Raw genomic sequence first — 143,536 nt, 5'->3', positions numbered from 1 at the left:
ATCCCTCTCCCCCACAACCGACTTCCTTGCTGTTCAGAAACTTTTCCAGGCTCATCAGAGCACTGGGGGCAAAATATAATCAAACAGTCCCTCTTGCCTTAATTTAAGTGTCACCCTTCGAAACCTCTAATGCTGCCATTAAATCCTCTCTCCACCTTCCCACCCTCGACAAAGGGAAGCCAAGATTGCCAGGAGACACTTTAATCTCAATCAGTTCGAAATAAAGCCATTCTAACAGCATGGCAATAAAAGCAGACTTTCATTTTAGAGCTAATTAAATATCAACAATTGGAATGCAGAAACAGACACTTAACCTAGAGTAACCTATTGTTTATAAGGAATATACTTCATTTACTGGATATGAAGTGAGTTGAAGTCATTTTAACATCAGCTGTCACAGTCTAACTGTTCTCTTTTGTCTGGCTCCAGTACAATCAGCTCGCCTGCTTCCGCCGGGACCATTCCACTTCTGCACTCGACAGAAGATTAATTAAGCTGAGGTCCCAGCAGAGGACAAGCTCACGTGCTCGTGTCCACACTTGGTGAACCTGGGTTATGCTAGAATTGAGCCTCGTCTGATGGGAAGAACAATGTGGGTGGGAGGAAGCTGAGCCATGAGAACCATCTAACTGGAGGGTTCAGTTATAATTGCAACCCACAAACTGTCTGACAACTCATTAGAAGCTGTCAATTGTTTATGGGGAACGTGTGTGGCTTAGCCAGGTACCCCTGCCAGCAGCAAAGCTGCCAGGGGTGGACCTGAGCTTGCTGGAGCCCAGCACCATGGGGCAAGGCTGGATTCTAATCAGATGCTTGGTGCGTGCTGCAAAAGGGAGACACTCCTATTCTGGCAGGTCATGTGCAGACTCCCCTGCCTCCAAAAAGCAGGGCTTTTGCCCACGGCTGGACAGTCCTGGGTACAGAGGAGGGAGCGTGGCCCTGGTTGATGGGTCGGACAGGGTACAATGAAGGGCCTTCTGCTTGTTTACAGCAGCTGCCATTCATTGGACAGTAAATCCAAAGATCTCCAAGCACGTTACTTAACATAATGACTGAAAGAGCAAACGCCTCTGCTTCCCCAGCCCAGGGAATAGTCACCCCCCTCAGACAGGTGGGGAAACCAAGGCAGCGGGGACATGACTGCCCATGGTCATAGTGGAAAAGCCAGCTCTCCTGGCCCCCAGACATCCTCTGTAAAGTCCCAGGCTGAACCCCACCGAAGGCATCTTTGCCAGCAACCGGACCCTCAGCCAGCAGAGGAAGAAGTCTGAGCTAAGAGTTGACCGGCTGTCTCATCATGCCCGCAGGCCACACTGCTCTCCCCATGCCTTGCGCAGCTCCTGTCGAATGCTGTGACCAAGGTGCATTGCCAGCGACAAGCCCTTACCAACCCCTGCCTATTCTGGCAAGTCTCCCTTTGGCGGCAAATGGGCAGGCCCCTTCCATGAATACAGCCCATGAATGTTCATGGGGGGAGGGTCTTGGCAGCATTCTCCCTCCTTCCTGGGGTGAAAGTTCATGTCACCTGAGCACCGGCACCATTTCACGGAAGGCCCGTGTGATATGTTTGCGAGGCTCGCTGGCTGAGATTAGCAGGGTGAATTGACTGACAGCTCTCATAATTACAGGCGGAAATGCCCAGGCCAGCAATGCAGCCCCTGCTGAGATCTGGCCTTCCGAGGTGTAACTCAGGCTGAAATTATTCAGCAAAGCCACCGGTGGACGGCACGACTAGAGCCCCACCCATTGCTCTGATATCCGGATCAAAGGACTCAAAGCCAAACGCAAATGGAAAGGGAGAAAAAACCCAAACACCAAACATCAGAATTTGACATTTTTGTTTAGTGTAGAATATTTTTTTGGCTGAGAAAGGAGCATTTTTTGCAAACTTGCTCCGACGGACTCCATCTCTCCTCTGCCCCTGTCAGTGCAAGAGCTTCCTTCTCGGCGGCCAGGAGCACCTTCCCGCCTCTCTCCACCCCACAGAGCCTCCCCCATCCCATGGCTCAACGGGAGCCTTGCTGTCCCCCCTTGGCTCCTCCCTCTTACGCTGCTGTTATCCTGTCTGCAACTCTGCAGCTGTATTTTAATCCGTGCAGCCGTACGAGGCAATCCACGCTCTGCCGTGCTAAGCACAGAGGAGTTTGTGCATGCTGGAGGAAAAGCATCCATGCAGGGCCACGCTGTGGTTTGTTTCGCTTTCCTGCATTTCAGGGGTTTGTTTTTGTCCTTTTAGTCCCATCTTTTAATTGGTTTAAACAACTTGAGTGAGCAGAGTGGGCACGAAGGAGGAATGTAGGGAGCAGCAGACCAATCTCTTTGGCATCAGAGTCCTGAATAGCTGCTGGTCATAAAAGCTGCTGACAGAAAGATTCGGGCGAACAGAATTAGTTCCTTATTAAAGTGAGAGGTTGTTTCCCTGTTATTTATTCTGGCTGCCAGGCTTGGCTCCAGCCACTGGCCTCATTATTTCCGTACTCGTGCAATGAGGCGGCAAACCGGCCCTGTCCAAACAGCATTTGGTGGCTGTCGCGCACACATGACTGCTGCTGAGAAGGCCCCTGCAGGCTCCGAAAACAGCCAGCTGAAGAAAAGCCAACGTCCTCGCCTCACGCGCTGGGCTTCTTTGCTGGCAGCCTTCCCGAATGGGGAATATCTGCGGGAAAGGAGCGGGGGGTGAGAGCAGCTCACACATCGAATAGAAGCCAACAAGGTGATGCAGTTGTGAAAAGGGCTAATATCGTTCTGGGAGGGTCAGGGGTCAGAGATGGGAGGGAACTGTCCTGCTCTGTGTGGCACTGCTGACCTCAGCTAGAGTGCTGGACCCCGTGCTGGGCACCACGCTTGGACAAACTGGAGAGAGCTCATAGGAGAGCAACAAAAAATGATCAAAGGTTTAGAAAACCGGACCTATGAGGAGAGGTTAAAAGCACGGGGCATGTTTCGTCTTGAGAAATGGAGACTGAGGAGGGACCTACGGTCTTCAGATATGTCAAGGGCTGCAATAAAAAGGACCACGATCAATTGTTCTCCATGTCCATTGAAGGTAGCACAAGTAGTAATGGGCTTCATCTGCACCAAAGGCAAGCTAGGTTAGCTATTTGGAGACGGTTTCCAACTATAAGGTTTGTTAAGCTCACAGGCTCCCGAGGGAGGTTGTGGAATCCCTGTCACTGGAGGTTTGTAAGAACAGGTTGGACAAACCCCGGTCAGGGATGGTCTAGGTTGGCTTGGTCCTGCCTCAGTGCAGGGGGCTGGACTTGATGACTTCTCGAGGGCCCTTCCAGCCCTACAGTTCTATGATTCTACAAACTAAGCCGCTCCTCTGGTGTGCAGAAGCACGGCCCTTCCCCATCCACTTGGGAGCTTCCTGGCTTGGCAACTCCTTGTTCCTAGGTACTTGGACAGGCACCCCACCTCCCCACCACTCGGTCCCCCAAGTCCCCTGCCCCCCAAAGCAACACAATGCTACCCGATACACCTCCAGCCAGCTGCATTTCCTAACGTGACGGCTCAGTCTGGAGGAGCAGGAAGGTGTTTATGCTGCAGCTGGCCTAGCATAGAGGGCAGAGGAGAAGGGGGTCATGTTAAGGAGGCAGAGGAGGTGGTGGGGTAGAGAGATACAGGGTGCACAGCTTGCATCTGTAAAATGGAGATAACAACCTTCCTTTCTCCCACCGTGTGCTTGTCTGGTCTGTTCAGACCGTCAGCTCAGCAGGGAAGCACCCAGCGCAATCTCAGACGTGGCTCTAGACCATGGATGCCCTGGTTGGCCACAAGGTGTAACTAATTATTGGAGCAGAAGAATCCTGCACAGCACCTTTGTCTCTTTCCTCCTTCCGCGGAGGGCCAGGGGAGGTTTGTCCGGGTAAGGCGAGGTTTCCTGCACGGCACTGGGTTTGCTGAAGTTTCACATCTCGTCTTCAGCACCTGCCTGCCTGGCGCTCACTGAGTTCTCAGAGAAACTTAAGTTCCTAGAGGCTCGCCCCCAGGTAAGCCGAGGCATGCGTATCGACCTACGGTTAGCAGCTTGAATGAAGCCTGCCTTAAAAAATTTATCTGAATCTGGCAGGGAAAAAGAGAGAGGATGAAGGGGGGCAGTGGGGGTTGGGGGGAATGGGCAAAGGTGAGTTGGAGGCAAGGAAGAAAGACAGGTTTTCAAAGTGAGCCTGTCCATTTGTTTCCACAAAGGGTGTCCGCTCCAGAGCCGGCCCTTCCACCAGCATGTCTGTCAAACGGAAAATTGATTCCAGGGCAGCTCAGTTCTTCAGGGCTATCCCGAGCGCTTGATGCTCATTCTGCTGAGCCTCTTTGCAGCCGGCGTGAAGGGGAGCCGAATTGGTGAAACGCCTCGCCGCGGGCTGGCATCAGATACAGCTGGCTGGGCCGTTGGGTTGCGGTGCCCGGCTACGGCGGCTGTGCTGCCAGGAACTGGTGGGTGGCAGAATGCACACACCAGGGTTTAATACAGCGCCCCATACCCATTGAAACCAGCAGGGTTACTCCAGATTGACTTCAGCGTAACTGGGAGCAGGGTTTGGTCCTGTCTGTCTGCAACCCAGGGGCCACTTTCTCCAAGTCTAACGGGAAATGATGCTTCCAATGCCCTAGGGCCTATGACAATCCTACCGGTTAGGAACGGAGATGGAGGAGGACGCTGTGTCCAGCAGGGGATATTGGGGTCAGAATTCAGCCGGGACAATGAGGCTCACACGCCGCACACGTGGAGGTATCTTCGGTGACCACAACTTTTTGTCCCATTTGCAGCGTGGCAATCCCAACAACACAGCATCCCCTGGGCCTCCACTGAATATTGGCTCAGAGGGAAATGTGCTACTTAGACCCCCCCTCCCAGGATCCCAGCCATCAGCAGTGGGCTGGGCCCAGGGTACTTGCAGCTCATGGGAAGTTGGCAGGACTGGGTGTCCTGGAAATGTTTCCAAGCAACAGGTGGTTGCAAAGACATAGGTGGGTTTGGTTCCCATGCTGGGGGGGACTGGTCCTGCATGCTGAAGCAGCGTCCCCAGAGCCTCACCCCTGTACAGGGACTTTACCCGGGAGAGGAGTCAAGGGAACACGTGCAGCCATGGAATAAATTCTCCTGGGTCACCTGGAACCACTTCTAGGCACCTGAGTTCCTGAGATGGGGGACATCATATGGCTCTTGGGGCAACAGGTCCCAGGTGGACTCACTCCATCTCCCCTACAACTGTGTGTATGTCATATTACAGCCCATTGATTTATACAGATATATTCACCAGGTGGGTTCATAAGGGAGATTTGTGGAGAGGGCAGTGAGACCCAGAGCATGCAACTCCTCAGCAGAAGGCTCCAGACGCCCTGACTACGCAGTGCTAAATCCAGCTGTCAATCCAGATCTCTATCTAGCCGTCTAGATAGTTATACTGTGTCCATCGCTGTGATGTCTGAGCACTTAAATCGCACCACAAATCCCCTCCCCTGGACCCTGTCCAACACCATTGCTGCCCAGTTACAGCTGAGCTTCCTACTGGTCCCCATTAACCCTTTCCCTGCTGCAGGAAGGCACCTGTGTCACATCCTAACACATCAGCACATGCAGCTCTGCGGAGTTCGAAAGCTTGTCTCTGTCTCTTCCACCAATGGAAGTTGGCCCAATAAAAGAGATCAGCTCACCCACCTCCTCTGGCTCATGTGGCAGCCAGCACAGAGGGGCCCCCATGACAGACGCTAACTGGGCTCGGCCTGGAAACCCGCAAGCACCTATTTGCTTGGAATCGAGACAGGACTGGAGAGGGCACCCCTGGCACTAGGCCCGATGAGCCCTGACCGCCCCAGGGACCCAACAAGAACCGCGATTGCTCCCCGTGCTCTGTAACTGTACCGAGGGGCTCTGCAGCCTTCCCCTTACCTGCCTGCCCTAGTGAAAGCCTTTCCCTTAGCCAGGGGTCAGTGGCTATTGGGACCTGCCCTACACAGCCTAGCTGCTGAGGCAGCTACAGTGCTTGTTCCACATCCCGGTACACCTGGCCTGTCACGGGCACAGAGCAGCCTCAGTGACTGCACTGTTCTGGCTAGCTAGGGCCTCTGCCTTCTCTCTCCAAATGTCTGGGTCCCTCCCTCAGCACCGGCTGGTGGGCATGCTGTGCAGGGAGAACTAGCCAAGATCAGGGTGATATGAGAATGGATGAGACTATGAACAGGTCTTCACTGCAGTCTTAACCTGGGCTCTTACCCATGTGTTGCCCCACAGCTCTGCTCCTGTCCCCACACAAAAGCCCCTCACCTGGCAGGGGGCAGGAGGGCAGGAGCCTGAGTCCTGAGTTCACTCAGGCTGGTACCCGCCCACTTTGCAGGGAGGATGCAGACTAAAGTACTCAAATGTCGGTAGTCCTCCAGTGCCATCCCACACTCCCCCCGGGTGTCCAAAAGGACAGGCACGTTCTCCCACATTTCACAGGGAAAGAATCAGAGGGGCTCAGCTTCCTGCAGTGCTAACCACCACGCGACATGCCCCCCAAAGTCCTAGTGACACCCACGGGGGAGCGCAGCACCAGTGAGGACACATAACTGGGGCAGGCCGTTGCAGCACGGCTGCTCACACTAGGCCAATCGGGCTGTTCAGAACTTGGGGCCAACCGCCCAAGCTAACTCTGCAGAGAGGACACCCCCATACATCAGCACAGTCCATCTCCTGGATTAAGAAGCTCCCCCAATTCTTTTACCAGAGAGATTTCTCCCTGATGTCCCCCCCTGCCTTGGGGGGTTACACTCGGAGACCCACTACCTGCTAAACCAGACCAGGGTAATCCGGAGTGCCGTCACCCCACCAATGTCAGTGGAGTTACTCTGAATTTACCCCGGCGCGATGGATCAGAATCTAGCCCTTCCGGAGTGTGGTTAAGCCAGTTCCACCGAGACCTCCAGCTAGGACAAATATGTCCAATAAAGCCGCTAGTTTGTCTCAATGCCTGAGTCTCAGTGTCTCAATTAAAGATTCCTGGTGACTTGAGGACACAACATCCAGGTCAAACAAAGTGATGCATCTCTGCTGCAGTTTCATCAACAGCCTTAATGAAATGGCCTGGCATAGACCCGGGACCCCAGCAGAGTAATATATGCCTGGTTGCATTAACATCACTGCCATGGTGGGGATAATAAAGCAGGCAGGGAAGGGAGCATTACCTGGGGCCAGGGCATGTAGCGAACAATTATCCTAATAGGAATTTAGTTGACAGCAATAAAGTTGTCGGCCGTGTGAGCCCGCCAATATTTACGGCTGCCATTCATGGCCTCCAAACCACCGCTAACTTCAGCCCTTTGCAGAGACGCCCCTTATTAAGCTCAGTTATCAATAACCCAGACATCCCCGGAGTGTGTCTCTGCTGGTAATTCCCCGTCTGATTGTGGGTTTTCTCCAGCGGCTAATCACAGCCAGCGATCAAGGCGCTGTGACCTTTCTTCCTTCCTGACAGCAGGTCAGAGAGGCTGACTAGAAGAAATCGCTCAGCAGGAAACCAATGCAAGAGGAGGGAAAGAAAAGGTTCATTTTGACCTGTTGCTCCCAGCCGAGGGGTGGTAATAAGATCTCCAGCTTGTGAAGAAAACAACATTTAAACGGCCTTTACCCCAGCCCCGGCCAGCCAAGCCCTCTGACAGGCCGGAAAAGTCAGTTGTCAAGGGGAGAGCGGAAAGCCAGCAGCCATTTTGGAATCGATGACTGGGCCTGACTGAGCCGAAGAGCCTCCTCCGCCTCGCGCCAGGCCTTGGGCGTGTGGGATCTAAGGTCACACCAACCCAGCCCGGCTCATTCATCCTGCGGGATGAAGAGATACCTGGGGAACAAGCTCTGTCTAGCAGCCGCCGCCTTCCTGCTTAAAATGGGCCACGTCTCTCTGGCCTCCAGGGCAGCTTAGGGTTCTGTCTTCGTCCGAGAGCTGTGCAGTCATTTGCCTCTCGCTCCTTCTGGCCTCTTGCCCACGGCTCCCACAGCCATGAGAAGAAACCACGCAGTCCCTCTCGGGCCACAGGCTCTGGAGAATCGCTCAGCCTAGGCCCAGAGCTTCCATTGCCACTTTCTAGGCTGCACCTGCTGGTGGGTCTTTTAACGCCCTGATTCCTCCGGGTCAAGCCACTAGCTGCACTGAGCCCTGGAACACAGAGGCTGCTGGTGCCATCGTAGGACATTTTGAATGAAGCTTGACTAAAGTGGACAAGAATAGGATAACTGATGCCAGTGCTCCCCCTCCTCCCTCCCCAACGCCTGGCACACCCCAGGGCCATTGTGCGCCTCAAACGTGCATTGCAAAAGGAATCTGCAAGTCCCCTGCGATCGGGTACGTTCACGAGGAAACTCCCAGGCATAGGGAGAGGGCCCGGTGCTTAGTCACTTGGATCAATAATCCAAACAGCATGTTGGCAGTATAACATAGGCCTGATGGGCTCAGCACGCTAAGCTATTTGTCCTTAGCTCCTGTTCAGAAGGGCTGCAATGAACGCCCAAGAGGGCGCATCCTGCTGGTTGGGGCAGGGAATGTCTCTTTGGCAGGGGGAGTTAGGATAGAGGAGGTCCTGGAACTAAGGAAACCCTAGAAGCTTAGGTCATGCTGGTATTGTTTTTGAGTTACCAAGAAAGGCAAATCCTGCGGCAAGTGAGATTCAATGCCAAGGGTTTGATCCGGTGCCCAGCGAAGTGAGCGGAAAGACACTCCTTGACTAGGCATTGGATCAGGCTCTCACTTGGACTCATGGCCATACCCCACTTTAAGAGCTTGAAATCTGGTTCTTTGGCCTTTTCTCGGGAGGTGGGGATGTTCCGACATTCCACTCCTTTGTTGTTGGTGTGCCACTCATTGCCGTTGAGTTGCACATGTGGGTTAGTTATTGCAGGGTTGTTTGGGAAGGCTGGGCCGTGGGCCCTGCTTTGCATCCGCAGGGTAGCGTGGTGTGCACCAGGGACATGCACATGTTCGCTTATTTTTGTAGGGTTGCTCATGAGCTCAGGACTGCTTCTTTGGCCCGCCGTATCTAAACATGGCTGGATCACTCTATAATTGCGCAGAGCACATGGAAAGGCATCTCCAATCCCTGGCAAAGGCCTCCACCACCGCTACTTTCCCAGCACCCACAAGGAACTGGAGACAACCTGGTACTTCTCGCAGTCCAGTGTCCTTATTTAATGTGAGTTCTGTCAACAGAAGAAATAACTATTTTTAAAAGAAAGCCATCACCAACAAAATCCTTGGGCTTGTAACTCCCTTTGCTTCAATCAGCCGGAGCCCAGAGCAGCCGGCTGGCTTCATTACTAAGTGGATGCAAATTCACTTCCCAGTGCATGTAGCAGCAAATGACTTGCTCTCACTTCCCGGTGCTGTTAATGCTTTTTTCCATCACAAAACGGGGGCCTCTACTTTGTAATCTGGCAAAACTGTCAAAACAATTTGATCTGGGCGCCGTGACGACGCCGGCATCCCTGCGTCCCCAGAGCATGCTCTCCGCACCCTCTGCCCTGAAATCTACAGCAATTAAGTAGCTGAGAAGGAAAGGAGACAGAGAAACTCCCCAAGTGTGAACACGAACTTGCGGGTATGCTGTGCTGGGATACCAATCACATGGAGGCAGCCAGCAAAGTCCCCACGCCTGGGAAAACAGAAATCTTTCAATGGTGAGAACATTAGAGAAAGGGGGTCGTGACTACAGCTACCCCTGTATTGTCTCCCCAATCCCTGCAGGAGAATCGTGATGGCCATACCACCTCTAGGGCCCACCTGTTCAATACAGAGCTTGCCACCAAGCACAGTGGGAACTTCAACTTCTAACTGGAGAGCTGCCCCCAGGCAGACGCAAAGGGCACATGGTTTTAGAGTCCCATCACGGGGAGTGCATACAGCAGCACTCCAACTCCTTATCTGCAACTGAGCTGTAACCATGGCAGGGGTTTGAACCCAAAACTGCTGGCTCCAAGCTAAGGTTACCTGTCGGAGTCATACAAACTCTTAACCTCGTTGATGCTAATTGTGCCCCAGGGAACTGCCCCTTTAAACTGATGGGCACTGTATGAATACAAGAGATCCGCTGAGTTATTGGAGAAATGATCCAATGTTCACCCACCCATCTCCGCAGAGCAGAGGAGAGTGGGAGAATGTCCAGACCCTGTGGGAAGAACGAATTCTGTTACCAGGACCAGGCACAAAACCCAGCCCCAAAGCAACAAACCATGCAACATGCAGACAAACCTGGCAAACTCCATGGTCTGGCTCCCAGACGGTGCTGAGCACCTGCAGCGCCCCAGGACTGCCCTGTGCTTTGTGAGTGCTCTGCATTTCTGAAGCTAGGCCATCCAGGACTAATCTGATGCTTGTTAACCCATGACTACTGCAGTGTGGTGCAAAGGAGACCTGAACAAGCAACAGGGATTCCCCGATGAGGTTGAGCCCAAGTAGTTCGTTCTACAACACTCGCTTTCCCCCACTGCACACAGGGTGCCTTCTGGGGTGGGCTTCGTGGTCTGTGCTGCACTCCAGGGATCTCTGGCTTCTGGAATGCTCCCGAGGGGACTCTTCCAGCCAGTGTAAGTTAGAGCATCTCCGTGGCTGCTCTAACATGTGCCCAGAATTTGCTTGCTCAATTCCTGACCAACCCCAGGACGGGAGGAAGCATTTTGATGGCATTGTCTCCACACCCACACCCCACGGTCGTACCCTGTTTATGCATCATTCCCCACCCTTCTCTGTGTTATGGGCCCATGGGTAAGGTTATGCTGAATGGTGCTAATGGCTGTCAACCAATGCATCTTTGATCCAAAGACAATCGTGGACCTCGTTATTGTCAATGGCAGCTCATTCAGACTCATCAGAAGGCGCAACCAAGCCCCTTTATGTACAATGGAGGGACTGCCCAGGGCACATGGCAAGTCTGAGCTAGGTGCGGACTCAAGGGTTTCCCAGATTGCAAATGCAAGGGCTAGACTGGAGATCGGTTTTGCAGCCTGATGTGTTGTTGGAACATGAAGCCAGGAGAAGCAGTTCTGAGTGTGACCCTGGGAGGAAGCAGAGACAGAGCTCCTTGGGCGCAGAGCTCGCTGGAGGAGTGGACGTGGGGGTTTCTGAGCTAGGAAGCTGCCAGCTGCTGTTTGTTTCCACTGCACTCCGGGGAACAGGACTTTGGGCGCATTTTTGTAAATGAACAAAAGCATCCCTGACTCATAGCATTAATTTCTCCTCCTAACAGAAAGAACCCTGCAAGGCCAGGGGCAGAGGAAAACCACGCAGGCCAAAGGAGCAACTGTAACAAGGGGTTCTGCGCACCTTGAGAGAGGATGCCCCACTTCTTAGAAACAAGCCCCGCCTGATGGCAGACATTTCCGCAGGAGCAAGAGACCACGTTAATTACCAGCAGAGAGCGAGCCCCCTTCAGAGCCATTAAGCATCAGAAAGAGGGACTGTTTTTAATGTGAAGTCATGTGGGATTTTTTTTAATTTTTTTTATTCCCAAGGTCATTGGATTTAACGCCTGAACTTGCTTGTTACCAGGCACAACCAAAGAACAATGATAGATATTTCTGTTTGCTTTACAGCATCCTTCTACGGTTATTAAGGTGTCTTAAAATGTTTTCTTTGAACGAAAGAATGAAAGAAACATCAATAGGATCCTGGCAAATGACGGATTGCAGGAGATAATCCATCTTGTCAGCACAGGACTACATAACCTTGATTTCACTATGTATTTTTTCCATGCCAAAATTCACGATACGCCAGACAGCAAGCTGGAGGTTCTGCAGGACCCCATGAGGGGCTGACGCTCTGCTGTCTGGACAAACACTAAATTTGACCTTCTTTAAAGGTGCTATAGTTCGGGATTTCTCGTTTCTCAGCTGAGATGTAAAAACAAGGTCTTGAAAGAGAGGGAGAGTCTAATCCTGGAGTCCTGGCCAAATTCCAATTCAGAGAATGACATTCTGGGTAAAATTTTCAAAAGGATCTAAGTGATTTTGGACCCTAAATCCTCTTTGACTTGCAACAGGACTTGGGCTTGGTCAAGACCAGGGTTCTCAAACTTCATTGCCCCGTGACCTCATTCTTAACAACAAAAATTACTGAACGGTCCCAGGAGCGGGGACTGAAGGCTGAGCCTACCCGAGCCCCACTGCTCTGGGTGGCAGGGCCAAAGTCAAAGCCCGAGCCCCACCTCCCCAGGTCGGGGGACCAAAGCCTCAAGGGCTTCAGCCCCAGGCAGGGGGCTTGTAACCTGAGCCCTGCCACCCAGGGTTGAAGCCCTTAGGCTTCAGCTTTGGCCCTAGGTGGTGGGGCTCGGGTTTTGGTTTCAGTCCCGGGCCCCAGCAAGTCTACGCCAGCCCTGGCAACCCCTTTAAAATGGGGTCATGACCCACTTTGGGGTCCCAACCCACAGTTTGAGAACCGCTGGTCTACACTGAAAGGCTATCTCAGCATAGCTACATGGGTCAGGGGTGTGAAACCACACCCCAGACTGCTGCCGCGATACCAGCGAAACCCTCAGGGTGGACACAGCTTTGCCAAGGGAAGTTGGCCTTTGCTGACGTCGCTCATGGAGCTCGTGTTCCTGCCCCAACAGAAACATTTGTTCTGTTTGGTGAGGGCTGCATTACTAGGTCAGTATTGGTTCCAGCGTGTAGACACTGCCTGAAGCCAGCTCTCCACTAAAAATCTCAGTCAACTCAGCTACATTGTGAGGGGTGTGAAAAATCCACCCTCCTGAGCAACCTTGTTGCTGTCGTGAGTGTCTGCACTGGAGCGGTTTAAGAGTAGACGGAGCCTAAGTCACCAACGTCCTGCTGAAAATTCTAACCTCTGCCTCCCTAAAATCTCCCTGCAGATGCAACGTTCTTCTTCGCTTCTGATCCTGATGTACTGGGCACCATTAAGCAGCTGCCACATCCCACCCCAGAAGTGGCTGCATTGCAGTGGTGGTGAATTGATCACCATACATATAGGACCATAGCATATCCCTGCTAGTCATGCTGGGGGAAGGGGTATGAAAGAAGACGGGGTCCCTTCCTGCTGGGTCTAAACCTGTCAGAGGAGGACGTTATACAGCCAACATGGCATCAGCCCCCGCTTCCCTTTACTCCCAGCCCATGAAGCCTCCTGGAATTGGGATGTCCCCCTGGGGTGAAGGGAGATATGGCATGGGAGGTCACAGCATCATCCCCTGTGGGAGATAATACCGATCCCCTCAACTCCTGCAGCGACAGGACTCAAGAGGACCCCGCTGAATTTCCTTGACCTGCCAGTTAAAGGGACAGCGCCATCCTTCAAGGGGTCCTGCCCTTCCCTTGCATGGCCGACCAGTTGAATCTCATGCCTTGAGCAGCAGACTCCATGGATATGTCCCGTGGGGCCGAGTCCCACGGGAGATTCCCTGAGATGGTGTCAGAGCAAATTCATCACAACACAAATGCCACACACACTATGCTGTGCTGGCAAATACTGTGGGCCCAGGGGCTGGTGGGGCTCCGCCATGGAACCTCTAGCCCTAAACTCCCCGAAGCTTGAGATCAGGTCACCCAGCAGAGCTAAGATGAAAACCCAAACCTCATGCTGCCCAGTCCACGGCTCGACCCACTAGACCACACTGCCTGTCAGGGTGCTACTGATGTTTGGCTGTCATGGGAGGGTGGGGTAAGGAGCCCCAGGGGTGTGGTGCAGGGATTCCTTCACCCGGAGCCAATGGGAGTTCCTTTTTGCTTGCCGGGGCGGGGTGAGTCATGCTTGGGTATAGGTGCTGGAACTAGGGGTGCTGGAACTAGGGGTGCTGCAGCACCCCCTGGCTTGAAGTGGTTCCATTATATACAGGGTTCACAGTTTGGTTGAATTGGCTCTCAGCAGCCCCGCTATAAACATTGTTCCAGCCCCCCTGTGCTCGGATCACAGGGCAGCAGAGGGGGAAAAAAGCAAAACCTCTTCAAAACCATCTCTCTGTCAGTGGCCTTTTGACAGGCATTTCCCTTCTCTCCCCCATTCCCCTTTTACATCAACATTCAGTCGGGGTTTTTTCTGTCCCCCCGTGCGCTATTCTCTGCATCGCTTCCATTTTTGTCTAACGCCGGCCGTGAAAATTGGTGTGAAATAAAAAGGCATCTCTGCCCACAGATGTAATCAATTGATCTGGCACGTCGCCCGTGGACACCAACAAGAAGGCGGCCCAATTTGCAGACGGGTCGTTTGCTGCGTACATTTCTTTTCCCTTCCTTTCCAATCATCGCTTCCCTCCTCCCATCCCCCTCTCCCCAGTTCTTTCTTTCTCTTTTTTTTGTGGGGGAGGTGTCTTTTTTTTCCCAGCTTCACTTTGGTCTTGTTATTTTCTGCTTTGCATTTAATTGAAATCAACCTGGGGTTTTTTTGTGTCCTTTGATTCGAGGCCATTTGGACCCTGGAAAGGGCTGCAAACGCCTCAGATTGATGTGCTCCTGCAATCAGGGCTAATTTCTATGTGTTCTGTTAACCCCATTGATAGTGGCATCAAGGAGCCTTTTAAATTCGTTGGTCTTGCTCTGAGCCCGGAAAGAGCATCGCTTTCAATGGAGACTTCTGCACGGAGGTGTTTATACTGGAACATAAAGCCAATAGTGGCAAGGGTTCTCCGGCTTTATGCTCCAGGACATGAACTGATCACTAGCTGGGGGTCAGGAAGGAACTGCACCCTCCACTATAGAGCTGTATTATGCCCTCCTCTGAAACCTCCAGCAGCGAGCACCACTGTCAGACAGAGGCGGTGGCAGCTTGCCTTGAATTGGTTTGGGGGTGTGCACCAAGCAGCCCAGGGTGCAGACGGAGCTCCGGTTGTGCCCAGGACTCTGGCCGTGGTGGGGGTGGGCAGTGGGGCAAGCACTCACCTGGGCCTCAGAGACCCACAGCCAGCTGAGGAAGTGGTGTGGTCAGGATGGCTGCGGTGGTGTGGTGTCCCCACTCCCCTGCCCAGCTCCCTGCCCCGGCTGTTGCTTTTCCACAATTGGCAGTGACTCCTGCCCTGGAGGGGAACCAGCCCCATGCCCAAACGGACATGGCTTGCTGGCCACCACTTCCCTGCCCAACCTGGCTGCACCCTCCCCATCAATCAGCCCCTATCACATTTCCATTGAGGGGAGGGGGGACCTAGCCCCACTGCCTCCAGGTTCTGCCCCCCGGCTGGAGCCAGGGTGTTTAATGGACTAAAGGAGCCCACAATCCGACCTGGTGCAGCCGAGAGGTGGGTACCAGACTGGACTGGCTGCTGAACTCGAGCAGGCAGGCAGGGAACGGGGACTTCAGACGCTAATGTGACACTGTAACAAATAGTAATGGTTTTGCAGATCTGGCCTGTGTTATATAGACAGAGAATTCCCATTTCACCAGCAAGCCCCGGCTCCCTTCTCCTGTCCCGCTCCGTGCCATGTCTATATTATAGAAACAAAGACGCAGAGAGGGGATCCTGAATTCTTGCCCAAGTAACTGCACTGATAGCATAAGCCCAAACCTCAAGTGGTCACCACAGAAATAAAGCCAAGAGCAGCTTGTCAGGGGAAGGGATAGCTCCGCGGTCTGAGCATTGGCCTGCTAAACCCAGGGTTGTGAGTTCAATCCTTGAGGGGGCCATTTAGGGATCTGGGGCAAAAATTGGGGATTGGTCCTGCTCTGAGCAGGGGGTTGGACTAGATGACCTCCTGAGGTCCCTTCCAACCCTGATAGTCTATGATTCTATGAACCCTGAGACAGGTGCCTGTAGCAGGAATCCGAGCTATCCTGTGCTGGGATTTACGTGTCTGAAGCATTACAGCAGAGAGAGGAGTGGCCCAGAGATTAGAGCACTGGGCTGGGAGCCAGGAGATCTTTGTGCTGGTCCTGACTGTGCCACCGATTGGCTGTGTGACCTCACACCTTCTGTCTGTCTTGTCTATTTCGATTGCAAACTCTTCAGAATGGGGACTAGCTCTGGCTGGGTTTGGGCAATGCCTCGCACAACGGTGGACAGACCCACCACTATGGCCTAGTGGATAGAGCACTAGATTGAGACTTAGGAGACTTGGTTTCTACTCTGGGCTCTGTCACTGCTTTGCTGGGTGATCCTGGCCAAGTCACTTCACTGTTCCATGCCTCAGTTTCCCCACCTGTTAAATTGGGAAACAATACTAACCTCCTTTATAGATCTATGATGAAAAGTCCCAGGCAATATCATTGTCCCAGCAAGAGCCTCTAGGTGCTACTGAATGCAAAGAATAATGATAATAACAAGAAGCAATTATTAATATATGGAAATCATGCCCAGAATATCCCCATGCTCACAACCCTCCTGACAACTCACTTTCCCTTTGCATGGCAGGACCAGTAATAATAATTATGAGGAGAGAAAACATGTACGTTATTATTACAACCTATGATTCCAAACCACTTCATCAGAAACTGTTCATTGGTTGGCCAGTGGCTTAACGATATCTGAAGTAACTTCCACCGAGGATCGCAAGGTTGATTTGAGTCATTTGCACACTGCCATCTGCTTGGTTACAATGCTGTGAAAGAGGCCTCAGGTCCCCCTCCCCACCACCACTCTACTAGGATGTCACAGGCCTGAAAATGCTGCCCCTGGTGGTAATACAGCTATGAGCTATGGCTGCTGGTGACAGAGCTGTGCCCTGCCTCTCCACTTCATAAATATATAATGTTCATTTTCATTCAGAGGGCACGGAAAGCTCACTCCAGGCGTCTCCTGGGCTCTCGCTGCTTCCTAAAGAGGTGGGTTGCTACAGCAATGGATATGGTTTTCATTTTCCAGTGGGACTGCAAAACAGATAGATTAGCTAGAGAGATTAGAGCGAGAGATCAGAGTGAGAGATGCTGGAGAATAAGAAACACAAGAGTCAGATGGGTGTAACCCTGCACCCTTGCACTGGGGGGAACAGACTTTTCAAAAGACCATTTGACAAGGACTCCAACAGGCCTGTTCGATTTACTGCAAACACAGAACCTGTGGACAAATCTGCAACCATCCATCACTGGGAATGACAGCCCTGCCTCCAATTCCCAGCACCCAAAAGAGAAGGCTGGAGAGGACTACGTGCTGTGAGAGGGAGTGGGAATGTGTGTGACTTTTTTACAGATAAAAATCTTTGTGTTACTGTATCCCACTTGGAAGGGTGACTGCTGCTCCAGGGATGCAATTCAAACAAAGGAGTTCAGATGCTGCTCCCCCTATGCCACAGAGCTAGGTCCAGATTTTGCACAGCCCAGCTTTTGAGGATGTGGGATCCCAGGTTTGAGTTTGCAATGCCCATTGCAAAAAAACACCAAGGCTGCGGTGCAGTCAGCAGCCCCTTTCCACAACTGCTACATCCAGACCAGGGTTTAGGAGACCCTATGTGGTTATACACTACGCTTGCATTGTTATTGCAGCCCTGTTGGTCCCAGGATAGGAGGAAGACAAGGTGGGGAAGGTAACGGCTTTTACTGGACCAACTTCAGTTGGAGGAAGCACCAAGCTTTGAAGCTTCACAAAGCTCTACCTCAGGCCAGGAGGTGCCAGGAAGCAGAGTGTCTGACACTCCAGATCTGAAGCAGAGCTCTGTGCTGCTCTTTCGGATGCTTGTCGTTTTCACCTGAGCCCTCAACACTTTTTGTGAAACAGAATTCTTGTTTTCCAGCCAGCCCTAGTTACCGGCCCCTCGTCCAACAGTGTGGAAGATTCCCAGTGGCTGCGTGGGTTGGTCCGAGTCCCTTCCAACAGGATTCATTCCTCCTGTGCAAAGGACTTAGAGAGGTTTATAACATCAGTGAGAAGCAGCAAAACACGCAGGCAGGAGTGTCAACGTTTTCAAACCCCCTTTTCTTGCTCCACTCCCTAATTGGCATCAGGTGAGAGCCACAAAACACAACACAGACAAGGAGGCACTGAGCAAGTGGAGTGGAAACAGTTTCTAGCTCACGTCAGTAAAGAGGAGTTTTTAAAGGCTTTGCAGAATGTGCCGTGATCAGTCACACACAGCTCCAAGCGTATATTGCCTCCTGGAAAGAAGACCCTTATTATTTGCAACTTCAGATAGACTTGGGGGACTGAGATCCAGGGGTGAAAAGCACTTTCTAAAACCCAGGTATTATTAGAAAGAAAAGGAGTACTTGTGGCACCTTAGAGACTAACGAATTTATTTGAGCATGAGCTTTCGTGAGCTACAGCTCACTTCATCAGATGCATACCGTGGAAACTGCAGCAGACTCTATATATACACAGAGAATATGAAACAATACCTCCTCCCACCCCACTGTCCTGCTGGTAATAGCTTATCTAAAAGCCATTTCCAGCACAAATCCAGGTTTTCTCACCCTCCACCCCCCCACACAAATTCACTCTCCTGCTGGTGATAGCCCATCCAAAGTGACAACTCTTTACACAATGTGCATGATAATGAAGTTAGGCCATTTCCTGCACAAATCCAGGTTCTCTCACTCCCTCACCCCCCTTCAAAAACCCACCCCCATACACACACAAACTCACTCTCCTGCTGGTAATAGCTCATCCAAACTGGCCACTCTCCAAGTTTAAATCCAAGTTAAACCAGAACATCGGGGGGGGGGGGGGGGGTAGGAAAAAACAAGAGGAAATAGGCTACCTTGTTATTGTTATTTACTGAGCAACGTGTCTGTTATTTCTTCCAATTGGCCTCAGTTCCGCAGACCATCCTGATTCAATGCAGTGCAGCGCACAGAACCTGTTGCCATTAATGGGATGGTAAGCATGTATTTAAGTGCTGTGCCGAATCAAGGCCCTAGAGAGAGGCTCTGAGAGCCAGGCCTTGGGACAAAGGCCAGCTCTACAATAGAAAGTTGTATGGGTAAAGCTTGCCTTCGGTCAGCACAGCTTTGCTCTGTTCGGAGTCCTGCTGAGAAAACCCTGGACGTCGCCCAGTCAAGTTAAACCACCTCTGAGAGTGGCATGAGCCCTCTGCCAGCTGTACAGTGCCTGCGGGCATGCTGCATTTCCTGTCCCGGTAGAAAGAGCCCTCCAGCATCAATCCCACCATGCCTCTGTCTCCACATCAGGGGCCACATTGGTTGAATTTTTAAACTCGGCTGTCACAGTGACTGGAAGCCTGCCTGCCCTCACCCCCTTTAATAGCTCCAGCCTCTTCCTGCAATCCCACCTTTGCAATCCCACCCGTGTAGCTCCCCACAAAGCTGCAGCGACACCTCGAGCTCCTGCCTGGTTCAGGGATGAAGCCCTGGGTTTCCTCCTCCCAGGAGGTGGTGGGAAGGGGCAGTGCAAGCCCCCTGTGAATTGCCCCAGGAGTAAAGATGTGAATTGGACATTGCAAAGGGGAGGTAGGCCCTGAGGGACGACTGGGATGAGCAGCAATGCCAGGTGAAGAGGAAGAAGCTGTGGCAGTCCTACCAGAAGGCAAAGGAGCCTAATGATGTCACATCCGGTGCTGACCCCCCCGCCCCCCACCCCAACTGAGCTGCTGCTGCTACTATATGGAGCTGGATGCTGTACTGAGCAGGGACCCCAGCACCACCCCACAAGTGACAATGCAGAGGAGGGGACCTCAGAACGGCAGTGAGGAAGTTCTCATTAAGGTGGGGAGGGTGGAGGATGCAGAGGCCACTGACAGCCAAGACCTCTTCAAGACCCAGCCAAACCCAAAGAGAACCCACTAGGTGTGTTCAGGCTTATTCTAAGTTCTCTGTTTGTATTTTGTGTTTTACCTTTCTGGAAAGCTGCAGTGTAACACTACTTTATTTCTTCAAATCCGGAACCTTAAGTGTCCCGGAGTCCCTGGGCGATGCTCTGGAACTGCTCCCTACGAAGCCAGGCAGGACTCTGGGGAAGTCTCCTCTCTGGGAGCAGCCTGTCTGCAGGACACACAGCTCACACGGCTTCCACCTTCCTGGGCCTGACCCCGGAGCACTCAGCCTCCTCTGCCCCTCCATGCGCTTCCCACAGCGAGTCCGCCCAGGCGGGGTCCTGGGGAAGCCAGAGGGTCCTGCCCCCCAACTCCGCAGTCAGACGTGACTCTCAGCCAGCCAGTAACACAGAGGTTTATTAGACGACAGGAACATGGTCTAAAACAGAGCTTACAAGTGCAGAGAACAAGACCCCTCAGCCGGGTCCATTTTGGGGGGCAGTGAGGCAGACAACCATGTCTGCCCTCCACTCCATGTCTCAGCCAGTCCCAAACTGAAACTCTCTCCAGCCCCTCCTCCTCTGGGCTTTGTCCCTTTCCTGGGCCAGGAGGTCACCTGATTCCTTTGTTCTCCAACTCTTTAGCTCTCACCTTGCAGGGGGGGAAGGGCCCACGCCATCAGTTGCCAGGAAACAGGGTGTTGGCCATTCTCTGTGTCCAGACCCCTGCACACACCTGCCCTCTAGGGCTCTGCAATGATCATACACCCTTATCCCACCACCTAGATACTTAAGAACTGCCTAGGGGAAACTGAGGCACCCCCACACTATTCAGAGGAAACATTAAGAACAGTCCCACTTCGTCACATTAACACACAAGAAACCAAAAACAGAGAGAGAGAGAAAACAAGGCAGAGAACTCACCACACCTTGCTCTACGCTGGCTCTTTGCTGATGGACTGCTGAAGACTCAGATCACATCCTTGATGCTTCCCTACAGAGACCCCTAGCCTGTATGCAGGATCAGGAAAACCGCAGAGCATTTAAAGTGATGGCTTATAACTGTAACAGTTTTCAATACACTACACCACCAAGAAAAGGGAAAGGGGGCTCAGGTAGGTGTAATTTATTCCCCTCACTAACATACACTTTTTTTAAAAAACCTTTCTTTGTGGTCCCCAACACTGACCCTCTTCACTCTGTGTCCCCTTCCCCACAATGGTGGCTGACCATGTGCAAGCAAGGAACAAAGTAATTTTCTTTTAAAGTACTTCGGTTATTTTAAGAGCCTGCACTGGCAGTAATAGGCAAAAAAAAAAAAAAAAAAAAACCAACAGAAAGAATACTTTAAACAACCCCAAAGTATTCCCAAATCCATATGTTAGCAGAAACCTTTGATGCATTCAAAGTAAAAACTTTTGCAGGCAGAAAAAAAATCTACTCAGATAAAACCAATGCTAATATAATCCAATATATTCAAAATTGAAAACAAAATACACACAAAGCAATAACTGAGCAGTCAAATTAAATACATCAGAAATACAGAAGAATGCTTGCAAACAATCCAGTATCTGGGCATTCAGATGACATGATTTTGCAGAAATACTACGGTAAACGGATTGGCTGCAAGATTTCTAGTCCAAAACACAATATTTTGGTTTTCAAGTCCCAGCGTCCAAGTCTAAAGTGAGTTACTTTCCTGGTCTGCATAGATTCAGGAACGAGGTAGAAGTTGTTGCTGGCTCCAGGGGCTGGGCTTGGACTGGCTCACAGAACTAGCTGGTGATCACAAACTCTTCTCTGCTCATGGAGTTTCTGGTCTGTCTTGGTCCGGACATCCAGTTTGTCCTCTGGCACAATTCCACTGACACTTTCAAGCAAATATCGTTTGATCTTTGCCTGCACATTTCTAGGCAGAGTGGCCTCATTTCTCCCACCGTGGTACAACCTCTCCCCACGCCACGCTGCCAGGTCCCATTGCTGTGAAGAGGTCAGCAGCATCTGACCCATCTCAAGTAGCTTCCTTCTGTGGGCCTTTGGCACCATCCTGAGAGCTATATCTGCCAGGATCCCCCCTGCCTGCAAAATGCTGAGCAGTGTACCACACTCTCCCTGCACTTACCCAGAACACCCACCCCGGCCCCACTCCTTGTGTCTAGAGGGTTTGAAATGCACCCCTGTATACTCATCATTGCGTGTGCTGTCACTTGGCCCTGAAGCCAGCAGGTGTGAGTGTGCCCCATTCATATATTTATGCAGATCTATTTGGGAAACGTTTTAGTCCCTTATCTTTTGCTGTCTGGTATCCTCTTAAATCTAACAATGGCTGGTTGGGTGGGTGTTTATCAGTTACCTAGGCTGGGGTACCCTGGATTCCCCCGCTCCTCTTCCATGCCTGCTGAAAGCCTGACAGGGAGAAGGAGGAAAAAGAAACACACAGGGTAGGACATGTCCTCTGAGCCACTCAGCAATTCTGAGTCTGGAGCCCGTGAGCTCAGGAAATGCTTGGTGGAGGACACGCAGAAGAACCAAGAGGTGCATCAAGAAGTTCCTCAAGACATCATCCAGCTCCTCAGACAGATTTAGACCCTCCCCCTCCCAAAGTATTATGGCACAAAGGCCTATGCTTAGGGCCCTGCCAAATTCAGGGTCCATTTTGATCAATTTCATGGCCAGAGGGTTTTTTAATTGATCAATTTCACATTTTCAGCTGTTTACATCTGAAATTTCAGAGTGTTGTAACCATGGGGGACCCAACCCAAAAGGTACCCGGATGTGGGTCTGACCTCCCCGCCTCCCTCCCCCAGAGCTGCCATGCAAGGGAAGGACAAGTCCTATCTCTCCCCAGCCCAGCAGGGACTCACAGTTAGGAGCTCCCTGGCTATGCGCTTCCAGGAGAAGGGGGATATCCAACCCACCTCCACAAGTCTCCTCCAGATGCAGAACTGCCCCCGCTCCCCGCCCTTGGCTGCACAGATCTTATCTAAAACACAACGTGCAGCAGTGACAGCAAGGAGCATTGGGCTCACTTGGATCCAGCCTTGTCCTGAGACATCTCTATTGGTCCTGTAATCCACCAAAGACACTCCACCCACTCGGGCGATCATTAACTCTTTCCCTGCTGCTGTCCCTGGCTTCAAGATCCAGGGAAACAAAGGGGAGGCTGGACCATTTCAACCCCACCAGTGTGAATGTGCCCAGCTGGGAAGAATGTCCCAGCTTGCAGCTTGTCACAAAAGTCCTGGATTCCTAAAGATGTGAGCATTGTGCCCCTTCCCCAGCCGTCCAACATCAGTGTCACGTCCAGGATGAGTCACCAATGGCTGCATAACCATGGAGAAGTTCCCCCGTTCTGCTTATGCCCTTGAAGGCAAGGGGGACAGGCTCAGGGTATGTCCCAGCCATCTCCCCACACAGTTAGGGAAGCCCGTTGCATCCAATCCAGCTTTTATTTCCTGTGCAGCGGGATACATTGAATGGCCTTGGATGACAACAGCCCCCACCAACCAACAGCCATCAGGGGTGGCAAACTTCCCGAGCACGATCGCCACCCATTTCTCCACAGCCAAAGCTGCTCTCCTTCTAGGGTGTCTGCATTGGAGGGCTGCGGTGACTTGGCATGCAGATCCAGGAACGTGGCTGCCTGCATGTGAAATTTGCGCAGTCACTGCGGGGCATCCCAGCTCTGCATTATCATCTGATGCCACCACTCAGAGCTTGTTTCACACAGTGCCAGTCTATGATGTGCAGCTGGTCAATGAACGCCTGCAGCAGCTGGTGACTTTCATTCACGGTCTGCATCATCCACGCGTCGGCTCCTCAGTTCTCTCGTGCCCACTGCTGCGCGCCCAGCCACTGGGGGAGTTGTGGTTCCGCAAACACCGAAGAATCAGTCGCCCTGTCTCTAAAACAGACCAGACAGCGCTGCTGATCTGTTTAGCCTCCATGCTTCTGGCAGCGAGACAATTGAAAACCAGCATAAGGAAGGGCAAATTGTGGGATGGAACAGAGGGAAGTGTGGGAACTTGATCTCAAACTCTAGAGAAGAGCTCTGGTATCCCGCAATGCACTGCAAAAAATCCCAAAAGGCAATGCACCGGATGGTGTCAAGCAGGCCACGCAGCCAGCTGTAAACTGGACAGTCCCGCTTTTGTAATGTTTGTCCCCGTCCGGTATTGAGACAAAACTGGACGTGGTTTCGTCACGCCTGGGACAGGGGATGCCATGATGAAAAGCGCACTGCTCCGTTCAGTTAGCGTGACTTCTCACGCCAGCAAGGTCACGCTGGCAGGAGCAGGCCCATGGCACTCCCGGGAGTATCGGAATGTCCGGGACTCTGGGAATGTGCAAGTGACCCCCTCCACCCCCCCGATGCCCAGCCAGGGTGCAGACTGTCTTGGACTGATCTCACCTGTCACAGTGAGGATGTGCTACACTGCCAAAGGCAGGGACCCTGTGATGTCAGCAGCAGAAAGTCATTGTAGGAATAGGCCAAACCACTTATGAGTCCCTGCAAACTTTGGGGATTGGGCAAGTGGAAGCCCTGGTTTTGCCCATCTATAATTCCCTGTAATACTATAATCCAGCAGGGACAGAGAATCATCTGCTTATCTTTTTAGCAACACGTTAATTAAATAAACAGCTTCCCAGCAGTGGGCACTATTCTGTGAGAAGTGTCCTATAACGGATTATTACGTACCATTGCTCAGAGTGGTGTATGATCCTCGGACAGGAAGGGAGGACCAACAAAAACAGATGCTCCTCTCTCTCGTTTCATCCCAATGTGATCTGAAATGCCTAGGGCAGGAGAAACCATCTTCCAGAGACACAGGTCAGAAGCCCCCAGATCTCATCTATCTTCTTTATTCTTTTCTGTCGTGCAGCCTTTGAGATTCTTGAGAACGTATGTGGTTTGCTCTTGCTTTTAATTATTTCTCAGTGCTGTTTTTATCTAACCAGAATTCCAGGATCCCAGGGCATATGAGCTACCCTAAAACAACAAACCAGCGGGAGCAGACCAGAGCTCACGAGCAACCCTACAAATAAACACAGCTAGTGTTCAACATAAGCAGCACTGCAGGGGGGAAATAACGAGAGTGACCCGTGCCATGCAACACTGTAGGCAGTGTGCTGCCTTCTTGGCACCCATTTAATACAGACCAATTATTCCATAGAAGTTGATTATTATAAAATTCCACTTCATTAGTGCCTCAAGGCAGATGTGACGTTAATCACAAAAACCTTGATATTCTGCAGGAGGCTTAAGCCCTGGAAGGAAAAACACTTTCTTTCAAATGCTTTCATTTTACTTTGAGGTTAATAGAAGGCTAATTTGAAAGCATTCGGTTAATGAGAAAGCTAAAAATACTCCTCCCAGGCAGACCCTTCCTCCATAGTAGCGCCTGTCTCGACAGCACCAGCTGCGAGCATCTGTAGCAGCTGACGGTCCTCAGAGGGGAGAGCCGTTATAAATCATTCCTGGTCAGGAGATGATCCCGAGGTAGCTGTCCCCCCATGCGTGGCGAGGGTGGGGGACAGTGCACCGAGAACAAGGAGGCGTAATTATATATTTTATTTCAGGGATCTCCAGGGTGCCCAGAGGCCTGGGAACTGCTCTGGGACACAGCTCTGCCACTCATGTGCTCTGTGACCTTGGGCAAGTCACCGCCACTCTCTCTATCTCAGCTTCCCCTCCTGCCTTTTGTCTGCCTGATCTTGTGAGACTGGAAGCTCTTTGGGGCTGGGGCTGTCTCACTCTATGTGTCTAGAACAAAGGGGTCTGGATCTCAGCTAGGACCTCCAGGTACCTCCATAAAATAATCAATCTGTGACGCTGGCAGACCAGATGCCAGCTCATACCAAGGCCCCCCGGGCCTCCATTGGATCCTGACAAACATGCAGCTGCAATCAGTCCGGCTCACCTGGGTGTTAGTAGAGTTGGAATGATAAGACTGTGTTTAGCGTTTCGATTTTATTGAATGTTTGTGAGCTGCTGCCAGCATTAATCTCACTTATAGGGTCCGTATCCCACATTGGAAGGTAATATTTGAGCAGTTGCGTTGTAAGCCTTTTTAACTGTGTAAATCACCAGGCAAGAGAGAGACAGTAACAACTGGTGTGAAATGCTGGCCTCCAACAAAGGCCCCCCCTCCAAGGCCCATGGACACCAGATGACTAGAGTGGAATAATACAGAGGACAAAAGACTTTGTTGCCCCCCTCTCCGGAAGATGAGTCATGCAAGTGAATTCCTCCCATCAGCTGATTTTGCAGCTCAAAGCAGAAGTGGGGAAGGGAATCAAAACCCCTAGCAAGGAGGAACTGTATCTTTATGCCGCTTGGACTGGAGGGGGGACGATGACAAAGATCCCCAGTACTTAGCCTGGGTTAGCCCTAAAGGACAGAGAGAGCTTGCTTATCCTAGAAGCATCTATTACTTTTTGAAATTTAAGATTGGAGCTCGTGTGTGTACCTGTGCTTACCTGCTTTCACCTTGTAAATAATTCTCTGGTTTCTTTTGCCTATTTTATAAATCTTTAGATAGTTAATTATAGCTCTGGCTACAAGCGATGACTGTGGTGTGAGATCTAAGGCGCAACTGACCGGCGGTAAGTGACTGGTCCTTTGGGACTGGGAGGAACCTGAATACTGCTGTGATCCTTGGTGTAAGGGACCATCTTTTTGGCAGGCTCACCTGGGTGGTGAGACAGATCGTGTAGCCCAGGGGACTGTCTGTGACTGACATGTTACGGCTGTTATACTGCCTGAGGGGTTTGTACTTGGTGATTGGTCGGTGAACCCACCGCCAATTTGGGGTGTGCGCCCTTGTTACTAACAGTCAGCCCTGATTGTTGTGTGTTTGGTTGCCCCCAAAGATATGTCACTGACGTTGGGACCCAGTCCCATGCTCTTGAGCTGCTGCAGGACAGCTTGACAGTCGTGACACCCTGTTTCTTTCGTGAGCACCAATGGGCTAGACCCCAAGGAGGTGTTTCAGTGACCAGGGATGCCTTTGGCCTAAGATCTGCCCCTGCTCTTCCTGCACAACTGCAGCTCAGTACTGTGTGCTGGGTGAGGTTAGAGGGATCCGGGGACAATCTGGGATGAAATGGCCCATGTGTTCAGGTGGAGAACGGCCCATCTTTAGCTTGAGGTCTTTTTATAAGGTTTTTATGGGGTTCAGTTCCAGAAGGGACCATTGTGATCACCTAGTCAGACCTCCTGCCTAGCACGGGCTAGAGACCCTCACTCAATAACTCCTGCCGCCAGCCCAACACTCCCCTGTACTTCATGCCCCTCCCCACTTTTACGGCACCCCAAAGCTGTTTGCCATTTTCCCGGCGGTACAGCTGACATTTCCCCATCAGCTTGAGCACAGCCGTCACCTGTCAGCCCAAATGACATGGAAGGTGCCTTTCGTCTCGTCTCTCGCCGCTGTCAGCGACATGCATATTTCACGTCGTGCCAGTCGTTGCCTGTTTGCAGGAATGCCATTAGCAGCGGCTTTGAGTGTCAGAAACACATGCATGGAATCAAGCTCATTTTTCCCCTTCTCACAGCAACCGAGGCAAGACAGAAGAGGAGATGCGTTGCAGACGTCCGTGGAGAGAGCAGTGGAATGTGAATGAGCTGGCACATGGTCTGGGGGAGGGGGAGAGCTGAAAGGGGGTGGCACTCCACCTTTCCCCTCCAGAGACCTGGACTGGGTCCCAAGTGAGAATGACTTTGGTTCTCTCCCAGCTTCAGTTCCCAGTGGATGGCACAAAAACCACACCACAATTTGGCATAATGGGTCATCTGTACTCAGGGTACTCAGGTCATCTGTACTCATCCAGAGGGGCCAAGGCCCAGTTTGAGGGGTACCAGCAAAGCTGTGTCGGGGGAGCCCAGGGCTGGAATAGCAGGGGGGCTGTGGGTCAGGGTTGAGGGGCATTGGCAGAGCTGTAGGGGTGGGGGGATGCTGCACGAAACGGGGTCTCTTTCTCCTTTCTCAGCTAAGCAGGACTGTGTAATACCAGACTTCCCAGCACCCCCGCCCCCAATTCCCCACTTTGTCACCTGCTCCTGATCTTTCTGTCTTCAGGGCCAAATCCCCCAAGTGCCACCGGGCCCAGAGTATATACCATGTACATTCCTCAAGGAGCCCTAGGAATATGGCTCACCACCTGGCTAGGATCTGAGCCCATCACAACCATTAATGAAGCACTCCTATTACCTTGGCGATGCAGATTGGGAACAGAGACAGATTCAGTGACTGGCCCAAGACACCCAGGGCTCTGGTAGCACTGGGAACTGAACCTAGTTCCCCCTCCTAGCCACCCACACCTTAACCGTAAGGCCAGCCTTCCTCGTCAGATCTAGTGCCGGCTAGTTCCTGAGGCTTCAGACCTTTGCTGGAACTACTCGCATCTTTATTGGTTTGCCAGATGCCATGTGCCCTGGACAGTGCCGTGTGGCTAGTGATGAATTAGTCCACCTTGCTGTGGGGGAGATTGTGAGGCTTAATGAACGTCCATAAAGCGCTTTGTGATCCTTGGATTTCAGGAGCTAAGACAAGGGCAAACCTCTGGCTGAGAAACAAGCCTCCTGCACCCCATCCAGTGAGAAGAGACGATGATCACCCTGAGGAGAAGTGTCTTGCTAGGGAGGTGTCACTTGTTTGTGGGACAGGGGCTGGAACCGCCAGGCTTCTCTTTCCCAGCCCACGCTGCTCACAACTAGACACAAAGGCACTAACTCCCCCCTCCCCCAGTCTCTGACATGCATGTCATTTATAAAATACTGTCGTCAAGGGAATGCATTGTTTTATGGTACATAACTTTGTAATGTGGAGCTAATGTTCTGTGGCCAGTTACACTGCCGCTTTGGAGACTCCGGTGTACGGGGAGGAACTGGGACTTCTTCCGTGCACTTCTCCAGCCTCCTACTATATCCCCTACTGGGAGCCACTGGACCCCAAGCCTTGTTATTAACCCTTTGTAACCCTGGGGCCAAGAAATCAACAGCCAGCCCCTTTCCAGCATTCTTAGGTGTCTCCTCTTTATCACATGGCTTTGGAAGAAGATGGAATCTTTGGCCAGAGGGAAGCAAAGGAAGCTGCCTGGAAAGGAAGCTGGCATAGAAACGGAGGCGGGGGGGGTTGCAGATTTCTAGATTTTCCCAGAAGCAGGTGGTTTTGCAGAGAAATCAGTGAGGATGAAGATTCTCTACACAGCTGCATGTTGCAGAGGCCTTTGGAATCCACAATACGCTCCCGTGGGAGGGTGAAGGGGCCTGCAAGCTCAGCTGCCAGCCAGTCATCCTGAATTGTTGAAACCAGCGTGATTCACACAAGAATGTAACTTCAGAAAGACACATTTTCTTTACAAGGAAGCAGCTGCCAGGTGAGCCCATTGACCACTCAGTGACAGATTTACGCAATGACACCAAGTGACAAGCATCTGAACAGCCAGCAGACAGACTAATTGGAGACCGGGTTATTTGTGATAGAACTGAGAAGCAGGCTGAAGTCAGGTTCTTGCAAGACATGGATCTGACTTTGCAAAGAACTGTGGACACATGCAAGCTAGCGAAAACTGGCCGGGGAAAGAGAGCCCTGCAGCAATTTCCATCTGGGTCTGTGTTGCCCTCACAAGCTGAGCTAGCCTGGGGGCTTGGTTCCAAGGAGACACCAGGTCCTGGCTGGAAAGAGGGGAGTGGGACACTGCAGATGGCCTGGATTAAGGAGGCTCAGAGAGTCAGTTCTGGATTGCCCTCCCATCTCCTCAACCAATTCACTGCAAGACTTTGGGAGATTCTCTCCCACGTGCCATGCCTCAGTTTCCCCCTGTAGAACATCACTGACAGTCCTTCCCCAACTCACCTGAAGGGTGGCTTGGACCGGGCTTACCCCTCTGGGTGCTTTCAGATCCTTGCTGTGGCTGTGCAGTTATTTTGATGCCACATCCTCCCGAGAGACCGTTTGCCAACTGCTCCTTAGAAGCATAATGAAGAAAGACATAATGAGCCTATAAAACGTGGGCCGCAGGGCTCATCACACTCAGGGTGGTTTGTTTTTACTTATTGGTCCAAACATATTTGTAGCAAAGCCGCTTAGAATCCAGGTGTTCTGAAAGCAGCGGAGGAATAGCCAGCTGCAGTCCAATTTCCCCTTTTTATTCGGTGGAGGCAGTGATCTGCTAGCCACAGGACTTCCCCCCTTCTGAAGTACAAGCTCCTGCTGGCCCTCTTTGGCCAGGGCAAATAGGAGGGGTTTGCCCAAGGACAGCCTGTGACACTCCTGCCCCGTCACCTGCCGCAGCCTTAGTCTCACCCCTGTTTGGGCTGCCTCCCCCTTCTTCCTCGCCCTAAATGCCCTTTCGAAAGCCCCGTCTAGCAGCGCAGGGATGGCATATAGCGCCCAGTACGGCACGTGCTGCCCCCATTCTGCTTATCTGGTGTTTCAGAGGCAAGGAACCGTGGGTCAGCTCCCTTCTGGAGACAGTAGCGTCTCCGAGAGGGTGGCTTCGCTTTTGGCTGGCACTAACAAAGAAATGGCATATTTATGAACAGAGCTAGCCACCTGTCTGCAGCATCCATCCCCGGGAGGAGCTGCAGCTCAGTGCTGGGCATAGAGAAGGTCCCCAACACCTGGGTGGGACACAGTCCACTTCCTCCCGGTGCGAAGCAGCCCCTGCTCCTCCAACATCATGCCCCAAGCACTGCTGCCAGGTACCTTCCCCAGACGCCAGGCGCCACGCCTTTAATTATATGCGCCACGCCCCCTGAAACACTGGCCACACCCACGGCCATTCTACTGACCCCTTCCTTCCCCCATGCACACCACCCTGATGCATGGGAGCAGCCTACAATACAACCTTGGTCTCTCTCTCCTCCCCTTCTCCATTGTCTCATTCCATATAGGCTCCTCCTCCGTGCCCCCCGCGCTTAATGCCGTGTCCCATCACTGGAGCATTAGAAACCTCAGGCACAGGGCGATTATCCTCACGCCCGTTTCCCTGCATGCATCTGTCGCCCAGTCCCGCATGCCCAGATGCCTAGGAGCCCGTCTCAGCGAGGGACGGCGCTGCAGGAAGGGAACTGAGACTTCACTGCCGGAGCGAAGGAGGGATGGAGGGAGCCGGCACAGAGGGGCTGAGTCATATTGTGCTTTATGGATCTGGCAGGAGCTTTATGAGTCACCGGCTCTCTCTCCTGCCTGCCCTTGAAGGTCACCCTGTACTGTTGGCTGGCACTCACTGTCAGTTAGGCCCATCGCTATTTTATGGTTCTGGAAAGAGGGGCCATCTGCTGCGTGGGCCAGAAAGGATCTGACGGACCCTTGTAGGAGCTCTGAGCCCCTGCCTTTGAGACAGGATCAGGAGACTCTCCCTTGTTCTGCCAGAGCCAGCCTGCATGGATGCACTGCAACCCAGCAGACCTGGCTTTACTTCCCAGAGGCAGGGGAGTGTGGCCGGGGCAAGCAGCCCTTGAGTGGGAGGGCACGGCCTCCTGCGTGTCCTTCAGCAGACATTCCTCTGGCTGACGGCGGGCTATTGGCAAAGGCTCCTGTCTGGCAGACCCCTTCCTTGGCTGGATGTCAGGGGAGTGCTGCGCAGAGGCTCATCCAGGGAGGGTGCAGCAGGGAACATTGCAGAGCAGTGGGAGCTGCTGCAGTCAGTCCTGATGACATGTCAAGGGAATGCAGTATCAAAGGCCTAATGGATAGGGCACTGACCTGGACTCAGGAGACCTGCCACGGACCTGCTGTGTGACCCTGAGCAAGTCTCTTCCCCTCATTGTGACTCAGTTTCTCTCCCCACCCTTTGTCCATTGAGACTGCAAACTCTCTGGGACAGGGACTGGCTCTCACTGCAGTGCCTAGCACAACAGGGGCCCGACCTTGGTGGAGGTGTGTGGGGGATACAGACAATGAGGGGGCCAAAGGGAGGGCTCAAACAAAACTCAGCATATTCATCACAAAATGGGACACGGTCAGCAGAGAGTTAAAGGTTGCAGCATGGGTAACGCCAATCAACATGCTTGTGTGGGAAATCGTTCTTGTCAGACCAAGCTGATAGTTTTGGATGAGATGACAAGTCTGATTGAGAAAGGGAACGGTGTTGACAAGGGCTTCTTAGACTCCATCAGGCATAGGACTTAGGTCTGCATGACGTTCTGATCAAACCCAGAGATCGGTTCTTGGCCTGATGCTATTCAGTGCCCTAGAAGAAAATATAAAATTACTGCTGATAAAGTCGGTGAATGACACAAAAATTGGTGGAGTGGTAAATAATGATGGGGACAGGTCTGTTCCACAGGCCGGTCAAGACTGTTGGGCTCATTTGAAGAACATGTGTTTTAACAGAGCCAAATGCAAATCTCTTGGAACGAAGACTGTTGGTCACACACACCAGGCAGCGGTGTGTGTTCTGGAAGACGGTAACGTTGAGAAAGACTTTGGGGTCAGAGCAGGTGTCTGTGACCAGGAATGCTCAGTGGGGTGCTGTCGCTAAGCGGGGGGATGCAGCGTGCGTCAGCAGTGGACTCATAGGCGGCGGGGACTCCCATATTTGGGGAGGCTGGGCATGACTGCTGGAAGCTCTCTAGATGTGGGCAGGGGGGCACCAGCACCCGGACCGTGGCCCTGCCCCCGCTTTGCCCCGAGGCCCTCCCCTGCTCAGCCGCCTCCCTGAAACCCTGCCCATGCTCTGCCCCCACTCCCACGCCACGGCCCCCCACTTTTAGGCAGCTTCTGTCACTCCTGGCAAGTACTCTCACTTTCCCCATCTGTGAAATGGAGTTACCTGCCTCACCGGTGTGTTTGTAAGGACTGATACATGTTTGTGTGGGTCTCGGCATTCTTACATTATGATACAAGTTGCCTCCTGCATGAATAACAATTCGTCCATAGCAGGACCCTTCTGGGCTATCATATCACACACCACACAGCCGAAAAGAAATGGCCACAGATAACGGGCAGTTGAAACCAGCTGCATTGCTTGGGTTTAATTTATTAACCCGTTGCACGGAATGGGCTCAGGCTCGAGTATAGCACCAGCGGGCCGTGATTGTTAGCTGGAAAAGGTTTTTCTCACTTCATTGTATCATCAGAGCTTGGGAGGAGACGCATCTCTTGAGGAGAATTCACCTTCCCTTCTGTATGGTCCGGGGATTTATTAAACCGACAAACGGGAAGGTGGTCCATGATTTCCCATCACACGTCCTGCATCTCTTCCAGATTTCATATGGAGATTTCGAGACACCATGCTGGGTGGGTGTTAAGACACAGACCACTGGACTGATAGCAAACCCTAGGATTTTGCATTTTTCCGGCTCCTCTTCTCAGGTCTTGCCCACATTTTCTTCCATTCTGTTTTGCACCCCCCAAAAATAGCATGTTTTCAAAATACACCAACCAAAAAATGCCCCATCAATTTGGCCCCAGAGTCTGTATGCACCACAGGGACATTTCTTATCAATAATTTCACTGGGAAATGGTCTTTCTGCAAAGTTTTCATTAAAGTGTCCTGAAAAAAGACAGATTTTTTTTAATATGCTACAGAAAGGGAACATGCCCACATTTGGGATGCTGAAAATTCCTTGGGAGTCTTTCTGATTTGCTTGCAGAGCCCGGCAACTTAAAGAATGGGACGCTGGCCATTCGCTCCGTCATGTACCGTTCTCCGAGAAGAGTCTAAGGGCCAGACTGTAATTCTCATATTCCAGTTGACTATACCCTACCCAGTGGATAGACCCACTGAAAGCACTGAATTCTGTGACAGAAAACAGGATTGGACTCTTATAGGGAAACATCTGTAAGACCTGGCCGGGACGTTATATAAGATTGGAGCAATCTGGCCATTCCATATAGGGAACCAGAAATTAACCGCAGCATTTCCTGGCACTGCATATTGCTCGATTGTCACGTGATCATGGCGTGTGTCAGACTCTGCTCAAGGTAATTAGGGATTTTGGTTTATTTTAGCAATGGAAGGAAGACGCTTTCTGGGAGCTTTAGACGCCGATGTGGTGGATTCCTTGCACCAGCATCCCATGCTCAGTGTCCTTTGCTCAGATCCAGTTTCGGTCCAAAGTGAAGACACGGTGGTTGGTTTTAGCCCAAACCCCCGTGGACAGATCCGTATCACACAACCAGCCCTTATTTAGCTCTGGCTGGCACTCTCTTGAGAAAGTCTGGAAGAACAGGGGGAGGGAGCTGGTCCGGGTTGGGATTGAGGTGCGCAGGTCAGATTTGTGCAGGGTCCCATGCTGGGAAGAAGGGAGGCCCTGCCGGGCAAGATCAAGGGGCAGGGCTCATGACAGGAGGGCAGCTAGCACAGTTCCTGCTTGCATTACACCTGAATCTTGTCTGTGTTAATAGTGCTTCCCTTTCAAAGGTGCCATGCAGACCCCAAAACACTCAGAACCAAGTGGAAACAATTAGTTTCCAAGCCTTCATGGAGGCCAAAGCTAAATTGCTTCCTTGGAATAAGAAAGAGAGTTCTTTAATTCCCTTTACACAACACGTTAAATAGCTCTTGTGTTGTTGGTTAAGAAATGCAGCTCCTTAAACCCCCCACCACACACACACACACCCCCATTCCTTCTGTTCCACCTGTCTCTAATGACAGCTTTACAGGTGTTTCTCTGATGCACTTTTCAGAGGGGTCTCCAGTGCCCTTAACCTAAATTTTTCCAAACAATTAAGATGCTTTATTTTGGGTGATGAAGTAACAAGCAAAATAAAGGGCTGAGGCGATGGAGGAATTTACTTCATTGAGGGGGGTACACAAATGCCTGGATTGTTGCTAATGCTACAGTCATCCCATCTCGGTGCACAGCTCCCATGGATGGTTTAAATTTTCTGGGGGGGGGGGGGAAATAAAGCACAGAAGTGGTAGATAATTGTAGTGGAATGGAATGATAAGTTATGTTTGGTATCCTTTTTACAACCATTCCCTGGGGGCCCATTATGGTAATTTTTCTTCTATAACTGGCAAATTGTATAACAAGTCAGATGATAAACTAGCAAGCAAGGCAGAAATTTGCATTTTAATGCAAGTGTCTAAATCATTTTTCTACATCAGGGCTGGACGGGACACTTCTACAGCTCTCGCCGCATTCAGAGTTTCCGAGGGGTCAGGGCCCAGTGTTGACGAGCTTCTGGGCGCCGCACAGCGTCTGTGCTTTTGGCTGGCTTTTCCCCACTCCGCGGGGCCAGCCTCCTGAAACGCTGAGCAGCTGGTGGACGGGAGCTGAAGAGGGACCTGGGGGGGCTGTTTCAAAGCCACAAATTCATTTAATGGGTGTTTTATTCCTACTTCTCTCTGGCTCCAGGGCACAAATGCTACATGAATATTACTTAATGCAGTGTAGCCAGGCTCTCTCTGCTCACATGGGAGCACTGAAATACCCCAGGCCAAATCCTGCTGTGGTTACATACTAATCCCACATATTACATGATCATTACACTTAATAGGTCAGGCAGTGATTGCCCTGGGACCTGGATTCTGTTTAAAGGAAGCAGAAATAACCATGTGTTTGCTCTTTCGTTGCAGAGGGCCTCGGTAGCCAGAGACAGCAAGTACCTGCCAATTCCCCCAGCGAGGAGGTGGTTGTACAGCCTTACTCACACTTGCTCACCCAAGTAGTAGCAACTGGCTTCCCATTGATGTCTGGCCACTGCCTGCTGCCCATTCTCAGCCATTGCAAGGAACTGAACTCCCCTCGTTCTCAGCCGGTGCATGGTACGGGGCATGCAGCTAAGCACCGTGCATCAGCTTGCTAGCTCTGCACTCGGTAACCAGCGGCTGCTCTCCTCTCTCTTGGGGCATTTTATTGTCCGTGCCTGCTCCTTGTTGACCTTCCATTAGCTTCAATTGTATGAAGCATGAAGCTCATCCAGGTGGGACCTTATCACTGTGGCAGCGTGAAAGAATCACACACATGTTATACAAAAAAAAAAAGGAATTTATTTTGCTGGCCGCCCGCTCTCTTCCCCTCTCTCGATTGTTGTGCAGTTATTATAACCATGTGCAGCAGAAGAAGAGTTTGCTTCTTCTCAATCCAGATTTCCTTCACGTCTCTCTGATGCTGCATTTAAGGCAGAATTCTAAGACCATGACATCAAACGTCATCATCATCAATTTAGGTCAGAGGAGGAGACCAGTCTAGTGGCTCAGCCCAGGAATGGGAGTCAGGACACCTGGGTTCTATCCCCACCTCTGCAACTAATTTGACCACAGCAAGTCAGTTAGCTTCTCTGGGCCTCAGGTTCCTTAATATGGGGTCAATACCCTGGGATTTTACAACCATAGAAAGGTTGTATGGTTTTATTCATTCCTGGTCCTGGGGCACAGAGTTCTCAGAGGGCGAGTGCTAATGTAGGATTATGTCAGACTCATTATTGTTGTGATGGGTTATGGGAAGGGAGGGGAATCATTTGGTTTAAGCTACCACCAAGCTCTTTGGAATCCAGCCCCCATAAGGGATGCAAACTGGAATGATGCTGTAAACAAAACGTTTGCCACAACAGACCATTCGCTGAGGTCACAGGTGGGAGAACTCAGGGCAGGAAACTGGGATCCCTTAAAATAATACCAATACGTTAATCACACTAATAAGAGCTCAGACTTTCTTACTGAGATTACGGCATCACACACATGGTCTTTCTTGCTGCAGCTCAGCAACAGGGAAACGAACAGCTCGTGTAATATTAAAATAAAGTTTAAAATTCATCAAAGATCCATGATGTGGGACTGGAAGGCAGTGCCTGGGGTGGGGTGAAAAATGCCAGTGGCTTCTGTTAACAGGCTGGAATGCTAACGAGCCAGAACTGGAGCTATGCAAACTGTTCCCATGCAAAGCTCAGAGCCATAAAGAATTTCACAAGGGTTTGAGTCTCTTTACAGACCAGAACTGACCCCAGGTTCCTTTCCAGCAAAACTGAGCCAACCTGCAAAAAACTCTTCTCCCGCTCCAGGCTCCTGGGGCGGGCTCATGGCTCAGCTCCAGCACCCCCCAGCACTTGGTGCACGTGGCTGTTTTGAGTGTGAGGTCACAGCACAGTGGGCATGAACCCCACACAAAGTAGAACCAAGAGGAAAGGGAGCAGAGCAGAGAGAACCACACAGGCATGGACAAACCAAACAACGGCTTCCCTGAAGGGTCAGGACCATTATTGTATCAGATCTCGTTTGTCCATCCTGCCCCCAAAATAACTCTCTCATCCCACCTTTGCCAGCTATAAGTTTTACTGGCACTGTCTGAGGACCTCCTGGAATTTAGGAGGAACATTTGTAGAGACACTTGGTGAACACCTAAGGTGATGCCATCAACCCATCCTCTGACTGTGTTTTCATGACTTGTGAAGAGGACGGATAGGGACACTGAAAATCAAAGGCCTTAGCTTCATGGGAAAGTTTTTCCAACATAACCTAAGGTGTGAATTTAAACCGATCTAGCTGTACCAGTATAAGCCGCAGGTGGCCACTCTTGTTCCAGTGTAAGGGTGGCCTTCCGCCCCCCACCAGTTTAGCTTCGGTCACTTGAGAAGGGATTTAACCTTAAGAGTTAAGGTTGTCTGGCATTCCTAGACCATAGCATATTTGGATTTCTTTTAAACTTACAGTTAATTCTGACTCTCCAAGGTTTATAATGCTGGGTTTGGGGATCATTGCAACATCACTGTAATGGTATGAGCTAAATTACTGATATGGACACTCAACCTTAACTCTAGCTGAACATGGCTTTTGCTCAGCCTATAGTGTCCTTCCGCTGTACAGCCACTGAGCAGCCTAGGGCTGAGTTCTCAGTTATCCAACGCGCAAGCTTGTATTGGGATTACAAACCTAGGTGGGGCTACCCTTTGCCATCGCTCCGTTTTAAGCGGGACTCATAAACAGTTTGTGCAAAGCTGGGGGGAGCTGGAAGTTGAGGCTTTAGGGAGCAGACAGGCCCCATGCTTTACTCCAGGCACCAAGGGGCTTTGCTGGGTTCCCCATTGCATTGCTCGTGGGATAAAACTCGTCAGCTCTCCCAGCTGCCCGGACGATTTGGGAAGCAAACCTGTGAGGAGAACCAGCCTACACGCAGTTACCCCCCCGCTAGCCTTTCAGAACAGGAGCAAACTGCCTCTGGTGGAGGTGTAAGGAGGAAGGGACGCTCCCAGGGTGCAGTTAATACTTTATTGAGCGAGGTATTTTGTCTTGTCGGCCATTCAGGCAGAAGCTGCGTGCAAGCTGCCCAACCCCCTTGGGGAGATGGAGGTACCAGCTCGTGGCAGCTGTGCGCTTGGCTATTTCAGGCCAGCTGCTATTTAAGTTTGGTCTCCGAAATCCACTCACCCAGTAGCTTGTTTGTCTTAAAGGCTGCAGGAGCGATCCTTTCACCTGCTGGTGGCTGAGGCAAGCTCGTTCAAATGACGGTGCCCCAGATGTGGTGGGAATGGGGTCTACCAATCAGAGATGCGTGCAGGGGAATGCTCCTCCATGGCCATCGAAGGCCACTTTCAGCACTCATGTGTCCTGCTGGCTTTGCCCCTCACTTTGCTGGGGAGACACAAGGCTAATGGAGCGGAGTTGGAAATGGGTGGCGTCGATCTGCTGCTGATTTCCTTTTTCAGACAGAAGAGAATCCCAGCCCCTTCTGGCTCCCACCTGGAGGCTGCTGGGAGCTACTGGTCTACAGAGCCTACCCTGGGAAGGGTTAGGATCGGGGCCCGCGTCATAGACCAGGGACCCTTTGTGTAGGGAGCAGTCACACACATAATGGAAAGATGCTCCCTGACCCAAAGAGCTGATGAACAAAGTCTGAAACAAAAGACACCACACAGATGGGAGAAGCACATGGAGACAATGCAATGACTCACTCTTCCCCCAGGGTCTCTGCTCATGGGCTGGCTCCTGACTTCTTAACAACTCTGCCTTCAAACCCATCCTCAGGGAACTTGCTATAGCCACACACCCCACACCCCCACACAGCCCTTAGCGCCTCTTGGGAGTCACTGCAGCGCCGGGCCAGGGATGAACTGTCTGAGGTGCGAAGCTCGTCTCTGTAGGATCTCAGGGCAGAATGCTGCAAGGCAGCTGAAGAGTTAAGGGGTGCTTTGAGCTGGGACCCTCGCAGGGGAGGGCTGGCGCTGGGCCGACTGTTCCTCCTCAGCCACGGCGAGGGCAAATTGGCCTCACCTCCAGCTTTCAGCCTGAGACTCGCCATTCTGAGGAGTTTTGCCTCCAAACTCTCAGGTCGCGTGCTGGTGCCCCCAGCGGGGCTTTGCAGCCACCGCCACCAGAGCCACCTCAGCCCTGGAGCAGGACATCCCATAGAATAAAGGGGCTTTGCCCAGAAAGGCCACCAAGAAAGCTGCCCCTGAGCTCCCGATTCACCAACAGGGGGCAACAAACCCAGGTGATTCCCCTACATAGATGACAGTTGTGCCAAATCCTTGCAAACGGTGGAGAGAGAAACCCACCCACTCCCTTCCGCTGGGGCAAGGAGTAGGCCATGCAACAGGCCTTCAAGGTCAGCAGACCAGGGGCTCTGGAGGACCCAGTAGGGGGGATGTGACTTACTGAGCACGGCCTGCCTCGAAAGCGTGACCCAGCGGTCCCCTAACGGCTCAGACACCAGAAGACAAATGGAAAGAAGCAGAATTTATTTTTATTATTTTAAAATCTCACTATTTTAAAACCCAATCTCATGATTTCCAGGGGAAGGGGAGACGCCCTCCTGACGTATGGAGTCAGGAGTATGGAGTGGGCCGTACCGTGTTTTGCTTGTCAGTTACTGATACACTCAACCATTGTTCCTTCTTCATGGGTTTTCCTCTGGGAGCACATGTAAGGCTGGGATTCCCAAAGGCACCCAGTTAGGTACCAGATTCATTGGGATTCGGGTGCTCGGCTCCCTTAGGAGTCTCTGGGGGGGAAAAGCAGCCTTAAATTTCACCCAGCAGCATCACTGGCAACGCTTGGTGGGTGGGAAGAGCCCTCTCTGACTGCCACACACCATCTTGTCCCTGGGGGAACCTCCTGGCTACCACTCCCACCTAGCTCCCTTTTCTCTGCCCCTACTTACCTGCCACAGTACAAGGATGTTAGAAATTCATTCAATAGAAATTTGATAGTGAAATGCCAGCTTCTCCTGGCAGGTTATAAATAGCTGCTTTGAGTCCAATTTGAGGTTTAGATTAAAAAAAAATAAATGACAGCCCGAAAGCTATCAGCCATCCATCTGTGACTGAAACAGAGCTCTCCCCACTCTGCTCTCCACCCCACCCCTGTGCCATCCTGTGCACAGGGCCTCAACAGCCCAGGGGACAGGAGTCCATTAAGGCAAAGGCTTATATCAGTCTCCCTTCCAAATGTGAAACCTAATTAAGATTTTATAAACACTCGCCCAGGAAACTGGTCCCATATCAGCACGGCCAATACAGCCCAAATTAAGTTATTTACTTGCCTTGTTGCAGTCCGGTTTCTAATGAGGCAGCCGCGTCACTCCATGTATCTGTGTCACGGTGATTCATTAGGGCTTTTGGCTGCAGTTATTGTTCGGCTGCCTTCAATCTTTTCGTTTTCTCCACCTTCCGCCAGCCACCTCACCAGCTTTCCCTTTAAAGTCATTACAGTTAACAGCATGCGTTATTTATCTGTTGGGGAGGGGCAAGAGGGAGAAGTCGGTTTCCCCTGGTGGGGTTTATGGTCCAAGAGATGGTACTTTAGAACAAACAAAGAAACAAACCATTCCTTCATCAGAACCAACCCCAGGGTAGGGCTCCCGCAGATGGACAGGAGACCTTGGGGGACTGATGATGGGGGTTCAACCCTTTCTTCAACAGTTCAGTTCCAACCTCCATCAGCAGCAAGGTGCTTCTTGGCAGCTGAAGCAAACTGCTCTTCGTTCAATCCCCAGCAGACAGGTCCACTGATAAATCGCAGCCGCGGGCAGCTTGGTGGTGGTCCCCACAGAGAATTCAGGGCTCCCTGCAGAGAATCCAGGGCTGTAGATGAAGAGCAGCTGGCTAGAGCTAGACCCAGGCAAGAGTAAGGTAAAGGGGGTAGGGGGAAGAGTCACCTCAGAGATCCTGCCTCCTCCAGGACAGCTCCCAGCCCTCATATTGTTAAACTGCTCCACTTCCTTGGTGCCATTTTGGGCCACCAGTCAGTGCCCAAAGCTCTGATGACAGGAAGTGACGGGGCAGACAGCTGAGCCCGTCCTGTCAGATACTGACCTGCCCAGTGATCTCCCGGCTGGATCGCGGCAGCTCCTCTGGGACTAAAGCCGCACACGCTGGAAAAGCTCCAGAGGGTACAGATCGCTATGAATATATCCCAGCACCCACGGAGTCCAGCTTAGGGTCTCAGCCTGATATTCAGCACCTTGCATGGGACTGGCCAGAGCCACCACCATCTCCTCACAACAGCTACATGCCACTGGATCAACGAAACTATGAACCCCGAGGGGTGCTCATGAACACAAGAGAGCCCTTCCACTGACCTGGCTGCAGCTCCTCGTTCCTGCAGGAGGGAAGAATGACTGACATGACACCCCACATTCCCACAGTGAGTTCTTCCTCTCCCCCCTCAACCCACCTATTCCTCCTACAGCCTGGAAATGGAGAGCCACCACTGGTATTTCTCAGGAGCTGCTCAGACCCATGGTGGTGGGTGCTCTATAAATAGCCAGAGGGGAGGCAGGCTGGCTGGGCCAGGTGGAAGATGAACCAGGGGACAAGTCCCTTCTGCAGAGGGCTGGGACACATAGGGCAACCTTCCCCTGTGCGCCATTCTGCCTGTGCTCTAGGGATACCCAGACAGATAACTTCCCTCTTCAGGGGTCTGTGTCCACCACCTTTCACCAGCTGGAAAATACCCTGCAGGGTATTTTTTCACGCCTGCTTCCACTACCCCTCCAGCTGCTCCCTTCTCCCTCCATCACCTCCCATCCCAAAGGGGCTGAGAGGATCTTTACCTGCTGCATACACCTCACAGGGTGCCCCTCTGCCATCTGGGGCACGAAGGATGGAGGGTAAGACCACCACCCCCCCCCGGCCACCTGTGACAGCTGCCTTTCATATCAGCCCTGGGGGGAAGAAATAGTCCAGACACTGGGTTGTTTGTGTCCCCGGGGCTGGGAGCACAGGTTCTTTGCATGTAGTGGGAATTTAATTGTGGTTTTGTGGTTCTGTCTCTCTCCCTCCCTCCCTAGGGAAAACATCCATTTTTGAGGCTTTGTTCAAAACCCTTTTCATTGTTAAGAGTTGAGATACAGACTCGTTCAGTTCCTTGTGGGGTTGTTTGGTTTTTTTTATGGGTATTTTTTTTGTAATCACTATTCTTACTCTATGACGGCAAACATCATGCTGCTGAAATGCGCCAGGAGGACAATCCGGGGGACTGAACATCCCTGTCCATCTATCGAGCTCATACAGGGGGGCAGCAGCTGGGCAAGGCCCCGCTCGCCACTCCACCAGCATGCCCATGACCTGCAAGTGCCAGCGTTTCCAGGGAGGATCATCTCCCTATGACGCATTCAGCCCTTGCCCTCTCTGGGTAGCAATGAGCACTTACTGAACCCATTGCAGGGGAGGCCTTTGTAACATGGACTCTTGCCCATTGGGAACTGGGCTGAGACCCATCAAAACTCATTTCACACAGGCCTCCAAACAGTCATTAGACAGCAACACCTTTGGGACTGGAATTGAACTGGTGACCTTGAGTGTAAAGGCTCTGTAGCATATTACCAATGCACGCTTCCTCTCCCTTCTCTGCATCTGTATACACATGATTGCAGTGCGAGGCTGTCTTGTCTCCTTCCATTGTTTCCTGGTCCATTGGAGGGGGGCGGGGGAAAGAGACCCTCCTTGTGGGGGTGAGGGGTCCCAGTGCTGCCAGCCCACTCTGGTGGGTGAAGGGATTTTATGGAATCACTTCAAGGGGCATATAACTAGCGGCCACCATTTCCGTGAATTAGCATAAGTGACACTCACTTTGTATCCACATGTTTACAATCAGGAGCAGATGGCCAGGCTATGGATCCATTTCAGTACCACGCCGCTGCATTTAACTGAGCCAGGGATTGAACAAGGCACAACAACAAGAAGAAGCCGTATTCCCCCTTGATCTGCAGGGATATTTATTAGCTCTCAGTTAAAAGGCAGAAGGGGCTTTGCCAGCTGTCAGCATTTTTATCAAATCTCCTGAATTCTACACAAAATACCTAGCAGCACTTAGATATCTCGTGGGCTGGTTTTGTTTTTTTAAGGTTTATGGAATACCCAGATAATTAGCAATGACAATATTTATGTTGCCAAATTCTTTATAACAGAGGAAGGGAAATATCCCCCTGAACGCTGATCAAATGGAGGGATATTTACCAAACCATTAAGACATCTTTACATGACAAACTGGAGCATAACTGACAGGGAGCCAGGTTTAAAAGAAAAAAACAACCAGGCAATGCTTGTGCATGTTTTTAAATAAGTCCCTTCTTTGTAAATCCACAGCATGGAAATGAGCTCAGCTGGCCAGAGGTGTGGGGTGGAAAGTCAGGAGTGCTTGGACTAAAACGCAGTGACTCTTTGTCACCATGATGCATATTCTGTTTAGTCTCCAAAGGGAAAGACAGTTTGTGTGTGTGTAGAAGTAACATATAAAGAGGATGAGAAAAGGCCAGTGGAATGGATCCAGCAACAGCAAATATCTTTGAGCCAGTAGGTTTTGCTCCCCAATGGTTTTTACTTTGAGGTCTAAAAGAGGCCAGCTTATGCTAAATGGAACCAAAAGCGTTTATGTATAAACAGGAAAGCAAATAGCAAGAACTCGGCCAAGGCTCCAATCCAGCCCTTTAACAGTGCTCTGCCATCTGAGATCTCTCTCCTTCTGCCTCTTGAAAAACATTCCCTGGCTTGTCCCTGAGTGCCTCATGGCCCTTCTGTCCAACTAGCCAGGCTCTCCTACGGCCCCCATCCCTGCAGCATCTATGTGACCTTCAATCCCCAGCCCCACTGTACTACCCCACCTGGGACACCTGTGGGAGACTGAAGCCAGGTGCTGACTCCCTGTCTGCGGCTGATCACAGAGAGGGCTGGACATGCCCACCGAGCAGCACACAAGCGTTCAGGCTCCAAACATGTCACCTTCAGAGAGAAACTTGTGCATGCCACTTTAGGACGTAGGAACTGTCGGGCTTGATCCCCGGGGCCCATGGTCCTAATGCAGTGTCCTGTCTCCAGCAGCGGCCAGCAGTACCAGATGCAGCAGAGACGGGTTGGTGACTTGACTGATTGTACATGCACAAACTGCACCCGGCCAGCTGGGCAGGAGCCGGCCTCCTGCCAGGATAATGAACTCCAGCAAGGAAGGCAGAGGCTGAGAGCAGCTATTTGGGATGTTATCAGGGTGTGGCAGGGGTGCCCGAGGGGAGGGTCTGCTGCTGCAAGCACTGGGCAGTTGAAGGCTGCAAAGTCAGTCTATAGGTACAAGTGCCAGAAGATCATGCCAAGAAGCAGGGCAAGGCTGGACTATGGGGGTCTTTCCATTCAAATATCTTCTCTGCCCCGCACACTGCCTCCCAAGGGGCAATGCAGCTATTAACATGATCATGATCTAGACCCACCTACATGCTTCCATGCAATGCTACCTTAGCCTAACCACAGTCAGTGCCCACCGCCTGTCATGGAGTTACCTTTATCTTAGGCTGCACAATGACAAAGGTTACTTATTGTTACAGTGCAATACGCAGATAGCACTTAACTGAAAAGGAAACACTTGCCCTCAGATGAGCCAACCTGTTAGCCACAATGGTTAACACATATGCCTCCTGCAGCAGTGAGTTCCAGAAGTTGACATCACACTATGTAACAATATATTCTTTTATTTGTTCAGAATACTTCATTGCATCAAAGTACAGAAAAGGATTTTCTGATGCTTCAGGACATCAGGGTAGGAAGGATGCCATAAAGGATATGGAGGCTTCTGGTCTCTCAAGTCCTTTTAGATGGATTGCTGGGGCAGTTCCACATAAGTATATAAAACATGCAAGTGCTCTAGAAAGCTGGGAGAAAGAGGAGAAAACCCTGGCAGCAGCTCAGCTGAGCTCTGTTTAACCCGGGAGGTCACACACTGCAAGGCTTTGGTTTTCTGTGTCACGAGAGGAATAAACACGGTTCTAACACTGTGCACTCTAGTCTCTCAGCTCCTGGGTGAAGTGTGATGTAGTTAGTGCTGGAAATAAGGAATGAGTCTGCAGCTGTCAATGTATTTATTTCCTAGCATCAGAGTGACTTCACCAGAGACGGTGAAGCCTGAGGATATTGGAACTGCCCGCCTCTCTCTTGAAGAATGATAGCTTGTGTCAGTCATTCCCCTTCACTAAGGAAAGGCTGGGAGACAGGTGAGAGCCATCTTAATCTAGCTCCTTCTAAGCAGGTTACCAGGTTCTCATGTTATGCTGTTTTGAGTGCAGAAGCCTATTGCTCAGTTCTTCCTGACACAGAACTACTCCCCTCCCGCTCAGAGCAAAAGCTCCTTTCATTGAGAAGAGTCAGACCCAGGAAAGCCCTTTATTCCCCAAACTGAAAGATTGGAAGAAAAAAAAAAAAAAAAGACAAGTCTAAGCTTTCAATCTCCAACCCACCCCCTTACAGCTTACTGGCAGGCCTAGTAAAATAGAGCTACCCCCTAGCCATTTCTTCCTAGAAGCCTTTCCAACATTCCCCCTACTCTGAAGTGCCTACTTGACGAGTGAGGGTATATGGGGGGGACCACAGGGCTCTGCAGCTGGCCTTTTATCCTCCACTCCAGGAACAGGCGGGGTTTAGGTGTGCCCTGGAGGGAGCTCTGCCTAGGCAACTCCCTATATAAGGGACCTTCTTTTGCCAAGTTCCTGTTTATAGACAGGGAGTTGCTCAGGGTTCTTTGAGTCAGTTGAGGGGCTACCTGCCAAAGAGACTGTTTCCAGTTGCTCTCTGCTAGGTCTGACTCTCATCTTACCCTCCAGTAAAACATCAGTTACTCAGTAATAGTCAGAAGAATGACATTGGGTGAGAAGCTCAGAGTTAACCCTTTATGGAACAGTGTGAGCATGAGCTTTCTCTGCTCCTTTGAGTCTCCAAGGCATGACAGCTGTAGCTTTCATTCTCAAGGAAGTGAAGTGAGTTGCTTTTGAGGAATGTCCTCTGATAATTGAATTCCCTTTCTCCTATTCCCTTGTCTCTCCATCCGTCTGAGCCACTATTATTTAGGGCAGTTCCTAGAACCACTATTCTTGTGTATTTCAGAGTCTGGGCTTATTTAATTTCCTTGCATCCTCCTGCACTTTGCTTTCCTCCTTTGTCTTTTTTAAATAACAGCGGAGAGAGTAAATAGGGACGTGGAGAGGGAGAGTGTTAGAACTCCTCCATCCCCCATGTGTAATCACTCCTGTAAGAAATTCACCTTCACATTTATTAAATGAGGTCCACTGGAAAAGCCCATTAACCTGCAGAACGATGACTTCCTTGCCTTTCTCTAATCCCCCTATCTGGGTTAACCCTTTTGGCCTCCGGAGCATTGGCAGCACCCGCAGTGTGCGGACTGCTGCTGAGTTAAAAGTCCTGCGTCCATCTCAGGAGCAGTAGCCCTGCTCCAGTTGTCACCTTACCTTTATTTATCTAGAACCACAACTGTGCTTGGAACCTAAGATCAAGAGCTGCTCTCTGTAAATCTGGAGTCACTCCTCTGAAATCAGTACGGGGGAGGGAGATGGGGGCCCCCAGCACCTTTTGACTCATGTGCGTGAGACGTTAGTTTGATCTGCTGTCCTTTGCCTAGTGGGAGCAGCCAGCAAGCACCCCGACCTGCCATGGGGAGTGGAGGCTGAATTACTGTAGGGAGCACATTGCAGCATGTTCGGCCTGGTATCTGCTCCCAAAGTCCTTTCTGCCTGCACAGTGCTGCCCGCTCTAATTCTGTCAGCAAGTCACAAAGCACGCGTCAGACGCTTTTGTGCCAGAATCAATCGCTAGCAATGGGGTCCACCCGTGCTGCCTGCAGCGCGTCAAATGCTAGTGGGAATGAAGTGTCCTCACTTAATAATGTTACAGCTGCCCCACGGCACTCTGGCTGTCTTCCTCGGGGCCGTCATCAAGATGCCATGTGCAGGCCTGCCGCTGCTGCCCTCCCAGGAACCTTGGGCCATTGCAAACACTCCCTGCCCACTAGAGGTCAGCCTTGTGCTAATGCAAATGCAAAGCCATGCACAGGACTTTTAACATTCAGCCCCCAATCTCTCTCATTGCTTGGGGGGTGCCTGCCCCACTGGGAGACCTTCCCTAGGGGTCGTTGTCTTCGGTTTTCTGGTCTGTCAGGACTTCTCTTTAAAGAGCATAAGGGAGTGTCTCAGATGGGCAGAGTTAGATGCACAATCCCATGCACTCAAAGGCAAGGGCATGACTGGGGAGGGCATCCCATAATCTTCCCTGCCTACCTCAGCACCAGACACATTTGTATGGAAGATAAGGAGACACCCAGCTCATCTCCTCTACATTATCTGAACCCTGCCCCCCCCAAAAAATTCAGTGATTTCGCCAGTAAGCACAAAACATAAGCCCAACACAGAACCCCTTGGAAAAAGAAAGGTGTCAATTGTGTAGGTTCCAAGGAATGACACGCACTGCCACAAGTCAACAGGTTTTGGTGTGAAAGTTTTACCGGTTTGGCAGGTGTTCCTGAGTACATGGATAAGAAATAGCTCTCAAGTCAAGAAAATGGTTGAAACTAGAAGAAATATTTGAATGCCTCAAATGCAAGTCCCTATACATATACAATTTAACCAGCGGTTGATAGAATGTTATAATACTTTCCTATTAAATTACATGTGCCCCGTTATTCTCAAGAAAGAGCCATTTAAAGTACTTTACCCTCCCAAAAAATCTGTCAATTAAATATACTAGCAAACGATACTCCCCATTCAGTGATAACCCTTCTAAGAAAATATTTACAAACTGAAATCAAGATAAATACAATACATTAAAAAACCAGCCACCATGCACAGGTCAGAGTTAAGGTGATTCTGATGAACTACGCATTTTTGTACTTGATAAAACCAGTGCGTTATGTAGGCAGCACAAGATTTATGATGTCCTTAAGCTATACAATTCCTTGCTTTCTTAAGTGCTGGGGTTTTGTAAATGATACAATGAATTACTGCAGTATTGTCACTTAGCAACCAGAGTCAGTTTTCTTAGTGGAAGGTGGTTTTCTTTTTCCCCTTTGGAATGTAATAAAATTGATGGTGGGGAAAATAATCAGTCTTTAGCAGAGCAAACCAGCAGCCCCACTGAGCTCAGTAAATCTCACCTCAACGACCTGGGACAGATCCTCCAGTCCACCAAGTTCACACAGAGCCACTTGCAGGGTGATGTAAAGTCATAGAATCATAGAATATCAGAGTTGGAAGGGATCTCAGGAGGTCATCTAGTCCAACCCCCTGCTCAAAGCAGGACCAATCCCCAAATTAATCATCCCAGCCAGGGCTTGTAAAAACCTAAGATTCCACCACCTCCCTAGGTAACCTATTCCAGTGCTTCACCGAGTGAAAAAATTTTTCCTAATATCCAACCTAAACCTCCCCCACTGCAACTTGAGACTATTATTCCTCGTTCTGTTGTCTGCTACCACTGAGAACAGTCTAGATCCATCCTCTTTGGAACCCCCTTTCAGGTAGCTGAAAGCAGCTATCAAATCCCCCCTCATTCTTCTCTTCCGCAGACTAAATAATCCCAGTTCCCTCAGCCTCTCCTCATAAGTCATGTGTTCCAGTCCCCTAATAATTTTTGTTGCCGTCCGCTGGACTCTTTCCAATTTTTCCACATCCTTCTTGTAGTGGGGGGCCCAAAACTGGACACAGTACTCCAGATGAGACCTCACCAATGCCGAATAGAGGGGAATGATCACGTCCCTCGATCTGCTGGCAATACCCTTACTTATACATCCCAAAATGCCATTGGCCTTCTTGGCAACAAGGGCACACTGCTGACTCATATCCAGCTTCTCGTCCACTGTCACCCCTAGGTCCTTTTCTGCAGAACTGCTGCCGAGCCATTCGGTTCCTAGTCTGTAGCGGTGCATGGGATTCTTCCATCCTAAGTGCAGGACTCTGCACCTGTCCTTGTTGAATATCATCAGATTTCTTTTGGCCCAATCCTCCAATTTGTCGAGGTCCCTCTGTATCCTATCCCTGCCCTCCAGTGTATCTACCACTCCTCCCAGTTTAGTGTCATCTGCAAACTTGCTGAGGGTGCAATCCACACCATCCTCCAGATCATTTATGAAGATATTGAACAAAACCGGCCCCAGGACCGACCCTTGGGGCACTCCACTTGATACCGGCTGCCAACTAGACATGGAGCCATTGATCACTACCCGTTGAACCCAATGATCTAGACAGCTTTCTATCCACCTTATAGTCCAACTTAAAGTGGCTGGAAATTTACACTGGAGTAATGCTGCTTCATAGGGGAAACTTTCGCTAGCATAAAGGGAGCAAACACAGTGCTGCCATCTCCTGTGATGGAAATCCCTGCTCCAGGAATGGCCCAGCACAGGGGTGCAATGCCCCAGCCACTGGTCGCTCAAATGGGAGTCTTTTCATTGATTCCAGGCGGCTTTGAATCAGGCCTTCGGTCCTTTGGGCTGCAGCACATTCTGCTTCCATCCCTCGGCCCACCCGTGACAAGGACTCTCCCCACTAGAGGCCCGACACCATCTCTGAGCTGCGTGTGCCCCATGAGGCTGCTGCATGCCCCGAGCGTGCAGCTTTGGTACGGTTCACGCTGTGAATAAAGCCGCCGGAGAGTGGAGGAAGGTCGCTCCGCATCTCAGAACGTGCAGTCCCTGCAGTCCTAAATGCCACTTGGTTGGAGGCAGGTTTGAGCAGCGTAAAGGTTATAGCACCATGCACTTCCTAATAAACGGTCCCCACTAACTCAGCATTGATTCTGTAACAAACTGCTTTCCACAGCTGCAGGCAAATCGGGAGACCCATAAAACACGGCACTAAAAGAGCCAGAAACAGCTAGGACATCGCCCGTTAATGTGCTTGCCTTCTGCATGAGCTGTTCCTGCTCGACGGGAGACCCAGGAGGCTGCAGGCCGCAATGGGCATCACAGAGAAATGGCCATGGAAAGAACACTTGTTTATAGCCCTCAAAGTGCCCTGCATTGCTGGCAGGTCCCAGTCACTGGCGAGCTTCTCCCCTCCTGTTCCACCATGCACCTCCCTCAAATCCGACATGCCCCTCAATCGCCAGCCGTCTCCGCCTAGCCTGGTGCCTCTTCAGCGCTCCAGGACAGGTTTAGCTGGCAACTCAATGGGGTTACGCTGCTGCCCATACCCATGCCTCTGGCTGGATGTCTGCAGATTCAGTAAGACAGCAGGGCCCAGCGGCATGCTCGTGAGTTTTCTTCCCCTCCAGGAAGGACACAAACTATTCTTTGGGGTGGAGATTGTTAATGAAACTTGAATTCTCCAGGGCCAGCAGGAAGGATGCCCAATGCATCGACCTATCATAGACGAACTGGCCCCTCGTTCCACCCAATCCAATTCCTGGTCATTACCCAGAATGCTCTGCAGCCGATGTAGGTTTCAGAGCCATACAGGGGGGCGTGGGAGCATACAGGGAATCACACAGCGGTTTGTTTCTGCAGGCACTCCCCTAAATAAAAAATCCTCCCGCATGCAGTAATTATACAAAGCACTGCAGCTGGCCACAACGTTCCTGCTGCACGGTAAGCCATCCCTGCAGGATATTTAGACCGCTACAGAATGGAAACATGCACCCTCCAACTTAGAGTGAATTAGCCTGCTTCACTTCTGAGTGGAACGAGGGCTTGTGAGAACGGAAACATCCATGTCTTTGAGAGTCAGTGAAAAGAGGCAGGTTCTGCCAGCTTGTAATTAACATAATCAAACCCGAATCTTGCCTGCTGCTCCGTGACTTTATTTCTATTGTTGGGCTGACTTTTTGATCATTCCCTGCGCTGCTTTGAAATGGAGATAAACCAAGATGGCCCTAGGGTCTCCTTTGAAAGATGACAACGAAGGCACTTGCAATAAGCAGTGTCCCTGACATGCCGAGACTGTAAAATTAAGCTTGTTCCAGGCTTGAAGAGGAGTTAGATCCGTGGCAAGGTTTTTTGTTTTTTATTTCCATGTCTATTGTTGGTAACTGCACAAAACAAACACACTTGAAAGGATGGATTTTTCTCTCCCTGCTGTGGTTAAACTTGCCCTTTTTTCTCCTTTCTGGTTATTTGTTTTGAAGCTCAGAAGAGGAACAAAGGCTCAGCTGGAGGAGTAGACACAGTAGCACAGTGGCAAAGCGGGACTGGGCAAAGCTTGTGAGCCCTGCAGAGAGAGGCTCCTAGCTGCGATGCTGTGCTGGCTCATCTCGGGAGAGGCTCATCAGAGAGACATTGCGCATGAGTTACAAGGATTCTGGTTTGAGTCTGTTACAGGACAAGGGGAAGGATGATCTTGTGAACAGGGACTCGGGAGATCTAGATTCACTCCTTGACCCTGCCAGAAGCCTTCCTGGGGGAGTCGCATAATCTCTGTGAGGGGCCAATGTCTCACTAGGAGAAATTTGCTAATGTTGCTACTGGAGATCAGAGAAGTACATGGAGAGACAGGATGTCCCATCGGACGAGGCTGATTGAGTACGTCTCCTTGATAGACACCCTCAAACAACATGTGACTATTGCCAGCTCTACAATTACCAGTCGGTACATGGGAGCCCACTGATCACTGCATCAGTCTATGGGGTGGAGGGGACAGCCTGTTTTCAGCAGCGGGACCCCAGCTAGGGGAAGAATTAAACTGACCGTGCTCAGATGGTCCCTCCCGCCAGGACTGGTGCCAAGGGCACTCAACCTTACTCCATCCCAGCCCCTGTTACCAGTGAAACACTTGCATTTGGGATGGACTCTGACACCTCTTAATTACACTTGATACTTGTACAAGGGAAAGTGGAACAGGAGAAAGAAGGTCAGCTTTCAGGAGGGACCCACTTTGGTGATGGAAGAAGCCTCCGTTCCAGAAACACCTCTGGGATGGCACATCCTTGCCTCCTCCTGGATAAAATGTACTTCAGCTTCTATAGCCTGAGAGGGGAGACCAACTGGGGTCTCCATAGCCCCTGTCACACTCAAGGTATATGTGGTGAGACAGACCCCAGTGCTGCAGCCATCGTGTGACTCTGGAGGTCCCCAAACAAGTCCGTGGAGCACTTGGGGGCTGGGTGCTCTGCAGAGAGCTGGCTGCTCACCTGATGCTCTTCCTTTATTCCCGTCTGCTGAAAAGAGGCTGAAAGGACACTGACCCTTGCCCGGCGTTTCTGATCGCTACAAGCAATTGGTATCATTCATGGAGTCATAGATTGCAAGGTCAGAAGGACCATTATGACCATCTAGTCTGACTTCCTGCATAATGCAGGGCAGAGGACCTCACCCAGTGATTCCTGATCAAGCCCGTAACTTCTGTGTGAGCTCTAGCGTATCTGAGAGAAAAACGTTCAGTCTTCAATTGAAGACCCCAAACGATGGAGGAACCAGTGACCACCACACCCCTCCCTAGACTTGTCCAATTGGTGATTACTCTCACTGTTAAAAATTTGCACCTTTCCAGTCTGAATTTGCCTAACTTCAGCCTTCACCCACTGGATCTTGTTAGGTCATTTTTGGTTAGATTAAAGAACCTTCAACTATCAGAAGGTGCTTGTAGACTGTGATTAAGTCACCTCGTAACTTTGTCCAGACTGAATGAAATAGAATGAGCTTTGTTAGTCTCTCAATATGAGGCAGGTTTTCCAGACTGCAGATCATTCTTGTGTCATGACCACAGGTATGTTATGGGATTGTGTAGGGCCAGGAAGGGGAACACTGGGTGACCTATGGGAGAAGAGCCTTCATGAGACAATCTCTGTATTAAAATGTGGACTGAGCCTTGAAGTTTTGAGGACTCCTGGTGTGGGGCAAAAAGCAGCAGGCAGCTTGCACTTGGCAATGGGTTCCCAGCCACCTGGGGCTTTAGAGACTGTTCTAGTATCAGAGGAAGCCGGGGATATCTCTGAATCAGTTCAAAACAGGCCTCAGGACGTGGATGGAACCAGAAAAGAGCTTGAATTTAACTTCCCACAAAGGGCATACAGCAGCTCTGACCTCACAGCCCTTGTCCATACAGCAGCTCTGACCTCACAGCCCTTGTCCTGCTGCACTGCAGCGTCTGGTCTGAAACCCCTTCCTGTCATGGGACTTGAACCTCTGGCCTTCCACTTCAGCAACTAGACTGCCACCCATTGCACCATAACGGTGGGGGTGAATGTCTCCTCCATGTGTAATGCTGTAGACTACAGTGCTGTTACACTGGGGATGAGTTCAGTCCCAGATGCTTAAACTCTTTGGAGCAAACCAACCTAGAGACAGAGCACCGACGAGACAAGAAAGCAATATCCTGGCAGCCGGGGGGGTGGGGGGGAGGCATAAATAATGAAAGCCGAATCCATAAGTAATTACTTTTTAATTAATTAGGAATGATGACAGAGTGTCTCCATGAGAGTCACACCAGCTTTCGAGGCCTTGTTCTGACCATGTTCTAAGTGATTTGCAGAAGGGGCAAAAACATAGAACCATGGAGAGGAAAAGTCACAGCTGGGCTGGAGCAGGTTGACAGATGAGTGCCAAGCAGCCCACCCCACCACAGACGGCTGGGTTTGGGGACCAGGGAGCGGTGCTGATTTTAAGGCTGTCTCAGGCATTACTGCTAGCGTGGCCCAGGCGTGCACAGTGCGGGGCGAGAGTAACCCACAGTTTGGTGCGTGTCACGTGTCCTGATCCACAGAGAAGGTGAGTGGGCTAGAGAACCCCGCTGAGTCCGTTAACCGGGCTTCCCTCCCCTAACCCCCACACTGGCAGCCACTGCACAATTACACGGTGAGCCATGGGGGCCAGAAGGGAGTTGTGTGGCTGATTCCCCTTCAGAGGCAGGGGGCCCTCTGTTCATTTGCAGGCTCTCATTCTCCTAATGATCTGAGATCTGAAATGGCGCCGTTTCAAGACCACAGCATCCCGGCTTGCCATTCAGCCTGACAGCCGGAACTCTTACAAGGGCTCTTCGGTGAGCTTGCGCTGCAATTAATGAGCACTCTGTCTTATTAGCACCTTTCTCTGCTCAGCCTCACACAATGCAAGTGGGAGACAGCTCCCAAGCCAAGCTCTACGTGACTGAATTTGGCAACACAGCCAAGCCGAGTGTTTCCTCTGGCTCACGCTGAGAACCCACGGAGCTGAATCACGAAGAGCCATGGAGGAGCGGCTCATCATAACGTGCCTGATGCTGCCACGCAGAGGGCTCAGGGCTCCCTCCCCGTCACTCCAGTATCTCCCTGGGAGTAGCAGGGAGGGGGGGAAGATGCTAATCGGCACACCCTGTGGGATCCTGGGCTAAGGAAAAGGCAGACGTTTCCGGCCGCAGGGCTCGGTTTTTGCTGGTGCCTAGCCAGGCTGCTTGTCGGACTCCTTTGAAGAGTCCTGTCTGGCACAGGAAGTTTCTAGTGCAAATATAACTAGACATCATAGAAAGGGGTCTGGGGGCCCATGCTAACAGGCACAAATGAAGAATGACTTCTGCTTATCCCTGGGCACATACCACAGCCCTATGGCTCTCTTGGTTGAATGGACACTGTGGGTTTCCAGCAGGGTGGTACATGCCACCAGAAACCTTGAGCTATCTCCTAAGTGTGCCGGGGATGGTGGTGCTCTGTGCAGCTGGCTGCTTTGCTGCTCCTCCTAGCTCTTCACGTCTACTTGTACCCAAACCCAGGACAGCTCTGGAGTCTAACCATGGCCCTGGACACGTGCCAAGCCTGGATGGACCCTGCCCTTTGCCACACACACAGCTTCTGACGTGAGCTGGGCTCCGACACTTTCCTGTCTGCACACCCCTGCTCAGAGAGCCTTTGCCTCTTTACGGTTTCCGAGCACGGCCGGAGTCCGAGCTGTGGTATCAGAGAGGTCAGGGCCCGGCTTGAGAACATGCTGCATTCTTCCCTGTACATCTCACTCCAAATGGGTGCTGAGGTCTCCTCTCTCTGGCAACAAGAGTATCTCAGCCTGGCTCTGCAGTTATTTTTTTTCAAATCCCTGTGGGTGGGCTACCAATCCCCCATCTTGCCCTCTCTAGCATGTCCACCCTAAAGGAGCCACAGCTGCAGCTCTGGTCCTCCTCTCCCTCCAGCCCTGCTCTCTGATGCCAACAAAGTTGCATCCGTTTACAGAAAGGGGTGAAACTGGCCCTCTCTGATCAGGAAGACAGTGCCCACCTGGTATCTCTGTCTCCGAGAGCATGTGCCTCTAGAGTGACACATCTACCTCCTGCATCTGCTTTGCCTCCTTTTCAAAGTCTTCCTTGCAGTGTGTTTTAGAGCTGCTCCACTTGCCAGGAATCAGTGATGCCTACATGTCTTTCCTTGTGAAGTGGGCTTTTGTTATATTACCTTGGAGACTAATTAAGCTGCATAGGAGAGCTGGAACACCTTGACACTGAGAAGGTTAATGGCCCACGCCTATCCGCCACTCAGCAAGAGGAGTTAGGTACTGAAGTCAACTTTGCGACATTAATTGCAATATTGAACAGCCTGGAGTGAATGGTTCTGGGATCCTTCCTTGCCATTGCATTAATGGTGTTGCCGTGACTATATTCTTTAAGTAATTGGCAGCTTTTGCTAGGTCTCATCCTCCATTTACTTTCACAGTAGATTAGAAGCCATTGTGTACACTATCTTTGCTAACTCTTATTCATCTATTAAGTAGACTCGTATAGAAAAGCCTAATATAATGAGATGCCAGTACAAAAGGAGGGGACCGTGATGGTAGTGAATATCGTGGAATCTGCTTCTTCTCCCTTTGGCTTCCTGGTGGGCAATAACTCAATGAGAGCCAGGCCCGACAGTTGATTTCTGTTGTCTGTGGAGCAATTGACACAATTCACCAAAAATGTTTGTTTTTCAACCAAATCTAGCTTGTTTCATGCACAAGGTAGCGGAAGCTCAGTGCTGGATTCATGGTTTGTATTCTTATTGCTGTGGTTGAAGCTACTTGGATTTTATTCACAAAGCCCGGGCCCCCCTCCACTAGCACACGAACTGGTCCTTTGGACTTTTTCTGACTGGCACCCTGTTGTCTCCTCTCACGAGGAGACATGAACATCTGTGCACCCAGTACACCGGCTGGGCACAGGCTGCTCTGGGATGGCGTTTATGCTGTTCCAAGCCTATTCTGTGCGGAGAATCCCACGCTGTACGGCAGGTTCAGGCTCACATAACTGAATGGGAGGTGGTGAGGGCTATGTGGGTGCTTTAGCGAAAATCTTAGCCTGGTAAAAACCGACACCAGCCCATTAAGTGGCCTGAATGGTTTTGTGTTACAGGATAAATATTATCACAGCTGGCAGAAGCCAGGCAGGTCAGATCTGTGGAGAAGGAATGAATACTGTGTAGAGACCAATAAGGAGGCACACTTAGTATCATAGAGACCAGCGGCTGAAAAGCTCTATTAGGTAACCTCGTTCCACATCCATCCCTCTCCCACCACTGAATTCTCTACTGTATATTACACTAGTAGCAGTACTGTAGGACCTGGACGGAATCAGGACTCAGTTGTGCTAGGAGCTGTACATACATATAGGAGGAGACAGTCCTGCCATGAAGAGTTCAGTCTGAATAGACCAGTCAGACAAAGGGTGGGAGGGGAAACTGAGGTACAGGGAGGGGGGGATGACTTGCCCAAGTTTACACAGCAGGTCACTGTTTGTCCAGTCTATGAACAGCTCACCCATGCGTTCCAGTCCCATCAGGCTGTATCTTTCATGGAGGATGATCTGTGCATGCTTGCTTACAGCCTGCAGCCATGTCTCTCCTGGAAGGAGAGCGGCTCAGATTTTCTCTCCTCCTTGGATTTGTCTTGTAGCCGTTGTAACTACATGGTGGATTTGTTTTCCCCACTTCCTGGGTCTCTGGAAACTTCACACTCCAAGGGGTTGTTGAAACCACACACTGAGGTCATTAGTAATTACAGGGGAGCTGCCAGGAGACGTATCAGTACATTAAAAGAGTGGAAAAGGGAAAACATCCTGTGGCACCATGCCCCATATTCTTCATAGAGATATGCTTATGACATGAATACGGCATAACTAAGATGTGTTTTATGCCAGATGGGTCATGTGAGGTATCACTGGAAAGGTTATGATTTGATGAATATGATTATCCTATTTGTATGAATGTATCATTTCTGTACCTAAAGTTAGGAACATGGACTATGTATCAATTGCAAAAGTGTTTGCACCTTGGGAACGCCCACCAGACAGCAGGCAATCAGCCTGGATGGGCCATTAGGAAGGACAACAAGACTTTGAAGATGCTAATCTCCTACCTTCCTGAGAAGCTTCCTAGGATGCAGCTTTGACACTGCAGGGTCAGGTGATCATGTCACCTGGTACTGGACCCTATCTTGGCCCCCTAGTATTTTCCACAAAAGGGATGGAGATCAAACTGGGAAACAAAGGATTCCCACCATATGTAAATCCTATTTAAGGCTGGGGGGTGAGTTAATCAGGGTCGGTTCTTCACTGAATCCCTGCCCAAGATGACTGCTAAAAACACCTAAGACTGAACTGGGGAAGAGCTGGACCCAGGCTAGAAGGTGTCTGGCCTGTGAAGGGAATATCTGGAATTCTAAGCTGCAAGCAGAAGAAGTTTGTCTTCAAGAATCTCTGCAACCTGCTTAAAACAACATTGAGGGTAAGAAATTACTACTTGTAGCCAGTTTCTTTAGTGTAGTAAGCTTAGTCTGCATGTGTACTTTATTTGCTCAGTAATCTACCTTGATCTGTTTGCTATCCCTTATAATCACTTAAAATCTGTCCTTTGTAGTTAATAAACTTGTTTTTGTTTTCTATAAACCAGTTTGTGGAATTCATGACTGGGGGGCAAAAAGTTGTGCATATCTTTCTCCACATTGAGGGAGGGGGCGATTTTCATGAGCTTACACTGTACAGATTTCTGTGCAGCACAAGACAATACAATTTTGGGTTTACACTCCAGAGAGGATGTGCACTTGAGTGAGGGGGCAATCCCTGAGCTGAGTCTTCTCACAAAGAGCTGCTCTCAGTGTCTGTGTCCTTTTGCAGCTGAGTGTGGTCTTACCTGTGTGTGTATTAGAGGAGGCTTGAGGGCCTGGCATTGCAGGACAGGGTGAGGGAGCCCAGGCTGGTGGAAGAACGGGCAGGTTCAGTGGGACCCCAGTATATCAGGTGGCACCCTGGAGTGGGGGGGTAACCCGTCACACATCCAACCTGACCCCCTACATCGCTCTTGAATATTTGACTGTTATTGTTTATTAGTAGCATTAGGGCAGTGCCTAATGACGCTGATTATCTGAGTAGGAGACAATCCCTGCCCCAAAGAATTCAGAGTGTAAATTGACTATCTGCAGTAGAGGGTTTTCCTCCACCTCCTGAGATTCCACCTCACAATCTCTCCTGATCGTAGAAACTTTTTTCTTAACCTCCAGTTGACATTTTCCTACACTGGCCGTGACTCCGCATCCTCCCACATCCTGGGGCTATGACTTATTCCATTTCCGTGAAGGCTTTGATAGACCCAATTGCACTTGTCAGCATGGCACCTGTGCACCCAAAGAGATGTACACGCCCATTTTGTACACACTTGTAAAGGAGATTCTCTGAGAAGTGGCGCCTACCCTACACAGACATGGAAAGGGTTGGCCATGCCCTGTCCCGGAAGGAGAAGGGGAGGCAAGTCCTCCAAGTGGCCCAGAGAGGCTGCATGGGAAGCAGTCAATCAGGGAGAGGCCACAAGGAGCAGCCCGTCAGGGCCCAGGGGGCTCACATAAAAAGAGCTGCAGGGCCAGAGTGGGTCAGTTGCTGCTGGGAGCTCAGGGATAAGGAATGTGGCCCTGGAGGGCTGAGAGAACTATGAACCTTGGACAGAGCAGCTGCTGGCAGGGACTAGGGGAGTAAGAGGGAGCTCCTGGCTGGCTGTGGGACTGAGCAGCTGAGTGTCCGGAGGTGAGGGTGAAGAAGGTGCTGGGGCCCTGGGGAAGTGGCCCAGGGAAATAGAGCAGTATCAAAAGAAGTTAAATAGATACTGCAGTACAGGAGGCTGCTATTTACAGGGTCCCTGGGCTAATCCCCAGAGTGACCAGGAGGAGGCGCCAGTCCAGCGGAGAGTCCCATGACAGTCCTATAAATTCATCAGCCTCATCCTCCAGTCCTGCTCTCAGGCCTTTCATGGGATTTTTGGTTTGTTTTTCTGTGGCCTTTTTATACTGCAGGGACCATCCCTTAGCACAGAATTCCAGGTGTGGTGACACCTGGGCTACCGGCATGATCACCCATCTAGCATGAAATGCTGGCGTGTGACTAAAAGGAACTGTGATTAAGTGGAAAGGATAATATGTCATATACCAATTGAAGCCACTGGCTAATTACAGCATTCACAGGCACTAAACAAGACCGGCAGAACCTGCAGGCATGAAAGCACATTTTAAATTTTTCTCTAATCAGCATTTTACCTCTCGGTTTGTTGGTTGAATAATGCAGCTAGTCAAATATGGGCTCTCAGCACAGTCCCAGCCCTCGTTTACAATGGAAATAGGGAGAGTGGCAAAAGGCAGCAATCTGGAATCCGTTTAAAAGGAGACGACTGAATTGGATTTGGCAGCTCTGATACTCAACACCAGGAGGAGACAATCATTCCGTGATTTCAACATGTCTAATGAAGAGCAAAGCTTTCAGAATGGTTCCCTTTGGCGGCCCCTGGCCCCAGGACTCAGGTTGGCATACAAAGCGATTTGGTTCTGAAACGTGCAGAATTTATGCACGCAGTCGCTTTTCAAATTCAATGGCTCTGGGTCGCCAAGCAAGAAACCAACACTCAACAGCAATCTACTTAGGGCTGGACAAACTAGTGCAGAGGGAATACGACACAAAGGTTTGTCAAGATTTTCCAAAGGAACTAGTGATTTTGGGTGCCTCGATTCTGGGGTGTCCAACCTAAGACGCTGTGAAGGGGCCTGATTTGCAGAGAGCAGGTGTTTGGCACTTTAGGGCCCCTCTGAGGTGTCAGATTGTACAGCCAAGACCAGAGGCTGTGTTGGAAAATGCAGTTAAAAGGCTCCAGATGAGATGAAAACATTTACTGGAGGGATTTTGTTTTGTTTTCTTTGTTCAGGTGGCAGGTTTTTACATTGATTTGCCGTGTGGATTCCCAACTCTTCAGGGCAGGGACTGTGTCTGGCAGCACCTTGCACAATGGGTCCTGGAGCTTGGTTGGAGCCCCTAGGTGCTACTGAGATAGAAGTAATTTATTCATTGGTGTGTCATGCAAGCTGCATTGCTTAGTTGTAGCTGGTCACATGACTCACGTGGTGCCTTTTCTGTTCTCAGACTGGATGAGGGTCTGTCATATTAGAGACCTGGCTTCTATTCCCAGCTCTATTTGAACTGACCCAGGGGTCACCTGATGACATTAATAGGCAGAAGGTTTAAAACAAACTAAAGGAAGTATTTCTTCACACAACGCACAGTCAACCTGTGGAACTCCTTGCCAAGGGATGTCTGTGAAGGCCAAAACAATAACAGCATTCAAAAAAGAACTAGATAGTTAGTGGAGGTTAGGTCCATCAAGGGCTATTAGCTAGAATGGGCAGGGACACAACCCCATGCTCTGAGTGTCCCTCGCCTCTGTTTGCCAGAAGCTGGGATTGGACGACAGGGGATGGATCACTTGATTGTCCATTCTGTTCATTCCCTCTGAAGCACCTGGCACGGGCCACTGTCGGAAAACAGGACACTGGGCTAGATGGACCCTTAGTCTGACCGAGTACGGCCATTCTTATAACCTTGCACTAGCTCTCAGTTTGCAGGTTTCTGTTAGGCATAGTCGCAGGCAGCCAATCCAAATTTGTTCATCACGAGTCTGCGCTCACAAGCCTGGATTTCTCACAAGCATTTGTACTAGTACAACACCATTGATAGGTTCTAGGGCTGTGTGTGTCCTGATCACAAATGGATGCCGCTGGGGTTGGAAGATACATGCTTGGAAATCCTTTGGAGCCCTTTGCATGTGCTCTGCCTTTGGCGAGTCATTCGCGTTGCTGTCCATCGCTGTGGAGGGTGGTGATGTCTGGCTGCTTGAAGATGACGTGTAAAAGTGCAATCAGCAGAACCAATGTACAGCAGCAGTGTACTGGGGTGGCTGCCCCACTTCTATCCTAGAAGGGGCTTCAGCAGGCCAGGGAGGCGGTGCTGGTGGGCGGCCAATCAGAGAAGGCCTGCTAGGGAGCCAATCAGAGGCTGCGTTAGAGACAGCCAATCAGGGCTAGACTCAGCCATATATAAAGGCTGCCCAGGAAGGGAGCAGGCAGTCTCTCCCTGATGGTTAAAGGAGGAGGACTGGCTCCTGGGCTGGAAGGTAGCACCTTGGACAGAGCAGTGCTGGGGAAGGCCAGAAGGCGCTGGGGAGCTCCGGCCAAGGAAAACCACAGGCTGCTGGCCTAAGCCAGGCAGGTGCATAGGGCCGAAGGGGAGGTGGCCCAGGGATGATAGCAGGGCAAGGGGAGAGAAGGAGGGCAGAGAGGCTGCTGCTAGAGGGTCCCTGGGTCAGGACCCAGAATAGCAGGTGGGCCTGGGTCCCCCCCTACCACTTGTGCTACACTGGGCTGAAGAGGAGCATGGCCTGATCCAGGCTGTGGCTGGACCCTGTGATAAGGGGCTAGACTTAGAGGCTGCAGCTGGCCACTACAACAGGTGCAGATCGTGGACTGCTGATAACAACACCAAACCGCCGGAAGGGGATGAGACTGGAGCAGTGGACACTGAAGAGGATGCTGCCGAGCGGAGAGCAACGAGGGTCCCCGAAACAGCAGAGCAGATGAAGGGCAAGGCACCTTGTGAAAAAGGTGCTCCATGACTGGACAGAGCTAATTCCCAGAGCAACCAGCGGGAGGTGCCAGCGGTGGTGAGTCCTAACCCCATCACAAGCAGGTACAGAGGGCAACAGAGTTGATTCCAGACAGGGTGTTATCCAGTCTGCTCAGAGGGGCATGTGCTGGTCAGCAAGAACCCAGAGCCTTTGTTTTCCCTGTAAAGCAGATCTGGGATCAGAGACAGCAGGCAATGGTTCAGAATGTGGAGAGTTTTCTAGTCAGTGTGAATTGCGTCTGAGAAGGGAATGATGGTACCGGGGGAGTGGAAGAGGAGGGTGGAGAGGGAGCTGAGGTGGACAAGAGGAGAAAGGGAGGGAGAGAAGCGGGAGAGTGCGCCACTGATAATGATAAACAGCAATCTCCAAGGCTCATCCCCAGGCTCTGAAATTGCTTCCATGCCTAAGCACCTCCTCTACTTCATTTCTAGCCCCTGACTTCAATAATAGGATAATGATGAGTCATTTAAGTGTGAATTTTGAGAGCAGAGCAAATTACCTATGTACGGATTGGTTAATGTCAGAGATGCTAACAAGACCTTTTGCTGCGTGCGTGAACTGGAATTGACCTATTGGAAGATGTAATATCACATTCCCAAACTTGGAATTTGACTGAATGATCAGACACTTAATTCGCCAGCAGATGAAGACTAAGTGGGCAAAATGTCAGCGTCCACATGGACAAGCTCCGGCTTCATCACTCTAGCTTTCTACCATCCGGGTCCCTATGGGTCAGGCAGATTTTTGTGCTCCATGGGTGTAGAAGGGAGGAAACCAGACCAGCAGTGGGTTTAGCTTTGATACAATGTCCTTGCTTATGAGTTAGGGGAAGACGTGGGAATTGCCAGGATCAAATCTGGGAGTTAACTAAGCAGTGTCTGAAGCCTAAGCAGGGCTGTTTGTGGGCATGGGAAGGGAGTGAATGTTAGTCCAGGGGTGGTCTGAACACTGAGGGTGGATCACCTAGGTGAGCAAACAGGATGTCCTCTGCTTTGATCCAGTTCTGCCCAGTACTTGACTTGTTTCTGGGTTTCTTTGCCTCTCCTCCGAAACTCTCAAATAACAAGGTGTGGAAGAATGACTCACCCCTGGAGCGTCCCCTCCTGCCTGGGAGTGGAATAGCCAGCTTTCCTCTCTAGTGTCCCATGCTGTTGGTTGCTCCAAGCACTGCAGTGGGCAGCCTCTTCTCCAGACTCAGCCAAGTCGCTTTTAAGTCTCTCCCCTTCCAGGGTAACAAAAGTGCAAAAACATCCCAACATGCAAGATCCGTCTGCCTCCTGTTGGGCTATTCCTTGGCCCATCCTCCAGGGTCAGTCTACCTCCCTCAGGGCTGGGAGGGGGCCCGGGCCCGCCCTCAACTCTGGGCTGCAGCCCAGGGTCCCTGTATTGAGCAGCAAGGCCTGCTCCCTCAGATGCTGCTGTTGCCTTGGCTCGCTTCTTTGCCCCGTGTCCCCTGTGCTCTGGTCCCCATGCCTCTGGCTTCTCCTGGAGTCCTCCCAGCTCCTCCTTTCTCTGCTGGAACGCTGACCCCTCAGGGCGGCCTCTCTCTGCGCCACCCCTTTCCAGGGCTGGCACGTTTCTGCACGTCAGACGTCCCCTTACTAACGCCCACCCTGAAGAAGCCCTTGACAGCTTGGCTTTTAGGCAGATGCAGAAGCGTGGGCCTCGAATCCATAAACTTGGGACAAAATCTCCGTTCAGGGTTGCGGTTTGGTTTGTTAAACCCCGATTAACATAACTGATTGCCTTTAAATGTTGGTTTGCGTGCTGACTCACTCGTGTTCTTGCTCACACGCAGCATCTGAGTCCATTGCGCACGAGAGTCGCTTTGTCACAATGGGAGTCATCGCTCTGCTTAGCAGCACACGGAGCAGGCGAAGCTGAATGATTGGACATTAGCAAGACCATACCGCAGATGTACTGGGCTCAGCACCGAATCTCTGTACACCAGCATGTCAGCATCCCAGCCAGAGCTGAGTGTACGGCAGGGGGCAAAATAGCAGTGAATCTTCCTTCTCCGGCACTGTGTGATAACTGCAGCCTGGCTGTGCAATTCCTGAGAAGGCCTCATGCCCCCAGCCGACATGCATGTCAGTCAGGCGGGATGCAGGATGGAGGAGACCTGATTTCATTCCATCTGTCTAGGAAGGGCTGGGGTTCCTTCCTGAGCTATCAGGGCTGGTCCCCAGAGGGCCCTGGCATCAGTCCAACACTGATGTCAGTACGAATTAGTTGCTGGAGGGCTGATTGTCCAGGAAAGTCAGAACAATTGTCCTGATCGCCTCCAAAAAAGTCGGGGGAGGGGCCAGAGTGGGGAGAGAAGAGCGTGATGTGGGGGACCCCCAACCAGTTCTGGAGGAAGGTCACTCCATGGGGAGGGATGTCCTCTGTTTAGCAATAGATGCTTGGTACCATCCATCTCTGCTGTATGTGGAAGGATGTGCTGGAGCCGACTGTCCCTATCGAAGGAGAGTCCCAGAGAGACGGCCGTGCTGTTTCATATTCTCCCAATAAACACAGCAAGTAACTACTGCCAGATTACAATTGTAAGCAAAGGTGATCCTTCTTCCACACCAGCCTGGGCATAGACGTGTGACCTGGCACTTAACCGGGATTAGGGCACCAAAGTTCTCTTTAGCATTAGCTGCCCTGAGAGAGGCACAATGAGTGCCCTTCAAAGATCCATGTTTTTTAGGGCTAGAAGGGACCACTATAATCTAGTCTGACCTCCTGCATAACACAGGCCAGACCATTTCACCAAGCAGTTCTTGCATCAAGCCCAAAACTTGTTTGAATTACAGCGTCTCTTTGAGAAAGACACCAAGTCTTGACTTAAAGACTTCAAGTGACAGAGAACCTACCATGTCCCTTGGTTAGTTGCCCTCACTGTAAAAGTTTCTTGTTCCTGGTCTGAATTTGTCTAGCTCCAGCTTCCACTTGTAGCCCTGTGTTCTGCAATTGAGAAACTTGCTGTCTGCCCTCCGGTGGTCATTAGCCACACCTTTGTCCTGTATTCTGTTCTGTGTAGTTAGCATGGGAGATACTGAGGTGGGTGTATCTACTGTGAAGAGTGAATGCCAAGTTCCTGATGGTGCCCAACGCAAATGCCCTTTAACGGTTTGCTCACTGTAGGGTTTGCATGAGATATGTGTTGTAGACAACAGACACAGTTGCTAAATCCATGGACCCAGGGGACTAGAAACCACATCTTCCAGCTGAAAGAGAACTCTTAATTACTAATAGCTGAAGGTGCCCTGTCCTTTCTATGAGGAGCCATAGATACTTACATTCCAACAGATAATCCTCAAGGGTGTTCCATGATAGCTTAGCCCAAACTTTGAATATCGATCTGGTGGTCTCACTGTTAGGTCAAACTCGACCCAAAATTTCAACTACGTAAAAGCAAGTTCTTAGACCCACAAAGATGTTTCTTTCACTTTTTGTTTAATCCCGGGGCAACCGTTCCACCCTCCCATAAAAATAATCATTCCCCTAAAGTGGTTGTGACCGAAGCATAGCAACCTTGGGCTAGTGCAGGAGACCTTGAAAGTGAAATTGACTTGACAATGACCATAACCAAAAGGAAAACAGACTAGACAGCTTTCATGGTCTGAGCTGGGAGAAATGCAAAAAGTGAATGAATTTTTGTCATTTCCTAGCCTCGGTTTTATTTTTATCTTCTCTATTTAAGGCCCAGTGCTGCTCCCTTTCTCGTGTGAGTATTCCTTACGCATGCGACTAATCCCATTGGAGTAGGTGGTGGTAATAATAATATTACCAATTATGTGTATCAGGGAAGCACCTAAAAGCCAAACCTAGTTGTCCTAGGCGCTGGACAGCAGCCACCTGGGAATAATGTGAAAGCACAAAAAAAAAATGAGAGCTCTTTGGGGCAGGGAGCAATCCAAGTCAACTTCATGAGTACTCACGAGAGTAAGGATTGCTAGATAAGGCTGTTAGATTATAACTTCTTTGAGGCTGGGATCTTGTTTGCAAGTCTGTCTCTAAAGCATTTAGCGTGCTCCAGAATGTGTCCAAATAAATAAGAATAGCCGCACAAATAGTATGTTTGATGTTTTAAAGTTTATTCACTTTTAATAATCTCAGGTGCTATTAGCAACACAGGGAAGATTTGTTCTTTAAAAGAACTTTTTTTTAAACTGACAGCATCCCTTTAATTAAGCAATAAGATGAGTTAGAGCATGAATAACAGTTTGCTAATTCATCCCCAAGAAGTTAGGCAAAATGCCAAGAAGAACCTCTTGCTGCAATTATAAAATTTCATTAGAAAATGTTTTATTTTAACTTTTTTTTTAATGCTCGTTAACTTAGTGAAGTGGCTAATAAGTTACGAGCATGAAAACTACTGTTCTATTACTCTCCCAGCTTGGTGATCCAGCGCACCAGTCAGAGGGCTTTGTTTCTCCTTTCTGCTAGGCGATAATTCATTATGCCATTAGTTAGACAAAGGAGAAAGGGATTAAAATGGCAGCCCAGGGTGGTTTGGTTTGAGAGGCCAGGGAAAACAACCCCAAACGCTTGATCCATGACTTCACTTTGCCATTTCTATATTTTAATCCGAAATTATCGCCCTTAGGGGGAAAAAAGAGCCTAAGTAGCCATTTATTAACAGTGGTAAGTATCATTAAGCAGAGAGATGTGGTAAAATATAGATTACTTAGGGAAGAGCCGAGTATCAGAATGTCATTACACGTTCCATGGTGGCATATTACCGAGATGATTAGTGGCATCAAATGACTTCTGAAAAATGATTATGGGCCATTAAAACCATTAGTCTGTCTGAAGCCAGCCCAAACACGCGGCCGTGCTTGGGATGAGTCATTAGTTTTAGCGGCTGGGTGGTGTGACAGGAATCGCGGGGAATATCCAGCAAATTAGCACATGCAACATGTTGGGGGATGTGATTAGAGGCCATTTGCGGGCGGATGCAGAAACTTGTTTCACTCTCTAAACTCCTTGGGTGCAAATGAGGGGAGAGGCAAATCACGGAAATCGCTACAGCCGTGGCAGGTTTCCCGGTAGGGAGAATATGGACGTGTTTGCAGATCTCAAGAGCCGTGCGTGTGCAGCAGGCAAGGAGGAGCTCAGTGGCCTAGCAGCAGGAGAGCTCTTAAGACGGGATCTGGGCCTGGAAAGTGACACAGGATCTGGGACATGGTCGTGCTGAAGCAGAAGGAGGTGAAACGGGGTGATCTTGGGTTACTGCCTTCCCAAAACCCAATGCAGCTCTGGGATCTTTTGTGGCTGTCACACCAATGGTTTGGAGCTTCCCCAACTGTTGGGAAACATTTTCTTTCAACAGTTAAATACAAATCTGTCTGTTTCCATAGCACCGAGTGCTTCCCAAGCAATCTACAGCCAGCGTCAATGGCTCCTGGGTTTCAATGCAATGAAGGGCCTGCACTGCCCTCCAGGGTACGCTGCCCTCAGCTGAGCCATTCTGAGTTGCACGTGCAGCCTCCCTTGCAGGGGGCTGGAAGCTGAAGCTGGGAGCGAGTGGAAAAGGGGGCAGGCACCAGGACCAATCTGCAGCATCACTCTGTGTGGGGAGAGGAAGGGTCGGCCAAGGATCCTGGGAGACCTAATCTCCTCTTACAGAATTGTCATGAGCTCCTTCGTTCCCCAGCAGAGTAACAGGACCTTGCTTTGTATAAGAGCTAGTACCCAGGCCCTCTGGAGAGTCAACTGCTGGGCACCTCCGCAATCTACTTCCAAAGGACTCTGAGATTAGAACCTGCGTGTGTCCAGTAGCCCGACTGGCTGGGTCTCATTTGCTGCGGTTCGGGAGTATAAAAGGTTTGAGTCTCTTCCCCAAAGCAGGGGGAACAATGAGAAAAACCTTAGGAACAGCCAAGTGGAGCCTGTCACTCAGTCTGATGTTTGTCGGTTGTTGTTTAAGCCAACTCCAGGGAGGGGGAATGTCCAGGCAATCACCAGCGGGGGCTGGGCTGCTCTCGGAGTAGGGCAACTTCCACTGTGATTCCAAGAGGCCCAGGTGTTTCATATCCCTGCTGAGCCTGCTAAACGATCCAGGCCGCAGTAAGCGAGGGGTTGACTTTGCGGCCTCCAACCTTAGCCCTCATCTGGGGCGGGTCGCAGCAAAGGGTGTTCACAGCGGGCAGAATATTTACTTGGCCCTGGAGTCTGTCATCACCAGCAGGTAACTCGCCCGCCAGCTGCTCCTGGCAGAGGTGCGTTGCTGCACTCCAGTTTACTTTTCTTCTTCTTTTCCAAACAAACCTCCTTTGGGTCACCGGGCAGTGGGAGGGGTGGAATTTGGGTGGCAGATGGAACGGCAGGTGCAGCTAGCTGAGAGGCAGCTGAGATCTGATTGATATTTATTCAGCTACTCGATCTGTCTAGGGAGCAGATCCTGCTTTGTGCCATTTGGTGCTTCTTTTTTTTTTTTTTTTTCTTAAAAAAAGATACAGTCCAGTCCTGCTATGGTATGTGGCCTCAAGCCATTACCAAGTAAGAGGATGTTGAGGGATTTAAGTGTTCTGCTGGATAAGGACCTAAAAGGGCGCCTAGCAAGAACACAATTGGAAAAACATCATTATTTTCTTGCAATTTTTAGTTTGACTGTCAAGAGTTTTCTCTTTCCTCTTTTTTATTAGTGACGCCTGCACCCACGCTTTCCTTGTTGATTGGGTCCTTTTGCATTTGATAAAGCTGGTTTCTTGTTAACCCTTTGTTTCCACTGGCGCCCAAGCCAAATCCATGGCTTGCTTTGGCTTTGTTGTTCGTGTACCCAACATCGGCCATGCTGGGCCTCATCCTTCCCAGTTCAGACGCAGCACCTGGAGGTGCTGAATGCACTCAGTTCCCACTGATGTCCACTCCCAGAGTCGCTCAGAGCCCAGCAAGATCAAGCCCCAAGCACTCAGCTCTGTAAGCAGTGCCTGCCAGTTAACTGCTGGAGAGAAAGGAGGTGGGAATGTAATGGTCAAAAGCAAAATAGCATTTGTGTAGCTCCGACAAGAAGATTGATGTTGGTTGGTGTTATGACCAGAGAGAGGAGTTAAAACTAAGAGCCATTTAAAAGGCTGAGGAGTTCTTGACCAGACCTGACCTTGCCAACCCTGAGCATTCAAAAACCAGGAGTCAGGCCCCAAAATCATGAGACTGGCTTAAAATGGGGGGGGGGGTTTCTTTGCCATCCCAGTGCTGAATTGGGGGGCTGCCCTCAGGCCACATTTTCAAGCTTTCCTCTGAAAACACACAGGTTAGAAACTTTGTTGGTTTGTTTTATGAAAGTTGAGGTTCTCTTGCACTCCCATGACTCCAGGAGCTGGGCCTTTAAAATACTAAGTAGCGGGAGACTCGCCATAAAATCGCAAGATTTGACAGCACTTCTGGTCACAGCAGTTTTCATGCCAGCTGCATGTTGATGCTCAGCTGGTTCTGAGGGCATCTCTTCCTTTGAAAGACCCAGCCTTCTGGCCAACGTGCTTCCTTCCAGAGTCTGCACACAGCGCTTCCGGATCAGGATTCCAGATTCAAGAGTGATGCACCAGGTGCTTCTCTTCCCCAATGCCAGCTTTCCAAGCAGGGCACTGGAGAAAGACGCCACAGCATGGCATTCTCGAGGAAGCAGGCTCGGATGCAATGCTATTCCATCAGCAACATCACAGTTGGGCATAGATGGGGTATCTTGCTCAGAGAATCCCTAAATCATGCCCCAGTCCTCTCTACCCCCTCCTGCTTCTGTGCTCCCTGGCACTGTGCCACCCATAGCTTTACCAGCCCCTCGAGGCTCACGCAGTGGGCTGCCAGGTCCAGGCAACTACGGGAGTGGGGTTTGGCTCTTGCATGTAATTACTCTCTCTCTCTCTCACATGGAAATAGGAAGAGTCCCCCGGAGACCTCTTTAGCTCGCTGAACTGCTTTCTGCCAGCTAACCCCCCTCTTCTCTCTCATCCTAATTGATGGAAATGGCCCAAGGAGCTAATCACAGCCCTGTTCTTCGCTCTGCCATTGGAACATGCTACATGCACTGGTGCTAGCTAGAGAACCAAGAGCCGGGCAGGATGATGGTGGTCATGAGGGAGACATGCCCAACCCCCATGCTAAGGGGTGAGACATTCCCCTCTCCCTACCCAACCCAGAAAGCTTAAGCAGGGTCCAAAGCCACCAGCTTGGACAACCACTCTGTGCAGGAAAAGGTTAATCTCTTTGTGGGACTGGCCTTGCCTGCCAGCCCCATCCAAGCCCATCAGTGGCATGCAAGAGTTGGCGACCACGCCATTTGAGCCAGAGGGCTCTGCCCGCGCTGAGCACTCGAGCCGTGGTTAATCGGACTTTGAGCCTCCTGGGGAATGAGTGATGGGAAAGGATGGCAGGCCAGGTTCTCCACCTGCCCGTGTGGATGTAATGAGGTTGTGAATGCCGCCTGCCCCTCTCCCCCTCCCCCCCCCACTCTGCTCCTAGCCCAAAAGAAGCAGCTAGTCTGCATGTTTTCTGGTCTGTCTCCTCCCTGGTTGGCAGGAGCCCCCATGAAATCCTGCTCCAGCAGCTGGGAGCTGAGTTTGCTGGTACAACCCACAACTCTGAGATCCAGCCTTCACTGTGGTCGTCCCATTGTCATCCTGCCCTCCCGCCATTTGCGGGGTTGTCTGCCTGCTGGCTCCGTCTTATCCTGAGCCGGCAAGTTCTCCGGGGCCGGGATTGTCTCAGAACACACTTACGCTTCCACCAGACTCCAGTTCCAGGCGTTGTCCCGGGAACATGCTCAGCTCAGCACCTAGCGGCCGAGGAGCCAGGCAGCTGTTGTGAGGAGCAGACGGACAGGCACTTGCCGAGTTCTTCTGTAGCCGGCATGGGTGACCAGTGGGGGCAAGCTATCCTAATTCGGTTAAAAGTAGGGCTGCCTGGGTTCTTTACAGGGCCCCTCTTTTCATGCTGTGTGCGGCACCTAGTGCAACGGGCCCCTGATCCCTGCCTGGGCCTCGAGGTGTAACTACATCACCAGTGAGGGTAATACAGCATCCACACACCGCGCGCCATTCCTGCAAATGCCCCACCCCTCCGACCAGGCAGACCTAGAGACAGTGCAATAAGCTGCCTTCTCTTTGGCTGGGTCTTTTCCAAAGCAACCTCTCGCTCCCCCAGCCTCACTGGACAACCAGATCTGCCTGAGGTTCGTATCTCTCCCCCTGAGCTCCTTGCTATCGTCACTGTGTCTTTGCCCTCTCCATGAGGATGATACCCCATCCCCTCTCTGCCTGAGATATCAAGGAACTGAGATGGGGACTGTAGTGAAGTCCAGGCCAGGATTGAAGTAGATCCTGAATGGTTTTACCAGACAGCACGGCCCGTGATAGCCACTCTGGGAGCTAGGGAGAACCACAGGGCCTGTCTGTGTCCAACAGCCTCAACAGTAAATAATCACTTAATGGTGCATGTAGGTCTTTCATGTGTGACCAGCTAGCTGTATCTTTTCCAGGGGACGGTGCCAAACTGTCTCGCTCTTTAAGACCATCATCCTATGAGGGAGAAGAATCCTATTTCCATCCTCTTAGAATCACCCTTCTGGTCATTAGAACAGAGGTTGCAAGCCTTTTCTTGCTGCAGCTCGGGCACCTCCACTCAGCTCCCCACCGAGGTGTGTGCAGATGCTGGGACCCGCTCTGGTCGCATTGCCTCCATAATGGTGCGGCTTCCGCCCAGTGTCCAGAGCAGCGGAGAGGCTGGCATGGCTTTGCTGGCACATCTCGCATTTGCTAGGTTTGAAAAGAGCAGCCTGCCATAGGCATCCTCGGGGGAACTAGTACACGGCGAGAGTCTGAGATTTTACTGTGATCATGTTGTCTGCCCTTCTGCTGAGTGACCCTCACCCAGTGATTCCTGCAGCCAGCCATAACTTCTGTGTGCACTACCCCCGGACATCCAGTCCCGATTTAAAGCCTTCAGGTGGGGGAGAAGCCCCCTTGTTCCTTGGTTAGCTAGTCCAGTGGTTAATTCCCCTCCCTGTGAAAAGCGTGCACCTCCTTTCCAGTCCGAATTTCTCTAGCTTCCTGTCCTGTCGCCCCCCAACCTGTGCTGGTGCTCTCTGGAGATTTCCAGAGCAATGGGCTTTTGGATCAGAGCCTGATCTGAAGGGAACCCAACTGTACAATCTTTTCAGCTGTGCCCCACACTCGTGGTGTGTGCAGGGTGGTGCACATGTACGTGTGTGACTGTATTTGCACAACATCCCGGACAAAGGGAACCTGATCCTGATTGGGGCCCTCTGCATGTCTGTCTTGCAAATCATTAATCGTTCTAATTACAGGCAAAATCCAAATCCCAGAGTGCCTGAGTTCATCACTAATCTGTGCTTTCTTCTGGACCGAATAACTGGGTCAGAGCCTCAGCTGGCACAGGGCCGTGGAAGCCGGTGGAGTTACGCTGATTTACAACAGCCAGGGGTCTGGCCCAACATTCTCAGGTACATGGAGGAGAGCTCCAGCAAAGTCACTGCACGGGAGTGCGTCACTTGTGTAAGCGACAGCAGAATTTGGCCCTTTATCCTCACTTGCTTCTGCTACAAAAGAAAAGCCACCTCCTTGCCATCAGTGCTTCCCAAGGGGTTACCCTGGACTCCGATGCCACTTTGAGCCCATAAGCTCAAAACTGTCTCCCTCTCCTGCTCTGTTCTCTCAGATGAGCGGGCTTCCTCCTGGCTGCCTCAGCAACAGGGCTGCCCCATGGATATGTAGATGGGGGGTTGGATTAATCAACCAGTTAATATGCACATGCATTTCCACTTTGTCTGCCCTGTACCGTTGCTCAGAATGGCTTCACGTGGGCCAGTTGGTGTCTCTCCCAATCCCTGCTGTTTCCACTTTAAGAAGGCATAAATCCAGTTAATAGGTCCAAAGAAGAAAAATCAAAATGTCACATCTGTAGAGACGGTTCAATTGAAGGGATATTGATTGTCACAGAGAATATTCTCACTTTATTCACCTACTTAGTCTCTTCCCCTAGGCGCATATGAATTCATCAAATATTGTCACACCACATCATAATGTTTGTTCCCAGGTGTTGTTGCAACGGTTCAGACTTTGTCCCGGTTTCCTGGGCATGTGTGGATTTAACGAAGTAAGGAGATCCTGGTGGAATGAATGCATTAGAAGCAGATTCCCGCAGAGTCCCAAATTAAGCCCTCCATGACTGGCCATTTTGGGTTTGCTGGGCAATGCCCATTTCCAATTCAACAGCAGCCAAGAGTTAAGTGTTTAGATTTGTCTCCAATGGAAAGGCTGGTTTTTTGGATGGAAAATAGCTTTTTTGAATGGAATAAAAATGTTTGCATGAAAAATCTTGTTTCATTCCACATGTGTCAGGCTTTCAATGAACAATGGAAAAGCAAATTCTTTGCTTTCCCCCATTATTTGTACTGTCCTATAGAATATCAGGGTTGGAAGGGACCTCAGGAGGTCATCTAGTCCAACCCCCCTGCTCCAAGCAGGGCCAACCCCAATTTTTGCCCCAAATCCCTAAATGGTCCCCTCAAGGATTGAACTCACAACCCTGGGTTTAGCAGGCCAATGCTCAAAGCACTGAGCTATCCCTCCCCCTCAGTGCCTAGGAGCCCTTGTCCTGGACCCACTGTGCAAGGTGCTGTACAAACGCAGATCAAAGAGATGGCCCTGCCCCAATGAGCTTGCAGTGTTTCCTTTTGCCCCAACCCCCTTTTCCAATGGAGAAGAACAAACCATGGAAAATGTATGCAGGAATTTAAAACAAAAAAAATTGCAAAATTTCCTATGGGAACAAAATGACCTTGTTTGACCTGCCCCTCCCCACATTGGCCATAGCTGTACGTGACTTATGTCAGGTACTGTTAGACAGAACAGCACGGCAACAGGTGGTGAAAGGCAATGGATGCTGAACCACCTGGTGTGAATCACCCAATAATACGGCACCACTGGGATTACACTTGCCCTTCAGTATCGACTCACCAGCCTGAATTTGCACCAACCGGCCACTCAGGACAGCTGTAAAGGGCTCTGCTTTTCAGACACGCCAGCCTGGGAGTGCGAAGTGAGGAATTCAGCTCAGGTCTCCTGGGGGGCTTTTAGCAGGACATGTTCCCAATGGAACCTCAAAGCCCTGCAGTAACTTACTGCATCTGTCTATCCCCAGGAGCTGTGTAGAGAAATCATATTCGGGTGTCATAGCTAAGGGGTGATTAATTCCACTTAGGTAAAATGTTACTAGTAATTAAATTGACTAAGTGAGAAAAACGGGACCAGACAATGCAGTCTACACTTACGGCAGCCTATGGAAGCGACCTCACGTCGGCAATTAGAACAGCGCCCAGCGGAGACTAACTCCGCACAGACTCTGGCTGGCTCAGACAGCAGGCGGGAGCTTGGGTTTTAGCTGCAGAAACCCCCTGGGATACAAAAGGCCGACCTGGGGAAACTGGGCAGTTGTTGCTGCAGGTGCCCTTTGGTGCCCATAAGGAGTTGCAGCTTCAGATGGCCCTGTGTGGGAACGGGATGGCGCAGTGGCTAGGGCACACAAGGCTAGGAATTTGGAGACCCCGCTTCACATCTCAATTCCATCCACTGTCACTGGGATTTTGGCTCCTAACTCCCTTTTGCAACGAGAATTCAGGCTCCTAAATCAGTTGTGTTGATACGCTGAGCACCTACCTACCTACCTCTGAAAACGCGGGCCCCAGTCGCTCTGGGCCTCATTCCCCATCTGTACACAGGGGCTAGCAGCCCTGCTCTGTCTCGGGGTATAAGGAGGGTAAATATATTCGAGGTGGTGAGGTGCTCAGACCCTGTGCCAACAGGGGTCAGACAAGCCAGATAGATGGTAGCACTTAGGCATCCACCCATCTCTGTGTTAGCAGAGGTGTTTGCCTATGGGTTAGTGAATTGCCCGTGCAAACAGGTAGACTGAGCTAGCGCCTCGAAGAGAGGCATGAGTTCTAATCCTGCCACTGTCTCACTGTGTGGCCTTGCCCAAGTCCCTTCACCCTCTCCATGGGGACAATCAGCCTGCTTCTCAGGGAATCATGAGGCCACCCTAGCTGCTGTCTGTAAAGCACAGGTAAGAGCTTCCTCTGGGCAGCGTGGGTTGGGGGCAGGACTAGCTGTTTCTTCGGTGAAAAAAGGTAAATTGAAAGCACAAGAGCTGTGGCCTCTGAGCCGCATTAGTTTCACATTTTTCTGCATTAATCTGATGCTTTGTAACGTTTTAATCTGTTAATGGCCCCTGAGTCAATCTGCTCCTCTCTGATTTAATCTTCCTTTGTCATTTGCAACTGATTTGCCGATTTATCTGACTGCATTTTGTCAGCTACTTGACTGGTTCCTGGTTCTGGCGACACCATCCTTCAGCACAGACATCGGGAATCTCCCCATCGGGTCCTATAACTCGAATGCTTCCAGCCCGTCCTGGTCAGGAGGGGACACACTGTACCCAGAGGGGCTTTGCTGTCTCTTATCGCCTGTGGGCTGTCTTGAAACCAATGGGAGTGGCAGGTGCTCAGCACCTCTTTGGATCTGGTCCTGGGAGTCTGGGGATGTTTGTCTCATTCGGATGGAGGAAGGAAGAATGGAGCATTTGCAGTGTGCAGGTGGGAAGGGTACACACACAGGTAATGCTGCATGCCACCCATGCTGCAACTCAGGTGTGAATGTGTTAGAACTACACCGTTCCTCCACTGGCCTTTCTCCCAGTATCCCAGCCCAGGGGACCAAAACTACCCCAGCCCTTTGGGTTGGCACCAAAGGAGCTGAAGGAAGAGAACTCAATGCAACAAGGCTAAGATCTGGTACCTGAGGAGGTCTCAAGACACCATAATTTTTATTAGAAACAGGGTTCTTCTCTTGGGGAAGGTTTGGAGGCCCTACAATACAGAGCAGCCACTTTTGGTTTGTAAGCTCTAAATTTTCTCTGTGGGTGCTCCAGCCCCAGAGCACCCACCCCGGAGTCCGCATCTATGACTGGGACAGCAGGTAACAGAGGGTCGGCTCCCGCACACCCAGCAAGTGTTACAGTCTCCTTACTAGGCAGAAGGCAAGGGCCACATTCACAGAGCCGAACGCACTAGCGTAGGGCCCCATAAGTCCTAAGGACGGCCCTGACGGCAGCTTTTCCCATTGCGGGGAAATGAGTTTTCGGTGGCTGTTCCGAGGCAGGCGGCAGCTGGAGAGGCTGAGCCTGTGGAAGGCTGATGCCAGTCGGCCTGTGCGGTGCAGCTCGGGCGTAGGCTTATTGAATTTGGGCAGGTGCTTTGCATCGCGCCTGATTTACAATTGATAACCTGGATTATACCGCGAGGGCAACCTGCTGGGGTCGGTGTAATTTAGATCAAGGAAATATCGGCCGTGCTTTCGATTCCCTTGACATCTGAGGGCGTGGAAACGGTTTCCTTCCCTGAAGCATGCACCAACCTCACAAACTAGAGCGGGGCGTGAGGGAACCGTGCTGAGGGGCATTGCAGAGAGCGCTAAACACGGTGTCAGGAGGTGACGCTGATATGCACAAGGGCAAGAAACCCCGGCCGGCGTCCTGCCCAGCTCACGCTGGCCGTTTTCTAGATACCCGACTAATACATGCATAGTCTGGCCAGTGGAGGTGAGGAGCTAGAGATAGCCGCAGAGAGGCAATGGAACGTTGGCAAGGTATCATGCAGACAGACAGAGACAAGGGACGGACCGGCCACCAATGCTGCCCGGGCAGACTCAAACCTGGAGCACTGGGCATTTTCCTCACAAACAATCCGGATTATGCAATCAGGGACCCTAGAGGAACCGCAACATCCCCTCCACTCCCCCCACCCCTGGCCTGGCCCAGCCCCTGGGGTGTGGCCCTGATCCCCACCACCTGAAGTAAGAGGGCCCTTCTTCCTCCTGAAAAGGCAGGAATAGCAGCAGGGGGTGGGGCACCCTTATACCTCCCCCAGCAGCATAAGGGGATCTGCTTGGGAGGGGCTTCTGGCCTGCTCAGTTCTTGCCCACCTGCCATGCCCAGCACCCCGCAGAGCCGTCACTCTTGGCGTGAACCCGTGCGATCGGCTGCCAGCTGCAGCTCCCTGGTCACTGAGGTTGCTGCCTCAGTGGGAAGATTGCAGGCTTAATTGATGCCAATTAGCCACTTCCTGTCAGAGAAGACTGACACTTGGGTGGCAATTGCAGAACTAATGAGGCAGCTGGCTCAGTAATTGGGAGGATGTATCTGTGGGAGGAAGAAGGAGTAAAGGGGAGCTCAGTGGATGAGTCCGGGAGAGGAGAGTTAGTTGTGTGGATGCCTCCACCTGCTGTAAACCTGTGTGACAGCCTGTGACACTTTGAAACGGAAGCTTAAGTGCACGTGAGGTGACAGAGAAGCAGCCTGCGGGTGTTTGTGGCCGGGAGACCCCAAGAGCTGCCTACGCAGCGGGAGTCATGGGGTAGGTAAAGGGGTGCCCTGTGACAAACTCCCCACTGAGATGCACTGAGCAGTTCCCCCTGCGAAGCTACTGCTTCAGGCTCTCGGCACACTCAGGCAGACGTCACTGCGCCACTGTCCCTCTGCCCACATTTTCAGGCTTTTCTTCACAACCATAAGGGCTAGAATTGTACTTTTTTTTTTTTTTTTAGAAAAATGGGTGCTGAGATTCTCTGTAATCACATGACCCTAGGAGCTGGGCTCCAAGCACGTGTCTTTGCTGTAATCCAGTCCTCTCCATCAAGGTGAATTCTCTTTAGCGGGCAGGAGCTGGTCTCAGGAGTCAATTTAAAACAAAAGTCCAAGGAAGGGTGCTGGGGTGACAATCCCTGGGGGATGGACTCTTCTTTCAGTCCTTCAGGACACGTGTCTGTCTAGTTATGACCCATTTCATACTGGAGCCCATCACGGCAGAACCCAGTACCATACTGACAAGGCATCAGAGAGACAGATGGAGACACGCCCCATACACACCGTTCTCTGCCTTGGCTGTCCTCACCACCACTGGGCTGCGTCACTGCTCCCCAGTCATTGAGACACTGCGGGTGCTTTTACCCACCATTTAGTGCAGCCAAGGAGGACTGGCCCAGTCTGCGAGTGCACCCCTGACGCCCTGCTAGGAAGACCTGGTTATGACTGTACCTGAGAGCACCATCTGGCCATCATCTTGGGAGAACCTTGCTGAGGGACATTGCGGGGAGGCAGGAAGTGGGCAGTGGCGATGCCCTGGGAAAACTGTTATGGCATTTTGCTGGTTGACGAAATCACAGAGGACTGGAGTCAGAGAGACCAGCCTGGAATGACATGCCAGACCTGGGGGGTCTCACATGGCAGCTTTGCTTACTAGGCCGTACCCTTCATACATTGCGGCCCTGAACACACAAAGACCAGCCAAACCTTTCAACACCAAAGAAAGAAAGGGGAGGAGACTGCCCTGTCCTAGTACAAGAGCCATAGGAACGTAGAACTGCCCGACGGGATCGAACCAGCAGCCCATCTAGCCTAGTATCTTGGACAGTGGCCAGCACCAGTTGCTTCAGAGTAAGGTGCAAGAAACTGCACTAGGCAGATGTGGGATAATCAGCCCCCTAGGGAAGTCTCCTAGGTTTTATATCTCTTCCAAAGTATGTGGATGTCCCTGGGGGATAAACCAGATCATGGGAATGAGGTGTTGCTCTTCTCACCCCCGCTCAGGGACCATTTGGCCCTGGAAGTGTATTGAGTATTTGGAGAGATCCTATTGCAATAGCATGGACCATCCCAAAATGGCCCCGTTGCCTTGTTGGTGGCCATCTTGGGACTGGCCATGCAAAGGTTCCTTGGTCGCGCAGGGTTCCCCTTCCATCTTGTGTCTCCCTGAAATAGATCTCAGCTGCTCGGGACTTCCAAAAGGAGTGTTTTAACGATGGTCATGCTAATGGCAGAGCCAGAGGGATACCTGCCAGTTCTGTCTGTCTGTCTGTCTGTAACCAAGGCTCGATTCGAGATCTGTATGTTGTCTCCATCCCCCATCTGACTCCTTGCTCCGTGACGGGAGCATGGCTCTCCACATGTTGCTCATCTTATTTCTTACTGCAGCCAGTAATAGACATGTTCAGAACCTGCACGGTACAAGCTGATTGGCTGGACAGCCATGGTCTAGCCTCATAGAGAAAGGGATGACGGTATAGAAATTTGCATAATGCAAGCTAATTGGTTGGACAACTGTCTTACAACTGCATCAAAAAGGGATTGGAATCCTTTTTCTTTTAATGTCTCCCTCCCCAGCCCCTCTCTGCTGGTTGCATAACAAATACTTGGCTGTGATGGAAAATGTCCCATTTCCTTGGAGTTTGGGCAAATCTCCCTCTACACGACTCTCAACGTTGCCGTTAAACGGAAGTGGCAGTTACCTGAGCCGCTGGGTTCTGCAGCTGCAGTTTTGCTTAAAAGCTTTATTTCAGCTTTAATATTCTTGGCACCTTCAATAGGGAAAACAGACAGGACATAAGACCAGTAGAGGGGGCAGTGGTGGATTAGCCACAAGGCCAACGGGCCCCATGCCCAGGGGCCTGGCCAATTGGGGGCCCCCAGAGAAATGGGCGCCCCGTTCCTGCCTGGCACTCCTGCCAGGGAATGGGCTCGGGTCGTGGGGGGTTCCCCCACTCCTCAGCACCAGGCAAGTGGAGCGGGACAAGCCCCCGCACCCAATCCCCACTCCCTGGCAGGAGCGCCGGGTGGGTGGGGGAAGTCCCTGCACCCCGACTACATTTCCCCAGCAGGAGTGCGGGGTGGGGAGGGGCCCCCACTTGCTCTGGTCCAGGGCCCAACAAAACTATAATCCACCTCTGAGAGTGGGGCAGAGCATTGGGATTGGGGAGAAAACAAATTTAAAAAGCCGTCAGCTGGCAAAAGTCTTTGTGTCCAACGAGCACCACCTCCAGATAAAACAATGCATTGCCTTCGGGCTGCAACTAGGAGACCCCACGCTCCACAGGGCATCTCTCCAAGAGAACCACGCTGGCATTCATGAGTGGCTGCACCCCTTGCTCTGAGACCCCTGGAGATGAATCATAGAATCATAGAATATCAGGGTTGGAAGGGACCTCAGGAGGTCATCTAGTCCAACCCTCTGCTCAAAGCAGGACCGATCCCCAATTAAATCATCCCAGCCAGGGCTTTGTCAAGCCTGACCTTAAAAACTTCTAAGGAAGGAGATTCCACCACCTCCCTAGGTAACGCATTCCAGTGTTTCACCACCCTCCTAGTGAAAAACTTTTTCCTAATATCCAACCTAAATCTCCCCTACTGCAACTTGAGACCATTACTCCTTGTTCTATGAGCTGAGTGCAAACCTCTCTCCAGAGAGTGCAAACCTCTCTCATGAAAGCTGCTTGCAGGGATGGGGATTCCCAGGACCCGCAGGTCCAGGGCATAAAGCTGCTCTGCTTAGGGGTAGCATGGCTTAGTGGCTCGCACACTGGTCTGGGATTCAGGAAACCTAGGTTCTAGTCCAAGGTGACATTGGGGTGTGATGTCCTGCCTCAGTTTCCCCATTTGCAAAATGGAGTAATGTTGCTGACCTCCTTTGTAAAGAACTTTGAGTGCTGTTGATGAGAAATATTGTATGCAGAGGTTTAAATATTATTCTTTGGCTTTGAATGTTACTTTGATTCCCATCTAGTGTAACCAGGTGAGCTAAAACTGTGTGAAAAGGAAATCAAGCCCCTTGTCTCCATGGCTTAATTCTTCCATTGAATTTCTGGACCTGGGAGCCTGGCAGTGCGTGAGAACTGTGACCTTGCCTGTATTCTGCCTCTGACCCAAGCGGGAAGCGGGGGGTGACAGGAGCTTTGGGACACTTTTAGGCCATGTGATTTCTCAGTGCCTCCAAAATCTCCAGCCAGTGGAAATCTGTGAGCCCCAGGTCGTGGTAAGGCAGGAGAACTTCAGTGCGGGGAGAATGCAATGTGCATCTTCCCCCAAGGAGCGGTGTCTGGAGAGAGCTTCTGAGGACACTCAGAGCGACACATAATTAATGGTGAAATGACAAATGTCAAGCCCTCGCAGACAGAGTTTATTCATCTTATTAAAGCAATGCCAGACATATCCATGGGGAAGACAGAGGATGGGGGTAGATGGGCAGCAGGCTGCGCTCTCTTGCAAAACAGCAGAGTGGAATCATCCCGGTATTTATGCATGACCCCTAGATTTGTTTCACATCAATGGATCAGGAACATTTCCAAGGTTCGTCATGCTCCACAAAGAGACTCAGGTGGACAAGTCCATTTTCCTCCAGCATAGACCACAAAATAGTTCCAGACAAACAAATGAAGCACAGAAACCCTCAGGGCAGTCTGCTCTAACAGTGCTGGTGCTCACTTCCAAAAAGAAACACCTTTAAATGGGACAATGGGAATCCTTTTCTCACCCAGTGCACCAGTGAACTGTGGAACTCATTGCCACAAGAGTGCATCAAGGCCAAGAACTTAGCAGGATTCCAAAAAGACGTGGACTTTGATGTAGATGGGGAGACTATCCAGAGCTGCTATTGTAGCTACAAAAAAGCTAACCAAGAGTTTGGGAAGGGGAATAAACCCTCATGCTTCAAGGCATGAGCCACACTCTAACGAGTGGAGATAAGCACAAAACTTTCCCTAGGGGCAATTTACCCACAACTCCCTGGTGCTGCCCACTGTCCGAGAGGAGATCCAGGTCTGATTTAGTCTGGCAATTGTCGATGTTCCCAGCTGAGCTACATAGCTGTATAACTATAGCTGTATTCAAAGTCCTGTCCTTCGTGGTGCCCCAGTGCTTGGGAGTGACCCAGCTGTCCTCGCTGGGCAGGTCTGAGGTGCCACCCAGCAGAGGGCGGTCGCGCTCACCCACATGGTAGGTCTCACTAAGACAGAGTAGAATGCTCCTTCCTCCAGCAGCGACATCCGTGTCGATTTCATCTCCCCAGCTCCTTCTCATGCAGCAGTGCGGATGAAAAACAAACACCCCCTCCCGCCCCCCACACACACGCACCAATCTAATATAAGAGCGCCGAGACAATCACAGCAAATAATCGGATTTGTCACCAGTTTCTGAAACCCCCCTTTCCATTCTCCTCCCAAACAGCTCCAGGCGACCTGCATTTACCAGCCTTGATCCCAGGCCTCCGAGCATGGAATCATAATTACCAGGTTTCATTTGGTCTCTCTTCTCTCTCCTGACTTGAAATGATTTTTGGAGGCAGTTGGCAGCAAGGGAATACAGCTGCTGCTAAGTTATCCAAATGATTTATCTTAAGATTCCTACAGAATTCATTGTGTGGGGAGCCTGGGCAACGCGGCCTTTTAATATTCATGCAGATTTGGAAGCCGTGTTAATCACAGGTTTCGATAATTTGAACTTCCCTTAATTGTCCTTACAGAAGGTTCCGTTTGGCCTCTCCCCACCCTCAGCCCCACCCTCCCCGATTGTTCCGCCACATGGGAGATTTGCAGCTCAATAGATTGGCAAGCTCCCTTTGCTTTGTTTGGATTTTTTTTTTTTTAATTGATGCATATTCATCGGATTGATGGCAGGAGCCAGGCACCAGCAGAACCAGCCCCTTTGACGGCTGAGGGAATGAGAAGTGAGTGACGGGGGGGTGCAAGCGCTACGCCGAGACGAGTTCAAAGTCATGTTAACCAAGTGCCGATTGTTAACCAACCGGGCGAGCACTAGGCCGTACAGCAGAAGGTCAGCTGGGAACAGGACCTCAGTTTCCTGGTCTACTTCCTTAGCCATTAGGCCATACTGTCTCTCTTGCGTAGAACAGGAAAGAAGGGTCCTTCACAGCCCCAAACCTCCACCCTGTACAGTCCTTCCCTTCTCCAAAATTGTTGTGGAGGGGCTAATGTGCCTACAGTCAGAGCATACATGCTTCCAGCCTTGCCTTTATTAGCAGCGTCTGCCTGCTTGCCAGGATGGCAAATCCGTAAGCCCTGGAACGCCATGACTGGAAGCTCCTTGCAGTGTGTATTTACAGATACGTTTGTTCGTGCATAGAGACAACGGCACTGCGATCCACTGCACGGCTGACCAGGTATTTCTCCACTCAGCTAGCATGCTCCAGGAAAGAACACACTGTCATTCCCCAATTGCCCTGGAGCCGGGGAACCCATGCGGTGTCTTGACAGCAGCCTGCAACCCTTTCACCAGCAAACCACTAGCCTGCTGTGTCCCTGCTCGTGCCACTCACCACAGCAAAGAGCCGACAAGTGCCTGTTCTAGAAAGCTGCTCTGGGTATCCCAGGCCAGGGCTTTGGACAAATGCCGCAGCAAGCTCCCGGTCTGACACAAAGCTCAGTGCATGCGGGGACAGATCACTTTGGGAGTTTAGTTTTGTGCGGACAAGCAGCTGTATCAGTTGTAGCCAATAAAACTGCATGTCCTTTGGTTCCGTGAGGCTGAGTGACACAGTGCATTAATTAAAGGCTCCCGCTGAGTGGTCAGGCTCCCCTTGCAATCCCAGTTCGGCCCTCGCTGTAATTTACTCGTGTTCAAAGCACAGAGAACGTTCTCTGTGTGTGATCAGCACAGCCTGTTTTAGAAGCAGTCGGCTCTGTGCATGGGACCATCAGGAAACGCACATGGCTGTACGGCATTCCTAAGGACAGGAATACGTTGCATGTTTTACTCCTTCCTTCGGAGGGCCTCGGAGTCTGGCAAGCCTTCACTGATTACGTCGCGTTTAACCCCTCATGAGGCAGGTGTCATCTCAAATTTACAAATCTAGAAACTGGGGCACAGAGAGCTTGTGACTTGCCCAAAGACCAGAGTTAATGGCAGAGACGTGACTCAAACCCAGGAATCCTGATGCACGACTTTCCTCCTCTAACCACTAGTCATTCCTTCCCTTGAGCTCATAACTTGAGCAGTACGAATTGGCGTGTCCTGGGCCCTCTTCTTCAAACAGGGCCGTGATGGGACTCAGCAGGTTGCTGTCACAGAGTCGGCTTCTTGCGCTCTGATTGGAGTGTGAGAGCCCAGCTCTTTAGCTCACCGGCTGCTTCCCAGATTGCAGCAAAGCCCTACAGCAAGCTTTGGTGTTTGCTGTCTCCCCAGGGGGAGCTTGGGAACTGCTGCTCTCACAGTATCACTAAATCTTTGCAAATGCTGCAAGGCTCTTGCCAGAGACCGGCTGCAAAAAAGTCCAACTGCAGCAGCCTGTTGGCTCTCAGGACATGTTATCTTTGCCAGCTGCAAAGCAAAGAGCACCGGTTTTGCATTTCACCCTCCCAACAAGGCTCCCGGTCCCCGTGCTCATTCTGATCACACCCCTACAGCTACGGTCCTTCGGACCTCCCCTGAGGATGGACACGGCACAGGGGACTGCTGAGCGTTGGCAGAGCTGCGTGTTTGCAGTGCTCCGAACTGGAGTCGCGGGAGCGGGGGGAAGCGACTGAGGGGCACTGGTGGAGCTTGCCCAGCACCTGCTTGCACTATGCCAGGCTTCCCCCGGTACCACTGCCCCTCCCGTCCAGAAAAGCCAGTAGCCAAGCCCTTGAGGCAGGCCCTGTGTCTGCAGGCCTGTCCCTATGGCACCAGCATACCCGGGGCACCCTAGCCAATCGATGAGACGTGGGATGCTGGCAGCAGGCAGCTCTGCCCCATGCCCTGCCTGAGAGCCCTGGGTCTGATGAATTGTTGTTGTCATCTGCACGACCGAGCCAGAGTTCATGGGGGCAGCCCACAACCAAAACCACAGGAGAGGCGGCTGCTGGGCCTGGGACCCCGACGGCTAAACCCACCCAGGCCACAGGCCGAGGAGAAGCAGGCAGATGCCCTGCCCTCCCCAGAGCACGTCCGACTGTCCTGCCGCGGAGCCTGTGCAGCTTGGCCTGAGGGGGCCCGTGCCAGGGGTGGGGGAGAGAGAAAACAGCACAGACTGCAGCCTCGATTCTCCCTCGCCTGGGTCCTGGCCTCCTGCTGGGATTCACTCTGCCTCTCTCCCGGCGACGACGGGTGTTACCTGTCGCCAGCTGCCAGCCGCCCCCCCACGAGCCAGCTGCCGCTGTGCGGGGGCAGAATAGCAAGCAGGCGCTTGGAGGTGCCGGCAGAGACGGGCATTTCTGTGGGGCAGCAAGCGGCACCTCCCTCCCTCACGGGCTCCTCGACGGCCGCTCGCTGAAGCTCCAATGAGACAGGCTAGCTGTGTGTCTCTGCCCGGTTTCCCCCATCGCTGGCCACGTTCCAGCCAGAGGGAGTCTGCGGCGGGTTTGCCCAGTGCCACTGAATGACCCGCAGACACTGCCCGGCCTCCTCCTGCTCTGTGGATAGACAGCTGTCAATCCACCGACTCGTGCCAAAGCCAAATTCCCTTCCCCACTGAGAGCAACCCCTCCAGCCGCTGCCTGCCTGCGCGGCATGGCCGTACAGCCAGCTCTGTAGCGGAGGGTGGGTTCAGGCTGGTCACACTACACCGTTTCGAGCTGCTCCTTCCCACTGGCCCAGCTGCAAATATGCCCCTGTGCTGGTTCTTCGCCTCCCCACCCTGGGGTAGGACGGTTCCCCATGTTGGAGGAAGGGCTGTAGTCCAGAGCTCTTTACATGGCTCCTTGACAACTCCCAGCTTCCCTTTGACCATGGGACTTCCTGGATTTGGTAATCGCGGGCTGGGGCCAGCGGCGCGGGGAAGACTGGCTGTGCCCCCCGCACTGGCAGAATCCCTTCCCTTCCCAGATCCCTGTGATACTGAGCTTCTGGACATTATCCTGTGTACCATCGGAGTGCTTCGAGTTCCCAATGAGCGCAGGGCAATCTGAAGCACAGTGGATAAGAGATGTGCCCAAGGCAGTGGGCAGAACTGGGACGAGTTAGGCTCAACGAGGCTTCATGGCCACTAGGCCACCTTGAAAGCTCAGGAGGGCTGCTGAGGATTGAACCAGGACCCTCCGTCGTGCAATGCACCGAGCTACATTCCTCCCCCCCAACGTGCACTCAGAGCCCCACCCAAAGCAACGCGGGCTGCGGATGGGGCGGTGCGTTGTCATTCTGTTGTTCCCTCCCCTCCAGGTCTGCGGCTGCCTGGGCATCTTCCGTCGGCGTGGCGCTCTCCTCGCGGTCTCGGTGCGCGCTCACTGTTCTCGCGAGCAGCCCAGACGGAAGCAAACCAAACCAAAAGCCCCCATCCACCCATTTCAGCGCGCTGGGTTTCTCGTTTGTGAGTTTTCTGCCCCTGCACTGTAATTGTCCTAGTGAGAGGTCCATATTTTGATGATGGTTTTCAAAAAAATAAAGAACTCAAAAGGATAATCAAATCGGACGTGACACGCCCAGCCCCCAAACTCTCAGTGCAGAAACTCTGCTGCCAGTGAATGGGACAAATGCGCATTGGGGAAGGGGAAGGGGCCGGGGGGGAAATTACCATAATCTTCTTCTGCAGGATGACCCCAGATTTGAGTGGAGCTGCAACTGGGGGCTCGGAGCCAGGTGGCGTGGCAGGCTGGTCTGGCTCGCAGCTCTCCCCAGGCAGTGGTAGACGTGTCCTGCCTGTCTAGGTGCTGATGTGGCCCCCGTTGCTGTTGGAACTGAGTGCTGTGGGGTCGGGCTGTGTTGTTATCTCCCGTCCAGAGTTGGGAACAATGGCACAGAGCGACTTGCCCAAGGTCGCAGAGGATATCTGTGGCGGAGGTGGAAGTCTCCTGAGTCCCAGTCCAGTGCTTTACTGTCCCCTTGCTGGTCTCTGAATGCATCCAGCTCAGGGATAAGGGCTCTTGCCCTTGCATGTCTCACAATGGAATCACCTGATTCTTCCACCTTTAGACTGGGACCTGGCTGCAGTAACCTGGGCACCAACTGCTTCCAGCCTGTGGGTCCGAATAGGTTTCAGCACCTGTGTTTCCTCCTCTGGGGGAGCCTGCACCCAGCCCTATCACAACCACTGCCCTTCCGAACGCCAAGGGGGGTTCTGGGCAATTGGAACAAAGCATGAGAGAGAGAAGGATTTATAACAACAAACAGCCCCTAGGCTTGTCAATCTCTCCGACCGTCCTGCCGTCCCATAACCGCAGCCTGGGCAGGCCTGGCTTCTCCAGTCCCCCTCACAGACTCCTGGGTCAGAGCCCGTCAGCCTGGTTCCCCCGCAGCAAGTGTCCTTTAAACCTTCCGAGTGTTCATTGTTCTTCAGGGAGCTTCTTTGAGCCCTTGCAGGCTCTAGCCCCTTCTGCTCCCATCAGTCCCATAGGCTGGTCGGTGACCGAGCTGGTGCCATCAGAGCTAGAGGTTCTGGCATTGTGGCTTTAGTAAGTGGAAGCCGATCCAGGGGACATCTTGAGCCACCTCCTCCTTCCTGCCGGGACCAGTCCAGACCGTCGCCCACTGGGAAGCGCTGAATCAAAGACACTCATCCATCCAACGCCGGGTTATAACCAGGACGCACCAGCCTTGTGCTGGGAGCCCTCTTAGCCACGGAGGTAGCCCTACTCCTCCACACTGAGGAAGCCTGGTGCGGTTTTCTCGTGGGGGATCTGCTCTTTAGTTGCGTGGGGAGTTTCTGCTGATCAGCGTCCCGACGGTTTCCACCTTGGGGCACGTGGCCTGCGGGAGAAAACGTTTGTGTGTCGTTTCTGCTGTGCGATGTTGCTGCAGGTGTGTCTTTGGGCCGGCCCCTGGTTCCGTGCCCTGCGATGCTGCAGCAAGGCTGGGCCAATGCGTGGCAAAGCTGCACGTGGATTCAGAGCCCCTGTGTGCCTGGCCAGCAGGGTTCAGGGGTGTCCTGATAATCCCAGGACAGGCAACGCACCCCACGCCCAGGAGCGCCCTCTGACCAAGGGAAGGCTGTCCTACCCTGGAGGGAGACTGGTCATCCGAGATGGCCACATCCGTCAGCCCAAAGTGTGCCCTCCCCTCTGCTCCAAAGTACCCATGACCAGGCTGATAAGGAAATGGGATCAGGCTGGGGACTGGTGCCATGGGGAGCAGACAGCAGGACCAGGGCTGGCGGGAACATTTTCAGGGGCAAATCAGCACCTGGCTTCCATGTTAATGGGTCTCTTGTGTGGAATGCTCTGCCTCCTGAATACATCCAACCAGGGCCCTTCACAAGAACCACACCACAAATTCCCTGCAGCTGGGGGAGTGGGTGGATCAGAGGTTGATACCAATGCACGACGCCCATCACATTGATTTGAACCCAGCTCGGCTCAGTGGAGACCACTTATTACCCTCTGCTGGCTGTCTGGTGCCCCATGTGCAATGGATCTAAGGGGTCTCAGACCAGCTCCTCACGGGCAGGTGGCTGCATCACAGAAAACGCCTGCATCCTTTCCTGCTGGCTTTGGGAATATTGTCAGGTGCCCAGTTTGGGGATAAACGCATTAGAGATACGAAGGCAGATGGGACAAGAGGCAGACAGCTGGTGCTAACTGACCTCCTTCGTGGCATCTAAGCAGAGAGGCCAAGGAACTAAATGGCTCCTGGAGAATGAGCTCAGACCTGCCCCGCTGCTGCATGTACTGTTTGTTCTGCGACTAAGCGGCGGTCTGCCAGGGGCTCATCAGACTGGCATTGCATTGACGTGCACGCCAAAAAGCAGGCGCCCCGAGACATCCGTCTCCGTCTCACGAAGGCCACTTGTTTTGTCGGACTTGTGTTTAGGCAGGCAATAAATATAAAGGTGGGTACCTCCGAAGATAAATAACCCCAGACAAGGCAATCCATCCACTCTGCCCCGAGCCCGGCCTGCGCGATCAGTCGAAAGGTAAACGTAGTGGTGAAGCGAGGGAAGGAACTGGCGGAGCAGGGCGAGCCGACGCCAAAGGACAAAGGAGTGGGCTATCGGCCGGCCCGCTGTAGCAATGAGCAGTGACAGCACGACACAGGGCTTTTCGATCCATTCGTAGCCCGTCATCTTCTAACGAAGACAAAGCTTTTCAATTCTCTCGCCCTCCCTCAGGCAGCGGGGAGAGCGTGAGACGGAGCAAGCTTCGCTGGGAGGCTTTATTGGGTATGTTCGCCTCTGGAGGACGGAATCCAGCTTAGAAAGAAAGGGAACTCATTCGGAGGTTGGAAGGAGGTTGCTGGTTGCAGTGTTCCTTCGTGTGCTTTGGAGAGGAGAGCTGCACGCGCGGTGGTACCGATCAGATCGTAGCCGACGTGCAGGAGCAGCCTAGCCTTAGCCTTCCATGCTGTTGGCTGTGGCTTGCTGTTCCGCAAAGCCCCCTCCGGCCACGGTGCGCCGTTCCCCATCTTTGGAGCTCTACTGGTGCAAGAGCAGCGGAAACTGAGCTTCCAGCCCTGCCTTCTGCAGCTCCCGGCAGGGCAGGGTTAACCTTACAGCCCTGCCTGCCAGTTTCCCTGGCACTGCAGTGGACCTCAATCTTGCAGCTGCATCCCAGCTTCAGGGCGGTGGCCAGCCGCGCCTGGCTCCAGAAAAGCGGCCACACCCTGTCTCTCGTGGCGCGGAGGACAGGCCTCTCTTGTTAATGGCATCGTTTCCAAATAGGCCGGGCTTGGATACAGGGAAAGGCAACGCCCTTTGTGCTCCGGGGCTTTGAAAAATTCCATCCTGGGCTGGATTTTAAGAGATCTCAGCCCGCACCAGGGTCTCAGGCAGGATGCGGGGGAAGGCGGGGGATTTTCCATTGCTCTCAGCTGGGCCTGCTGGGGGCTTAGGTTTTTTGAGAATCGGTCTCTTACCATGCACTGCAGTGTAGGCAGAGGGAACACTCGACGCTGCGGTAAAGGGGAATGCATCCTGTCTCTAATGGTGTCTGCTGGACCTATGCCCAGGATCAACCCAGTCACCCCTAATGGGCCAGGCAGGCTGAACGGAAGCTGCAGCCCAACCATGGAGCTCGCAGCCTGATAGATTCCCCAAGCCGCGCTGATATGGTTATTCGAGAGCCCTGGTGCCTGTCCACGCACGCAGCCATCCATCATTGCAAAGTCTCGCTCAGCTGGCTGCATGGGGGGGCTGCTCAGCAAGAATACAATCAGCAGCCATTGAGCGGCCAGTGGCTGTATATCATTCCTGGAGTCTGTATTCAGGGACATGGCAGGTGCAATCCAGGCTGTCTCCAGCAGCGCACTTCCACCCCCCAAAATTACAGCCATGGCTTTGGGAACATTAAAAGTACCGGATCTTTTAAAAACCCCTCTCTTCTCTGGCCCTGCAAGGGCCCATTGAATCACACTGAGTTCCTGTTAAAAAAAACATCCTGCCTTCCTGCAAGACACATGAGTTTTTCAGATCCACACTCCCTGCCACACCTTGTTTTTGTACAGCATGGGGAGGGCATAACTATGCTACAGGTCCCTGAGTCGCAGGGCAGCTCTGTGCCTGCCGCTGTATAAGGTTAGAGCAGTCTAGAGGCTGCTCCATCCTATCCCAGCTGATAGTGGTCCATAGGCATACAGGGGATAGCCAGTCAGGGCATGCCCTGGATTCCCCCCTAAACTCAAGGTAGGGTGGTACAGGAACCAGAGAAGCCATCTCTGCAGGTGCGAAGTGCTTCCTTACTTAGCCGGCTTGTGTGCTGCTGGAATGGAGTTAATGGGGCTGGAACGCACCCGAGAAGCCAGCCCTAAAACATGACATGGGAGCTAGTGGGACACGCTGCTAGCTGCCTAGCAAATTCCTCTTTCTGCTCTGTGGCGAAAGGAACCCCAGCTTTCTCCTGGCCCTGGTTCCTACCCCTTCACTGGTTAAATGCTCGAGGCCCAGAATAACGCAACAGGGAGCCGGGGGCTCGGGACTCGGGGGGAGAAGCTCCAAGCAGTGCCTCTGGGGGCCAGCAAGTCGCCCACCCTGAGACGTCTTTACAAGTCGAGTGTGCCGGGATGGAATGCAATTAAGTTGGAGTCCTTTAATCTCCCTCCCCTCCATCTCTCCCCACCCGAAAGGACCAGGAGCCTCTTTGCAGACCTGTTTTTTGTTTCAGTGCCTTTGCGGCTCAAGCGCTTGCAGAGTGCTTGCCTCGTGGTTCCCCCTCCGCAAGACACCTGGGCACGCTCGCGCACACCCCTCTTCCACCTACAGGCTTTGCATTCCAGCTTCGTTTGTCCATCACGCTTCGTGTGCAGCCCGGTGTCCGTGGCTCAGCAGATGGCCGGAGAGCGCTTGTATTCTGGGGAAGTGCATCGCCAATGGCTTTACAGTTCGCCCTTTTACAGTCTCCATCCCCCATCGCCGGGTGCAGGTGGAGTTTTATTTAGATCTTTGGTTTTGTGTCTCCTGGTTTGATTGGGGTCTGACATCCATCAGTCAGAGCAGCCCATCTGGCCTGTAGCATGGCTTAGCCAAGGGCCAATGGTTACTAACAGTAGCACGTCTTGCTGCAGCTTTCCAAAAGGGGCAGGAGCTGTCAGGGAAAAGCTCCCAGGAAGTGCCAGGATTAAGCAAACCCCAGGACCAAACACACCCAGTGAGAGCGATCCAACAGCCGAGGGCCAGGCTCAGATGATCTCAGATGGCCACGTGCTCCTGCTCCTGCCCGATTCTTGAGCAGGCTCCTCCTGCAAAGTGCTGGGTGCCCTCAGCGCCAAAGCCAGCCCTCTCTGTGCTGTCCCGGAGGAAACCACCCATAGGCACCAGGGGACTTCAGCCGCCATGTCCTGTTGAGCCCTGGCCCCTCTGACAATTGCAGTTCCTCTGACACAGACACCTGCCCGCTGACGGCTGGAGTGAGACAATTCCGTCCTCACGGGCCTCTGAATCAGCAACTGGTTGGGAACAAAATCTGGGCCCCTCCCAGCCTGGCCTGGGTTGAGACCAGTGACCTTTGAACTGAATGGCTCCATCCTCCCATTTCCAGCCCCCCACGTCAGGTGGATGCAACAAATAGGGGACCGGGGGTGGGGGAGGCACAGGGAAGCAACAAGACTAAGCCGGCTGGTGTGAAAGGCAGCGGTCACAGCTGCTGCTGGGGCATTTTGTAGAGTTTTAAGACGGGATCTGCAGGAGGCCAGTGAGGTGACTTTGTGGGTATGTACAAAGAGCTCCTTCCTTGCATAGCAGACGCCTGTGAAAAGGCACAAAGGAAATGTTTATAATGGACAAGACGGGCTGGGATCATTCGACTCTCCTGACGGTTCCTATTCAGTGGCTGTCACGGAATCATAGGACTGGAAGGGGCCTCGAGAGGTGTCCTAGTCCCATCCTCTGCACTCAAGGCAGGACTAAGTATTATCTTGTCCTCTGGAATGTAATTCAATTGCATAGTCTATTGGGTTCAAGAAGACTTTCGGGGCAAGATGTTACCAAGAATCCTATTTTACATTTATCATAAAGGGTTCCCTACCTGTATTCGACTGCCAGGGCTTTTCTGACCAGGACAGAAGTTGCTCACACCGGCCGCTCTCCTGCTGTGCTTCTTTAAAGAGGGCTGGCCACATCCGGCAAGGCGGATTTGCTGAGCAGACGTGCACGGCAGACGCCGGAACCGTGAAGCAGACATGTGAAACTGATCTGTTTCTGTGACTGGCCAGCGATGTTAGCCCGGGTGAGTGAACTTGGAGACAAGTTTCTCCTCTCTTATTTCTTGATGTGAAGTCCAGCCAGCGAGACCCAGCCCTGGAAATGGAGATGAACTTCAGCTGGAATTCAGATTTCTCAAAGCTATTTCTCTCCCCCTGCCCTCCACATCAGTAACAAGAGTTTTACAGCAGTAACTTCTCTGTGCTTTGTTATAGCCTCATACATTCGGCCTGCATCCTGGCTATTCAACAAGACTGCACCTTGTCGCCCCTTACAGTAGATGTGGTGAACTCCATGCCTTGGATAAAAGGCACATTGAGGGCATTTAAATGGCACGCCTGATTCTGGCTGCTGCCTGCTGACAGCAGGGCCAAGGCATTCCCAGCTATCAGCCTCCCACTTTGTACCCCGTTTGTTCAGTTCCAGTTACGCCCTGCACCCGTTGCACCTGCTCAGCAGGCCCAAGTCCGGCTCTTTGAATGGTCTGAGCTTCACCCATTACTTATTTTAAAAGTCATTCCCGCAAGAAAATCCTCTCCATCCTAGCACTATGTCGTCTTCTGCAACTAAGCTTAATTCTCTGTCTGCCTCAGCCAATACAGAGGAGTCCATTGTATCTACCACGGCCTTTAGAGAAAACCTGAGCACTCAGATCAATGATCCCCTTGGAGGTAGACCAGAATCATGTTCCCCATTTTACAGCTGGGGAGCCAAGCCACACAGAGATTCAGTGACGTGCTCAAGGTCACACAGAGCCAAGCTCAGAACTCGGAGGCCATGGCTTCTACCTCCTAGTCCAGCATCTTAGCCGCAAGCCCAGCCTTCCCTTGTGGTAGCCAAAACCCCTGGAGCTGCCCAGCTGTTGAAGGAGAGTGGAGCACAAGGTAAGTGAACTGAGCAGCCAGCCGGGGGATGCCGTTGTAAATTCCATTTCAAAATAAGAAAATGGTCAAGGCGAACGAGACTCGGCAGCAGAAAGCTAGAGTCCCTAATAGCAGACGTTTAAATAGACCGCTGCTGTTGTCCTACTTTTTCCTGTTTCTTTTGTGTGTGAGACTGTGATTTGCTAGCAATAAGTGAAACATTACAGCAAACACCACTCTCCCCCCTCCTGACACACACACATACAAAATGACTTCCCCATTCTCTGGTGAGTGTTGGGCTTTGTTCCTGCTTTAACTGCCTGCCTCACCCTTATGCTTAAAGGGACGCCGCTCTATTGATTTATGGCTGGAAGTGGGCAGTGTGTGGATCACAGCATATTTAATACCATGCTGGAGTCACGGCATTAATGCCTCTGTGGTCTCCGGCAGTTTAACCATTTGAAAAATTCATGAACATCAGGAGGGAGAGAGATGGTAGGTGGGTGTCTTCTTCCTTCTCCTAATCTCCAAGAAGCAACAGGCCCTTTAAAGTTTAGCTTTGCCAGGCTCCCTGTGGCTCTGGCATGTTCAGAGCAAAGCTAACCTCTAAATGCACAGACAAGAACAAAGAGAACTGCAAGGAGAAAGTCAGCAACAAGCCCACCATCCGCAGGAGATAAAGAGCGCCTGATTCTCGCCAAGGGCAGAAGAACTGAGCACGCTCACCAATTATTATTGGTCAGGGGCCAGATTCTCGGCTGGTGTAAAACGGTGTAACTCCATGGACTTCAGCTGATATTATCGTGGCAATCTGACTCCAAAAGGGCGGTGCCAATTTATACTAGCCGAGGATGTGGTCCTACGATTACGGGTATTTTGGTGTGTAACCGCCACTGTGATCTCTGGCTACATTATCCATGTGTTCGAATAGCACCAGTCATAAGGTACTTCTAGACTCCCCACAACAACCAAGCCAAGTCCCCGAGAGGACTAGAGATGGTGTCTACTAGCCAATGGGACAGTAAATGGTGGGCTGGTCTCACTAGTGCAGGTATTTCCCATGTCCCTAATAAAAGACAAAAGTGGTGTCTCTGAAAATTTCCTGGTTCCTGGAGAAGGAGAAGCTAATTCCCTGGCTGTTCCACCTATCGTTCCCTCCAGGGGTTCTCACCAGACAGTCTGGAGTTAGCTGCATCTCTGGTGTGACTGCGGATTTCCCTTTCTCGTGGCCCCCCACAATCCCACTCCAGTTCCTTGCAGCCTGCTGAGACCGGCACAATTCATCGCACTTGGCACCCCAGCTGCACTCCGCTGGGAAAGCTGCTTTCAGCGAGGACTGACTGAGATCCCGGTGCCAAGAGAGCAGCAGAGGAAGGATGAGGTTTTTCCCAAACACCGACACTGAGTTTCTTCTTCTTTTTTCACATGCCAGCTGTGACTACCCGAGTGGAAAATGGGGCCTGATATGTTTCATGTCCATGATGACAGTGAGAGAGAAACCACTTAGGGTGAACAGGGCCTGATAATGGAGTATCCAGGTATTAAATGGCTTATCTGGTAGAGTGACACTTCAGATTATACCCTCGGCATCCAAGCCTCTCTGAGCTCCTTCAAATGGTTAAAAAAGCCACTTCAGGGCCAGATTCTGATCTCAGCTAAAATAGAGCCACTCCACTGACTTCAGTGAAGTTTCTCCAGATTTACGCAGCTCAGAATCCAGCCCTGAGCCTGGCCCTATTTCAAAATGATGTTCAAGTTCTTCAAACAGCTTCTGATGCCTCAGGGGAAACTTTGATCAGTGTTTATTCGCCTTTTATCGTGTAAAGGGCTGGCTCGTGGTCCCCGTGCGACACTTGTGTTTGCACAGGAGAATGGAATTGAGCCCATTTCTCTATATTCCTCTTCCCCCCTCCCTAATTCATTCTCACTTTCAGAACATTTGCTTGAAAACAGGATCTTTGTTTCTTTGGATTTCATCTGCTCCTGCTGTCTGTTCCCCATCTAGAGACAGAAAATAGGAGGCAAGGCAGGGGAATGATCTAGTCCCGGAATGGTGTAGGGTGGGACTTTTTTTCCAAAGTCCTCTGCGAAGCATCAGCTGCTCTTTAAGATTCTCGCTGATGGAATGATAGGGCATCTGCCTTGACATTAAGAATGAATTGATCGGCTGTTCACCAGCCTTGCTTAGTAGGACAGTTTTCTCTTTAAGAAAAGAAAAGAAAAGAAAATACCAAGTGATTGTGAATAGTTTTCAGTCCCTGATAATAATAAATGCATTCAGCAAATTGCACTCACTTTGGAGCAGCTAATCTTGATGCAAAGCCTTTCTTCTCTGCACCAGAGGGGGGAAAAAACATAATAAACAGGGGGGGAAATCAATTTCTAATGCACTTTGTTCATTGAATAGGGGAATCTCAATCCAAACCTGTCCTTTCATGTCTTCTGTTAACTCTGTCAATTTCCCACCTCACCCGTCTCCTGTTAGTTTCCAGCATCAACACAGTTAGGCAGTAAAGAAGGGCCCCCAATTTTGTAAGGACATAACAAGGACTGCATGGAAATATCTATGCCTTGATGTATTCTACTTTCCTATTGTGCCATCTGGGGCTGGAGTGAGCGAGTGTCTGAATATGGCAGCTTCCTCGCTGTGCCCAAGGGAAGGCCATGATTTTTAAAAGCGATTAGCGATCAGGGAAGTCGCCATTTGTGTATTGTGCACTCATCCTCTGAAAATCAGGACCCTTTAAAGTGTTTCAGGTTGGACACCCGAAAATTAAGGCATTCAAAATCACTAGCCGCTTTTGAAAATCTTAAACCAGAATGGTTAGTCATATGGGCCCAAAATTATGAGATGGTTGGGATTTTCGATCCTATTTTAGCCCATCGTTATCTAACGTTTTTGAAAATCAGTGTGTTTCTAGGATCGACACAAACACAATGGTTAGTTCTCCTGGGCCACCCTGCTGGCTGACAGCAGTCAAACACTGTTCCCAGGTGTCATGGATTCCTGGGGCGATGCTCTGGAACTGCTCCCTACGAAGCCAGGCAGGACTCTGGGGAAGTCTCCTCTCTGTGAGCAGACTGTCCCCAGGGCAAACAGCGCACACGGGCTTCCACCTTCCTGGGTCTGACCTTGGAGCATTCAGCCTCCTCTGCCCCTCCGTGTGCTTCCCCCAGCGAGTCCGCCCAGGCGGGCTCCTGGGGAAGCCAGAGGGTCCTGCCCCACAACTTCGCAGTCAGACGTGACTCTCAGCCAGCCAGTAAAACAGAGGTTTATTAGACGACAGGAACATGGTCTAAAACAGAGCTTGTAGGTACAGAGAACAGGACCCCTCAGCTGGGTCCATTTTGGGGGGCAGTGAGCCAGACAACCATGTCCGCACTTCACTCCATGTCCCCAGCCAGCCCCAAACTGAAACTCTCTTCAGCCCCCCGTCTTCTGGGCTTTGTCCCTTTCCCAGGCCAGGAGGTCACCTGATTCCTTTAAACGCGGCAAAGAGTCCTGTGGCACCTTATAGACTAACAGACATATTGGAGCATGAGCTCTCACCTTGCAGGGGGGAAGGGCCGAGGCCATCAGTTGCCAGGAGACAGAGTGTCGGCCATTTATGTACACTGGCCCTTTGCTCTGCAACAACTACACCCCCTTATCCCACCACCTAGAGACTTAAGAAATGTGTCGGGGAAACTGAGGCACCCCTACGGTATTCAGAGGAAACATTAAGAACAGTCCCACTTCGTCACCCCAGAGTGGTGCTAATACGTGGACCCACTAATGTGGAAGTAAACTGCATGGAGCCATGTTAGTTTGAAATTGCACTAATGAGCGAACCTGTCAGTGTTTGGCTCATGGCTCACTGCCCCCCAAAATGGACCCAGCTGAGGGGTCCTGTTCTCTGTACCTACAAGCTCTGTTTTAGACCATGTTCCTGTCGTCTAATAAACCTCTGTTTTACTGGCTGGCTGAGAGAAGACCAAATCTTTTGGGACAGGCCCCCATTGCACCAGGTGCTGTACGAACATAGAACACAAAGATGGTCCCTCCTCCAAAGAGCTGTCAATCTAAGTCAGTGGTTCTCAACATATTTATGGGCCGCATGTGCAGCTCCCTATGTGTTCTGTGGGCCACTTTCACACAGTGTAGATATACTCCTTGTATGGCCCTGAGGATGTCACATGGACCGCAGCTGTGTGCTGATTGGGCCCCAACTGGCCCATGGGCTGCGAGTTGGGAACCACTGATCTAAGTAAATCTTAAGGTTGTTTGGGCTAAAAGTGACCCTGACTTGACTCTGTAGCCATTGCTAGGTGAAGGCCACTCGCCTTCCGAGGCATTTCCTGTCCCTTTAAGAAAGAGAAGGGCCAGGATCCCTCTAGGCCACCATGTCCCCCTGTCCCTTCATGCCCATGCCCTGTGCCATTCTGCGCAGCTGCCGCCAGGTTCTCACTGAGTGACAAAAGCTAGCTCCTCCCCAATTCAAGTTGCAAGCTTGGCTCTACGCATGGCCCCTCTCTCCCATCAGAGTAAGAATCCTCAGGTCCCACCCTCCTCCCCCAACACCATTTTGGACCTGATCCTGCTGTCCTTCCTCAAGCAAACCCTGGCAGTGAGCCCAAGCAAGGTCTGCAGTAGTGACTGGAAGGATAGACAGCCAAGATACAAGTGGCATGTGGTGGCAGAACAGAATTTGGCCCTAAGTGTTTATACTCTAGTTTAAGAGGATTCTAATGGTAGTAGATTCTACTGATGGAAAGATAGATTTACGCATATAGCAAGACATCGAGTTAGCAGCATTGTATGGGTGTGAGTCATATATATATATATATATGTATGTATATCTATAAAACAATACAGAAGAATGTTCAATAGCCTCAAGGTAATATTAATGTGAAGATAAGCAACAATTTCCCCCTTCTGCGTAATGGCTCTCTCCTTCCACCAGAAAGAAATGGTTTGCAACTACATTAAGGAGAGTATAATTATGCATAATAAAAATACGTCTGCCCTTGTGTATGTAAACACAGATTTGACTGAGTACCCTTCTGCAAACAGCCCTTCTGGCTTGCACAGCTCTACAATAAACCATGTTAAACATATGGCTGGTTTCCAAGGAGTGAGGGTGACTCTTAACTCAGGATGGCTGGAAGCAGAAGGGCTGGGAGGTTGGAACGAATCTCGCTGACGAATGGGACCCGGAGCAGATTATCTTTGGCTGCTATTTAACATTTACTCAGACCTATGAAAAGGGATGGGGGGGAAACACTGATCTGGTTTCTTTATTTCCCCTCTCTTTAAAAATGCTCTCTGGTGCTGCTGCCTCCGATAAGATGCTATTATCTAATCACCAGGATGACACCCACGCGGCTCGCTTGCTGTTCATGCCACTCTTTAAACTGGCTGGTGCAAATAAAGTCTCATGGGGAGGCAGGAGTTCTGATCTCTTGTGGATTTACCACACACACACACTCTCTCTCTCTTTCTCTGACTGGCTATCTGATGGTTAGGCTTTAAGGAATACACTCCCTGGCCGGGTTTTCCTGTAGGCTCAGTGCCCAAGACTCGTTGAATTTCACTCCTTTCAGCATGGCCCTGTTTTGAAGACATGGAGACGAAATAGCAACTGAGCTCAGCTTTGTACCGGTGGTTCTCGGCTGGCGGGTGATCCGGTTAGAGCCGACTGGCCATACAGGGTGACGCCTCCTCCTTGGTTCCAGCTGCCATTTCAAGAAGTTGCATGTGCATTTAATGCTTTGCTAATGTTTCATTCCCATACCCGGGCTGTCTTTGTGTTCCATGTACAACGCCTAGCACAATGGGGTCCTGGCCAACGGCTGCGGTCCCAGGCGGTACAGTAATGCAAATAATTATTATTATAACCAATTGTTGGGGATGTAATGTCACAGTGAATGGGGTGGGAGGCAGGGCCTATGCCACCGTGAATGGAAGGGGATGGGGGGCCTGTGCCATCGTGAATGGGAGAGGAGGTAGGCCCTGCACAATAATGAATGGGAGGGAAGGCGGGGCCTGTGCCATCGTGAATAGGAGGGAAGGTGGGGCCTGCGCCATCGTGAATGGGAGAGCAGAAGAGCAGGGGAGTTGCCCAGGAGGGATGCCGGCTCTATGAGAACACTTGTGACCCCTGCCCTGCTTCATCAGAGTGGCTTCCTGTCTGATAGTTAATTATTTATTTCCTAATGAGATGTAAGGCCTACTTGCATGTTTTTGCTGGCGATTTCCCCTCCCTGGTAATTAGAATCTCTCTTTCTGTTATGCTGGAGTTTGTTCCTTTAAGCAGGTTGTGCTTAAACCTAATCAAGAAGGTGAATCTCCAGAGCGGATGTCAAGCTCTTGTTTTCATTTCTGCTCTGCTTTCCAGTCACCTAGGGAGGCTCATGCATCAAGCCACAGAGAAGGTTCTTAATATTCCACAGCAGTCCCGCCACTCACTTCACAGGCGCTGCCCACTGCGATACCTGAAATCCTAGCTCTGCATGTAAAGCTGGGAGTGGGACAAATCCATAGAGCACTCGCTCACAGGGGTAGGAGCTGGGGCTGCTCTGCTGGGACATGTCATGGCCCCACAGTCACTGAGCTATCTGCAGGGGTAATAGGTGGCCTCCAGTGCCCCATGTAATTTTGTGTGCCTAGTATGAAAGTGCTAGAATGGACTAGCTCATGCGGCTATGCTTCCACTGCCCTCTACTGGTTGGATCAGAACTGTTCCCATGTGTGTCATGAGCTCTATACTGCTAAAAGCTAAGAGCGTTTTAGAGCTTCTCAGCTTGAACTCAACACCCTTGTATTTCAGCCCGCAAGGACAGCACACGGCAGCCACCCAGCCTGGAAGGGACAATGAGCAAAAAGTCGCACTCTGCCAGCCAAGGGCAAATGGACAAAAAACACAGTCTTGGCCGCAACTAGCGTCTGGGCTGCAGTGCCCGCCACTTCCCATTCCCTGAGTCAGGCTTTCAGGAGCTCCGGCCAAAATTCACCGTGTTATTACCAAACCGCCTCCTGCTTTCACTGGCAGGACCTTGCTGAGCAAATTGAGATTCTGCGACTCGCTACATATTTATCATCATCACCATGAAAGACATCCAGGGGTGACCAGGAGCTCTGGAAGGCGTCCAGAAAGCTACTAACAAACTTAAAGCTACGTTGAGAGCAGCAAGTTAGAATGACAGCCGCTTTCCCTGTGCAGCCCTGTGGCGCTCAGCCCCCGAGGACGCCAGCTCCACTCAGAGAGGCACTTGGTGTTCCCGGGAAAGTGCAGCGTTCTGCACATGCAGCTTCCCTTGAAACCATATGCACCCCGGGCCCCAGCCAAGCATTGCCAAGCATCCTCTGCTCCCGTTGACTCTAGGGGAGTGGAGAGCGCTCAGCACTGCGCAGGACAAGCCCCCATGTGCAGCAGATACTTCCCAGACTGCCTAGGGCAGCAGAATAATAACAACCCTTAGCGCACAAGCAGAGCTTTACAAACGTTAATTTCCCCTCCCAGCCTCTTGTGAGTTGGGTAAAGTTTTGCAACAAATGTGAAGCCATCGAGGACTTTCCAGCAGTTGCTACGCAGCCCACCGTGGCCGCTAAGCACTTTGCCAGGATAGAACACAGAGCCTCCTGCTCCTAAAGCACAGGTGCCTGCCACTTGAGTGATAGCAGACTCTCCACTAGTTTTGAGCAGTATAGGGCCTGTGACACACAGTTGAGCAGTTCAGAGTCCAGCCACCTAAGCGAAGTGGCACTTTTACCCACCTGCATTCTTAGCATGGTTATGCTGAGAGGTACCAATGACTGCTTGGATCACCACCTCTTGAACCTAGGTGTGAATGCAGCCTGCAATTAACATGCCTGTCACCATAAGTTCATCACAAGCCCCCATCTAAGAAAAAAAGGGGTTGGGAACCCACCCCGGAGCTTCTGGACTGTGTCGGCAGATGGGTTTTGCTGAGTAGTGGTGAGGGGGTGTATGTGTAGGCAGAACACGCAGAGCAGAGGACAAGAGTCAGAGAGCCGAGCAGCAGCCTGGAAGCAGAGCATGGCCCTCAGAGAAGCATGGAGCAGGGTCCTGGGCCGAGGGGTGCAGGCTGAAGGGAGCATGGGGCTGTAAGCTACAAAATTGCTCCTTTGGTTCTTGATTCCACCTGCACTCGGAGAAACAGGGCTTTTTACATTCCTTGTACATAAACAAGACAGCCCTGAACTTTGACGAACCACTCCAGTCGAAAAGGAGCAACGTTACTTTGGTCCCTGTTCAGCAGGGGACAGATCTGCTGGGCAGAGAAGAGATTGCACTCAGGTGAGGTTCAAGATGCCCAGGGTCACATGCAGTGAAATTCACCCCTATGTTCAAAAGCAAGTCACCACTTCAGCCCTCAAATTAAAATTTCAGAGGGGCAAATTTTATTTCCCGCCCCCACCCAAGGTCACATTGGGTGCCTAAGGTCACACAGAACAGGTCAGAGGTGGGACAGTAACCCAGGCATCCTGACTCCCAGCCCCCTTCTCTAACCACTTTCACAGTTTGTCTCCTGAACCAGGCTGCTTCTGAGCCCGCTCTTCTGTCTGCCCCTAGAGAGGGGCCCAAGTCAAATCGCGGAGGAATTTTGGGAGGTGCTCGAAACTTGGGTGCACTGAATGGCTTGAGCCCATCTCTAGTCCCCATACAGAGCTTGCAGGTGTGTGGGGGAGACATTGGCAGCATCCCTCACCCACCCTTTTGCCATTCTCAGGAGTGAGTTCCCTTCAGATGTGTCTACACTACAATAAAAGACACATGGCACGGCCGCGATCGGCCTGGGTCAGCTGACTCGGGGTTGGGTCTGCGGGGCTAAAATTGGCAGTGTAGACATTCAGCATTGGGCTGGAGCCCAGGCTGTGAGACCCATCCCCTCACAGGGGCCCAGGTCCCAGCCTCCAGCCTGAGCCCGAATGGCTACACTGCAGTTCTTACACCCGCAAGCCCAAGTCAGTTGGCCCAGGCTTGGAGACTCGGTGCTGTGGGGGTTTTATTGCAGTGTAGACATGCTCTTGGGCGCATTGCAAAGAAGCTAGCTGCAGCCGGTCGCTGATTCCCCAAGAGGTCTTGGCAACCCCTAGTCGGTTCCTTTTCCCCAGTCACCCCCATTATGATTATTCCCATGTGGCTGCCCTGTGCGTAGGATCCACAAAGGACCAGCCGCGATGCGCCAGGCCAGCAGCTGGGGAGAAGAAGAGGGGGCTTAGGAAGGAGGAAGGAATTCTCCCACGGCCCTGGCTCTCTTGGACAGACGTTCATTACTGGGGATGGGGAGAACAGCCAGCCAGCCAAACCCTTCCAGGAGCATGGGAGCGACTGCTGCGGCAACTTGAAAGCGCGTCTGGAGGAGAGCGGGCGTCCCAGCATTCAGCGAGGTTAAACGCTCTGTGATTCTGGCATCTCCTTTCTCAAGCAGAACCAAATCGACTTTTCATATCAAACCGGTAGCCCGAGGGTGAATTAAAGATGCTAATTTAATTTCATTAGCTAGAAGGCGCCGTGGAGGAGGGGAGGCAGGGGGGAAACGCATTTGATGTGTTTTAAGCACTTCAGTTTCAGGCTTTTTTTTTATTTTTTTAATTTAATGCCAGTCATAAAAGAGCCCGTCTTGGAGGAGCTAAAACCACATGAATTATATGTGTTGATTTATACACCCACTCTGACTTGAAATAATATTAATAAAGAGAAAGCAACTTCTTCCTGGGGGAGAACAGGGAATGGGCGACCAAGCTTGTCTTTCTTGTACCCATGGGCCCCTGTCAAGGGGCCGTGAACTGGATGTATTTACATTTACACCCATTTCAAAGACTCTTTATGCTGCCAGAAGGCTGGAAAGGAGCAGCTGTAAAGATGAGAGTCAGGCCCCTTTCTAGAAATAGCTATTTTAACTTCCCAACCAGGGTTCTCTGTGGGCCCCGTCTCACCGGTTTGAAAGAATTTACCCTCCCAATGCCCCCTGCAAGGGAAGGATGCCTTAGGCCCATTTTACACATAGGGAAACTCAGGCAGGGGGTAGCTGAAGGAACCCTGCTGCCTTTGCTACTATGGCTCTGCCTCAGTGTGGGGCATCACTTCCAGGAGCTAGGGGGGAGCTCAGTCTCTGAGGCCCTGTGGTCCTTGGCCTCTGTGCCCAGAGTGCCAGCAAAGAAGACATCCATCGCACCAGGGGGATGTGCACCAGCTAAGCATCAGTGCTGGGAACAAGGCTGAGAACTATCACCCACAGCACAGGGCCACCCAGTGGGAATGTGTCCAGTGCCTGGGCCAAACCCTTCACCCACCCACCCAGTTTGGCCCTGCCTTGTAATCGGGATCCGGATTTCCCAGCTCTGCTCAGACGCGACATTGACCGGCTCTTGTCTGCTCAGACTTGCTGCGGAACAGCATTGCCGATGAGCTAGCAAAGCCTGCTGACACCATTCATCTCTGCCGTCCCGGCTCGGATACAGCCTCCCCTTGCCGCCCTCCCCTCTCCCCAGGGACATGCAGCACGCGCGCTAAGTCCTGAAAAGTTTCTCTCTGTCATTTGTCATCGCGAGTTCGCATCCACATTACAGGCCCCCCCGAGGGACTTCTCAGCAGTCGTTGTTTGGAAATAGGTGCCAGGCAGCCGAGAGAAGCTTTCCTCTGCCTTGTTACTCAGCTTAACTGCATGGATCAGCATGCGACCTGGAGGACACGCCTTAGCTCGCTGGGCTGGGCTGTGGGGGCAGCCCACTGCAGGCACCTGAGGGGTAGTCCACAGGAGGCAGCAAGCCAGGGAAGAGAGAGAGGAGACTGGCAGGAGGGGCTGCTGAAATGAAGAGGCAGCAGCTCAGCTGGCAGCTGGGCCTAATAGTACCAATCCCTTCCCTGGCTGCAATTCTGAAATGACAGGGTTGATTTCCATTTGGTGGCCAGGGTTATAGCACAGGGCCCTCTTGCTGCGTTCGCTGCTGTACAGCCTGCCTGCGAGCCTAGCAACCTCGGACGGGGGTGGTTATTTTTCACATCCAAAGGCCTGAAAATCACTCTGGCTGACATTTTAACAAAGGGCCACAACCACCTGGGCGGGGGTGCGTACTGTGAGCTTTCAGTGCCTCTTGGTGCTTGCTCTCCACAGCAACCCCTTCATGGCTTAAAAGCTCAGCTGTCTTCAGCAATCAGCACCTTCCCTGCCACATCATCAGGGACAGACCCGAGCTGCCCAGTTTGCATGCAGATCGGACCTGCCACATATCCGGGCTGGGGTGGCACCTCCGAAATCAGTGGGAACTCACCCTCTGCCATGCGGAAGGGATTAACCTTTAATGACCTTTGACCCATGCTGTGTGACTGGAGGAGGCATAAAGACTAGTGTCTGACCAACACTCGTGCATGACTTGCCTTTTATTGAAGGTGTGTGTGTGTGTGTGTAAAGGAACCCCAACCCACAACCAGGATATATACCCTGCCAGTAGCTACCGTTACAGTAAGGTGTGGATTGGTTGTGGCACCTTGGGTCCATTAGCAAGGCCAAGAACTATGACCTTTAGGTGTATTATAGCAACATGCATGGAACTTGGAGGGAGGAGCGGAGTGTGGAGGAGGCACTGGGAAGTCAGTCTGTGTGCACATGGCTGGAATGCTCGCTGCAGTTACAGCACCTCTGTAAATAGTTCTCTTAGTAAAGAGCCAGTTTGGTTTAGTTTCACAAGCCTGGCCTCCTTTCATGTTATTACCCAACATGTGATATGTGAAACCTGTATGGCTGAGCCATGCTGTCCACAGTGAGGGTAAGGGACCTACTACTGCTGTAGGAGATTCTCCTTGAATCCAAGTGACAGAAGGCTGAGTTTCTAGAACTGAAGGACAGAAGTTCTAACCCTGCTCCTTCTTTCTGCGGTTTAGATGCCAGTTGTGCCTGTTGTCTGGATTTATTCACACAAACCGCAGAGGTGGAGTCTGGCTCTGAAGTTTGGATAGTTCGGATCCAGGATTCCAGTTTGGACTCCGGTCTAGTAATAACTGTGCTGATGGGTCATCTCCCCGCTCAGCGAGCCGCCTCTTCACGCCCCTTTGGAATGTGGCAAGAGGAGACAGGACCCTCTCTGTATTCTAGAACATAATTGCCCTCCTGGTGAGGACAGATGAAAAATGATATGACTCCGCTTTATTTTAAATATTTATTAAAATGCCCTAGGAGGAATTCCCATCCCAGGGCTTAAGATGGAGAAGTCTTACTCTGTAATTACAGACCAGGACCTCTGCAGTAAATTCCCAACAGAGCTTATTCCTCCTTGTACGGGAAAGCCCTTTCTTAGGAAGGTGAAAATTACCCGCTGGTTCCCTGATTAATTCGCCCTTCTCTACCCAGCAACCACTGATGCCTACCTCTACCGCCTTTGCTAATAACCGTGCTTAACACTTCACATCTTCGGAGCCCAGTACAAACCTGAATTAATCCCTCAACTTCCCCTCCGCCCCCCATGAGGCAGGTGGATAAATAACATCAGACCCATTTTGCACAGGGAGGAACTCAGACACAGAGAAGTTAAGTGAACAACCTGAAATTGCGCAAACATGGGGCCAGACTTTCCAAAGAGCTCAAGGTCATGTTCTCCAGTGCGCAGCACCGAGAATTGTTGTGGGGGGGCTGGGTGTTTCTCGCTCCCAGTTGAGGGCTTATCCCACTAGCTCAGTGCCTCTCAACCTTTCCAGACGACTGTCCCCCTTTCCGGAGTCTGATTTGTCTTGAGTACCCCCAAGTTCCACCTCACTTCAAAACTACTTGCTTACAAAATCAGACATAAACCATACAAAAGTGACACAGCAATGCTGTTACTGAAAAATTGCTTACTTTCTCATTTTTACCATATTGTTATAAATAGGGCTGTCAAGCTATTAAAAAAATTAATCTTGATTAATTGCATGATTTATACTGTTAAACAATAATAAAATACCATTTATTTAAATATTTTTGGATGTTTTCTACATTTTCAAACGTATTGATTTCAATTACAACACAGAATACAAAGTGTACAGTGCTCACTTTCTATTTATTTTTTATTACAAGGATTTGTAGTGTAAAAAACAAAAGAAATAGTATTTTTCAATTCACCTAATACAAATACTGTAGTGCAACCTCTTTATCGTGAAAGTTGAACTTGCAAATGTAGAATTAAGTACAAAAAAATAACTGCATTCAAAAATAAAACAATGTAAAACTTTAGAGCTTACAAGTCCACTCAGTCCTACTTCAGTGAATCAAGCTCAGACAAACAGGTCTGGTTGCAATTTGCAGGAGATAATGCTTCCTGCTTCTTGCTTACAATGTCACCTGAAAGTGAGAAGAGGCATTCACATAGCATGGTTGTAGCCAGTGTTGCAAGATGTGCTAAAGATTCATAAGTCCCTTCATGCTTCAACCACGCTGATGACAGATTCTGCTGGATAACGATCCAAAGCAGAGCAGACTGACACATGTTCATTTTTATCATTTGAGTCAGATGCCACCAGCGGAAGGTTGATTTTCTTTTTTGATGGTTTGGGTTCTGTAGTTTCTGCATCTGAGTGTTGCTCTTTTAAGATTTCTGAAGGCATGCTCCACATCTCATCCCTCTCAGATATTGGAAGGCACTTCAGATTCTTAAACCTTGGGTCGAGCGCTGTAGCTATCTTTAGAAATCTCCCATTGGTGCCTTCTTTGTGTTTTGTCAAATCTGCAGTGAAAGTGTTCTTAAAATGAACAACATGTGCTGGGTCATCATCCGAGACTGCTGTAACATGAAATATATGGCAGAATGCAGGTAAAACAGAGCAGGAGATGTACAATTCTCCCCCAAGGAGTTCAGTCACAAATTTAATTAATGCATTATTTTTTTAACGAGCATCAGCAGCAAGGAAGCATGCTTTCTGGACTGGTGGCCGAAGCATGAAAGGGCATACGAATGTTTAGCGTAGCTGGCACATAAATACCTTACAGTGCCGGCTATAAAAGTGCCATGCAGACGCCTGTTCTCATTTTCAGGTGACATTGTAAATAAGAAGCAGGCAGCATTATCTCCCATAAATGTAAACAAACTTGTTTGTCTTAGCAAGTGGCTGAACAAGAAGTAGGACTGAGTGGACTTGTAGGCTCTAAAGTTTTATATTGTTTTGGTTTTGAGTGCAGTTATGTAACAAAAAAATCTACATTTGTAAGTTGCACTTTCACAATAAAGAGATTGCACTACAGTACTTGTATGAGGTGAATTGAAAAATACCATTTCTTTTGTTTATCACATTTACATTGCAAATATTTGTAATAAAAATAATATAAAGTGAGCACTGTACAATTCTGTGTTGTAATAGAAATTAATATATTTGAAAATGTAGAAAAACATCCAAAAATATTTAATACATTTCAATTGGTATTCTATTGTTTAACGATGCAATTAATGGCAATTAATTTTTTTGAGTTAATCGCATGAGTTAACTGTGATTAATCAACAGCCCTTGTTTTTTTGAGTGCAGTTATGTAACACAAAGGTAGAATTTTTTTTAAGTTGCACTTTCACCACAAACAGATTGCACTTCAGTACTTGTATGAGGTAAATTGAAAAATACCGTTTCTTTTGTTTATCATTTTTACAGTGCAAATATTTAGTATTAAAAATAATATACACTTTGATTTCAATTACAACACAGAGGACAACATATATGAAAATGTAGAAAAACATCCAAAATATTTAATAAATTTCAGTTGGTATTCTATTGTTTAACAGTGCGATGAAAATTGCGATTAATCGTGATTTGTTTTTTATCGCGATTTTTTTTCATGTAGCCTGTTGTAAAACTAGGCAAATATCTAGATGAGTTGATGTGCTCCTGGAAGACCTCTGCGTACCCCCCAGGGGGTTGGGTACCTTTGGTTGAGAACCCCTGCTCTAGACCAAGCTCCCTTCCCCTGGAACTGAACTTCATTGTGGGTCTGTATTTTTCTTCACTTCCTAATTTGAGGACCAGCCTTGCCAACGACATCGCCGCGGCTCCACCTCCATCAATCGCTTTTGCTGGTTCACAGTGGCTGTGCAGCCAAGGGGGAAAGTGCCTGCAAAGCCCGCAGATGCCTGGTGTATTTCTGTAGGCCCCCTGCGACATTGTGGAGCGTTGCCCGTTAGTTCTGCCCATAGCAGGGGAACACAGCAAGTCTGGGCGTCCTCCAGGCCACGTGGCCAGACGCCCTACGCGCCAGCCCAGTGCACACGCCTGGTAATCAATGGTTATTTCTTTGCATACACGCGCACGCTCGCTCGTTCTCCCTGTGGCTCCATTAGGGTAGTCTCTTTCGGCAATCAATCCCAGTTATCTCAGCCTGGGCCCAGGACAGAGGGCGCTCTGAAGGGACTGCCTTGAAAACCCCTCTCCACTAGCCTGGGCCCGGTGGCTTACTACTTCTTAACAACATAAATGTGCAAACACGATAAAGTCTTTATTGACCCTCAATAAGCGAACCATCCAACACCGGGCGCAGTAATAGGGTGTTATAAATATGCAAAATAATAGCGTATTAGCACATCAGTACGCTGCAGAGCCTGGCATCACATTGCAAATCCCAGGTGGGGTGCGGCTCGTGGGCAGCCCGCAGGATGCAAGCACCACTCGCGCGTATTCGCTGGGATTGTGGGTAAGGAAAAGGAGGGGTGTGCGGGACTCTTGGGCGCCCCCTCTGGTGAAGTGCTGCTTATCATGTCCCCCCAAAACAAGGTGGTGTGCTGAATACACTGAGCGGCAGTGATGTGTGGGGAGGGGAAGGGACATCGAGGGACAGGGACCCGAGCATGGGAGCATGATGTGAAACCCAAGGGGGCCCTGTGGACTGAGCTAGCCTGCAGAACGAGCAGGGGCCTTGGGAGGGGGCACCCGACCCCTAGGAGCAAGAGAGGAAAGGGGGCAGGAAGGCTCCCCCTCAGCTAGAGAAAGGCTGAGTCCCTAGAGTCCTGCATCAGCCCCTGAGGAGAGCGGGAGCTGAGCTGATTAGCCAAGAGAGCCACCTCTTACAGGGCCCATGTTCTTTCCAGGGGCCCGAGGACAGGGGAGAGGGCTAGGACCCCTGACAGCAGCTGATGCCAGAGGAGGGCATCCCATATCATTAACAGGTTCTGGTCCCAAGCAGGCTGAGAGGTTCCAACCAGCCCCTAAACCCCTGAGGGTTCAACCCTCTCATGAGCTTCTGTCTGCACCCCACAGTACCTACCCTTCACGTTTGTCAGGTTAATATTAGCAAAGCACTCTCACAGGCAGGTGCTATGGAAGCGCTGAGTATGGCTGTTATTTAACAGCTGCTGTAATAGCTCGCAGATACGGCCTCTCTGTGGGCTGTCCCCACGGCACTGAGATGCTCCTAGGCTTGGCCATCCTGAGGCTGGTGGCCAGACATGGAGAGGACCCTCTGCTGTGGGCCTGGCAGGTCCAACAGCGCCCAAATGCGTTAACCTTCCAGGCGTGCTGTGCTCAGCCAGTCCCAGAGCTCCCTTCCTGCCACGGCTACGGGACTCCTGAGTTTCGCTGCTCCCATGACAGCTGGCTGCACTTTGGGGGAGAGGGACCCAAGGACAGGGAGCTGCTCTAACGAGGCAGGACGCCCGCCTGCGTGGTCCTGCAAAGCACAATGTAAAGTGGGAAGGAGGAGTTGGCAGCCACCGCCACCCCGATCCAATTTGCTGCAGCATCTGGGCCCCAGCTTGCCAAGGACAATTCCACCACTGAAAGAAAACCCTAATTAAAAGCAATTTCTATGTCCCATCCTGTTTGCGACCATATGCCTGAGCCGCTGGCTGACTCTCACGCGAATAGTCTTCTTCTGCTCAACTCCGCAGCACACGCCAGCCATTCACTCCCTTGCTGTGCTGGTGGGGAGGGGGTCTCCAAGAACTCCTATCTCCCCCTCCCCACCCCCCACTCAGCCCACCAAACTCCAGAGAATAAGTATTCAGCATTGATTCCATAATGGACCCTCTTCATGCCGGTTTGGTTTTATTATGATGCCGAGAAGCCTGCTTAATTCTCTGCTGTCTTTCTTCGGCACTGTTGATTTACACCGTTAGTGTTTTAATTATACAATTCAGCACTCCTTAAAACATGAAACACGGCACAACTTTCCAAGCAATTAAAAGGCAGCCGAGTAGATCGGCCAATCTGAGTCGAGATAAGTAAATCAAGCAATTACAAAAACTCATTTGGGGAAAAAGGATCGTCCCACCCAGAAAATCTCCGTTGGAACAAGCGCTTTGACCCCTTTGAAGCTTTCTCCAAGCCAGACTCTCTTTGCTCACTCACACACTCTAACCAGGCAACACACAAACACGCTGTGAACTCACACTGGTGCTCACACACGCTCATACACACATACAGACACACAAGTTCATGGACTCACACACATCATACACTCTCATTCAGTCTCGTACACACATTCATGTCTAGCCCTACACAGTCACACTCATTCGCACACACGCTCAGAGCCGTGGGCACTCATTCAGGAGGACACATTCGCACACTCACATTCACCTCGATGTCATTCTTGTGCACCCACCCATTCTCGCACACTCACGTGCACACGTGCACACTCAACCACACTCACCGCTAAGTACACCCCCACTGGCACAAACACTCCTCCTTATTCATGCCCAGTCACACTTGCATTCGTTTCACGCTCAGCTTTCTGCATTCCCCAGCAGCAGCATTCCCTCGTGCGCACACTCACTCTCACCCCCACGTGCACTCACGCAGGCATGCGACCTCGTTCACATACTCGTGGTCAGTCGTACACAGGCACCATCACCATCATGCCCAGCCATTCGTGTGCACACACTCACTTTCACACTCACATTCTCACACGTGATCATATCCCTACAGTCGTGCGAAGCCACGGGTCCAAAATAACCACCAAGCTCCTTCAGAGAAACCCATCTCCATGCAATTTGCCGGTTCAGCCTCCTACCTTCCCTCAGGCCACTGGATTTTGGGCTGCTCACTGGATTTCCCCCCACACACTCCACCCTGTGCACTTTTGCTGATTGGCTCAGAGGCTGAGAGCGGCCATCCATCACTCCCCCGGAGCGAAAGGTCAGCCGGGCCATGCACATCTCCTGGCAGGGTGCTTGGGAACAGAGGCTTGAGCTGCAGAATGAAGATGAAGCCCTTAGCACTGACCAGAAGGAGAACAGACAGGGCGAGTCGGCGACTCGCAGCAAAGCCTTGCAAAGCCAGGCCTGCGCTCCTCCCAGCTGACAGGGTCGCCCCACGGGCCCAGGTGGCTCTGGGAGGCAGCGGCTTGGCCTGAGGGCTGGGAAGGTGTCTCCGGAGCAGGGAATGGAGCGGTCGGTAGGACACTTACTCACCGTTGCTAGGGCAAGAAATCAAACCCAGCTGGGAGTCACAAGTTTGCTGGGTCTCAGTTCAACCCACCCCCACTGGACAGGGTCCCCCATCCCAGCAGCCAGTGCAGAGAAGAAGCCCCGGTAGCAGCAGGAAGGTCCTGTACCTGAGCTGGGAACGGGCATGGCCACGCTTGGTACTTAGCCTGGCAAATCAATAAAGGGACATGCCCACGACGGGGCAGCAATTCACTCTCCTCCGGGAGGCGGGTTTGCTGCAGACACAGGGTGCAATTCTGGCCCCAGTGGCGTCAATGGGAGTTTTGTCTCTGACGTCCATGAGGCCAGGCCGTCAGACCGATTTCAGCAGCCAGCTGTTCTGCTGGGCTGTTTTATGGCATTGGATGAGGCTTCGCTGCGCCTGTATTGATTGACTGTGCTTCCAACAATTGTCTGAGGTGCCAGAGCTCCCCAGAGGCCCCACTTGTCGCTTTGCTTATTAATCTCAATAGATCAATGAAATGTTTCTGCTCTGTGCTGTCAGGACCAGGGCAGGGGAGAAATAATCAGGATTTTGCTTTCCACTCCCCGCAGTCTCCCCAGGGGTCTGGCTTTGGTGTATTTCCCCTCACTTGAACCCTTTAATTGGATGTCTTCAGCTACAAAACATCTCTAGCTCAACCGTCAGATATGGGCTGGATGCAGGAATTGCTGGGTGAGGTTCTTTGGCCTGTGGTATGGGATGTCAGACTAGATAATCACAATGGTTCCTTCTAGTTTTCAAATATCTGGCTCCCTGAATGTTCGGTGAATCCTTCTTCAGGATCACAGCTTCCAAGGACAGCAGCCACATGGAAATGCCACCTGCCCCTGTAAAACAAAACGCCAGCTCCATACAGCCCCCCAGCCCTCTGTCCTTGTTGTTACGTCTGCTTTAACTAATGCAGACAGTGTCCTCATCTGCAAGCTAATTTGGACAACGTCACGGGAGCTATATTTAATGTAAATGGAATGAGCAAAACTGGAAGGATTTATGGTAATAATAACCAGCATGCAATAATACCGAGTAGGTCACATACCCGAGGAACAATGGATTGAGGAGAAGAGAATTTAGCTCCTCAGCGAAAGCCACATCCCTGGGAAATCTTATTACACATAATAGATCTTATTAGTATTGTGATTGCTGTTTGGTCTTTATTTGTGAGAATGGCCCTTTCCCAATGGCTGCTGAGAGGGGAAGGGAACCAAGGGGGCTCTGGGACCCCCAGGCATGGGGGAAGCTGAAGGAGGTGGGGGTGTTGCTGGCTGCTCAGCACAGGTGCGGGAAAAGGGGTGTCCGAGGCCCGCAATGCAGCGCACACACCCTCCCGCCAAGCAGTTCTGTGGGGTCCCTTTCCCCTCTGTCCTTCTTTCCCAGTAAGCTGTTCCTTCGCCCTGATATGTTACTGATCCCAGCTGCCCCCCAGGGGAAACGCCCAGCCCACAGAGTCCATCTTTCCGAGCCTTGATTGCTGGTGCTGTGAGCCCGGCGTTTGCTTCGGTCCATCATAGGGAGGGGCCAGCGGCGGTGTTAGGATTCAGAACCAAATTGCCCCCACGTTTGGGAGCTCGGGGCCCATTTCCAATTTCAAAACAAATGGAAATCGTAAGTGGGGGGGCTTCTGCTGCCAAAACGCCCCCACTTCCCCAGCACCCAGAGTGGTGTTCTCCGAAGCAGCACAGGGCCCAGGAAGGCCAGGGCACTAAGAATTCCTGGCCCTGGCAGCATGAGTGAGGGAAGGTGTCTCTGACCCGGGGCCGGGCCCGGCGAGCGGGAAGGGGCGCGGAGGGGACGGCACACCCCCGCCTCTTGCTGGAGCTACGCACTACCGGGGCACTCTCAGGGGGACTCCTGGGTGCCGCAGACACAAACCCTCGGGGTGCAGCACCCTCCCACCAGCACCTGGGCTGAATCCCCGCGGCACAGTGCTTCCCAGCCGATCCCTGTGCAGCACCAACAAGCCGTGCTCCCTGGGCATCGCCCCCAAGACTGCAGAGAATCTGTGTGAAGGCCAGGCACGGCCGGTGTGAACGCTGCACTCCTTGGGAGCTCTGTCTTGCCTTCGCTGCCCGGGCACTGAACGCTGCAGGGGCAGTGCCCCCCTCAGGCCAGGACTGAGCCGGTCCACCAGGTTTGGGATTGGGGTCTACCCTTACTGCTTGGAGAGGTTCCATAACACATATCTCAGGCCTCCAGCTGATGCAGAGCTGGGAATCCTAGCGCCATTCATTTCCAGCTCTCTCCCCGGTTAACCTCCCATCCGGCCCTCCATCAATTCCTCGTCCTGCAGCGATGCAGAGTGTGCAGTGGGATGGATTCCCCTCCCACTCCCTCCCCGCCCAAGACGATTGGTAATCAGACAGGGATCACTGGAGCGGAGAGCAGGAATATTACACAAGGGATGATGGGGACTCGTCCCATCTGCACCAGGCCTTGGGGAATGTGTTCGCATGAAGTGTCCTCATTAGGCTCGTGTGGGAAAGCGAGGGGAGGAGGATGGGTTCCATGGGCAAGATGAGGATTTGCAGGAGCACCTGAGAGGCTGATCCATCCTAGAGTGGGAAGCAAATTGACCCATTGCTTTGTGGGGAGTGTCAGAGATGGACCCGAGCCCCAAACTTCATATGTGGGTCAGGGCCTGGATTTCAGAACCAGCATATCCCCATTGGAGCTGGGTTCTGCTCTGAACTGGGATGGACTTGGGATAAAACCCTAGTGTGTGTTATGTGTCCCCCTGGTGGCTGGTCCATGAAAGAGAACAACAGCCTACTACTGCTACCAGCTAGCAGGGTGACTAGGAATCAGCAACTGAACCAGCATTCTGGTCACTCTTTGAACAGTTAGCTCCCTGGCCCCAGTCTGATCTGGTCATCAGGAACTGCTTTCCTTAATCGGCCCCTCCCCAGGGAACTAAGTATCCCATTAACAAGGCAAGTAGATAAAAAAGCACAGGAAGGAAGGGTGGGAGAGAAGCAGGAGAGAGAGAGAGAGGCTACATGGGCTGACAAAAGGGAGTTCTCTGGGACCACCTTTGCAGGCGGGTCAGGAACATCGGAGGACACTAAACATTGGGGCTGCCCTAGTACGTGGCAGGTAGCAGAGTGAGCCACTGTAAATCAACTGCCCGGTAGTGTCTGCAGCAGAGAAGATCTCTGACTGGTCTGTGTGAAGCAAAGAGGACGGCAGGAGAGGGGGGCCCTGGCCATGGTTCAATCCTGTGGGCTGATCCCCGTGAAAGTTCTCCAGACCCACAGGGAGGTTTGGGTCCCAGTCTTTCATTCGTGGCTAAGGCCCGGCCTGTCACTTCTGAGTTTGCTCTGGGAAGAATCTGAAATGGGTTAAAGGCAACGCTCAGGCACCCTGCGAACACCCTGCTGTCTTGGCAGAACCAGGGCATCAGGGCTGCGCTCCCCTCCTCTCGGGAATGGAGCCCCCGGCTCCATGGAGAGCTCTCCGAGTTGCCATGCCTGGTACCCCCGCCCGATGCGGAGTTGTGGGATGAGCGCTGAGTGGGACCAGGTTGGCCCGTACCCCTCACTCCTGGGCTCTGCTGCCAATGCTGGGCCTGGGCCCTTGCTCTCTCGTTCTCCTGTGTTTGGGAGGTTGGGAGAATCACCCTGCTGCTGCCGGTCAGGAAGGGGCAGGCAGGCCTGGCACATTTACGAACCAGCATGTGCTGGACTGTGGCCCTCCTGCCATCATTGGGGTCCAGCGGCTGGAATTGGAGCCCTTCTGTTTACTCTGGCCTCCCATCCTGAGAGGTACCGACCCAGGGCTTTTCCTTGACTGATCAGCGCTTGGCCCTGGCCCGGTGCCGTGTCTCCTCCAGCCCCGGAGAAGCAGAGATAGGCGACATTTAAGGCCCCTCTGAGCAGGGACGCAGCCGGGAGCCCCGGTCAGTGCAACCATTTCATCTCCGCCAGCCCAGTGCCGTGACCCGGAGCCATGTGCTGGAGCAGGCAGGATGGGCTGGGCCACGGGCATTGGCATCATTACCATGGCAGTCGTGCCTAGAGCTGCCAGGTGGATGTGGGCACTGCACAGCCCAGCATAGAGATGCATCAGTAAGTGGGAGGGGAGCACAGGGTACCAGCCTGGAGACCCACTCTGGGGGCCTGCTTCATTGGTGGGGAACCCCTGGACTCAAGGGACTAGCGGCTCTTCCCACCTTACATGCTGCCTACATGGGAGTTCTTCAGGCCTCTCCAGCAGCAACATCTCGCTTTCCTGTGACACCTCCTGATTGCCCTGCAAGGCGTCGCTTTCTTGGAAGAAATATGCTCCAGTGGATCCTCCCCTGGCCCCGGGCTTCCCGAGGTGGGAGCGGAGCAAGGACAGCACGGAAGGTGGCCCGGGGTCCATGAGGAACAGCCGCGATAGAAATCCGGGTGGCCATGGTGACTCCGGGATCTGCCACAACAGCCGGCAGGAGTAACGGGGCGGGGGGGAAGGTGTGGTCCTGAGGGGGAAAGACCACCCGGCGTCTCCGCCATCCAGCCGCAGCTGGGAGTAGCCGGCGCCCTGACGAAAATTCCGCCTTTCAATCTCAATGGGATGAAACGCATGTTGCCGTTGGGCACGGAGACGTGGTTATATATAGCGAGCGAGTACGTGTGCAGCAGCAGGGAAGGAGCCTTCAGTCACAGGGCTGGCCTGGGGTGGGGGGGGGTCTAAGCAATCTCGCTTTTTTCAAATTTAATTTTCCCAGTGTGCGTGGGAGCTGCACATTAAACAGTACAAACCACACATTCCCCAGCAGCTGGCGAGAAAAGAGGGGCCATTGATTTTATTTAGATCCCTGGGCTCGCTTACCGGCAGTCTGGCTTGGGGTTTTTTTACCCCGCCCGTTGTTTCTTTTTCAAGCAAATTTCACACCGGGGGCAGCTGTTGGAAGTGCAGCCGAAGAGTCAGAAGCCCACTGAGCAGGCAGGGCCAGCTTCCCTGGCTCACCAGGTCTCTCTGCATCCCACATCTTTCTGCCACTGCTGCCCCAGGCTTGGAGCTGAAAGGTGACACGGGCCATCGTCGGCCCCCTGCGCGAACCAGGCTCCCAGTCTTTGCAGTTTGTAAGCTCCTTCGGGCTGGGCCAGTGTCTTTGCTGTGGCTGCACAGGGGGTCTGGGTCCCGGGCTGGGGCTCTTAGATGCTCCAGCCATACAAATAAAAAAGTAACGATCAGCTCAGATTTTGCACACACACCGTTTACCTAAAGGCCAAGAAACGGGAACATGAACAGAGCTCCTGCCACCCAGCTGGCATAGACAGTGCCAGCAGGTGAAATGCAGAACTGGCATGGGGTGCAGGCATGTGCACCTGGTAAACAACCGGGGGCGGGTGCGGGAGGAAATAACCACGCAACAGAGTCCGGGCGGAGCCCAGTGCCACGGAACCGCCTGGCCAGCACCATGTCGTGGCAGGGAAGGAAAGAACAGCGATTGGCCCCGTTTGCATCTGGCACATGTCCCACAATGGCTTGCACACCAGGAAGGTGATGGCTGTGCTTGCTACTCTGTGTCCTGCCCAGTGGGCTGCGAGCTGCTGCATCAACGGGAGGCATGCTGGCCCAGGCAGCAGGGTTACGACTCTGCTCCTTTCAGGTACCAGTTAGCCAAAGGACGCCACTTCCCCAGAGCAGTGCCCCTAGGTGAGACCCGAGCCCATTACCTTCTAGCCTAGCAGCAAGATTGCTCCCCTGTCCCAAGTGAGCCATCCTGCCTGCTTTAGTTAAAGCAGCAGATAACTCAATGGGAGCGCTGAAACCAGCAGGTAATTAATCTGTGAAACTCTTGGTGCCATCAAGCATCATCACCCAGCATTTTTCCACTGCAGGGGCAAGGGGGGAACCACAGTGGAAAACAAAGGGTTCCCACCATATGTAAAACCTATCTAAGGCCGGGGAGTGACTTAGTCAGCATTCATTCTTCGCAGAACCCCCTCCCAGAATGACTGCTGGAAACACAGAAACAAGGACAAAGTCAGGGAGAAGGACTGAGCCCAGGCTGGAAAAGGTGTCAGGCCTGTGAAAGAAATACCTGGAGTTTTAAGCTGCAAGCAAGAGCAGCCTGTCTTCAAGAACCACTGCAATCTGCCAAAAACAACATTTAGGGTGAGAAATTACTATTTGTAGACAGTTTCTATAGTGTATAAAACTTAGTTTGCATGTTTGTTTTATTTGCTCAGTAATCTGCTTTGATCTGTTTGCTATCCCTTATAATCACTTAAAATCTCTCTTTTGTAGTTAATGAACTTGTTTTTGTTTAGTCTAACATCAGTTTGTGGAATTCATAACTGGGGGGCAAAAAGCTGTGCAGATCTTCCTCCACATTGAGGGAGGGGGTAAATTTCATGAGCTTACGCTGTACAATTTTGAGTTTGCACCTTAGAGGGGGTGTGCACTTGAGGGCTGAGCAATTCCTTAGCTGACTGTTCCCATGCAGAGTTGACTTCAGTGTCTGTCTTTCTGCAGCTGTGTGTGTCCCTGCCTGTGTGTGTGCTGGAGGAGGCTTGAGGGCTTGGACTGTGGGCATGCTGCCAGCTGACAAGAAAACTCCTGCATGGAGCCTAGGCTGGGACAGGGAGCCCAGGGCTAGCAGGCCAGGGCAGGGAGCCCAGGGCTTGCAGGCCAAGGTAGGGAGCCCAGGGCTAGCAGGCGGGCCAGGGAACCCAGGCTAGCAGGCCAGGGCAGGGAGCCCAGGGCTAGCAGGCTGGCGTAGGGAGCCCAGGCTAGCGCAGGGAGTCCAGAGCTAGCAGCAGCATGGACACTCCTCCCAAGTCTTGTTGTGGAATCCAGATACACTGGAAACACTGCAGCATTGGATGCAGGGATGGTGATGGGGACAGTTCCTCCTACTGGTGCAGCGCTGGGGTAACCTGCACTCACATTCCTCACCCTTCTGCTCTCACTGATTCAGGGCTGTTCCTCCCTTGAGCCCACTCCTCTCCACTCCAGCTCCACCCCAGTCCCACTGGTGTGACACCATCACTGGGGTGCAGGGATATGGCATGAAGAGCCCGACCCTGAGCAATGACTCAAGGGGACGAGCAAAGACACCCTGATCTGCGGGCAGCACCATGTGGCTTAAAACACTCGACTTTGGATCGAACTGCCCTCGGAGAAGGACGCCGACCCAGAGCTCAGATCTGGGTCCCTCTGACCAGCCTCGGACCGCCCTGCTCTGTGTCAGGACTTTCCCTTCCAGTCATACTGAGCAGAGCTCTCAGGGGCCTGAAACATCTGACAACACAGGCGCCCCCCAAGGGATCTTGCTGTCACGGTGCATGGAAAGCTCCCAGAGGCTATGGTGATGGGCAGCAGGAGAAAACTCTTACACTCTCTAGGCTGGTGAAGGGACAGCACCATCGCAGCAAAGGGAGCTCTGTGAGCATATGGTTCAAGCAGTTCAATATGGATCCTTGCTATGGTTCTTCCTGGCTCTCCTCCTTCACTCCCCCCAGCATCTCCCTTCCCCATGTTCCACTAAGCCCTCCCCACTCCCAGGCCCTTTCCCCCGCAGCCTCTCCTAGGCTCGCTTGGCTCTCTGTTTTCATTCCCAGCCCCGGGTGTGTGCATTCGTCACTCCAGCCCCATCCATCTTCCCAGGATCCAGATCATTCTGGCTGCTGCTTTTCTCATGGTTCTTATTAACTTGTTCCTGTCGGCCTCTCCAGCCCGGCAAACGTCCCCCGTGCTGCGGCTCATTGCAGCCGGCGCCGTTCCTTTTCCATTTCCAGGCTCTGCTCTATTTACCTGGGGGCCTTCTTTCCTGCCACGCAGCGCGCCTCCGTAATCAATTGGAACCGAGCGTCGTGCTGCGGAGCTGCCGCTGGCTGGCTGCAAGGGCCCCGCCTTCTATTTTTGCCCATCTAGCTAGCAGTGTGCCAGGAGACACCCCTCTGTGCCAGTCACCAAGGAGAGCCGGAGGCAGCCAACGCTTATCAATATGCTAACTTGGAGATGGTGGGGAAAGTGGGTCAGTTGGGTGCTGATTCATACCACACCGGCACTTTCTGAGTCCTCTCTCTTCTCCTTGAGGAGAGCCACCCACGGGCCGCTCTGAAGGAAAGGACAAGGTTGGTGGGGAAGCTCCCTGTGGTTTTCTGGTCCTTTCCTCGAAGCGGCAGGGGCAGCGGGGAGAGGGTCTCTGAACCCAGGGAAGCTGGTTCAGCCTGAAGTTGGTAAACTCAGTGAGCCATTCTGAGATCTGCCACTGTAGGTGTGAGCCACGCCTGCCCGTTCTCTGCCCAGAATCCCTCGCACTGAAACCCTGCAGGACTCACCATGGTGTTAGCTTCTTTCAAAGGCTTCCTGGGCATTCTCTGGCCCCGGGGGAGGCAAGTCAGTGTTATTGACCCTGTCATGCAAATGAAGAAATCAAGGCACAGAGGCGAATGCCAATGGTTCCAAATTCTGGGCACCCCAGCTGAGGACGCCCATGGCCTGGTTTTTAGAGATGCTGAGTGCTTGCAGTCTGAGCTGGCCTCATGGGGTGGGACACCTCTGAGAAATCAGGCTCTGGGGTTCTCAAGCTGGGCATGCAAGAGCAACAGCTGCTTTTGAAAACTCTGGCCTAAGTGATGTGCCCAAGACCCCAGGCAAGTGTCAGTGTCAGGAATAGGATTCGAATGCAGGAGCTCCTGGCTCCCAGTCTTACGCTCAGGCCAATCCATGCAATCAGCTCCAGTGCAAGCAGAGATCGGAAGCTCTTTGGGCCAGGGGCTGATGTTTTTATTCTACACGTGTGTGCTGCACCTGACACAATGGGGCCCCAATCTTTTAGTAGCTAGTGGGCTTGGCTATTGCTGCATTTAATAATCTCCATTCATCTGCATCCAGCAAATTCCTTTTCAGTTTGCGTTCAGGTGGGTTCCCGTCACTAGAGTTTCCCTTGGAGTTTTTAGCTTTGTCTGAACAGCTGAAAGCCACAAAGCTTTTCGTGCCTCCAGCCCTAAGCCATAATCCCTCCCCAGAGACGCTAGGGAGAGCAATGCCACGGTTACTTGCAGCATGTCATTCAACCACTAGATGCGGCTGTGGGTGGTACAGCATTCCAGGCAGGGTGTAGTCCATGGCAAATAAGGCAGGCAAAGCTGGAACTCAAGCTGGGTGGAAGGCTGGGGGGTTTATGCCTGTAGTGTGCAGTAGGGGTTGGTTAGGGTCAGGATTTCGGATGGACTATGATTCCAGACGCCAGGGCAGAGACAGTCTGCCTGCAACACAAGGAAACATCAGTCACCTCTCCATGAAACCGAGCCCAGAACCAGTCCGATAATGGAACAAGCCTGGAGTGTGCAGGGAAGGCCTTGCACAGATCCCTCTGGTATGGCGGCACCATGGTGTTTTCTCCACTCGGGGATGGCTGGAGCAGGGTTGGAATGTCCCCAGGACCGAGCCCTCAATTCACACTGTCTTCCACTAAACCCCTTGGGTGGTTAGACTCACAGCCCTGTGCAAGCAGAGAACGGGGGGTTTTCAAATGTAGGTGCCCAAATCCCCTCAGGCTTCCTTGACCCTGTTCCTCCCTGTGCAGCCCCAGGTGCTGCTTGGAAACAGAAAGACTCCTGGGGGAGTGTGGAAACATAAACCACTGCACAAGGACTTCTCCCCAGGAAACTCCCCTCGCTGTGTCCTCCTGTCCTGCATCTGTCTGCATGAACCTCTCAGCCAGCGTGCAGCTGGCCCACTTGCTGCTGCTCTTCCAGCCTGGCCCTGTTCTGTCCGCCCCTCTCTCTGCTTCCTTTCTCCCTCAGTCACTTTCCCTGTCTTTCTCTCTCTCTCTCTCTCTTTCTCGGGTCCTGGCTCACTCCCTCGCTGGGTGGCTGTTTGCTCTGGGATGGTCATGCTCAGGCCTCTGCCCCTTACTGGCTTGGGCCCCACCTGCCCTGTGTTTGCTGACAACCACCAGGGAGCCTGCAAGGACACAGGTGCCCAACTCCTGTGGCCCTAGGTGCCCAGCACACTCATTTCCAGCCACGAGTGGGGCTCCCTCTGGGGCTGCCCCAAGGATCTGGGGGCTGCCAGAGTTGCTATTGCTGCTGTAAGCCAGAGCTCGTCCACAGCCTACGCTGAAGACAGCTTCTGTGCCTCGGGGGCAGAGGGGCTGATCCCCCCCCCCAAAGCCTTCAGCCCAGGTGATCACCCCCCACAAGCTCCAGGAGTAACTCTTGCTGCCAGACCCGGTCACTAGTTCAACCGCGGGAGCGGGGCTGTCTGCATGGAAAGCTGTCAAACCACTTCTTAAGACAGGAAACACTGACTTGTATATTTATTTTTTTTAAAGCAGCAAAGTGCCAGCCAGGCGCTACCTCCTTCCTCGCTACCAGCCACGCGGTTCCCTGTGGATTCGCCCACCCTCTGGCGACTTGGTTCTATCCATGGTGCCCCTCACCCTGGTACCTTCACTGATGCAGACGGAGATGCCTGCGGGGAGACCATCTCGCCCCTGGGAAGCAGGCAATGGAGAGCACAGCGGCGGAGGGAGCTGCCTATGGGAGACCTAAAGCCTGGGGCGGGTTTGCTAAGTGAGCCAAGCAGAGATGCCTGGCACAGGGAGGGCACCATCCGCAGCTGGTTCCTTAAGTACGAGAGCTGAAGCCGGCCTTGAGGGGAGCTGACGCTGGGAAGTCTGCAAGGGAGGCAGCTCTGAGCAGGGCAGCAGCTGGCCGACCCCGTGAGTGGGTCATATGGGGCCTGATAGAAGGACTCTGCAAAGGGACCTGTTCATTCACCCAGGCTCAGAGGTTAGACCCAGGCCCTGGGACAGATTCCAGGGTACCACCGGCACAGTAGGGCGTTAGGTTGGGTGGGGCAGTGCATGGTATGCCCTGGCCTTACACCACCAGTGACCTGGGTTCAAATTCCGATTCGGGGCCGGAGTTAGCTGAGTCTCACCCTTTTCCCCCTTGTATCCACACCATCAAACGTGTGTTACAGGTGGCAGGTAGATCTGGGCGCAGGCTCCCTGCCAGAGCTGTGTGTCGCATCTGCCGCGAGTCGAGAGCTAGCAGGCTGTGCCCCACAGGTGTGGGCTGGGCCCGGCTCAGAGTCAGCGTCCGAAGACTCCAGCTTCACCGAGTTTTCCTCTGCAACTGTTCCCGGCCCTGGAAAGTGAATGGGGTATTTTCTCCCTTCTGGAGGGGTGGGGAGAGCACTTTGGATTTGCAGGGCAGAGGAATGGATCTGGACACAGACATTGCTGATCAATGCGCGTGCAAACACACACAAACACACAAACACACACACACTGAGGAATCAGCTCCCATCTATTAACACACACTGACACCTACTGGCCAATTTGGCACCTACATCGGCGTGTCTGTTGATTTGACTTGTCTGTATTTCCCCCGCTGTAAGGGAGAGGGGCTGATCCCGGCACCCTCTCCTGCCACCCCTCACCCCAGCCCTTCTCCTAGGGCCTGCAATGACCCCCCCCCATACCCCTTCTCTGGTTACAAGAACTGGCATCAGACCGCTCTGGGGAGGCCGGAGATTGCAAGAGGCTCCAAACCAAGTTCAGTTTGGGATTGAGTTGACCTCATAAATCCCATATGTCGCTCAGCCTTTGGGTCCTCTGCAGCTCCGCTCAGACATACGTAGAGGGGAACAGGACTGAGAGTGAAAGGAAGGGGAATCACACAAGTTAGGCTACATCTACTCTGTCCATTCAAAGCAGGATTGGCCATAATGGGCCTCCACCAGCATCTCAAAGGTCCTTCCAACGCTGAGCCAGTATCACTCTTCCCAGGTGGTAGGTGTGGAAACTGAGGCACAGGGAGGAGACAGGAGTCACCCAGTTTGTCACCAACTACACTAAGGACAATGAGTCAGTAGCAGAACCTGGGGCGTCCTAGGTCTAACCATTCACATTCTAAGAGTCCTGTTGCTATCCCTCAGAACCCAGGAGTCCGGGCTCCGCCCACCTGACCCCACACTTCCTGCAAGCAATCCTCAATAATCCCCTTTTGTGCCATGCACTACATGAGCTCTTTGATTACTCCCACTCCCAGCCCCCAACCCCAACTGGCACCGCAAAACTTCCCTGCTGTTTTCCTTCCCTTGCGTCTTCATTTCAAACGTATTTTGGTGGCTGCCTGGGTCATGATCATAACCCTGGGAATTCCCCAGCCGGGCAGAGATATCCATGTGCCTCAGGGCCATAGGGGAGGCTTTGCAGATGAATGGCCCAGGGATCTGGCTTGACGCTCACAGCTAAAGAAAACCCACCACCTGCCCTACCTGTGAGGAAAGAGAGAGAGGAAAAAAAATGTATCACAGGCCTGCAAACTGGCATGTGAGGCAAATAGCTGCATTCCCACCCCCTCCCTCCCCACCCCAGGGTTTTAACCATTTCAGTGTCACAGCCCGGCACGTGTTCTGTTTCTCTTCTTGCACGTTGACTTCAGTTCCTCCTCCCCAGCGCATGAGGCAGGGAATTGTTTCGAAGCAAGGAGCTCTAAGATGTCGAAGTTGCAGCCGCTCAGAGCGGTTTGCCCTGGAGCAAGAGTGGAGCATTGTGATCTCCGAAGTTGTATTAGCCCCACTGTCTGTTCAGGACGTGGGGCTCCGAGCTTTGCCGTGCAGCTAGCTCGGCTCAGAGGGGCCTGCTCTGCTTTGTGGGTTTGGCTCCAAAATCATCGTGCTTTGAAACGTGTCTGAAAAGCAGGCATAGGCATCTGCACACGGACATCCACGGCAGCCCTCCTGCAAGAGCAAACCCGTGTGGGCAGCCCAGTGCTCAGGAGTGACCCTACAGTAACAAACCAGCGTACACAGCCCAGGGAATCTATGTCAGCTTCAAGCTTCCAGAGGGTCACTGTCAAGAGCAGCGACTGGGGCGAGCAACACGAGGGGCAGGACTCCAGCAAAGGGGCTGCAGCGCTGTGGGCCCACAGGACAAGATCCAGGGAAGTCGGGGCTCATCCTGGGCAAGGAGAGGGTGGCAGGCAGCCTTCCCTCTCCACCTCCTCGGGAGTCGCCAGCCTCTGTCCCTGCTGCATGTGTCTCAGAGGCCAGGTCTTTCCCCAGACACCCTTACACAGTGCCCCCCAGGCCTGCTGGCCACCTCACCAGCTTTGCTTCAAGACACTGGCACCCAGCTTGTGGCTGGGCTCTGCCAAGGAGGTGGAGGAACTAATGGAGCCTTGTCCCGCTCCCTTATTCCAAAGCTTCCCCGTTAGCAAGGTAATTTAGAGCCAGCCTCAGTGGTGGGGACACACTGAGACTCAGCAGGTGGGAGGGGATGGGGGAGACAGGGATTCTCCCTCCCCCCCAACCCTACCTAGCTCTTTTTGTGTAACAAGGTGGCTCTGTGGGGCCGAGCCCACCGCATGGGGACATGGGGCCCGCGGGAGGGCGGTTTGCCCCTTCCCCATCTCACAGGCTCCCCCCAGCCCCAGGATGGGAGCAGCGCCTTCTCATCAAGAAATTTCAAGCCATTAAAATACAATAAAAGAGAAATTAAAGGTAATCGCTCCATCAATTATAACTAATTGAAACATCAACTGTGATTTTTATGATTCACAGTTGACGTGAGTGATGTCCGGCGCAGGACGGCAGCCGCATTAGAGAGAGGGAGCAGGGAGAGGTAGCTGGACACACACACACACTGATAGGCCCTCTCTGCCACTTGCTGTGCATGGGCACACCTACGCAAACACACACACACAAACCCCACCCAGAACGATATGCACACTCATGTACACAGATCCATGTGCAAATGCACAGAAACACGTGCACACGGAGCCACAAGGACTCCACACACACACACACCATGCACACGGAGCCACAAGGACTCCACACACACACACACACCATGCACACGGAGCCACAAGGACTCCACACACACACACACACACACACACCATGCACACGGAGCCACAAGGACTCCACACACACACACACACACACACACACACACCATGCACACAGAGCCACAAGGACTCCACACACACACACACACACACACACCATGCACACGGAGCCACAAGGACTCCACACACACACACACACCATGCACACGGAGCCACAAGGACTCCACACACACACACACACACACACACACACACACACACACACCCCATGCACACGGAGTCACAAGGACTCCACACACACACACACCATGCACACGGAGCCACAAGGACTCCACACACACACACACACACACACACGTGTGCATACACTCCCATCCAGCAGGACACGGGTGCAGAGAAAAGGGGAATTCAAGATCCAAAGATTTTCTTCCCAGACAATGCAATGGCGGTGTCTCTGCAGAGCCGTTATCCCTCATTCTCTGTTAAACATGGTTGTTTAATAGGTTTGCAATGAAAAGCTGGTCTTTAGGGACTTGTGCATGTCTCCCTAAGGTACCCAGCAGTAATTACTGCAGCTCCAGCCATCTCGCTTTAATGGCGCCATTCCACGGGGGCGGGGAAGATTTGTACATATGGATCTGGATGTGAACTTCAGCACACTAGTGTGTGCATGGCATTGTGCACGGTGGTTAGGGTGTGTCTGTGGATGTTCACTCACGCGTGGGTTGGGTGGGTGCCAGGGGGCATCTGCCTTTTGTGTCTCAGGATCAGCCGCTCCCTCCCAGCTCTGGGTCACCCGTGGCGGGAGAACTTCACCAAGACAGATGTGGGATTAACCCTTTAGCACCTGGAGACATTCCCATCCTGAGCTGAGGGTTCACTGGCGAAGGAAAAGGGAGGGCAAGATACGTTTGTGGTGTTCTTTTCCCTTTCTAGGGCTCCCCCCTCACCAGCTCCACTTGTGAGGGGTCCAGGGAGGAGCTAGATTGAATTGCAAGGAGCCCCTCACACAAACTCTTTGAGGGTAAGAGGGACAAGCTTAGCCTCCATGGACCCGCTCAGCCGAGACTGCCAGCAAGGGCCAATCTGTGCCAGAGAGGCTATGCTGGTTATTGGGATGTGGACGGCTGTCCTCCAGGGGCTGGGCTAAGAGACGCACCAGACTTGTTCCACACAGATCACCAAAGAGCTAAGAATGGCAATGACTTTTGGCCACCAGCAAGCTTGGCCAGAAAGCGCCTTGCAACAGCTCAGAGCCATCCAACCCCTGCAGCTAATGCTTTTCAGAGCTGGCTTGATCCCGGATGGCAAATCAAATGGCCTTGCTTAAGGAAAGATCAGCTCAGTCCAGCCCAGCCCTCCCTGCTTCCTCTTGCCTGGAATTGAATTTCAGTTACAATTATTGCCGGGTTTATTTAGAGCCTCGCTGTTGCCTGATCTATTACAATGTTATTTGGAGGTTCTGGCTTTTCTTCTTCTGCAAGGGGAAGCTATTTTGTTCCAATTGAAAACGTCCTTCTGTAATTAGACGATTGGGAAGTAGCCACGGAGGCAATCGATACAAGGAAAGCAAAGCGTCGCTGGTTGCAGAGAATACCTTTGAAAAATCATTTCCCATCCCTTTTGACCTTTCTCTGGAACCCATGCAGGGATCTGGGCTCGCAAGCTCAGCAGGGACAGGCCTGGTCGGTACTTGGGGAGAGACCTTAATGGAAAACCTCCCTCTGCAGTGGTGCTAGTCGCTCCATAGGTGGCGCTCTTCTGTTTCCCTGTCCTGGGGCTAGGGGGCGCTGCGCTACCAGAGGGGCTCAGTTTCGGGGGAGGCATAAAACCGAAGTTCTAACCACCTGCAGCCATTAAAGACACCGCAGTGTTTTGTATAAGTCCATTACCAGCCTCGCTGTGCTGGCTGGATTCCAGCTCACGTCAGGACATTCTGCCTCCCTACATTTCACCTTGGCCATGGCCATGGGTGTCTCCTCCTTGCCCTGGGCTAGGAAACAGCTAGTGGCTTCCGCCTCTCGGGGCAGCTGCGTTTCAGGGGGGAAGAGGTGGTTTTTATACCCATGATTTTTGCTAAGTGCTTTGAGTCCCACTTTGATGACAGACTCCATCTGTCACCGGAGAAGATCAATATAATAAAACCCTGTGTTCTAACCATGCTATCACGAGAGTCAGGACTCCTGGGTTCTAGTCCCAGCCCTGGGAGGGGAAGGATTGTTGGGGAAGGATTGTTAGGGTTATCCAGTAGATTCCATTCAGTAACAATTGTATGAAAAAGAGAGGAAGCATGAACTGGAGATGGAGAAGGCAAGGGCTGAATGGAATCTACTGGATAACCCTAACAATCCTTCCCCAACAATTCTTCCCCAACAATCCTTCAGTATGGTCTAACATTCACTAACAATCCTTCCCCAACAATCCTTCCCCAATCCTTCCCCAACAATCCTTCAGTATGGTCTAACAGGTGGAGCAGGGAACTGGCAGTCAGGGATCCTGGATTCCAGTCCCAGCTCTGCCACTGTGTGGCCCTGGTAAGTCACTGCCTTTGGTGTATCTCAGTTTTCCCATCCGTCGAATGGGTCTAATAGTACTGCCCTGGTTCAGTTTGCTAGTGTTTTCAAAGTCTTTTGAGGTCATCCCATGACAGGCTGCATGTGCAGACCAGGAAAGCTCCTGCCAAATATGACGCTCAGAACGCCAAGCCAGGCAACCTGCTGCAGTGACCGGGCCAGAGGGAGGGGCTGCCCCAGCCTTGTCCAGCAGCAGCTCAGCAACCCCTTTGGCACGGTTCAGGGAAGGAAGCCACTGCCTGGCACTGCTCCCTGCCCGGGCTGGCCGCAGATCGGCGCACTCATTCCTTACAGCGCTGACCTTCCGGGTCACCACTGCGGCTGCTCTTGTCAGTCTGTGACTATGAAATTCCTCATTAGCAAACGAGGCTCATATCAGTCTCATTAAGACGAGGGATGGCCTCACCTTTGTGTCTCTCTTCTCCCGGAGGGATGGGTCCGTGGGCCTCTCTGGCCCCATGGAGATGCCCAATTCGTCCTCGGCTCTGGAGGCTGGCCTCTGGCCCAGGTGATGTCCGAGCTGCCTGGGCAGAATGGCAGAGCTGGAGATGAGCTGGGGTCAGGCTAGGCGGGTCTTAGGGTCTCCCGCATATTCTCCCCCATAGTGACTCAGAGCATTGACCATGTCAAGGTTCCTTCCCCACTCTGAACTCCAGGGTACAGATATGGGGACCTTGACATGGTGGCAGAGGTGGGATCATTTTGAACCAGAAGCACAGCAGGATTTTAAAAGGGTTTGTAAAAGGTGATTGCTGCTGTTGATTCTGTCTCTCTGCCTGGGGGACAGAGCAGCAGGCATCACAAAAGGATTTTTCTGTCGGCTGAGAACAGCTGTCAGAGAAAACAGGTATCAGGTTACACCACAGCAAAATTTTACAACCCAGGTTTTTTCTTTCCTTCTAACTCTCGGGCATAGCTTGGTTAAAAACAGAGAGGTTAGAATGATAGAAAACAATACCCAACAGAAACTGGAATTAGCCAGATTTGAGGCTGAGGAAAGACAAAAGGAACATGAAAGACGGGTAGAGCTCAGACAGATGGATATTGAGGCACAAGCGGCCAAAGAAAAAGAAATGGAGGCTGCCCACAGGAGAGCTATGGAGGCAAAGGAAAAAGAAATGGAGGAGAGGGAAAAAGAGAGGAAGCATGAACTGGAGATGGAGAAGGCAAGGGCTGAATAGAATCTACTGGATAACCCTAACAATCCTTCCCCAACAATCCACAAATGGGAGTGACTATGTCCACGGTATGATGAATCCACTGATATTGCTGAATATTTTCTTACCTTGGAGAGACGGTGCACTCTCCATAAAATTCCTGAAGCTCACAAGATGACCACATTGGTCGCAAAATTGACTGGAAGAGCTCTGGACATATTCAGTAAGATGCCTATTGATGAGGCTTCTGACTATAATAAATTCAAGGATTTGGTTTTAAAGCAATTTCAAGTTACACCTGAAACTTATAAAGTAAAATTTTGAAGCCTTAAGAGAGGGCCTGGACTAAGTAATGTAGCTTATGTAGACCAGATGACAGATCTGTTTGATAAATGGCTCAACAGACTGACTGAATGGGCATACCACTCCAGGTTGACACAGGTAATGCTCACCCAATTAGAGCCCAACCTTACCGGGTGTCTCGTCAAGCTAAAACTGCTATAGAACAGGAGATCCAGGATATGCTACGGATGGGTGTAATCCGCCCCTCTGGCAGTGCATGGGCATCTCCAGTGGTTCTAGTTCCCAACCCAGATGGGAAGATACGTTTTTGTGTGGACTACCGTAAGCTAAATGCTGTAACTCGCCCAGACAACTATCCAATGCCACGCACAGATGAGCTATTGGAGAAACTGGGACGGGCCCAGTTCATCTCTACCTTGGACTTAACCAAGGGGTACTGGCAGGTACCGCTAGATGAATCCGCCAAGGAAAGGTCAGCCTTCATCACTCATGTCGGGCTGTATGAATTTAATGTGCTCCCTTTCGGGCTGTGGAATGCACCCGCCACCTTCCAAAGACTTGTAGATCATCTCCTAGCAGGCCTGGGAGAATATGCAGTCGCCTACCTTGACGATGTGGCCATATTTTTGGATTCCTGGGCAGAACACCTGGAATATCCACAAAAAGTCTTTGAGCGCATAAGGGACGCAGGACTAACTGTTAAGGCTAAGAAGTGTCAAATAGGCCTAAACAGAGTGACTTACCTTGGATACCAGGTGGGTCAAGAAACTATCAACCTCCTACAGGTCAAAGTGGATGCTATCCAAAAGTGGCCTGTCCCAAAGTCAAAGAAACAGGTCCAATTCTTCTTAGGCTTGGTCGGATATTACAGGCGATTTGTACCGCAATACAGCCAAATCGCCACCCCCACTGACAGACCTAACCAAATGCAGTTCAGTGGACTGAAGAGTGTCAGAAGGCCTTTAACCAGCTTAAAGCAACACTCATGTCTGACCCTGTGCTAAGGGCCCCAGACTTTGACAAACTGTTCCTAGTAACCACAGATGCATCCGAGCGTGGGGTGGGAGCAGTTTTAATGCAGGAAGGACCAAATCAAGAGTTCCATCCTGTCGTGCTTCTCAGCAAGAAGCTGTCTGAGAGGGAAAGCCACCAGTCAATCAGTGAAAAGGAATGTTACACCATTGTCTACGCCCTGGAAAAGCTACGCCCATACGTTTGGGGACGGCATTTCCACCTGCAAACCGACCATGCTGTGCTACAGTGGCTTCATACCGCCAAGGGAAATAAAAAACTTATTCGGTGGAGTTTAGCTCTCCAAGATTTTGATTTCGACATATAACACATCTCAGGAGCTTCTAACAAAGTGGCTGATGCACTGTCCCATGAAAGTTTCCCAGAATCAACTGGTTAAAATCGTCCTTGAGATGTGGAAAATATTGTTAGTCTTTATACAGTTAGTAGTGTATTTAGAGGTGCATGTGTCTTACTAACTCTGTTTTCTCCTAGAGCTCCAGGAGGAAATCCCAGCCAGCGTTTCACCCTATCTGTGATTTGGGGGGCATGTCATAAAAATAAAGGGAAGGGTAACCACCTTTCTGTATACAGTGCTATAAAATCCCTCCTGGCCAGAGGCAAAACCCTTTCACCCATAAAGTGTTAAGGAGCTAAGATAACCTTGCTGGCACCTGACCCAAAATGACCAAAGAGGGGACAAGATACTTTCAAATCTGGAGGGGGGGACGACAAAGGGTTTGTCTGTCTCTGTGTGATGCTTTTGCCAGGAACAGATCAGGAATGCAGCCTTACAACTCCTGTTAAGTTAGTAAGTCATCTAGCTAGAAATACGTTAGATTTCCTTTTGTTTAATGGATGGTAAAATAAGCTTTGCTGGGTGGAATGTATATTCCTGTTTTTGTGTCTTTTTGTAACTTAAGGTTCTGCCTAGAAGGATTCTCTATGTTTCGAATCTGATTACCCTGTAAGGTATTTACCACCCTGATTTTACAGAGGTGATTCTTTTACCTTTTCTTTAATTAAAATTCTTCTTTTAAGAACCTGATTGATTTTTCATTGTTCTTAAGATCCAAGGGTTTGGGTCTGTGTTCACCTGTGCCAATTGGTGAGGATTCTTATCAAGCCTTCCCCAGGAGAAGGAGTGTAGGGCTTTGGGGGATATTTTGGGGGAAGACGTCTCCAAGGGGGCTCTTTCCCTGTTCTTTGTTTAAAACGCTTGGTGGTGGCAGCATAGCGTTCAAGGACAATGCAAAGTTTGTACCTTGGGGAAGTTTTTAACCAAAGCTGGTAAGAATAAGCGTAGGGGGTCTTTCTTGCAGGTCCCCACCTCTGTACCCCAGAGTTCAGAGTGGGGAAGGAACCTTGACAGTCCACTATGCCAGCACCATCAGTGCCTTTGGTCTCCTCTCTTCACTCCTGCTGGCCTCCTCCATCCCAGGGCAGGGACCTCTCCAGTTGCCTCCCACCCCTAACCCCCTCCCACCTCAGCCTCTTCCCCTAGCTCTTCTCCAGCCTATATCCGGGTCCCGGTAAGGTGCAAGCTCCCTGCCTGCCAGGCTGAAGTGTCAGGCCAGGACCTCAACACCCGTGGCTGATGGCTGGCAGGTGTGACCCAGTTCTGCCCTCCCCGCTGCCCAAGTCTCAACCCCTCCCCGAGTCCCTCTGCTAGCTCCCAGCTCATGCTTCCAACATCCAAGCCAGCTCCGTTCCCACCTTGCTCCTGGTGATGGCAGCTAGGAGCAGAGGGGGGTGCTCCAGCTCCAGCACCAACCAGGGGCCTCCTGAGGCTCCATCCTGGCACACTCCAAACTCCCCATGCGCCAGCACTGGGAGCTCTCCAAGGGCCAGAGTGAGACAGATGGGCTCAGCCTCCCAGGTCACCAGGGAAATGGGGGTCTGAGAGCTGTCTCTGGGTCTAAGCTGCAGGAGTTGTGGGGCAGAAGGGAGACATCCCAGCTCAACCTCTGGACCGCCACTCTCCTGCTATGTTTCCCACTCCCCTCTCCCTGCCCTGGCTCCAAGTGCATGCCCCTTGGTGAAGGTCTCCGCTGCGAGGAGTGATAACAGCCCATCCCCACAGGTTAATGGGCTGTAAGCCAGTCCCCATAGGAGGCCACCGAGTATTATCCTGAGCCAGGGAGCTGGGTTATTGCCTCATAAAGCAGTGTGAGGGCTCCAGTTATTGCTCTCCTGCTACAAACCCTTAAAAATAATCAGGAAGCTGCTGAGTGACAGTAGAGAATGAGTGGGGTGGGAGGGGTTGGAGCAAAGACACAGACACGAACAGCCAAACAAATTGTAAGCCGGAAGCCTGGCAAACAATCCATGGGGCCGCTGGACGATCGAGATGCTAACGGTGCACTCAAGGAAGACAAGGCTGTTGCGGTGAAGCTAAATGAATTTGTTGCATTGGTCTTCACTGCGGAGGATCTGAGGGAGATTCCCAGGCCTGAGCCATTCTTCTTAGGTGACAAATCTGAGGAGCTGTCCCAGATTGAAGCGTCAAGAGAGGATGTTTTGGAACAAACTGATAAATTAAACAATGATAAATCACCAGGAGCAGAGAGTAGTTCTACAATTTCATATTTGAGTTCGTTCAGAACTCTTGGGTGAATCCAACTGTGATATGTAACCTATCGCTTAAATCAGCCTCTGTACCAGATGACTGGAGAATACCTAATTGTAACGCTGATTTTTAAAGAAGGTTTCAAAAGCAATCCTGGCAATTGCAGGCCAGTAAACCTCACTTCAGTACCAGGTAAATTGGTTGGAACTATCAGCACAGAATTATGAGACACACAGATAAACATGATGTGTTGGGGAAGCCAACACAGCTTCTGTAAAGAAAAAGCATGCCTCACCAATCTATTAGAATTCTTTGAGGGGGTCAACAAACATAAGGACAAGGATGATCCAGTGGATACAGTGTACGTGGCCTTTCAGAAAGCCTTTGATAAAGTCCCTCATCACAGGCTCTTAAGCAAAGTAAGTTGCCATGGGATAAGAGGGAAGGTCCTCTCATGGATCAGTAACTGGTTAAAAGATAGGAAACAAAGGGTAGGAATGAATGGTCAGTTTTCACAGTGAAGAGCATTAAATAACGGGCTCCCCGAAGGATATGTCCTGAGACCAGTGCTGTTAGCGACGTTTACTGGGGACGCACTGGTACAGCAGTAGTGTAGGCAGGAGAGGACACTTGGGTGGGCCCGGTGTGGGCGGGCAATGATGGGGGAGTGGAGGGGTAGGAAAGATCTGGCTGCTTCTCCCCCATCCGGCTGGCCGTGCAGGGGGGCTGATAGATGCTCTGGCCAGGAGCTCCTGGAAAAATGGGGGCCCCGTAAAAATGTGAACCCCTACAGCCCCACCCACTCTGCCCCCCCCCCCCCACTGCTCAGGGCTTGCCTTGCTCCGCCCGCCCAGTGCTCCTGCAGGGAGTGGGATCAGGGTGCAGGGGCTTGCCCCACTCTGCCCAGTGCTCCTTCTGGGGATCGGGGCATGGGGGCTTGTCCCGCTCATTCCTGTGCTCCTGCCAGGGATCAGGGGCTTGCCCCACTCCGCCCAGTGCTCCAGCCAGGGACCAGGGTGCAAGGGCTTGCCCCGCTCCACCTGGCAGAGCATCGGGATCAGGGCACGAGGGCTTGCCCTGCTCTGCTTTCCCGGCGCACCAGCCGTGGAGCAGGGTTGGGATGTGGGGGCTTGTCCCGCTCCAGCGTTCTAGCCAGGGAGTGGGGGTCAGGGGCTTGGAAGTCCACACGCGCCCCACCTCGCTCCCCAGCACAAGCACCAGAGCTGGACACGCCCCCCGACCCTGCTCCCCAGCTGGAACACCGGCTGGGTGGAGCGGGAGCAGAACCAGGACTGTGGGGATGGATCTGGATATTAAGTGAGTGGGCTGCGGGCCACCCGTGGCTATGCATATCTGTCACATATCCGTTGCTCATCAATAGGGCAACGTGTTCCAATTCACGTTGGTCCCGATCCGCATATCTGTCCTTTGCAACTTACAGTACAGCAAACGACTGATATGTGGCTTGGGACTGATGTGAATCAGAACATGTTGCCCTATTGATGTGCGATGGATATACGAAACAACGGATAAAGGGGAGACGTATACCAGGGACTTCCTGTATTCATAAATGATCTGGAAAAAGGGGTAAACAGTGAGATAACAAAGTTTGCAGATGATACAAAATTACTCAAGGTACTTAGATCCAAAGCTGACTGTAAAGAGTTACAAAAGGATCTCACAAAACTGGGTGACTGGGCAACAAAAGGGCAGATGAAAGTTAGTGTTAATAAATAGGGCCCTACCAAATTCATGGCTGTAAAAAATGCATCACGGCCCGTGAAATCTGGTCTCTCCGGTGAAATCTGGTCTTTTGTGGACTTTTAACCTACTATACAGGTTATTCATGGAGGGGACCAGTGTTTTTCAAACTGGAGGTCCTCACGTAAAAGAGGGTCATGGTGGGGGGTCAGAAGGTTACTGTAGGGGGATTGCAGCATTGTCACCCTTACTTCTGCTCTGCCTTCAGAGCTGTGTGGCCAGAGAGCAGCGGCCGGCTCTGAAGGCAGCGAGCGCCCTGCCAGTGGCAGAGTGGCAGCTGCTGGCTGAGGTTCCAGCTATGAGGGCAGCAGCACAATCCCCCTACAAAAAAAAACAGGAGGACTTGTGGCACCTTAGAGATGAACCCATTTATTTGAGCAGAAGCTTTCGTGGGCTAAAACCCACTTCATCAGATGCATGCAGTGGAAAATACAGCAGGAAGATATATATATATATACACAGAGAATATGAAACAATGAGTGTTATCATACACACTATAACGAGAGTGATCAGTTAAGGTGAGCTCACCTTAACTTAGCCCACGAAAGCTTATGCTCAGATAAATTTGTTAGTCTCTAAGGTGCCACAAGTCCTCCTGTTCTTTTTGCGGATACAGACTAACACGGCTGCTACTCTGAATCCCCCTACAATAACCTTGCAAAACGCCTCCCTCCCCAAAAAAACCTCCCTTTTGGGTCAGGACCCACAGTTACAACATGGTGAAATGTCAGATTTAAATATCCGAAATCATGAAATTTACTATTTTAAAAATCCTATGACTAAAATGGACCATGAATTTGGTAGGGCCCTATTGATAAATGCAAAGTAATGCACATTGGAAAACATAATCTCAACTACACAGACAAAATGATGGGGGTCTAAATTAGCTGTTACCACTCAAGGAAGAGATCTTGGAGACATTGTGCATAATTATCTGAAAACATCTGCTCAATGTGCAGCGGCCGTCAAAAACGCAAACAGAATGTTGGGAATCATCAAGAAAGGCATAGAAAATATCATTATTCCACTATATATCCATGGTACGCCCACACCTTGAATACTGCCTGCAGTTCTGGTCGCCTCATCTCAAAAATGATATATTGGAAAGGGTACAGAGAAGGGCAACAAAAGTGATTAGGAGGACAGAATAGCTTCCATACGAGGAGAGATTAAAAAGACTTAGTAAAAAGCTTAACTAAGGGGGAATAGGATAGAGATCTATAAAATCATGACTGATGTGGAGAAAGTGAGCATAGAAGTGTTATTTACCCCCTTTACATAACACACGAACCAGGGGCCACCCAATGAAATTAATAGGCAGCAGGTTTAAAACAAACATAAGGAAGTGCTTCACACAACCCTCAGTCAACCTGTGGAACTCATTGCCAGGGGATGGTGTGAAAGCCAGAAGCATACCTGGGTTAAAAAACTAGTTAGACATGTTCATGGAGGACAGGTCCCTCAGTGGCTATTATCCAGGATGGTCAGGGACGCAACCCCATGCTTTGGGTGTCCCTACACCTCTGACTGCCAGAAGCTGGGAATGGGCAACAGGGGATGGATCACCCGAAATTGCCCTGTTCTGTTCATTCCCTCTGGGGCATCTGGCATTGGCCACTGTCAGAGACAAGATACTGGACTAGATGGACCATTGGTCTGACCCCAGTATGGCCGTTCTTATGTTCACATTTAACCTGACTTTCAAAATATCCTCCCTGGGTTTTATGATCCCCCTCAAGACCCTGAAATGATGCATCCATTTCTGGGTGCATGAGGAGTGTGGATAGTGGGTCTATTTGGAGGCAGTGTGTTCTAGTGTGCAGAACAATGGAGTGAGACTTAAGACCTGGGTTCTCTTTCCACGGACATAAGGTAAGTCACATGTCCCCTCTCGCCGCACCTCAGTTTCCCCTTTGTCTGTCTTGTCTATTTAGACTGTAAGCTGTTTGGGGCAAGGGCACTCTCTTGCTAGGAGTCCATGCAGCACCCAGAACAAGGGGGCCTCTGTCTTGGTAGAATGAGAGTTGCCCACTAGTGTCTGGTTTGCAAAGAGGCTAAAAGCCCTGCTATTGGTATATCCCACAGCAACGTCCTGGTGTCTCAAGTTCTCGGAGCCTGTGTTTTGGGGCAGCAGGCTCTAACGCTCCCCAGGCTGCTAGAACCCCTTAGGAGTGTTTATAAAGCTCCCCCAAGCTCTGGTTTTTCCCAACCATGCTACAGCTACGAGCAGGTGCTGTGAAACAGGGCTTTACGCTTACAGGGACAGACCACGCTCAAGCCCAAGCTGCAACAGCCAGTGACCCTGTGGTGCTAATGCAATTTTTTTTTTAATTTAAAGGGACTGTCCTATAAATAACACGTCCTGGACTTTGGGCAGGTTCTAATGATTTATGGCCTTTAATTTCCCCCAATACTTATTCCTGTTCCCACTTCCCCTTTGGCATGGCAGGTGTTTATCTTCCTTTTTTTTTTTTTTTTAATTTGAAACATCCATCTGGTGATTCCGGTGATTGCAGAGTTTGCAATACTGAATGCATTAAAGCCCTGACAGCTCTATTGATTTCCTTTCTCCTGCTGCATAACATAAGATATGTACAAGCAGATAGGCTGGCCCCCTGCCCCTTAGTCGAAAGGGTCTGTCCCTTTCTGTAGATCTAATGTTCCTTCTCCCATGCACATTTTGATAGATAGGAAAAAATTTTGTCCCTTAAGGTGAAGATGAATTCTCCTTCACTCCAGTATAATTTTGCTAGATCTGTAGAAATGTCCATTTAATTTATCTTCTGTCCCAGCAGTAGATATTTTACTGGGATTTGTAGGGAAGAGCCCAGAGGGGGAAAGCCCAGATGCTCTGGTGATGGGTATGGTAGAAAAACCGATGTGGAAATAAAAGTTCTGATCGAGATCCAAACTTCTGTAAAGCTGATAGGTTGGACTGATTGATTGCTGGCAGGAGTTGGCTCCAGAGCTTCACCCAGACTGTAGAGAAGGCCTGGAGCAAAGCTCACGCCTAGATGCTGATCAGGGTCCAAAGTTCCTTAAAGCGGTTCCTGGCTGGTGTCTTGGTTCCGGTCTGTCTCTGTTGTACCATGGTCCAGTTTCCTGGCCCAAGGGGCTGATCCTGCTCCCGTGCAGCTCACAGGGAGTTTTGGTACTGTCTTGAGGGGGAGCTTGTGCTCTAGGGCTGGGGGAAACTATGCCACCAGTGTCCTAAGTCACCTGACCCTTCTGCCCAGACTTCCAGCATGACCCCACACACACACACAGAGGTGTGTGTGTTTCATGATAAATACAAGCCTGTCTCTCTCCTTCCTAGGGCTGGCTGGGAGCGGAGAGGAGAAATCATGCCAGCAAAGCCTGAGCTTTCAGCCTTCTCCCCTCACTTGTTCCAGGCTGGTTCAGTTGTCTGACAGACGAGCTGCGGTTTCAGAGCCCCATGTGTTTCTATTCCCGGCACTGACCTGCTCTGTGGGCCTCAGTTTCCTCACCTGAAATCTGCGGGGAGATGAGACTTGCCTTTTTTTGTAAAGTGCTTTAAGATCAAAGGATGGAAACTGATGCAAAATTGAAGTATTAGCAAAGTCACCCCCCCTTCCCATAGTGATCAGGGGGAGGGGAGATTGGGGGTTTGGAGGAAGCAGGTTACTGGGTCTCTCCAGGTGCATTAGAAGAAATACAGGTACAGCCGGAAGGGAAAGGAACAGTGGGTGAAGCCTCTGGACATATATTTTGGATAGATACCCCTCCAAACCCCCTGAAGTTCCTACTTATTCATGACTCATTTGCTGGTGGCGGCTGAATCTGCCCATCCTGGGAGGGCTGGTCTCAGTAATGCATCCCATAGAGGAGTGCAGAAGCAGCTTTTCAACAACGCAGCCCCACAGACATCGGGACACTGTCAGTGAAGTATCTGTTCCTTCCCCTTGTTCCTCACCATTCCCCTCACAGCCAGCTGGACATGCGTCCGCCCAGGACCTGGGCTCCTAGCATTTCTAAATCCCAGCGAGCGGAATCAGGGCAAAGGTGCTTAGAGAGAAACTCACACCCAGGAGAAATTCCTGATGCAATCCCCTTGTTGGAGGATGTCACTTTCACAGCCAGGCACCTGCTGTGTCAAGCAGCCCCCTGGCCCTGTTGTGTCAAGCAGCCCCCTGGCCCTGTTGGCTTGTTACCGCCCCATTCCCCTAAACTCCCAGCAAAGCACTAAACCCAACATTTGCTTAGCCCTTAGCAAATGATCCAGTTTCTCTCCAAGGCCTGGTATGCCCCAGTCCACGGCTGCTCTTTGGATGGCAGCAGCACGACCGATGGATTGAGGATGCCATGTAGAAGGAACCCGATTACTGTTCGGGACAAAGCAAGCCACACTGAGCCGTGGCTGTTGGGGAGGGCTAACCTTTCCCAGGGTCATCACCCAATGCAATACCTGGGACCAGGCTGCTTTGCTCTTTACATTGACTTTGTGCAAGGGTGCTAAAGCGTTGCTAAAGCTCCCTCCCGTGGATGAACTGTTCCATTACATTCCTAGCTCTGACATGCAGCTCTTTGAAGGGGGCCCTGAACAGGACAGCTTGGGGGACACAGTGTGGGGAGGGAACTAGGCTTGTGCCCATCCTAACGGATAAAGGAGGCCTGAAATATTTTTCTGTTTTGAAAACTCTGGTGGTTCTCTGCCTTAGAAGCCAAAAGGAGACAATGGCACCACCATCGTAAAAATTGCAGATCTAATTTGCCACCAGCTCGGTCCTATAATCTGTATTGCAGCAGCACCCAGGCGTGGCAATCATGGACCAGGCCCCCATTGCGCTAGGCACTGTACAAACCCAGATGGGCTCCACTTCTGTGTTCTAAACTTTTCCCTGCCCCTTTGCTCTATTCAAATTGTAAGCTCTTTGGAGCAGGGATTGTCTCTGATTCTGTCTGTCCAGTGCCTAGCACAATGGCACCCCATTCTTAGGTGGCCCCCAGGCACTGCCATAATTAACCTGATAAATAATGATAGCCCTAACCACACCCTGCTTTCTTCTTCTCTAGCAGCTTCCCTCTGATGCCTTCAGATTAGTGAACTGAGCCTCACAGCCACCATATAAAGTAGTGTCATTACCCCCATTTTACAGATGGGGAAACTGAGGCACAACACAGGGGGATTTGACGTGTCCAAAATCACACAGCAAAATTGGAGTTAAACTGAAAACAGAACCCAGTCTCATTTTGTGGTTGCCTTAACCACAAAAAAAGCATACTCTCTCCTCTTGTATCATAGAAACATAGGGCTGGAAGGGACTTCGAGAAGTCATCAAGTCCAGTCCTCGGAGCTGCAGCAGGACCAAGAACATCTAGATCATCCCTGACAGGTGTTTGTCCAACTTGTTTTTAAATGCTTCCAATGATGGGGACTCCAACAGCTCCCTTGGGAAGCCTATTCCAGAGCCTAACTACCCTTAGAGTTAGAAAGTTTTTCTTAACATCTAACATAAATCTGCCTTGTTGCAGATTAAGTCCACTGCTTCTTCTCCTACCGTCAGTGGACATGGAAAACAACTGATCCCCATGCTCTTTATAACAGCTGGTAACATGCTGGAAGAACCAGATCATAGCACTAAGCAAAGAGAGGTTGTAACAGTCAGCCAAGAAACTGCAATGGATGGCATTCAACTCTACATTAACAAAAACGTGGTCGTGTCTACAATGACCCCCAGCTGGGAGTAATGCAATATTAGTAGATCCGGACTAACCAGCAAAGGAAATATTATAAGGCACACACACCCCCCAACCGTGAGTTGTGAATTAATTGTTTATCATTAATTAAAATCTTAATACAATTAGTATAATTGTAATAAAAATCGACAGCACTATTCTTAGCTATTCATATCAATGAAGACAATAGCAAACACGACACCAATACCCCCCTCACAACCACACACTGTAACCCCTGTCTAAACCTAGGGTCCCAAATAAACCAGCACGTCTCCGGCTAGCTAGCCCTCCTCACTTGTGTTGCTGTGAGCGCCCCCCGGCGCCTTTTGCCTGCTCTCGGCACCAGTAGCCGCCTGGGTCTGGTTTAAGTGCCCGGATGCGGAAGTACTTGTTCCTTTTCACCACCGCGTCTGTGGCTGTCTGAGTGAGTGTCCGGGGGGTGCGCAGCTGGATCCGCCGGCATCCTCGGCGGGGCTGGGTGGGGGGGTCCCGAGGAGGGGATGAGGGACACGGGGGAGCGGGTGTGGGGCCAGGCGGGCGGGCCGGTTGGCGGGGTGGGGGCGAGGAGGGGCGAGCTTGGGGCTTCTCACCCCCAGCCCCGCGCTGACGCCATCTTGGATTTTCTCTCCCGCAGGTCCCCGCTGCCCGGCCGGTCGCCATGGTGAGCCAGCACGTGGGGGTGATGGGCGCCTGGGTCTCGGGCGGGACGGGACGGCGGGCCGGGCCCTGGGGGGCCCCTGCGGCGTGGCGAGGGCGGGCCGGCCCTGCGGGGAGTCTCTCCCCATTTGCTCTGGGGACCTGGGCTCACGCCCCGCTCCCCCAGTGCCCCGGAGGGTGGGCACGGGTGAGAGGAGCTGGCGGAGCATTTCCCTGGTGCGAGCCCACTGTCGGGCAGCTGAGCGGCCTAGGGCTGGCTGGGTCGGGGACACATGCCTCCCGCAGCTCGCCAAGCTGAGTGGTGTTCCAGATAGGGAGTCTTCATAATAATAATTTAAATTTTTTTTTATGTACGTATTTCCAGCCTCGCAAAATCGAAGAGATCAAAGACTTCCTGCTTACAGCCAGGAGAAAGGATGCCAAATGTGAGTAGTACTAGTTGCCCAGGGGCTGGGTTGAAGCCCTGCATGGGGCCTACTTGGCTTCCGTCTGTCTTCTAAAAAATTATCTCCTGTTGAAGTGCTAAAGAGGGCTTTCCTCCGTAGAAGCTGAAGGGAGGGAATCTTTTTACCCTAGTGCAGACAGAGTGCTTGGGCCCCACAGCATGTCTGCTTACTTATATGTTTAGCTATGGCCACATGGTTGTTACGGAGCGATGTTGGGACTTAAATTCCTGGAGCCTATGAGTACACGTTAGACGATTGGTCAGGGGCTTGCCCACATGCTACAACTTCCTGTCCAAGGGCAACTGTATAGAGTCTTAGTTAGTTGACACAGGACTGACCATGAATGACTGCTCAGTGTAGATCCTGTTCACCATCTTTAAGGCTACTATTCTGTCCTGGATTCCCTGACTTTCCAGCACCTCTGGGACTACTTCTGGGGCACAGCTGGAGCAGGTGTCAGCCCACTGGTATGCTGGAGCAGCTGGCAGGTGTCCGGTCTCCTTGGGCTTCAGCAAGGGTCAGCCCCTACCTCCGGAACAGTGGTGGGCATGCTCTCTCTCACCCCCACCCCCAAGAATTTTTAGTAAAAGTCAGGGGCAGGTCACGGGCTTCTGTGAATTTTTGTTTATTACCCGCAACCTGTCTGTGACTTTCACTAAAAATAACTGACAAAATCTTGTCACGTCTGCTACTAATGGGTAAATCCTGTTCCTATCAGGGGACATAAACCTGACTCTGGTCTAGACCCACACACTTCCGTTTGTAACAAGCGTGGGGGCTGTTCTTCCCAACACAAATGAATGTGTTAGTGACTTATTCAATTGTTTAAGATTAATATATAGCAGTGTTAGTATGTGTATTAAGTAGAGGTGCACTTCCTGCCCTGAGGAGCTCTGTCTAAAAGTAGTGGTTTCTCATTGGATTGGTACTTAACATGGTGACCTTGATTAAATGGTGTAAGATGGGGAGCGGAGCAAATTCTGGGATTACAATAGTTTTCTCATACCTTGTGTTGAATGCTACAAAAATAATCATCCAGGAAGTGGCAATCACTAAATAAATATAGCAGCATCTGAGCTTAAATAAAGCAAGTAGAGGCTAATTGCAATGCCTGTTAAATAGAGAGCCTGACTGTGGTTATACCAATGTTAGTTTGTTTTTTCTTATAAACTGCGTTTGTGTTTGTTTTGTCATGACCCAAGTTCAGGACTACATTTCTCCTGCAAGAATTGATGCTATGGGGGCACCTCAAGTAGTGTAAGGAGTGCGGCTCCTTCCCTTCATGGGAATGTGGTGAACAGGGACACACAACCTTGCACTTGGGTTTTGGCAAATAAGTGATGTTGGAAACTATTTGCAACTATGGTATGATCATGTGTCTTGTCAGTTTCAGTCTAGCCTTTCAGCCACATATTTAATATCAAAAGCTTTTCATATTCTTTTGAAAGAGGCACCATTAAATCACTCTTTCGCCTGTAATTGTCGTACTTGCTATTGTTTCAGGTGGCACCTAAGATGACTATAATTGCAAAATGAGAAATGTCTCTTCGGTTTGCTTTTAGCATTTGACAGTACTTCGTGTGTGGTTTCCCAGTGGTTCTCAAACCTTTGTATTGGTGACCCCTTTCACACTGCAAGCCTCTGAGTGCAACCCTCCTTATAAATTAAAAACACTTTCACACAATTATAAATGCTGGATGCAAAGCAGGTTTTAGGGTTGGGGTGACTGCTCGCAAGCCCCACATAATGTCACGACCTAGTTTGAGAGCCCCATTTACACTGTTCCATTCTTTGTGTGGGTCTTGCACTGCAACAAAGAGGAAAAATACTTGAAAATGGGCTTTGTAAAACCCATTATGTGAGCAAGAGGTGAGGGCATGGTGTAGTACTTGAAACATTATTATGGCTGATAATGTCATTTTTAAAAAGCATTTCAGCCAGTTCTGGGTTCTGTAAACCTCTGATAGCTTCTGTAATGCAGAACTCTTGGGGCTTTTTCATACTCTGCTTCAAGAAGGGAGGCTAAGAAGCACAGTTTCATATGTTTGAAGGAACAGTCTAGTTAAATCGGTTCTAAAAGACAAAGATGAAAAACTGGATTTAAAGCATCTTCTGCAGCCTTGGATAACTTGAATTGTATGTAAAACATGGTGGTGGAACTTGAAATGTTGTTTATGTGCAAAAAGACCATAAGGGTAAATACAACCTTATAACACTTAAACTATCTCACTCTGTTGGAATTTGTGGCACTATAAATTTCAGTTCATTAAGTTCTCTGTGTGTGTGTTGGAGGACAATAGCCTGAAATATACAGCT

The 143,536-nt window shown here is 51.5% G+C and overlaps 1 protein-coding gene across 1 annotated transcript in view; it reads left to right on the top strand.

The window, feature by feature from the left end:
* Positions 1-140,437: 140,437 nt before the first annotated feature.
* The window catches only part of RPL38 (ribosomal protein L38), a 9,776-nt gene continuing 6,677 nt past the window's right edge, over positions 140,438-143,536 (top strand). The window contains exons 1-3 of the mRNA XM_077833802.1: positions 140,438-140,541; positions 140,752-140,778; positions 141,139-141,199. Of these exons, the coding sequence (XP_077689928.1) occupies positions 140,776-140,778; positions 141,139-141,199 (64 nt within the window). The 5' untranslated portion in view covers positions 140,438-140,541; positions 140,752-140,775. The remainder of the gene's footprint in view (positions 140,542-140,751; positions 140,779-141,138; positions 141,200-143,536) is intronic.

Source organism: Eretmochelys imbricata, chromosome 14 (assembly GCF_965152235.1).
Source record: "Eretmochelys imbricata isolate rEreImb1 chromosome 14, rEreImb1.hap1, whole genome shotgun sequence".
Lineage (NCBI taxonomy): Eukaryota > Metazoa > Chordata > Testudines > Cheloniidae > Eretmochelys > Eretmochelys imbricata.
The sequence above is the reverse complement of the archived record's forward strand: the minus strand, read 5'-3'. Positions and strand labels throughout refer to the sequence as shown.